This window comes from Chlorocebus sabaeus, chromosome 6 (genome assembly GCF_047675955.1).
Source record: "Chlorocebus sabaeus isolate Y175 chromosome 6, mChlSab1.0.hap1, whole genome shotgun sequence".
Lineage (NCBI taxonomy): Eukaryota > Metazoa > Chordata > Mammalia > Primates > Cercopithecidae > Chlorocebus > Chlorocebus sabaeus.
In genome coordinates, this window is record NC_132909.1 from 55,589,144 (window position 1) to 55,732,460 (window position 143,317).

The following is a 143,317-nucleotide window of genomic DNA, read 5'->3' on the forward strand; positions in this document are numbered from 1 at the left end:
TGGGTTTTCATGACCTTAGGGGTCATAAAAAATTACCCTTTGTTTGCTTCGAATAGCTTTCTGGTTTCAACGTTTGTATTTACAACACTGGTCGATTTTGAGTTGATGTTTGTGTATCATACACTCCAGGAGACTAGCACTTTCTGGCCGCTTGTTAGCTGTTGTTTTATTTATTTTTTCTATATCCTGTGAGGTAGGAGTCCAACCTTCTACCTATGAGGTAGAACGCCTCATAAACACATTTCTGGTCCTTATAAACACATTTCTGGTCTTCCTTTTGCAGTTGGATATCCAGTTGTAGTGACCTTTCCACACTGAACCTGCTCTCTCAGCCATCACACCGTCTCCCAACTGAAAAAACAGCTAAGTCACTCTCAAGTTTCCATGGAGACAGGGGCCACATGACCTCAATCTGGCCAATCAGCAGATCCCATCTTCTTTTTCCACAGTGATTGGCTAAGGCCTGCTCATGTGACACACTCTGTGCCAAAGGTCAGGCCGTTGTCTTGGAAACATTCGGGAGGAGAAGATCTGTTTTTCCGTTAGGCTGCTGGGGCTGTGGGTGCCATCCTGTCACCTTGGAGGAAGAGCCCACCTGAGAATGACATCAACTCAGAGGGAAGTCAGCAGAGCCAAGGGGCTGGGAGAGGTGATTCCTGGTGACATCATCCGGCTCCTGGTTGCAGCCACAGTGGAGTTGGCCTCGAATGTTGTCCCTGGCATGGAAGTGACCAGAGGTCGCCCTCACATGTCAGCAGACACCTCCAGCCATGTCATTTTTGCTTCTCGTTAGCAAAGTTTGTAGGGATAGTATTCTCAGTTGGCATTCCTAGCTGAGATGTGTAGCTGGGAGGTCTCCACGCTGTGGGGCCTTGGGACGACTTCTGCCTCCGAGGAGACCCTTACTGATGATCATAGGCTCCTCAAGGTCATCAGCCAGGGCAGCTTTGCAGAAGTCAAGGCAGCTGGCCCAGCACATTCTCACTGGGACCGAGATGGCTGTGGAGGTCACCCCAACAGGGCAGCAGGGCTCCTGCAGCCTCCAGCGTCTGTACCGCAGGGTCCATATGATGAAGGCCCTTCATCGCCCGAAGATCATCAGACTCCCGTGGCTGGCGCCCAGAACAGGCTGTTCCTGGTCGTGGATTAAGCCAGCTCGAGAGAGCTATCCGACTTCACCCTCGAATTCTCCTCCTTGAAGGGGGAAGACGCCCGGGGCAAGTTCCAGCAAATAGAGTATTCCGTGCAGTGAGGCTTCCAGCAGGAAATTATCTACAGGGTTCTGAAGCCAGAGAACTTCCCTGAGGAGGCTCAGCACGACATGGAAACAACAGACTCTGGCTTTGATACCGGATTCACCATAGGCTGAAAGCTGAGGCCCTTCGGTGGGAGCTCCTCTTACGCAGCCTCGGAACTGTTCCCCGGGACAAAAGTACGATGGACCCCGGTGGGCATGGGGAGCTTGGGAGTCACTGTCTACACCATGGTGGCCGGGACCTGCCATCTGTCGGACAGACTTTTGTGGGGCTGAGGACAACACTAATACTGTGTGAATGATGACAGGCGGTCCCATTCCTTATTTCCATAGAACTAGAACGCCTCATAAACACATTTCTGGTCCTTGACTCCAGGGAGAGGCCCTCACTAGCCCTCATCATGGGGAGTTCATGGATTAACATGGGTCAGGAGGAGATCCCAACTAAGACCATACTGGGAGCTATTCCCCGATCACCCGGAGTCTGGAAAGCGCTCCTGATGTGCCCAGGAGATGAGGCAGACCGCGTCCCATCCTTGCAGGAACAAAGATGCGATGATACCATTGTCTGCCACCAGATCCTGGGCTGCGGGAAACCCGAGGTGCGGGGCTCCATCCTCACAGTGAAGCTCTTGCCTTCAGCAGATCCTACTCCCTGCCGCCATTCTCCCCCACACCTGAAAAAAACACTGCTTTAATGAATATTAAACTTGTACTGGAAAAAAGTGAATAAATAAACAAGATATAGTTGCCTTAGTCAAGGCACGATCTTGGCTCACTGCAACCTTCACTTCCCAGGTTCAAGCGATTCTCCTGCTTCAGCCTCCCAAGTAGCTGGGATTACAGGCATGCACCACCACGTCCGGCTAATTTTGTATTGCTAGTAGAGACGGGGTTTCTCTATTTTGGTCAGGCTGGCCTCGAACTCCCGACCTCAGGTGATCCACCCACCTCTGTCTCCTAAAGTGCTGAGATTACAGGCGTGAGCCACCGCGACTGGCCGGCAAACTCTCTGTTTCTAAGGTGAGTAGATAAAGCTGCGACCTCCACAACAGGGATTTTTCTTAGTATCATCAAACCACACTTGCCATTCTTTTATCCCTGTGGTATCATTTGTCTCCACTAGAGGGAGAAAGGAGTAAAAACTTCATGGTTCTCTAATCCCATACACATAACATGAAATAAATTTGCCTTTTTATAATCTGAATAATTTATGGTGTGCAAGAAAATGCAGATCCATTTACTCAAGAAATATTTATTGACCACGTACAATACGCTTATCCTCCCAGAACACTAGTTGAAAAAATACTGAAAAATTGGAAAGTGTATTAGAATTTAAAACACTGTATAAATGTTTTATGTATCCCCCAAACCAAAATTATTAATATTTTAATTTCCTGTTTGTTTCTGCATTTTTGTAAGACTTATTTTTTATTTTTTATTATTTTTGGAGTCACGTTTTTGCTCTGTCTCCCAGGCTAGAGTGCAGTGGTGCGATCTTGGCTCACTGCAACCTTGACCTCCTGGGCTCAAGCCATTCTCCTACCTCAGCCTCCTGAATAGCTGAGAATACAGGTGCACACCACCATGCCCAGCTCTTTGCTGGTTTTAATGGAAGCAAATTCATCAATAATATTTTAAAAATCAAACTTCTGGGAAGAAAATGAACCATTAATTAAATATATATTTATATTTAAATATATTTCTGTATTTCTATATATATACGTGTGTGTATATATAGTGTGTGTGTGTGTGTGTGTGTGTATATATATATATATATTTTTTTTTTTTTTTTTTTTTTGAGATGGAGCCTCGCTCTGTCACCCAGGCTGGAGTGCAGTAGCATGATATTGGCTCGCTGCAGTTTCAGCCTCCCAGGTTCATGTGATTCTCCTGCCTCAGCCTCCCGAGCACCTGGGACTACAGGCATGTGCCATCACGCCCAACTAATTTTTGTATTTTTAGTAAAGACAGGGTTTCACCATGTTAACTAGGCTGGTCTTGAACTCCTGACCTCAGGTGATCCGCCCACCTTGGTCTCCCAAAGTGCTGGGATTACAGGCGTGAGCCACTGTTCCTGGCCATTAACAATATTATTCAGCTTTAAAAAAGAAGGAGATCCTGCCATTTGTGACAACATGGATAAACCTGAAGGACACTGAAGGACATTTTCCTAAGTGAAATAAACGAGTCACAGAGAGACAAATACTGCATGATGTCACACATACATGGAATCTCAAAAAACCATCAAATACATGGAAACAAGAGGATAGAATGGTGGTTACTGAGGTGGTGATGGAGTAGAGGAGAAACGGGGAGATAGAGGTCAAAGGGCACAAAATTGCAGCTATGTGTGATGAATAAGTCCAGAGCTCAGGTGTATAACATGAGGACAGTAGTTAATATTGTATTGTGAAGTGGAAATTTGCTAAGAAAGTAAATTTTGGATACTTTTGCACACACACAAAAGGTAACTACAAGAGATAATGAAAAGGTTAATTCACTTAACTACAGTTATCCTTTCCTTATATCAAAGCATCCTGTTGAACATCTTAAATATAGACAACAAAAACAAACACATTAAAAATGTCTGCATAGAGAGGTGCCCGTGTTTCCATTTGCCTCAGTGTCCGTTACGATCTGGCATAGCACTGTCAGATTTTGAAACTGGTTATTTTCTTTATCATGAATTTTCTTGCATTGAATTTTTTTTTTTTTTTTTTTTTTTAAGACAGAGTCTCACTCCGTGGACCAGGCTGGATGCAGTGGCATAATCTTGGCTCACTGCAACCTCTGCCTCCCAGGTTCAAGCGATTCTCCTGCCTCGGCCTCCTGAATAGCTGGGATTACAGGCCTGTGCCCTCATACCTGGTCTTTTTTTTTTTTTTTTTTTTGTATTTTTACTAGAGACAGGGTTTCACCATGTTGACCACGCTGGTCTTGCATTGATTTTTTAAAATATTGCATTGAAACAGTATTTGCTTTGCTTACTTAATTTTTGGTACCTCCTTAAATTTTGTACCTGAACTGGGTGCTTCTCTCCTCTTGCCCTAGTCTGAGCCATGATTATAATTTTATTTTATTTTATGATGGAGTCTCACTCTGTCTCCCAGGCTGGAGTGTAGTGGCAAGATCTTGGCTCACTGCAACCACTTCTTCTGCGGTTCAAGCAATTCTCCTGCCTCAGTCTCCTGAGTAGCTGGGATTATAGGTGCCTGCCACCACGCTGGCTAATTTTTGTATTTTTAGTAGAGATGGGATTTCACCATGTTGGCCAGGCTGGTTTCAAACTTCTGACCTCAGGTGATCCACCCTCCTCGGCCTCCCAAAGTGCTAGGATTACAGGCGTGAGGCACCACACCCGGCCTTAACCCACCGCACCCAGCCTATAAACTTTTTAAGGCTGATTTTTAGCCGGCTTCTAGGAAAGGGGACAACATTACCCACATCTTCTTTTAAACGCTCCAATTTTTTTTTTTTTTTTTTTTTTTGAGACAGAGTCTCGCTCAGTCGCCCAGGCTGGAGTGCAGTAGCGTGATCTCGGCTCACTGCAAGCTCCACCTCCCGGGTTCACTCCATTCTCCTGCTTCAGCCTCCCAAGTAGCTGGGACTACAGGCGCCCGCCGCCACGCCCGGTTAATTTTTTGCATTTTTAGTAGAGACGGGGTTTCACCGTGTTAGCCAGGATGGTCTCGATCTCCTGACCTCATGATCTGCCCGCCTTGGCCTCCCAAAGTGCGGAGATTATAGGCTTGAGCCACCGCGCCCGGCAAACACTCCACTATTAATAAAAAGAAAATCTCTTAGTCACATTAGTCTGCACGTAAAGGAAAAATTGTACCATGGCATTGCCAGATGCCTCAGGCCCACATAGGAAATTGTCCCGAGAATAATCTACAACAGATATGCCCTTTGTTTCTTTTTTCCACTTGTCACAATATGAACATCTTTTCAACTCATTAACCCTTTCAGAACCTGTTTTTGGATGGCTAACTGGTAACCTCTGGTATACCTGTGTCACAGCGTATTTACCCTGAGTTTGTGTCATTTCCAACTTTTCACTACTGTATACAACACTGTGACAAACATCTTCAAGCTATAATTTTAACACTCTACCATTAGAGTGCTTTTAAAATCAGCAGGGGGTTATCAGTGGCAGGAAGTTTATATATCTCTTTTATTGTCTGATTGAAAAAATATATTTATGGGCTGGGCGTGGTGGCTCACGCCTGTAATCCCAGCACTTTGGGAGGCTGAGACAGGAGGATCACAAGGTCAAGAAATCGAGATCATCCTGGCCAACATGGTGAAACCCTGTCTTTACTAAAAATACAAAAATTAGCTGGGTGTGGTGGTGCATGCCTGCAGTCCCAGCTACTCAGGAGGCTGAGGCAGGAGAATAACTTGAACCCGGGAGGCAGAGGTTGCAGTGAGCCGAGATCATGCCACTGCACTCCAGCCTGGCAACAGGGAAAAAAAAGGAAAAAAGAAAAAGAAAGAAAAGAAAAGAAAAACAAAAACATTTATGACTACACAGAAGCTGCCCAAACTTTCCCAAACTGTAAAAAACACATCATTAGAAATATAGTAATTTGGCCAGGCACAGTGGCTCACACCTATAATCCCAGCACTTTGGGAGTCCAGGGAGGGAAGATTTCTTGAGCCCAGGAGTTCACAACCAGTCCTGGGAACATAGCAAGACTCTGTTTCTACCCCTCTCCCCCAAAAAGTAGCCAGATATAGTGATGGACACCTGTGACCCCAGCTACTTGAGAGACAGGGTTTCTTTTTTTCTTTTTGAGACCAAGTCGCACTCTGTCACCCAGGCTGGAGTGCAGCGGCATGATCTCCACTCACTGCAGCCTCCGTCTTGTGGGTTGAAGCCATTCTCCTGCCTCAGCCTCCTAAGCAGCTGGGATTATAGGTGTCCACCATGATGCACGGCTAATTTTTGTATTTTTAGTAGATGGGGTTTCACCACGTTGGCCAGACTGGTCTCAAACTCCTGACCTCAAGTGATCTACCTGCCTCAGCGTCCCAAAGTGCTGGGACTACAAGCGTGAGCCCCCGTGCCCACCTTATTTGAAGTTTATTTAATTTTTGCTCATAGAAGAGCTTTCCATCATCAGTTCAAAGTCATCCAGTTACTTCCTGACTTAATATTTCTGTTTCATTGTGTCCACAGTTATTATCGATCTTTTATTTGTAATACTCAGCATGTTGGATCATAATCAGATGAGTTCCTTGTCTGATTTATCTCTGTAAGTGTATTACCCAGCAGGAGACTGGGGTCACTGATTGGGTTTATAACGTTTGTTGAATGAATACATCTGAGAAAGACCATGTGTCAATCTACTGCACAGCAACAGAACATGATTCTGACATTCTGTCTCCTGAAGTGACCATTCTTGTTTTTTTTTTTTCTTTTTTTTTCTTGAAGTTATAGGGTACATGTGCACTCTTATTTCATAAATAACATCATGGGCTGGGTGCGTTGACTCACGCCTGTAATCCCAGCACTTTGGGAGGCTGAGGTGGGTGGATCATCTGAGGTCAGGAGTTCGAGACCAGACTGACCAACATGGCGAAACCCCGTCTCCACTAAAAATACAAAAATTAGCTGGGGGTGGTGGTAAGCACCTGTAGTCCCAGCTGCTCAGAAGGCTGAGGCAGGAGAATTGCTTGAACCCGGGAGGCAGAGGTCGCAGTGAGCCAAGATTGTGCCACTGCACTCCAGCCTGGGCAACAGAGCGAGATGCCATCTGAAAAAAAAAAAAAAAGGAAGAAGCTACCAGTGTCTTAAAATAAGATCTGGTCCTGTAAGATGTATAGAGTTATTTTCTTTCTTTCTTTTTCTTTCTTTCTTTCTTTTTTTTTTTTTTTTTTTTTTGTGAGACAGAGCCTTGCTCTGTCACCCAGGTTGGAGTGCAGTGGCGCAATCTCGGCTCACTACAAGCTCCACCTCCCGGGTTCACACCATTCTCCTGCCTCAGCCTCCCGAAAAGCTGGTACTGCAGTTGTCTGTCAACACACACAGCTAATTTTTTTGTATTTTTAGTAGAGGTGGGGCTTCACTGTGTTAGCCAGGATGGTCTCGATCTCCTGACCTCATGATCCGCCTGCCTTGGCCTCCCAAAGTGCTGGGATTACAGGCGTGAGCCACCGCGCCCGGCTACATAGAGTTATTTTCTATTGTCAGTTCTACTAGTTAAGAAGTTACAAAGCCCAGATACAAGAAGACAAGACATAGACTTCAGCTCTCCAGAAAAGAATGTCAGAAAGTGTGGGGCCATGTTTTAATACCATCTCAGGCACCAAGCACACTTAGCATAAGAGGTTTGTTAGAAACAAAGGTGACAATATTATCTAAGGGCATGATTCTGTTGGTGCCCAGTGAACCGGCAAGAAAGATCATATGTATGAGCCACTGAACACAACCTTTTAGGCATCAAGTCTGGGCTGCCATTCTGAAAAAGCCCAGGTTCTAAGCTCTGATTCCTATATCCCATTCTTTCCAAGTGGACCACCTACACCATATTTCCAGCCAATTCACATACTGAACACCACTATTTCAAGGCATGGGAAGTTGGCTGAGAAACAATTCCTTTTAAATGATTGCCAAAGGAGGAAGTGATATTTGTGTTTTGTGATTCACTTCCACGCGTTGGTCGAAGAATGGTGTTTTCTTCTTTTCTTGAAGTAAGGGTTTCCTCTTCTATGACAGTTGATAAGAAAGCTAGAATAAGCAGAATCAGGACCAAAGTGTGTATTAATTGGTGACATGGGAAGAAACAGCTGCCCCCTCAAATGAGTTAAATGAGGGGGGTTTCATGAAAGGACTGTTTATTTAGGTGGGGGTAGGGCTAAGGGAAATCAACAGAGGATGGCGAGGCACCCTGGGATTGGCAATGTGGGTGACCTCTTACCACTTGTTGACTTGAAGGCATGAAGGGAGGGAGCATCCATAAGAACCTGGAAAGGGCTTTAGCCTGCAGCAGAAAAACCCAACCACTGTCCAAATGTGCAATGCTGCGGGGGAAGAGGAGGCTGGGGAAGTAAACACCACATCTCTTGCTGCACCAGCTCTCTTTTCTTCTTCCGGGGCTAACACTGGTCAAATCCAGCTTCACAGCAGAGCATGCAAGTGCCTCATGATCCAGAACATACAGGGAAGCCTCTCAATGCACAGGGCTGGTTGCAGAAGGATGGAGAACAGGTGTTTTCCACAATTGCCCAAAGTGAATTGTTAAATGCTTGTTAAAGTTTGGGAAATGACCAGGCCATATCAAATGTTCCTAGACCAAATATTTGCTCCCTTGGGTTTTGAGATGGGCTGATTTCTGTGATGGTGACAGTGTACTGTACTGCTCTACCGAGGCAAGGTGAGATACCCGACGTAGAGATTAGAGAGGAAGGTCATCATTCTCCTATCTGATGGCTTCTGCTTTTGTTATTTCTTAGTTTGTTCACTGCGGCTCATGAGTCATGCTGCTGTCTGTATCCCTTTCCGGGACTTATTCAGATTCCTCAAGAGAGACACAGGTTGAATGGATTCGTCAGTCAATATTCAATATACAGAACTATTTGAAGGTACACTTATCTTCTTGGCCATCTCATAAGTTGTTGTTTGCCATATGGACCAATCCATGTTCCAATCAGCTGTGGTTGGGAGGCAAAGTTAAATAATACCATGTCTGACAACATGAGTGCAAATAACTTATTCCAGCACACTTTGGAAAGTGTCTCATTTGGCCTTGGGTGTATAACAAACCATCCTCTCCTTATTGAATTTTTTTTCTTTCTTTCTTTTTTTTTTTTTTTTGCTTAAAATAACAACTATTTCACGATTCTGTGGACATTTCTTCAGATCTAGGCTGGCTTGTTGGTTCCATTCATATGTGTTTATGGTCAGTTAGAGGGTATGCTGGTTGAATGGATGATCTGACATGGTCTTACCCACACGTGTGGTGATTGGCAGATTGGCAACCGAAGTGATGAATGATTGGCTATCAAGCCTTGGTTTCTTCCACACGGCTTCTTACACTCCAGCAGGCTAGCATTTTTTTTGCATTCTGTTAGCTGTTGTTTCATTGGCCAAAGCCAGTCACATGGCCAAGATAAGACCCGCAGACTACACTTAAAGATGGAGAATTCTTCCTTCCCAGGGCGCAATCTGTCGCGTGCAGAATTGGGCCATGAGCACACAGAATACTCAGAATTTCAGGGACTTCCTTTGGGTTTAGGCGTTTCCATTTTACATTCAGACAATTTTCTCTTCAGTACAGCTGACAATGGCAGGCTGAATCCGTCTTTCATTTGTCATTTGAAAGATGCTGCAGCAGGCTGAGCACGGTGGCTCACGCCTGTAATCCCAGCACTTTGGGAGGCTGAAGCGGGCAGATCACCTAACGTTAGGAGTTCGAGACCAGCCTCGCCAACATGGAGGAAATCCCGTCTCTACTAAAAACACAAAAATTAGCTGGGTGTGGTGGTGTGTGCCTGTAATCCCAGCTACTGGGGAGGCTGAGGCAGGAGAATCGCTTGAACCCAGGAGGCAGAGGTTGCAGTGAGCCAAGATTGTGCCATTGCACTCCAGCCTGGGCAACAAGAGTGAAATTCCATCTCAAAAAAAAGATGATGCAGCAAACATTTTGAGTAGTACATGGAGGAGGTGATTACCAGCCCAGCTATACAGCCATATCTATGTGATTATTTGCATAATTTATTGCATTTACTCTTATGAATTTATAAAAATAAATGGAAAACAGAAAGATGAAGGTGTTAACGTTTGGGATAATAAGACCATGTTTCATACACGTAATAAAATCAAGACAAGGAGTAAATTGCTTGTTGTGTATTTGGACTTGCCAAATTAGGGCATTATTTGCCATGTTCATGCTGGATCTTACCAAGATTCTTCTAATACAAATGAGACAACAATTTCAGAATACCACCCTAATGAAACCAGTTGAAAATCTTATCAGCCAAGTCTATCAGTGTAATTCTGTTAAATGGTACCATCCCAAAGACCAAGAATATGGATGAGTCATTTTTCCAAGTTGGTCAACTGGAACAGGAAATTAAGCTCTACAAAGATATGCTGACTCCTTTCCACACTCTGGCCTTCAACTCTGGTAGTGAAAATTAAATTAAAAGGACCTCTTTGAAGTTGAACCCATATCCTTGGGAGTTGGCCTCACTCTCCATTATCACTCTCCGTTTCCCACTGACCACCATCACCATTTCCCCGTTCATTTTCTGAGGCACTTTGATATGGTCCACCATGATAATGTACCACTTACATTATGGCAATGGAAGGAGAACTAATAGACCCTGCATTATGCAAACTCCCCAAACAACAACGCAGCCTCCCTTGTCCACCCACAAGACTCCTTGAGAAACCGGAGCTCAAGATAAAAAGCAACATACTTCCTCTTCTGTCAGTTCTGAGACGCTACCAGGCTCAGTGAGAGGCAAGGACTTTTCATCTTTAGGGTAAGTAGTATCTTCCTATAGAAAATAGGAAATGTTTTACTTGTGATCCTGAATCTAAGAAAAATATTCTCGTTCTGGAAACATTTTCAAGGAGGCCTCATTACTTGTCTGATTATTTCTTGAGAGCTGCTATGACGGCTTCTATCTCACATTCATTTTTTCCACTTCTGCTTGGGCAAGGAGTGTGTGTGTTGTTATGCGATAGTCTGAAACCTGCTGGGATGCCTTATCACGCACAAAGAAGGGGGCAATGGTGCGTAAAGGGGCTTAACGTGAACTAAAATGATCAAGATTCGAGAATAATCTAAGATGAACATAGTTTATAACGAACATGTTATGAAAAACAAGGAAAACAAGATCTAAAAAGATGAGCCAGTTTCCTAAGTCCGTAGGATGAATTAGCAGCTTTTTCATACACCTCACACCCATAATATACACATCAGCACATGTGTTTAAATGCCAGCCTCACAGTCATCGTCATTATCATGGTGGAAGGGTTTTGTGCTTTATTCATGACCAAAGCAGAGATCTACAGGTCAACTTTTTCACCCAGCTGGTTATGACCCACTGGAGGAGGCTGGTCACTTTCAGTGGATGGGTCTTCTTAGGCCACTACTGTGTTCCTGTGGAGACTTCACAGGACTCTTGTTAATTCTCATTACCCCTTGGTAAAAGGTCAGTCCTTAGCATGCACCACCATGGCACCACCTTAGTGAGTAACAACCACCAAGGCAACAAGCAGAAATGAAAACAACTCTAATTAGATAATATCAGTCGCTGCAAATAGTGAGTTTCTTTGTGTGTGATCCTTGGCTCAGTTCTGTGTGTCTGCCTCTCTTTCTCTCTGATGTGAAATTCTTTTCTTATAATTGGTGATGGTCAAAAGTCCTCTCCAAATCAGCATCCCTAGAGGCCTCGGCTGTTGTGAAAAATCTTACCACCTTATTCCTTTCAAAATACTCACTTTAGGTAAACTTGTTTCAAATGAGGCCTCAGCAAAGAAACGCCATTATCTGGACAGGGGTTCTTTTCATTGAGAATTTTCCAGTTATATTTTAGAGTAGACTTTATGAAGCGTGGAGCAACACGACTCTAAAAAGAAGACAAAGGTTGAAAGAGGAAAGGTATCCAGAAAGTAATCAAGTATAACTCTACCAACGGGACACAAGTTTCCCACGACAGAATTTGATTTCAGTGAAGTAGAGATTGCAAGTGATTGGCCTCCTGGTTCTGTATTTAAGGAAAACGTGGGTGTGGGTGTCTCTAGATAGCCTTTGGTGTCCAGTTCCCCACAGTCCTTATTACTTCCCACCAATGGCCTTATGTATTTATGTTGCGTGTCTAGACCCTGGGAGACCTTGGAGTTTATGACCTTGGTGAGGTGGTTGCGCATGGGCTTTGGACTCCACCTGACGTCGTCCAAGTCTTAGATTTGTGTTTTCCTAGCAGCACAATCTTGAACAAATGATATCATTGTTTGGAGCCTCAATTTCCTCATCTGAAGACTGAGGAGACATAAAATTATAAGACCTACATCATGGCCGGGCACGGTGGCTCACATCTGTAATCCCAGCACTTTGGGAGGCCAAGGTGGGTGGATCACCTGACGTCAGGAGTTCCAGACCAGCCTGGCCAACGTGGCGAAACCCCATCTCTACTAAAAATACAAAAATTAGCTGGGTATGGTGATGCGCACCTGTAGTCCCAGCTACTCGGGAGGCTGAGGCAGGAGAATTGCTTGAACCCAGGAGGCAGAGGTTGTAGTGAGCTGAGATCACACCACTGGGTGACAGAGAGCGACTCCATCTCAAAATAAAATAATAATAATAAAATAAAGACCTACATCATAAGATGGTTGTAGCTTTCAATAAGAGAATAGCCATATTAGCCACAAAGTTCTTAAGGCACTTGGCCCATAGTAGAAGTTCCATAAGTGATTTTAGGAGGCAGTAATGGAAGGGATGAGAGAAGCATCTGCAGCAAAATTTGATTTGCAAGCAGGATTCCAATGCATAATATGCAGTTGGCCTGCTTAGGAATAAGTGGCTCCATGGGATGGGTCTTCTTAGGCCACTACTGTGTTCCTGTGGGGACTTCACAGGACCTTTGTTAATTCTCATCACCACTGGGTAAAAAGTCAGTCCTCAGCATGCAAAGTTGTGATTACAGTTGGGGTCAGGAAAAGGACATGACAGATCTTCATGACCTCTGTCGTCACCATCATCACCATCAGCATTACTGTCACTTCCACCATCCTTGCCACCATCACCACAACCATGCTGTCCCCCTTCACTATTACCATCACTGCCATCACCACCACTATCATCACCATCACTGTCAGCACCATCATCACTATCATCATCATCACCACCATCACCATTACTACCACTGGCATCACCACCACCACCATTACCATCACCACCATCATTACCACCATCATCACCATCACTACCACCGCCATTACCACCATCATCACCATCACCACCATTACCATCACCACCATCATTACCACCATCATCACCACCATCATTACCATCACCACCATCATTACCACCATCATCACCACCACCATTACCATCACCACCATCACCATTGCCACTATCACCATCACCACCATCACCATTATTACCACCACCACCATCACCATTGACACTATCACCATCACCACCATCACTGCTATTACCACCATCACCATCACCATTGCCACCATTCCCATCACTACCATCACCATTATTACCACCACCACCATCACCATTGACACCATCACCACCATCACCATGATTACCACCATCACCCTTGCCACCATCACTATCACTACCATCACCATCACCATCACTTTGCCACCATTGCTATCATCATTACTATCATGTCCACCATAATAACCACCGTCAGGACCATCACCACCACTGCCACTTTCATCACTACCTCCACCATCATTATGATCTCCACTGCCATCACCACCATTACCATCACGACCACTACTATCACATCCACTACGACCACCACCACCACTACCACCATTATCATCCTTCCCTCTTTCCTTCACAGGTAGCTTTATTCAGGATGTAGCACATGCCGGCAGGTGTGAAGGGTTGTCTCACTGAATCAGCATGAAACTGTAAAATATGTGCTCTTTCTTAGCTATGTTTTGCAGACGAGAGGCTTGGAGGTAAAGTCACAACCTCAGAGCCACTCAACTAGTAGTTGTAGATTTGGGATTCAAACCCAGGTTTGCCTGTGCACCAAATTCTAAAGCCATCTAACTGTGTAGGGCCAGTATGTAACTGTGCGTGAAGCATGGAGGGAGAACTGCCACATAAACACACAGGCAGCCCCAACAGATTCCAAACTCAGAGATCAAAGCAGCATGAATATATCAAAGCAGGAGTATCAAAGCAGACCTCTCAAGAACAATTTTTAAAGTCATTTTGTGGCTGGGCGTGGTGACTCATGCTTGTAGTCTCAAGACTTTGGGAGAATGAGGTGGGTGGATCACTTGAGGTCAGAAATTCAAGACCAGCCTGGCCAACATGGTGAAACGTCTCTACTAAAAATACAAAAATTAGCTGGGTGTGGTGGCAGGTGCCTGTAATCCTAGCTGCTTGGGAGGCTGAGGCAGGAGATTTGCTTGAACCTGGGAGGCGGAGGTTGCGGTGAGCCAAGATTACATCACTGCACTGCAGTCTGGGTGACAGAGTGAGACCCTGTCTCAAAAAAAAAAAAAAAAAAAAAGTAATTTTGTTTTCTCTTTTATTAAAACACTTCATTATATTATTATTTTTATTGCTAAGGCAATGTACATAATTTAGAATTACAGCTGAATAAAGAGAAATTTAAAATCACTCATACTGACATTCTTCTATTAACATTTAAAATTCTCTTACATGTGATATTATATACTTTCTTTATAACCTACATTTTGTATTGATACATAATAGTGGTACATATGTGTGAGTTCCATATGATATATTTTGATACATGCATACAATGTGTAATGATAGAATCATATAACTTCATTTTGATCCTAATGCTACGTCATAATCACTTTCTATGGATTGTTTTGTTTTGTTTTGTTTTTTGAGACGAGTCTCGCTCTGTCACCCAGGCTGGAGTGCAGTAGTTTGATCTCAGGTCACTGCAGCCTTCACGTCCCGGTTCAAGTGATTCTCATGTCTTAGCCTCCCAAGTAGCTGGGATTACAGGCACCTGCCACCATGCCCGGATAATTTTGTGTTTTTAGCAGAGATGGGGTTTCACCATGTTGGTCAGGCTGGTCTCAAACTCCTGACCTCAAGCGATCCACCTGCCTCTGCCCTCCAAAGGGCTGGGATTGTAGGTGAGACCCACCGCGTCCGGCCCTATGTTGTTCTAATAGCCTCCTACAACATTATTTTTCGCATGTGATATCGGATTGTTTGCGTTGCACATAATTGTTGTTTTCCTTCCTGCTTACATTTTGTGAAACTTTTCTGCAAACTACTTAAAGCATCTTCTCCATCAGTGCCTCCATCATCACTGGCAGAGCCTTTGAAAGGCTTCACCGATCTGCAGAGTACATCATCTTTGCTAATGTGCACGGGAGGTTTTATCTTAAACCCCAGTTGGCCACCGACATTACCTTAGGAGAATGCTTTCTGCATTTTAAATTGATATCCGTAGGCAAACGCTTACTACAATGCTTCTTAAAGTTCTCTTTGAAAGACTCATTTAGGCCTGGCTTGGTGGCTCACACCTATAATCCCAGCACTTTGGGAGGCCCAGGCGGGTGGCTCACCAGAGGTCAGGAGTTTGAGACCAACCTGACCAACGTGGTGAAACTCTGTCTCTACTTAGAAAATACAAAAATTAGCCGGGCGTAGTGGCGGGAGCCTGTCATCCCAGCTACTAGGGAGGCTGAGACAGGAGAATTGCTTGAACCCCGGAGGCGGAGGTTACAGCGAGACGAGATCACACCACTGCACTCCAGCCTGGGCGCCACGGCCAGAAAGCCTCATTGATAGTGATGTCTAGTTCCTCCACTATTTTGTCTGTTAGAAATGATTTCTGTTTTGAATAGAAAAGACCTTCACTTGGTTCAAAATTCAAAAGAAGAGGATAAACTGAAAAGTCTCCTTGCCTCGGCTTCCCAGTCACTTGGTTTCTTTCTCTTTTTAAAAAATATTTTATTTTATTTTAGGTTGGGTACAGTGGCTCACACCTGTAATCCCAGCATTTTGGGAGGCCGAGGAGGGCCAGCCTAGCCAACATGACAAAAACCCGTCTCTACTAAAAATATAAAAAATTAGCCAGTCATGGTGGCAGGTGCCTGTTATCCCAGCTACTTGGGAGGCTGAGGTAGGAGAATCACTTGAACCTGTGAGGCGGAGGTTGCGGTGAGCCGAGATTGCGCCACTGAACTCCAGCCTGGGCGATAGAGCGGAAAAAAAAAAAAAAATTATTCCACAATGTCAACCTAAGTCAAAACATCATATTATAGCCCATAAGCATATGTAATTATTTATGAATTAAAAATTAAAAATAAATAAATCAATGACAGCAATGTAAAAAAAAGAAGAAGAAAAAAAGAAAAAATGAGTAGTTTGGTGGAGTTTTCCACTCTCGATCTTGCTGATTGCCATAGAACAGGATTTCAAATTCCAGCTGGATATTTCATCAGGTGCATCCGTTTTTTAGCATTTGTTGAGTGATAAACTTGTTCCCTATAACCAAATGTGCTATGATCATCCTTGCAGGGTCTTTTCCTTGAGAGAGTTAACCAGAGGCAGAATTATTGGGTCAAACGAGAGGGAGAGATGAAAGGTTTTTTGTTGGTTGGTTGGTTGGTTGGTTGGTTTCGAGATGGAGTCTTGCTCTGTTGCCCAGCCTGGAGTGCAGTGGTGCGATCTCGGCTCACTGCTACCTCTGCCTTCTGGTTTCAAGCAATTCTCCTGCCTCAGCCTTACATTTTGATAAGCATTGGCCACGTGGCTTCTGAACTTGGGACCATCAGGAATCGGATTTCATGGGGCTTGTTCATTCCAGGCACTCTGACCGCGTCCTGCTTAAGAGAGATTCTTCCCGGCATCTCAGCGCTATGGGGAACAGGTGCCTCCTGGTCCTGCTCTTGGGTAAGTGGAACTAAGAACGCCCTTCCCTTCCCCTCATGTGCCTGGTATTCTCGCTTGATTTGCTCCTTCAAATCTGGCATTTTCTCCAGCATTAACTGCGTGTGCCTGTGCTATTAGAAGCTCTCATCTCGAGTCAGGCTGGGCTGCCACAAAGCAGAACTGAAACAAGGACTCGTGTGCGTAAATAGTTTATTTGGGAGGGGATCCCAGGAAAGGAGGGTGCGGGGAGGTCACACAAGGAAGGGTGAAGAGCCGCTGAAGGGTGTGTTAGTGAGGGGGTTACCACTGCAGGTAGGTGGGTTGCTGTCCTGCTAGGGACCTCCAAGAGACAGTGTAATTCCCACATTTCTGGCCTACTCCCCAGCTGGGTGCAGTAAAATGCACTGTTGCGGAGAGAGACAGAAAGTCATCTGCGGCCGGGCACGGTGGCTCACGCCTCTAATCCTAGCACTTTTGGAGGCCAAGGCAGGTGAATCACTTAAGGTCGGGAGTTTGAAACCAGCCTGGCCAACATGGTGAAACGCCATCTCTACTAAAAAGACAAAAAATTTAGCCGGCCGTGGTGGCAGATGCCCGTAATCCTAGCTACTCTGGAGGCTGAGGCAGGAGAATCACTGGAACCCAGAAGGCAGAGGTTTCAGTGAGCCAAGATTCCGCCACTGCACTCCAGCCCTGGGTGACAGAGTGAGACTCTCCATCTCAAAAAGTAAAAAAAAGAAAGAAAGAAAAAGAATGTTATCTGCATTCATAGGAATCCCCTCTGGGGTAGGCTAAAGGGTCATTTCAAATATCTGCTATATGGATTGACACCAAGCAGGTCCATGCTTGGAGCATCATAGCTCAGTAAGTTACATCCTAGACCTTCCCACCCTGTCCTCTGGGCCTTAGGGTCTTAGAGACAAGAAAAAGAAATCTCCGTAGGAGGCATCAGATGCAGTTTAAGGATGGAAGGTTTGTTAGGAGACCTTACAGGTAAGTGATGTTCCATACTGTATGTAAGGGGTGGACACATTTTTTTCTGTAAAGGGACAGATAATTTGTATTTCAGCTTTGTGGGCCATATAGCCCCTGGCTTAACTACTCAATTCAGCTATTCCAGCCCTAAAGCATCCCTGGCCTTATGGAAATGAATGGATGTGGCTGTGTGTCAATAAAACTTTATTTACAGACATAAGCAGCTAAAATGCGTATTGTTTTCATGGCCATTAAGTATTATTCTTCTTTTGATTTTTTTCAACCATTTAAAATGTTTTATGTAAAAAATATAAAAGTCATCTCAACTCATAGGTCCAGTTTGCTGACCCCTACCCTGTGGGAATCAAGTGATATTTCTCTCTGAAAAAAAAAAAAAAAATGATTCACAGGAAAATTGGTGTTGAGTGTTTTGGCTCAGAAAAATGGCCCTGTCAGCCAGGCGTGGTGGCTTATGGCTGTAATCCCAGCACTTTGGGAGGCCGAGGTGGGCAGATCACGAGGTCAGGAGTTCGAGACTAGCCTGGCCAACGTGGTGAAACCCCATCTCTACTAAAAATACAAAAATTATCCAGGCGTGATGGCGGGCGCCTGTAATCCCAGCTACTTAGGAGGCTGAGACAGGAGAATTGCTTGAACCTGGGAGGCAGAGGTTACAGTGAGATGAGATCGTGCCACGGCACTCCAGCCTGGGAGACAGAGCAAGACTCTGTCTCAAAAAAAAAAAAAAAAAAGAAACAAAAACAAAACAAAACAAAATGTCATAAGAGATAACCTAATATTATAAATCTTTAAACATAATGTTTTCATCAGTATGCATGATATTGAAAATAGCATGCATGATATTTAAAATAGTAAATACAATGGGTGAGACAGGAGCAGGTGACTTTACCTTGCCCAGGTACCTTGCCTTGTTCTTTGATAACTCGAATGGACCATGAGCATGACCCAAATCCAATCTCCTAGGTATTATTCGCTATGCTTACACCATCTGGGGGCCGACATTGTTCATAGAAGCAGATGCCTCCATATTTTAGCAAAAGATTCCCGCAGAGCCACCTTGCAACGGAAGGGATAGGAAAAAAATTCCTTCTTCAAGTGCCTGCGCATTCCAAGCGTATTTGCCTTAAGGGAGTGATGTTAGATAATCCAGGAAGAAATCGGTGGAGAAGCTTTCTGCGTTTCTGAGTTCATCCCCAGTGTATGTATTTAACTTCAGTCTAACAACAGGGCAGCAGGAAGGGATCATCTTCAAATCATCATTATCCATTCCAAATTTGTCAAAATATCTGAACTCCCAGGATTCTCATGCCCCATGAATATTCAAATCTCCTCGTACCTCAGAGGAAACCCTATTTCCTAAGGATTAAACCTACCCTGTTGTCACCCGGGCATGGCTACTGAGCACTCAGAATGTGTCTAGTCCAAACGGACATGTGCCGTCTGCACAACATGCATACCAGATTTCAAAGACCTAATAAACACAAATACATTTAAATGATGGATGAATTATTTATTGCATATTGATTATGTGTTGGAATAGTAATATATTTCAACTACATTGAACTAAAAAATATTATCAAAATTAATTTCATGTGTTTCTCTTTGCTTTTTAAAAATGTGGCTAATAGATGGCCAGGTGTGGTGGCTCACACCTGTAATCCCAGCACTTTGGGAGGCCGAGGCGTGCAAATCACTTGAGGTCATGAGTTTGCAACGAGCCTGGCCAACATGGTGAAACCCCATCTTTACTAAAAATACAAAAATTATCCAGGCATGGTGGCAGGTGCCTGTAATCCCAGCTACTTGGGAGGCTGAGGTGGGAGAATTGCTTGAACCTGGGAGGTGGAGGTTGCAGTGAGTCGAGAACATGCCGTTGCACTCCAGCCTGGGCAACAGAGCAAAACTCTGTCTCAGCCAAAAAAATGTTGCTAATGGAAAATTTAAAAGGACCTATGGGGTTTCCATTTATATTTTTCTTGGACAGTGTGTGGTTTGAAGTCTGGACTGATATTAAAATAAACTGTTGAATATAGAAAGGAGATTGCCAACTTGGTCTTTTGGTGCTAGGACATAGAGAAGAAGCTGAATTCGCTGCTGGGTTTTCTGAAATTGGGAAACACACCTCCAATTAGATGCACTTCCCATACTTTAGAAGGATATGATGTCCAAATCTGTGACTCTTGTGTTTATAACCTGCCTGGAAGACGCTATGGTGAAGCTTGCACGTGTGACTGGGCAGAGTTAGGGTTAGTCGTCCCTAACTCACCCAGCCTTCAGCCAAGCAGAGTCCAGGGGATCCCCGTCTGAATGATCCCCTCCTCTCTCTGTTCCAGGTCTCACTATCTTACTGGTTCTGCCAGGATCAGAAGCTGAGAATTCTGGAGGTGAGTCTATTCATAGCCAAAGGCCAGAGGAAAGGAAATTGGGATCTGGAAGCTTCCTTCAGAGAAGGGAAGAAGCTTTTTTCAAGAGACAGAGCATGGAGTCTCTGGCACTTCCTTCTGGCTCCTTGGAGATCCCAAGAGCTGTTTTCCCATCTCCATCATCACCATCACCTGCATTTACATAGCAAAGCACATCACACATGCCATCTCAGTCAATCCCCGTGACACTCCTACAAAGACAGCATGGGCATTGTCCCCACTTGATCGAGGGTCTTCCAGAAAAGTGGCTGGCTCAAGGTCACATGGCTGGTGGATGCTAGACTCTCCTCTTTCTTTCCCCAAGCCTGTGTCTTGAGTCATTCCAGGAAATACTTTGCCTTCACTGCAAGCCATTGCTTGGGTTCCCCAAGAAGCAGACCCTGAGAGCAACCCGTTGTTCTGGGAGGGAATCCTAGGAGGCACCAGCTGGGAGTGGGCAGTGGCATAGGAAGGGGAGGAGCTCATATAGGATCTTTATCAAGCAAGTTACATGTGGGCAGCTGGAGTTTAATCCCTGAGGGCAGCTGTTGGGTGTGGCATGGAGCAGGCACCTCATACCCCTCAATGGGTAAGGAACCTATTGATTATGACTATGTTCTAAATTGTGGTAAAATGTACACAACATAAAATGTAGCTTTTTAACCATTGTCAAGGGTACAGGTCAATGCCATTCAACGTTTGCACTGCCATGCAGCCATCACCACCATCCACCCACCGTGTTCTTTCTAGTTGCAGAACTGAAACTCTGTGTCTAGGAAACATGAACTCCCCATTCCTCCTCCCCAAGGCCCTGGCACCCACCATTCTACTTTCTGTCTCTGTGAATCCAGCGACTCTGGGCATCTCATAGGAGTGATCATACATTATTTGACGCTTTGTCCTGGCTTATTTCACGGAGCATAATGTTCCCCAAGGTTCATTTATGGTGTGGCGTGTGTCAGAATTCCATTCCTTTTTTTTTTTTTTTTTTTTCTTTTTTTGAGACTGAGTTTCGCTCTTGTTGCCCAGGCTGGAGTGCAATGGTACAATCTCGGCTCACTGCAACCTCAGCCTCCTGGGTTCAAGCGATTCTTCTGCCTCAGCCTTCCAAGTAGCTGGGATTATAAGCATGCACCACCATGCCCAGCTAATTTTTTTTGTTTGTTTGTTTGCATTTATTAGAGACGAGGTTTCACCATGTTGGTCAGGCTGGTCTCAAACTCCTGACCTCAGGTGATCCACCCACCTCAGCCTCCCAAAGTGCTGGGATTACAGGCGTGTGAGCCACCATGCCTGGCCAGAATTTCCTTCTTTCTAGAGGCTGAATAACATACTATTGTGTGGATGGACCACATTTTGTTCATTCATTTATTCATTCATGGGCACCTGGATTACATACAACATTCGGCTATTATGAATAATGTTGATATGAACATGAGTGGACAAGTATCTCTTCTATACCCTGCTTTTGATTCCTTTGAGTATATTCCCAGAAGTGTGATTGCTGGATCATATGGTAAGATCATATGGTAATTCTGATTTAGAATTTTTTGAGGAATTGCTATACTGTTTCTCATAGTCATGGCGTCATTTTACATTTCTACCGGCAGGGCACAAGGGTTCCATTTTCTCTACCATTCTCACCAACACTTGGTATTTTCTGTTGTTTTTAAAATAATAATGAAATTGGCTTTTTTTTTTTTTTTTTGAGATGGAGTCTCGCTCTGTCGCCCAGGCTGCAGAGCAGTGGCACTATCTCGGCTCACTGCAAGCTCCGCCTCCCAGGTTCATGCCATTCTCCTGCCTCAGCCTCCCGAGTAGCTGGGTCTACAGATGCCCGCCACCATGCCCAGCTAATTTTTTTTTTTTTTTTTTTGTATTTTTTAGTAGAGACGGGATTTCACCATGTTAGCCAGGATGGTCTCAATCTCCTGACCTTGTGATCCACCTGCCTCAGCCTCCCAAAGTGCTGGGATTACAGGCGTGAACCATCACGCCTGGCCAAAATTGGCTTTTTTTTTCTTTTTTTTTTTTAAATGCACTATCTTCTATCAATCATTGATAAAGGGAGCTACTTATGAGAGGAAAGGCATTGTTAACCTGTCATGTGATGAACAAAGAGAATTCTGGTAGCCAGGGTGAGCCCTCAAGGAAAGAAAAACAGGTGCTGGCATTTGGAGGTTCACTCATCTGGTAAAACTAGTGTTGGTGGCAGAAGTGGGACATGGTTGGGCACTGTGTGCCCCTGTGTTCAGCAAAGGTCTGGGTGCCAAACGGATGCCAACAGAACTATTCCCAACATGACATTCTTCTGACAGCAGCATTGATACAGGGTAGACGCATACTGAATATTTCTTAGACGAATGAATGGATTCTGTTTCTCTGCAGCTTTCTGTCCTCCATGCCCTAAATACGCCAAGTGCCACAACAGCACCCACTGCACCTGTGAAGACGGCTTTTGGGCCAGGTCTGGCAGGACATACTTTCATGAGTTCTCTGAGAAGTGTGAAGGTAAAAATGTTAACGGGGTTTTAATTTAATCTCTCATTAGTGATAACTATTCTGTTCCATGTGTCCTCTGCCCAAAACACATAAACCCATAGCCCAAATAAAACTCGTCTCTCTTCAGCAGACTATTTGATAAAGTACAGCCGTCGGCCAGGTGTGCTTGTCCCTGAGTCCTTCAGATGGAGAGCACAAGTATAAGTCTGTGGTCCAGAGCACCTTTTGTCTGTGGGTCCTTTGCTTGAGCCTCAGCTCTGGTCCATTCAGCAGAGAAGGCTGATGTGGTTGGGAGCGGCAAGACACATAAACATTGCATAAGCCAGGATTTTTTTTTTTTTTTTTTTTTTTGAGATGGAGTCTCGCTGTGTCGCCCAGGCTGGAGTGCAGTGGCGCAATCTCGGCTCACTGTAAGCTCTGCCTCCCAGGTTCACGCCATTCTCCTGCCTCAGCCTCCCGAGTAGCTAGGACTACAGGCGCCCACCACCATGCCCGGCTAATTTTTTGTGTTTTTAGTAGAGACGGGGTTTCACCATGTTAGCCAGGATGGTTTTGATTTCCTGACCTTGTGATCCGCCCGCTTCAGCCTCCCAAGGTGCTGGGATGACAGGTGTGAGCCACCACACCTAGCCTTTTTTTTTGAGTCAGAGTCTTACTCTGTCACCCAGACTGGAGTGCAATGGCGCGATCTCAACTCACTGCAACCTCCGCCTCCCGGGTTCAAGCGATTCTCCTGCTTCAGACTCCTGAGTAGCTGGGATTACAGGCACACACCATGACGCCCAGGAATTTTTGTATTTTTAGTAGAGATGGGGTTTCACCATGTTGGCCAGGCTGGTCTTGAACTCCTGACCTCATGTGATCCACCCGCCTCAGCCTCCCTAAGTGCTGGGATTACAGGCATGAGCCACCACACCCGGCCAAGCCAGGATTTTAGTAGTGTGGTCCTTCCTCATCTCTCTCAAGTTTTTATAATAGTGTGTTAACTTACCCTATGTTTATTACCCTGCTATGCACTATGTGTATTAAATTGATTTAGCAAATGGTGTGACTTAAAAACAACATTAAAAACAACATTCCATCCTTATTCTAGTGATTTGATATGTCATCTTTACCATGTTCTAAAGCTCCATAGGTGCTTGGGTCTATGTCTGGACTTCTAGTCTATTCCATTAGTCTATTTTTATTTATGCATGCATCAGTACCTCTTTGTTTAGTTGCAGCTTTATACTTTGTCTTAATGTCTGGTTCCCACCTTGTAGTTTTTTCTGGCTGCACCTGCATGATAGCAACAATTTGTCTCTCACCTCATAAAATATACATGTAGATTTTTAAAAATTGGAATTGTATTGGATTTATAAGTTAACTTAGGGAGAACATTGATGGACAATGGTTGGGCAATAAAGATTTCATGGGCAAGGGAAATGGTATAATTCTATGAAAATGAAAGTAACACTTTCTCTTGATTCACAGATATTAATGAATGTGAGACCGGGCTGGCAAAGTGCAAGTATAAAGCTTATTGTAAAAATAAAATTGGAACTTACATCTGTAGCTGTTGGGTAAAACATCCTATCCTCAACTGGCTAGCTGGTTTTATAGATTATAATTTTCCAGATTGTTATGGTAAGAACCTCCAAATACTATTTTCACTGAAAAATGATGGGGACTTGGGGGAAATTCTGAGAGATTCTCTAATTTTAGGCCAGGGTAAGAGAGTAAAGCTCCATCCTAACCCTCATCCCTCATTCCTTTGTTGTCTTTGATGATATTTTCCAAGATGGTGTCATCCAAGCCTTGGCATCTATAACCATCTCTATATAGATGCTTCCAAATGTATGTGTCCAATACAGGTCTGTTTCCCGAGCTTCCAAAAGGGCACCTTTAAATTTCTTCTCAATTCCTCTATTTAGTCATCTCTCACTCATGTTAAATTCAATGTTTATGTCTATCTACCTATCTACTAAATCTGATGAATTCACACTGATACCTCTGGTTCCAGTTCAACATCAAGGCTTGTTGGAACCTTCCCTCTTTCCTTGTTTGTAACTTCCTTCTCCAACAATGAGAAACCCGTCTCTCACTATCCACAATTTATTTATTTGTTTAATTCCAGCATTATTTCACGTTTTGGGTAAGAGAGATTGAAGTGCTAAATCTTCCACTTATCATCTGGCTTTCAGTTAATGACTTAATTTCTATATACCTCATCTTTAAATGGGAGTAGTAATATTAATAGTATCTATTGTGTCAGTTACGTGTTGCTGCATAACAAGTTACCCCCAAATTTAGTGGCCTAAAACAACACATATGTATTGTTTCATAGTTTCTCTGGGTTAGGGAACTAAGCATGGCTTAGCTTGGTCTTTTGCTTCTGGGTCTATCACAGTTGCAACTGAGGTTTTGTCCAGGCTGTGGTTTCATCTGGAGACTCGACTGGGGCAGGTTCTGCTTCCAAGCTACTCACAAGGTTGCTGGGAGAATTTAGTTCCTTCAGAGCTGGTGGACTGAAACCCTCAGTTCATTTCTGGTGGTTGGTGGGAGGCAGCCTTTAGTTCCTAGATATGTGGGTCTCTACAGCTTGCTTTGTTATAGCAAACACATTAGAATGGCCAGAAAGAGAGCATGAATAAGACAGGAGTCATAGTCTTTTATAACCCACTCTCAGAAGTGACATCCTATCACATTTGCTATATTCTGTTCCTTAGAAATGAGTCACTGAGTCCAGTCCACAGTCAAGGGAAGATTACCCAAGGATGTGAATGCCAAGAGGCAGGGATTATTTGCAGCCATTTCTGAATCCTTCTTACTGGACTGAATAGTGTTCTCCCCAAATTGATTCCACCTGGAATCTGTGAATGTGATCTTATCTGGAAATAGGGTATTTGTAGATGTAATAAGTCAAGATGCAGTTATACGAGATCAAAGTGGACCCTGAATCCTACATGATTGGTGTCCTTATAAGATGAAGAGTATTTGGACACAGAGACACACACAGAGGGAAGATGGCCATGTGAAGACAGAGGTGAAGATTGGAAAGGGCAAGGAATGTCAGAGACTGATGGCAACCACCAGAGGCTGGAAGAGGCAGGGCAAGGTGTTTCCCTGAAGCCTTCAGAGGGAGCATGGTCTTGCTGGCACCTTGATTTGGACTTCTGGCCTCCAGAACTATGAGACAATACATTTCTATTGCTTTAAGCCACCCAATTTGTGTCACTATATTATGGCAACCCCAGGAAATTAATACACTTTACCTATTCATTATTATTATTTTTGAGATGGGGTCTCACTTTGTTACCAGGCTGGAGTGCAGTGGTGTGATCTTGGCTCACTGCAACCTCTGCCTCCCAGGCTCAAGCAATCCTCCCACCTCAGCCTCCTGAGTAGCTGGGACCACAGGCCTATGCCACCACACCTGGCTAATTTTTGCATTTTTTGTAGAGATAGGGTTTCACAATGTTGCCCGCACAGGTCTGGAACTCCTGACCTTAAATGATCCACCCGTCTTGGCCTCCCAAAGTGCTAGGATTACAGGCGTGAGCCACTGCACCCAGCCCCTACTCATTATTAATGTATGTGAAATACTTAACAGTCCTAGGCACCTAGGAAGAGTCCGTTAATACTGGTTATTATGCTGTATGTGCCTTTTCTACAACTTTCTGTGTTCCCTGAAATGAGATAATATATATGAAGGCACTTTATATACTGCGATGTGTAGTCAACTGCTTCTATATTATTAAGTCAATTAACACTGATTTCTTGCATGTCACCCTGATGTGTTGGGATCCTCTGCTATATACTCCTACACCATCATGTCCTATTTATTATTGATTGATTGATTGATTGATTTTGGGAAGTCCTGTTTTATTTTATTTTAGATTTGGGTGTCGTATATGTGCAGGTTTGTTGCGTGGGTAAATTGCGTGTCTCTGGGGTTTGGTGTATGAATGTTTCCATCACCCCAGTAGTGGGCATAGTACCCAATCGGTAGCTTTTCAGCCCTCCTCAGCCTCCCACCCTCTCCCTCTAGTAGTCCCCAGTGTCTATAGTTCCCATCTTTTTGTCCACATATCATGTTCTATTTATTAAGAGTAAGAGCATCCCTTGCAATTGCTTAATTATTTATTCATAATAACTTGCTTAATGACTTTCATGCCAAACTTCAGATTCCACAAGGGGACACCTTTGTTTCTTTTCCTAGCCTATATCCATATATTTCAGCATTGTGCTTGGTTTCGAGTAGGTGCTCAACAAACAGGGTTGACTAAAGTAATGGGTTGGTGCAAAAGTAATGGCGGTTTTTGCCATTACTTTCAATAGCAAAGATTGCCATGACTTTTGCACCAACTCAATGTGGAACTGGAAGCCCCATTCTAATTCTCTTTTATAATTCTAGTGTGCAATACTTTTTAGGTTTCTTAGAGGGGAATTAGGATGGGCTGCAGAAGTATTAGGGAAAGACTCAACTTGAGGGTGATTGGAGGAAGGGATGCAAGCAGGGTGTATTTTCTCCCACATCTCTTTCAATGACATCTTTTCTTTCACAGAGGATGATAGTCAAGGGACACAGGCAAAAGTGGATATTTGGGTGAGTGGGGTGAAGCCTGGATTTGGGAAACAGCTGGTATGTATAACTATGTCATTCTCCTACCCAAACATTAACATGTCTTCCTGTGATTTTTAGGGCAGGGTAGTTCTATCCAGGGGTAATTTTGTCCTCCATTCCAAGGTTATCTGTGAATGTCTGGGGACACTTTGGGTTGTCATACCTTCAGGGTGATGTGTGTGACTGGCATCTGGTGGATAGAGACCAGGGATACAGCTCAACATCCTACAGTGCCTGGGACAGCCTCCCACAATTAAGAAGTTCCCAGTGCCACATGTCCATAGAGAAAGAGAAATACAAGGGTAGGGGTAAAGTGCCTCAGCTGTCATTCAGAGACCTACATCAAGCACCTAGATTCTCCATGCCACACGCACCTTGTGGCACCTTAATAAATATCGTTGCCTTCTGGGCTCCCCACTCCAACACTTGTGCATATTCCTTATTTCTTACATTTCAGTGAGAGTCAATCTAATTAGCTTTATTTTTTTGAAGGAAAATCTGAGAAGAAATGGAAGCAGAGAGGACATTGCAAGAGAGGCTACTCAACTAATTCAGAGCGTGGAGTTGAAGATCTGGAATGACAGTTTTGCTTCTCCAGGAAAGGGTCGAATTTCTGACTTAGATGTAGGTAAGAGAGGCTGAGTAGAGTTTTTATCACTCTCCGTAAAGACCATTAAGAGGTCTGGGTCCTGGCTTTGCCAGGGTTTCTGAATGATGAAATCTGTGGGTTTCCAGGATCATAGACCCTCTACACCAACATTCTACATGAGAAGGACTCTGTTTTCAAAAATGCAAATTCAAGGGACAAGAGACTAAACCAGCTCTCGTCTTCTTTTCAGCTTCCCTTGGTATGATGGAAAGTATTTAAGAGCATATTCACCACGCCTCCATGGCTAGAGGATAGAAAAAACCTCGGTTATTTTCCTACTCTACTCTCACATAGTAACGAGAACACAGAATACTTCATCTCTGGTCACCAAAATATGTGTGGGCTCATTTTCCACACTGACCACACAGTTCTCTGGTGGATACCAGCTGGGTGTTCTATAATTCAATTATGACATTATCTGACATTCTCTACCAAAGATAGTGTCAGATCCCATAGGCTGCAGGCTTAATCCCACAAAAGTGTTCTTCACCTCAAATGCCAATCTCAAGTTCTAGGTTGTAACCTGTACGTCCGACTGACAGGCTATACATTAGAGTCCCACAACCCCTTCCTTGGGTTTGAGTAATTTGCTAGAGTGACTCACTTAACTTAGGAAAGCACTTTACTTACATTTATCCATTTATTAAAAATATATTACAAATGGGCTGGGTGTGGTGAGTTATGCCTGTATTCCCAGCACTTTGGGAGGCTGAAGCAAGTCGATCGCCTGAGGTCAGGAGTTCAAGACCAGCCTGGCCAACATGGCAAAACCCCATCTCTACTGAAAAAAAAAAAAAAAAAAAAAAAAAAAAGTATCTGGGCGTGGTGTTGTGTGCCTGTAATCCTAGCTTCCCAGGGGGCTGAGGCAAGAGAATTGCTTGAACCCAGGAGGTGGAGGTTGCAATGAGCTGAGATCGCACCATTGCACTCAAGCCTGGGCAAGAGAGCAAGACTCATCTCTCTCTCTATATATATAAAAAATATATTTAAAATATAAATATATATTTATAAATACTATATATATATATAAATAAAACAAATGATACAGATGAACAGCCAGATGGAAGAGATGCACAGGGCAAGGCATAGAAGAAGAGGTGCAGAGCTTCTAAGCCCCCTTTAGGGGTGCCACCCCGAGGACCCACATATTTTAAGCTATCTAGAATCTCCTAGACAGCTTAACAAATCTTTTGGATTTGTATGGAGGCTTCATTAGTTAGCCATGATTGGGTACATTATTGGCCATTGATATCAACTCAACATTCAGCCTCCCTCCTCTTCCTGTATCTGGGATGGGGGTGAAACTGAAAGTTCCAATCCTTTAATCTCACCATTGGTTTCCTTGGCAACCACCCCCATCCTGAGGCTATCCAGGAGCTGGCTAAGAGTCACCACATTAGAAAAAAAGATGTTTCTATAACCAAGAAAATACAAAGGATTTGAGTTGAGTCACATGCTCCTGTCACTCAGGAAATTACAATGGTCTTAGGGGCGATATGTCAGTAACTTGAGTCCAAGACCAAATATTAGAACAAGAGATTTTCCTAGTGTTCCTACTGCTCAGGAAATGCTAAGGGTTTTAGGAACTGTATATCAGGAACTGTGGTTTCTTCCTAACCTCTGTATCTGTTAATCATTTCAAAGAATCAATTTTTGGCTTTGTTGATTATTTATATTATTATTCCATTTCCTTTTTCTTTAATTTTCTGTATTATTTCTTTCCTTTTACTTCTTTTAGGTCGAACTTGCTTTTCATTTTCTAACTTATTGACTTAGTAATTTGATTACTAATTTTAAACCATTCTCCTTTCCCAATATATGCATTTAAAGCTTAACACTTAGCTATAAATTAGAGCTATATATTTCCCTCTAAGCACACCTTTAGCTGCATCCTGCAGGTTTTCATATACTGGGCTTTCATTATCATTTAGATCAAAATATTAAAACATTTCCTATGTAATTTGTCATTTAACTCATGGTTTATTTAGAAGTGTGTTGCTGAATTACCAAATATTTGTGGCTTTTTAGGGTTTCCTTGTGTTAATGGCCTCATTTAATTTATTATGGGTTTTAATTAAGAAAGGATGTTGAACTTCGTCAAATGCTTTTTCTACCTCAATTGAGATGATCATTTTATCATCAATTGAGATGGTTTTTATCTTTCATTCTGTTAATGTGATAAATCCTATTGATTGATTTACATATGTTAAACCACACTTGCTTACCAGGAAAAAATAGTTGTGATATATACTCTTTGATGAGTTGTCTGAGCACATACTATGTAAGATTTCAATCCTTTTGAATTAATTGAGACTTGATTGATAGTCTATTTTGGCAAATGTTCCATATGAACTTAGTGTCTGAATTAACATACCAAATCTGGTGGTATAAGCATGGTAAACAGTGGCTTAACCATTATTTTTTAAATAGTTTTAGCATAAGTGAGTCAGGGCTGATGTAGCAATACCATGGCAGCTCTATGCTCTGCTGCCTTCATCATTCACGTTCACTTTGTGATACAAGACAGCTGTTCTACTATCACACCCTTTTACCAGCCAGTGAAAAGGGGAAAAAATAAGTTGAAAGGATGTCTGTTTCCCTTAGCACATGCCATTCTGTTCTTTGATTCATTGGCCTGAAAATAGTTGCATGACTCTGCCTAGCTGCAAGGGAAGCTGGAAAATGGCTTGTCTTCAGCTTAAATTTAGTAGTTCTAGACCCAAAGAAAGAATAGGTAAATGGTGATCACAGGTAATAAGCAGTCTGCCATAGCCCCTAGGACAGCTTTCTCACTTGCTCAGAGACAAACTCTGGTTATACCCCCAAAATGTTGAGGTTGATCTCACAAAATGTGTTTATAGGTTTGATGAATAGTGTTTACTCAAGGGATTCTTCCCAAATGCAGAAGTTCTGTTCCTAGTGACTATTTTTTGGAGAAAACTTTAAAATGCTTAGCTACTCTTGCTTATAAAGATTGCATTCTCCCCTAACCAGGCACCCCAGTACCGTTAAGTGTCCTGTGGAAACTGCTTAGCTTGCCTATCAGAGTACCAGTTCTGGGAAGCACGCCCTTCTCTCTTCTCTTGGGTTGTGGCCAGTGTGTTGCTAAGGCCATTTTGGCCACTCCATTTCTACCAGCCAAAGGTGGGAAGAAAGTGCCATGTGGCCAACCTTGCACAGGGGAGATGGAATCACTAATAGGCGGTCTTCCAGAGAAGGGAGTTCTTTAGCAAATTATTTAGGCATGAGGCTTGAGAACAGGACTGACTTTCTTAATGTTTTCAGTTTATGAAACCAAGAGGTGTAATGAAACAAGGGAGAACGCTTTTCTGGAAGCTGGAAATAACACCATGGATATCAACTGTGCTGATGCTTTTAAAAGAACCCCAAGAGGTACTGTGTCTCCAATGAATTCTCTTGACTCTGAATTCTATGCATCATTGTTTCATTTCTAGGTGATTAAACCCCGGGGTGGGAATTCACAAAGCTTTTCAGGTACGGAGATTCTACATGGTGGAATAAAAAGATCTTCCTTGACCACTAACTAGGCATTTTGCAGAGAGAAGTCGGGTTGCCATATGGGGTGTGTACTTTGTGATATACACAAAAATTTGCACAGGGATTCCTTGCAATGCCTCCTGAAAAGGGACTGGTTGGGCCGGGCACAGTGGCTCATGCCTGTAATCCCGGCACTTTGGGAGTGTGAGGCGGGCGGATCACAAGGTCAGGAGTTTGAGACCAGCCTGGCCAACATGGAGAAACCCCATCTGTACTAAAAATACAAAAATTAGCCAGGCGTGTTGGTGCGTGCCTGTAATCCCAGCTACTCAGGAGGATAAAGCAGGAGAATTGCTTGAACCCAGAAGGCGGAGGTTGCAATGAGCCGAGATGCCGCCATTGCACCCCAGCTTAGGTGACAGTGTGAGATTCTGCCTCAAAAAAAAAAAAAAAAAAAAAAGGACCGACTGATGCATGCCGTTTCCATGTGATGGTCTGAAAAGGTAACACTCAACGGTGTCAGATTGCCTTGAACACTTCCTTGAGAAGCGTTTATGAACACCCTTTTCAAGAGAGCCACCCCGTCTTGTTCTTTACCACAGATTGGAAAACGAATGTTCTCTACAAGGTTCAGAGAGTAAATATGTTAGGCCTTTTGTTCCAGATGACCTCTGTCATAACTACTCAACTCTGCCATCAGAGTGTGAAAGCAGCCATTGATGATGTGTCAGTGAAGGAGTGTGGCTGTGTGTCAATAAAACTTTATTTACAAAAGCAGGCGGCAGGCTGGGTTTTACCCTCACAGCATGGTGTTTCACCCCCACTTTATCTCATCTCCTGAAGTCTCTGTAAAGCTCCTGCACTATGTACTTTTTTCTAATGTATTTATTTGTTGGTGGCCCATCTATCTCACTATGACATCAGCTCTCTGATGGCAGGGGTTTTGTCTGTTTTGTTCGCTGCTGTCTAATAATTCCTAGAATGTCTGGCACACAGTAGAGGATAAAAAAATATTTCCCTGAAAGATAAATGAATGAATGCATATGAACTATTTCAAAGAGAAAAACCTGGTTACCTTAAAAATGAAATATCTGCTGCATTTCCTCCAAAAAATTCCTGGTTACTCGTCAATCTTCACTCCTTACTATAGCTATAGAGTAGGGGAAGGGAGGAAAGGGATCTAAAAATAAGTTGATTTTGTTGTTGTTGAGACCGAGTCTCACTCTGTTGCCCAGACTGGAGTGCAGTGACGCAATCTTGGCTCACTGCAGCCTCTGCCTCCCGAGTTCAAGCAATTCTGCCTCAGCCTCCCAAGTAGGTGGGATTATAGGCACCCGCTATGCCCAGCTAATTTTTGTATTTATAGTAGAGACGGGGTTTCACTGTGTTGGCCAAGGTGGTCTCGAACTCCTGACCTCAGGCAATCCACCCACCTTGGCCTCCCAAAGTGCTGGAATTACAGGCGTGAGCCACCATGCCCAGCTGAGTTGATTTTTTTTAATGGAGCAAATAGGAATACAGATGATAAGTAGCTTTGGTCAAAAATGGGATGGTAGCACGTGGACAACTGCAATTTGGGAAACACCCCATCACACGGGCATCCTGTGTGCACTGAACCTCCATAATTTTTTTTTTTTTGGAGTCAGAGTCTCACTCTGTCACCCAGGCTGGAGTGCAGTAGCACCATCTTAGCTCACTGCAACCTCTGCCTCCTGGGTTCCAGCGATTTTCCTGCCTCAGCCTCCTGAGTAACTGGGATTACAGGTGCCCACCACTACACCTGGCTAATGTTTGTATTTTTAGTACAGATGGGATTTTTGCCATGTTGGGCAGGCTGGTCTTGAAATCCTGACCTCAGATGACCCACCTGCTTCAGCCTCCCAAAGTGCTGGGATCATAGGTGTGAGCCACTGTGCCCGGCCTGAAGCTCTCTACATTAAACTGTGGCTTCATGAAAAGGGGAGGGGGAAAAGGAAGACAGGGAGAGGAAGGGTGATAAGATGAGAGAGAGAGAGAAAAGGAGTGAATTAATTAAATACAGTGGGTCATTCTGCACACCATTCCACTAAATTAGGTAACCCAGAGTGAGCTTGAGGTGAAGGCTGAGAGAGTGTGATTTTCTTAGACTGCCTGAGTTCCACGTGCCCTTCTGAGGACAAGCATCTTGCCTCACAACTCTGGTTATAATGCTCCAGGGCTCGTATATATTTTTAGGACTCTGATGAGCATATTTTGCACATAAACCGCTTATAGTATGTGGGGCATTATAATACATATTACATAAACAAAAATGCTGCACCCCAAGCGACACACAGTGTCTTGAATGGCATTTAAGGGATTTCCAAGAACAGTTTTAGCCATTCCTTGCTTGCCTTATGACCCTCATGTTAGACACTACTGTCCTTTGTCTCCAAACTATGGACGGCCACTAACAGTATTTCTTTTCCATTTTTCTCAGAGAGCACTGCAGTTGCCCTCATCACGTTTCAATCTCTTGGGGATATTCTGAATGCATCCTTTTTTAGTAAAAGAAAAGGGATGCAGGAAGTAAAACTGAACTCTCATGTTGTGAGTGGCAGCATCGGTTTGAAGGAAAAAGTGTCCCTGTCTGAACCTGTGTTCCTGACTTTTCACCATAATCAGGTGAGAAACACCCCGGGCTGGGTCTTCATGCAGCACCTTAAAGGGTGAGCAGGTGCGGACAGCTTCCCAAGTAGAAAACGAAATTCAGAAGTAAGAGAACACACAAGACACACTGAGGCATCTTCAATGAGATTTCGCCTCACCATGGTGAGGATAGCTATTATCGAAAACTTAAAATATCAGTATGTGGCAAAAATAAAGAAATAAAGAGGAACCCTTATGGATATGCTATTGAAAATGTAATTTGGTACAGTCATTATGGAGAACAGTACAGAGGCTTCTCAAAAAGTTATAAACAGAATTATCATCTGTTCCAGCAATTCCACTTCTGGGTATGTGGCCAAAAGAATTGAAATCAGGATCTCAAAGAGATAACTGCACTCCTATGTTTATTGCAGTATTATTCACACTAGCCGAGATATGGAAACAGCCTATGTATCTGTCAACAGATGAATGAAGTTTTTTTTTTGTGTTTTTTTTTTTTTTTTTTTGAGGCAGAGTCTCGCTCTGTCGGCCAGGCTGGAGTGCAGTGGTGCCATCTCGGCTCATTGCAACCTCCATCTCCCTGGCTGAAGCGATTCTCCTGCCTCAGCCTCCCGAGTGGCTGGGATCACAGGAGTGTGCCACTACGCCCAGCTAGTTTTTATATTTTTAGTAGAGACAGGGTTTCACCATGTTGGCCAAGCTGGTCACGAACTCCTGACCTCAGGTAATCCGTCTGCCTCAGCCTCCCAAAGTGCTGGGATTACAGGTGTGAAACACCGTGCCTGGCCAATAGCTTTTTTTTTTTTTTTTTTTTAACAGACGGAGTCTCACTGTCACCCCAGGCTGAAGTGCAATGGCACGATCTCTGCTCACTGCAACCTCCGCCTCCTGAGTTCAAATGATTCTCCTGCCTCAGCCTCCCGAACAGCTGGGATTACAGACACCTGCCATCATGCCTGGCTAATTTTTGTACTTTTAGTAGAGACAGGATTTCACCATGTTGGCCAGGCTGGTCTCAAACTCCTAACCTCAGGTGATCTGCCCGCCTCAGCCTCCCAAAGTGCTGGGATTACAGGCGTGAGCCACCATGCCCAGCCTAATGTATCACACTCAATGTAACTACACTTAATAAGTGTATACGTGAGATCTGCTGAGAAAGTGCATCACAAATGTATTCACCACACAAACACACACACACAAATATGTGAGGTGTTGGATGTGTTAGCTTCATTGTGGTAATCATTTAAAACTGTATACATCTATCAGAATGTATAAACATAGTTTTTTGGGTTTTTTTTTTTGTTTTTTTTGTTTTTTTTTTGGTCAATCACACCTCAGTAAAGCTTGGGAAGAAATGAAATGTTGGGGCATCCAGAAATTGCCACAGTGAGATGCCATTCTCACGCTGAAGCCAAAAGGCAATGGAGGAGAAGCTTTACTGAGCTCAGTGGAAGCAGGAGGCAGGAATGAGGGATCGCTCTGCAGAAGATGGAGATGGTTTAAAGTAGAAAGGGCACAGGGAAGAAATACTTTATTCCTCTCTCTTCTCTCACCCAAAGAGTCTCACCAGTGCCTCTCTTTGGTTCTATAAATAGCAAGGAAGCTGGCGAAGCCATTCAGAGGGTCAACACCAGGGTTCTGAGCTGACCAGAGAAGGGCAGAATAGATGGAGAATAAACCCACCACAGGCGTGGTGATATGAAACTCTTCCCCTACAAGTGTATTTCCGATCCAGTTTCCAACACTGCATAGTGATTAACCTATAAAGTTGAAATAATAAGCTGGGCACGTTGGCTCATGCCTGTAATCCCAGCACTTTGGGAGGCTGAGGTGGGCGGATCACTTGAGGCCAGGAGTTCAAGACCAGCCTGGCCAACATGGTGAAACCCCATCTCTACTAAAAATACAAAAATTAGCTGGGCGTGGTGGTGTGCACCAGTAGTCCCAGCTACTTGGGAGGCTGAGGCAGGATAATTGCTTGAACTCGGGAGGTGGAGGTTGCAGTGAGCTGAGATCGCACCACTGCACTCCAGCCTGGGCAACAGAGCAAGACTCTGTCTCAAAATAAAATAAAATAAAAAATAAAACCAGGAAGAGACTCACTTTCATACTCTTCTCTTTCCAGCCTAGTGACGAGAGAACAAAACATATCTGTGTCTACTGGGAGGGATTGGAGGGAGGCAGCTGGTCCACTGAGGGCTGCTCTCGTGTGTGCAGCAACGGCTCTTACACCAAATGCAAGTGCTTCCATCTGTCCAGCTTTGCCGTCCTCGTGGCTCTTGCCCCCAAGGTACCAAGATTAATTCCTGTGAACCTGTGTATGTCCCAGAAGCTGTGAGTCATCCTCTGCATTTCTTACAAAAAGATTCTAAAGGCCAGGTGCGGTGTCTCACACCTGTAGTCTCAGCACTTTGGGAGGCCAAGCCGGGTGGATCATTTGAGGTCAGGAGTTCGAGACCAGCCTGGCCAACATGATGAAAACCTGTCTCTACCAAAAATACAAAATTAGCTGGGCATGGTGGCGCACACCTGTAATCCCAGCTACTCAAGAGGCTGAGGGAGAAGAACTGAGTGAACCCAGGAAGCAGAGGTTGCAGTGAGCCGAGATCGTGCCACCGTACTCCAGCCTTGGTGACACAGCAAGACTCCATGTTAAAAAAAAAAAAAAAAGAAAGAAAGAAAAGAGGTTCTAAGACAAGGAGTCAAATAGTAGTAGCTTACCTGAAAGCGGATTACAGGAAACACTAGTGGGGGATTGAGACAATGAGATGGAAGTAAGACAGATGTCAGTGCAGACAGCATTATCAAGACAGTTACCACCATAGGTAACTGGACTTTATTCCCTCTGGGGGACTCTGGGAGTCAGTGTAGAACTCACATCTCTGGGTCATTCTATCTGAGCTGCAAGGGAGCTGGGGTATTTATACACCAACTCCCATTAGTCATTTGTTAAGAGCTGTATCCAGCACTGGTCTAGTTGTTTCGGTTTTTATCATTCCTGTGTGATGAGTGTTATTACTGCCCTCATTTTGAAGATGAGAACACTAAGTCTCAGAGAGGTAAAGTCAATTGTTTCAGGGACTGAACTAGGAAGCCCATCTGACACTACCTCAGGAACATAACACCACCACTGGACACTATAATGGATTCCCCCTTTGGTGTTTTGCAGGAGGACCCTGTGCTGACTGTAATCACCCAGGTGGGGCTGGCCATCTCTCTGCTGTGCCTCTTCCTGGCCATCCTCACCTTCCTCCTGTGCCGGCCCATCCAGAACACCAGCACCTCCCTCCACCTACAGTTCTCCCTCTGCCTCTTCCTGGCCCACCTCCTATTCCTGACGGGCATCAACAGAACTGAGCCTGAGGTAGGTAATTTACCCAAATTACCTCATGGTCATAATGAATCCAGCCATCTTGTCCCACAAGAAGATAGAGAGCAAAGCATTAGTCAGCAGTGATGGTGTAGAGAGGAAAAGTAAGAGCTCCATTTCAGTTGTCCTCCTATACAAGGGCCATTTAGCAAAGTGATTGAGTGTCAGGCTGATGGTATTAAATAGGGTAACATTAGTGGTTGTTAGGATCACCTCCAGAATGTGAGTGGGAGTTATTTTTTCCTTATGTATCAGTAGAGGGTGAGCAAACAGGTCTGAAGAGTGTCTATCCTGCACCGTCAGGCTGAGGGAAGCTCTCATTTTTCCATACACAGCTCCCAAGGTCATCCTGGTGTTCACATTTCAGCCAGCCCGGAGGGGGAAAAGAACATGGCTGAGTCCCACAGTGGGAGGTTAATATGTGCCACACCAGGAAGTGGTGCATATCACTTCCCCTCACACTCTATTGGCTAGGATTCAGTCACATGATAACACATAACTGCAAGGGTAGTTGGGAAATGTAGTCTCTGGGAAGCCACTTCCTCGTGACAAATCTATACTCTGGATTTGAGGGTGGGGAAGAGGCTTAAGTTTTTGGTGGGCAGTGAGTTTGCTGCACTGATCTGCACTTGAATCGCAGCTCTTCACGTTACTTGCTGTAAAACCTTGTTGAAGTGACTTCCCCTTTTAATTAATTTATTTACATTTATTTTTTAAGCTGAAAAATACAACTATATATATGATATTTTTTTCTGTACAGCATGTTTTGAAATATGTATACATTGTAGAATGGCTCAAGTGATCTAATTAACATTTGCATTACCTCACACACTCAGCTTTGCTGTGTGTGTAGTGTTTTTTTGTTTTTTTGTGTGTGTGTGTGGTGAGAACACTAACAACCTATTCTTTTAGCAGTTTTTGAGAATACATACATTGTTACCATGTAACTATGATCACCATGTTTTACAATAGAGCTCTTGTGGCTTCCCCTTTTTAAACTTCCTCTGCAAAACAGGGGCCTAGTCGTAGGATTTAGTAAGAACTTAGCAAGATAAAACATATAAAAGATTATGAATTAATCACTCAGAGAACAGTGTTCATTTTTGTCTTTATCATGATCATGGCCATCATATGATCCTGGAAGATTTAAAGCTAGATGGTTCTCTAAGTCTTCTATTAACCCTAAAACGCTATGATCACACAACTAGAAAGTTACAAAATCACTCTGTTGATTTTTTAATTTTTTTTTTTCCTGAGAAATAGTATAATTTTATGGTTAAGGGTAAGTACATTTTCTGGAGATAGTTTAGGTTCAAATCCAGTTTTATTTTTTTATTAGCTGTAAGATTTGGGGGCCAGATTTTAACCTCTTGGTGTTTCATTTGAAAATAGGCAGAGGTTGGGAAGACAGTCCTCAGGCCAAATCTGGCCCGCCTTCTGTTTTTGTAAGTTAAGTTTTATTAAAACACAGCCTCATCTATTCATTTACATATTGTCTGTGGCTGCTTTTATGCTACAATGGCAGAATGGTGTAGTTGCAATAGAGATTCAACTGCAAAGCTTAAAATCTGGCCCTTAAAATTTTTTTTTTTTTGCCGGGCGCGGTGGCTCACGCCTGTAATCCCAGCACTTTGGGAGGCCGAGACGGGCGGATCACGAGGTCAGGAGATCGAGACCATCCTGGTTAACATGGTGAAATCCCGTCTCTACTAAAAATACAAAAAAATCAGCCGGGCGTAGTGGCGGGCGCCTGTAGCCCCAGCTGCTCCGGAGGCTGAGGAGGAGAATGGCGTGAACCCAGGAGGCGGAGCTTGCAGTGAGCCGAGATCGTGCCACTGCACCCCACCCTGGGCGACTGAGCAAACTCCCTCTCAAAAAAAAAAAAAAAAAAAAAAAAAAAATTTTTTTGTCTCACAGTAGTGAGGTAATAATATGAGTTGAGTTAATACTTACAAAGCAATTTGATCAGTGTTCACCCATAGTTAAGTGCTCAGAAGGTACTAATTACTTCTCTGATAAAATTTTCAAATAATGTTTTTAAAATCTGTAAAAATAATATTGTGGTTAAGATGGAGTTGACTTAGTCATCTTGAAAATATATGCTTTTGCTGGGCGCGGTGGCTCAAGCCTGTAATCCCAGCACTTTGGGAGGCGGAGATGGGCGGATCATGAGGTAAGGAGATCGAGACCATCCTGGCTAACATAGTGAAACCCCGTCTCCGCTAAAAAATACAAAAAACTAGCCGGGCCAGGTGGTGGGCGCCTGTAGTCCCAGCTACTTGGGAGGCTGAGGCAGGAGAATGGCGTGAACCCGGGAGGCGGAGCTTGCAGTGAGCTGAGATCCGGCCACTGCACTCCAGCCTGGGCGACAGAGCGAGACTCCGCCTCAAAAAAAAAAAAAAAAAAAAAAAATATATATATATATATATATATGCTTTTATATAATGATCTAAAATCCTACCTCTTATTTTATTTATTTATTTATTCATTTGATGGATATTCTTCAAATACCTACTGTGTGTCAGGCATTGTGCTGAGAATACATTAATAATTAGGTGAACTACCGCAATTACTTTCCCCATAGAGTTCACAGCTTAGAAACATGTGCTGAGGTTGGGTGTGGTGGCTCACACTTAATCCCGCACTTTGGGAGGCCAAGGCAGGCAGATCACCTGAGGTCAGGAATTTGAGACCAGCCTGGCTAACATGGTGAAAGCCCACCTCTACTAAAAATACAAAATATTAGCCGGTCGTGGTGGCGGGCGCCTGTAATCCCAGCTACTCGGGAGGCTGAGGCAGGAGAATGGCTTGAACCCGGGAGGCGGAGCTTGCAGTGAGCTGAGATCCGGCCACTGCACTCCAGCCTGGGCGACAGAGCTACACCCCGCCTCAAAAAAAAAAAAAAAAAAAAAAAGAGGTGGCCACAGATAAAAGTAAATGAATATGTGTGGCCATGTGCTAATAAAACTTTACTTACAAAAATAGATACTGGGCCAGAACTGGCCCAAAGCCACAGATTTCCTAACCCTGCTCAAGGCAGCAATGGAAAGGACTTCAAGCTGGGAATGACAGAAGACACTTCTCAGGTCAACACAAGTTGAAGGTAAAAGTAACTGGAGTGAGAGGAAACTAGCAGCAGAAAGAACAGCAATAGGGCTATGAATAGTCTGAGTGGGAGTTAATAAAAATATGGGCCAGGTGCGGTGGCTCACACCTGTAATCCCAGCACTTTGGGAGGCCGAGGTGGGTGAATCACTAGATCAGGAGTTCAAGACCAGCCTGGCCAACATAGTGAAACCCCGTCTCTACTAAAAATACAAAAAATTAGCCAGGTGTGGTGGTGGTGGCCACGTGTACTCCCAGCTACTCGGGAGGCTGAGGCAGGAGAATTGCTTGAACCCAGGAGGCGACAGTTGCAGTGAGCAGAGATCGCGCCACTGCACTCCAGCCTGGGTGACAGAGGGAGACTCCATCTCAAAAAATAAAATTAAATTAAATTAAAAAATTAAAATATAAACCCTGCTAGAGGAAGTGGGCCAGACTTTAGAATTATTTGTAAGGGGAGTTGGTCAGACTTGAGGCCCAGATAGATGTGGAAGTGGTACATGTGCGAGAAAGCAGAAATAAGGATGAATTAGAGGTTTCCCATTTGGGAGGTTGGGTAGATGGATGGCGAGAAAGAGGAACAGACTTGAAGCAAGAAGTAGAATGAATTCGGTTTTAAATCTGTTAGTTAGAGGTGCTGGTCAGTCACTGGAATTGAGACATACAATAGAAAATTGAAAATAGGAATTTGGAGCCCTGGAGAGATTAGAGCATGAGAAAGGGATATTGGAGTTTTCTACACGAAGGAGACACTTCAAGCTGCAGAAATAATGATCAGAGATACGTAAAATGGATTAAGAATAAAGCTCTGTGGAGGAGGAAGAAGGGGGTAGAGGGAGAAGGAGGAGGAAGAGGAAGAGGGGACGTTGGGACAGGAGGAGGAGGAGAACTCTGCACATAGTCTGTCCATAATCCTCTCCGAGTCCTTGAAGCCATGGTCTCAGAATGGAGGCCACCCTGTAAGGAGGGTCTTCACAGGTGCCAGGCCCTCTGCAAACACATATGAGGTAGGGACCACCAGGATGTAGAAGCCACAATCTCCACATTCCAGGTGGGGACACAGAGGCTTAGAAGTCACACCAGCCTAGTCCACCTTTTAATTGCCAACTATACTTCAAACCAGTCCTTCCTTAAGCCTGAATTCTATTTTCTCTTGAAAATCCCTAGAGCAGTGATTCTCAGCATCTTTGAGGTTGGATCCCTTTGAGAATTTTGTTGAACGCTAAAGCCCTTTTTCCCAGACAAATGTGCATATACACAAAAGTTTGAATAAAACTTCAGTTAATTCAGGGACAGGAAAAGCAAATTCAGGCCAGGTGCGGTGGCTCACGCCTGTAATCTAAAGATTCAGAGGAGGAAGATACACGAGATATATGAGAAGACTCAAAGATAAGCAGGTGAGAATTCCTGGATAGATGAGTGTCCAGGACATCAAAGGATAGGAAGTGCCAACTAGGTTGATCAGCTTCTGCTGAAAGGCAGATGGACGGGCGCGGTGGCTCATGCCTGTAATCCCAGCACTTTGAGAGGCCAAGGCGGGTGGATCACGAGGTCAGGAGTTCCAGACCAGCCTGGCCAATATGGTGAAACTCCGTCTTTACTAAAAATACAAAAATTAGCAGAGTGCGGTGGCACGCACCTGTAATGCCAGCTACTCAGGAGACTGAGGCAGGAGAATTGCTTGAACCTAGGAGGCGGAGGTTGCAGTGAGCCGAGATCGTGCCACTACCCTCTAGCCTAGGCGACAGAGCAAGACTCCATCTCAAAAACAAACAAACAAACAAACAAACAAACAAACCCAGAAATGCCAAGTAGAGAGACCGCTGGATTTGGTAGTTAGGAGGTTATGTTAGTCAGGGTTTCTGGAGACACAGAAATAGTAGGATGTGTGTATATTACTTGATTGGATTTAACTGCTTCGTATTTTTAGTAGAGATGAGGTTTCACCATGTTGGCCAGGCTGGTCTCAAACTCCTGACCTCAGGTGATCCACGCACCTCGGCCTCCCAAAATGCTGGGGATTACAGGCGTAAGCCACTGCACCTAGCCAATAGATGTGTTTTTAAGAGTTTCCACTATGGTCATTTGGAGCTCAGTTCCACCGAGGATCCCCAGGGGGCAGTGTAGAGAACATGTCTTCGTTGTTAGTGGATTCTACCAATTTTTGTTTATTATACATTTGGGGGCTGTTCCCACGACATATATTCCTTGGGTTTCTACCCTGCTCTATGCATGATGTAAACAGACTTCAATAAGTAGCAGAAGTCCTCAGAAAATGTTTAGCCCCCAGGCAAAATGTTATAGGTGCTCAAATAGAAATTCCAGGCAGCATCCAGGAAATGCTACGTGCTGAGCATATAATCAGGTACAGACCACATCTACTGTACACCCCTGACTCTTCTGTTCCCTTCAGGTGCTGTGCTCCGTCATTGCAGGGCTGCTGCACTTCCTCTACCTGGCGTGCTTCACCTGGATGCTCCTGGAAGGGCTGCACCTCTTCCTCACCGTCAGGAACCTCAGGGTGGCCAACTACACCAGCATGGGCAGATTCAAGAAGAGGTTCATGTACCCTGTAGGCTACGGGATCCCAGCTGTGATAATTGCTGTGTCTGCAATAGTCGGACCCCAGAATTATGGAACATTTACTCAGTAAGCATAATGCGTGTCTTTATGATGGTGGTAGCAATGGCCATGGTTCCTGCGTGACTTAAAATCAAAATGTTTTCTTAGTCCATCTTTTCTTTCTTTCTTTTTTTTTTTTTCAGATGGAGTTTTGCTCTGGTTGCCCAGGCTGGAGTACAATGGTGAGGTCTTGGCTCACTGCAACCTCCATCTCCCGGATTCAAGAAGTTATTCTCCTGCCTCAGCTTCCCAAGTAGCTGGGACTACAGGTGCCTGCCACCATGCCTGGCTTATTTTTGTATTTTTAGTGGAGATGGGGTTTCACCATGTTGGCTAGGCTGGTCTCGAACTCCTGACCTCAGGCGATCCACGTGCCTCGGCCTCCCAAGGTGCTGGGATTATAGGCATGAACCTTCGCACTCAGCCCTTAGTCCATCTTTTAATTGCCACTTATACTTCAAACCAGTCCTTCCTTAAGCCTGAATTCTGTTTTCTCTTGAAAATCCCTAGAGCAGTGGTTCTCAGCATCTTTGAGGTTGGATCCTTTTGAGAATTTTATTGAAAGTCAAAGCCCGTTTCCTCAGACAAATGTACATATAAACAAAATTTTGAATACAACTTCAGTTAATTCCGAGACAGGAACATCAGATTCCGGCCAGGCACAGTGACTCACACCTGTAATCCCAGCACTTTGGGAGGCCGAGGTGGGCGGATCACCTGAGGTCAGGAGTTCAAGACCAGCCTGGCCAACGTGGTGAAACCGCAAGTCTACTAAAAATACAAACAATTAGCTGGGTGTGGTGGTGGATGCCTGTAATCCCAGCTACTCAGGAGGCTAAGGCAGGAGAATCGCTTGAACCCAGGAGGCGGAGGTTGCAGTGAGCTGAGATTGCACCATGGCACTCCAGCCTGGACAACAAGAGCAAAACTTCGTGTCAAAAGGAAAAAAAAAAGCAAATTCAGAGCCCCACATTAAGCACCCATGAGCTACATGTTCTCCTGGATTCTGAAAGAGTAGGTGGAATGGGCTGAGATGAATCTCCAAGATGTCAAGAATAACACCAATATTAAAAGTATCAAAGCCCTGTGGTGCATCAAAAATGGTGCTTCCTCTATGCAGCAGCTCATGCCATTCTCACCATGACCCTATGATGTCAGCAGTTTATTTTCTTACGCACAGGACACCTGGGCTTGAGTGCATTTCATAAACTTTTCCAAGGTCAGAGCTGCAAGGTGAGTAAGTCAGAATTTTCAAGGCAATACTCTGAATAGCCATGTTTTATTGCTTCACTAAAGAAGCTTGCAAAACTCAACACACAACACTTAGTTGAAGTAGTTAATATTTTGTTAATGGTGCTTGGGTTAGGAAGTAGGTTGTGCATACACTAAAACATCATGTATGTTGTTTTATCATGTATGTTGTCCCTCTTTTTTTTTTTTTTTTTTTTGCAGTGGAGTCTTGCTCACCTGCCCAGGCTGGAGTGCAGTGGTGTGATCTCGGCTCACTGCAACCACCATCTCCCGGGTTCAAACAATTCTCCCGTCTCAGCCTCCTGAGTAGCTGGGATTACAGGCACCCACTATCATGCCCGGCTAATTTTTGTATTTTTTAGTGGAGATGGGGTTTCACCACGTTGGCCAGGCTGGTCTTGAACTCCAGACCTCAGGTGATCTGCCTGCCTCGGCCTCCCAATGTTGTCCCTCTTAAAGTCAAAGAGATACTTTGTTTCCAGCTTGAACTCTATATCCTGCCAGAATGGTGGAGATAGAATGATAGAGGAGTTGACCAACATTTCCTTTTTTTTTTTTTTTTTTTTTTACAATTTTAGGTACTCCCTTCTGATTTTTTTCTATTATGGGAGATGGGAATTTGGTGTGTGTATTCTTTTAAAATTATACTTTAAGTTCTAGGGTACATGTGCATAACGTGCAGGTTTGTTACATATGTATACATGTGCCATGTTGGTGTGCTGCACCCATTAACTCGTTAATTACATTAGGTATATCTCCTAATGCTATCCCTCCCCCATTCCCCCTCCCCACAATAGGCCCCGGTGTGTGATGTTCCCCAACCTATGTCCAAGTGTTCTCATTGTTCAATTCCCACCTATGAGTGAGAACATGCGGTGTTTGGTTTTCTGTCCTTGGAATAGTTTGCTCAGAATGATGGTTTCCAGCTTCATCCATGTCCTTACAAAGGACATTAACTCATTCTTTTTTATGGCTGCATAGTATTCCATGGTGTATATGTGCCACATTTCCTTAATCCAGTCTATCACTGATGGACATTTGGGTTGCCATTGTGGAAGACAGTGTGGCAATTCCTCAAAGATCTAGAACTAGAAATACCATTTGACCCAGCCATCCCATTACTGGTTATATACCCAAAGGATTATAAATCATGCTGCTATAAAAACACATGCACACATATGTTTATTGCGGCACTATTTACTATAGCAAAGACTTGGAACCAACATTTTCAATAAATGGCCAGATAGTAAATATGTTTGGCTTTGCTGGCCACAGGGTCTCTGAGGTGACTACTCAATGTTGCCCATGTAGTGTGAAAGCAGCATTGACAATATGTAGCTGAATGAGTATGATTGTCTTTCAGTCAAACTTATGAAAGCAAGTAGTGGGCTGGATCTGACCCGTAGGCCATAGTTGGCAACCCTTCGGATAGAACTTAAATTTGGAAGCTTTTCTGCCTACTGAATGTTGGAGATTCAGGCGCTCAACTTCCATTTAAAAATAAGGTATGCCACTTTGGGAGGCCGAGACGGGCGGATCACGAGGTCAGGAGATCGAGACCATCCTGGCTAACCTGGTGAAACCCCGTCTCTACTACAAAATACAAAAAACTAGCCGGGCGACGTGGCGGGCACCTGTAGTCCCAGCTACTCAGGAGGCTGAGGCAGGAGAATGGCAGGAACCCGGGAGGCGGAGCTTGCAGTGAGCCGAGATCGCGCCACTGCACTCCAGCCTGGGCGACAGAGCGAGACTCCGTCTCAAAAAAAAAAAAAAAAAAAAAAAAGGTATGCTACCTTTGCCATCATAAGCCAAGAAAGAATACACATTGTTTGGACAACAGAGTACCTGATGCATGGAATATGCTTAATTACAGTTAGTTTTTATAGCTGTAGTTAAGTTACTGTTTTTACTCTCTCAATATAACAATCATTATCAACTTGCTAACTACATTTATTACCATGAACTCATTGCTAGGAACTGTAGTCAAAAACTTTAAGCACATTATCTTCTTTAATCTTTCCTACAAGTTCTATATGAAAGTAGTGACAAAATTCTGATGAAAAAAAATCAAAGGATATCCAAATAGAGAGATATTCTATGTTCATGGATAAGAAGACTCAACGTTGTCAAGATGGCAGTTCTTCCCAACTTGATCTATAGATCCAACACATTCCAAATCAAAATCCCAGAAAATTATTTTGTGGATATTGACAAATTGATTCTGAAGTTTAGATAAAGGAGGCAAAAAACCTAGAATGGCCGACACTGTTTAGAAGGAGAACAACGAAGATAGAGAACTGACATTCCCTGACTTCAAGCCTCAGTAGAGAGCTACAGTCATCATTTAATCTTTCCAGTACTTTGATCAGCTCTATTATACACTTGAAAAAACTCAGCCTCAGAGCATGCATCTGCGTCAAATGAGAACTCACATCTGACTCCATCTAAAATTCAGGATTCTGAGCGAAGCAACTCCTGGCCCTGTTCAGATCTTGCACCAGGAGCCTGCATTCAAGGTCTCTGCCTTCTCCCAGGGAAGAGGCAGTTAATACTTCTCTCTCTTTCTCAACAGCTGTTGGCTCAAGCCTGATAAAGGATTCATCTGGAGCTTCACGGGGCCAGTGGCAGTCATTATCTTGGTAGGTGATAATTATTTATGGGTGTGCCCGCCTTGGGTTGACCAAGCATATAAAATGTTTTTCTTATCTAAGGGGAAATGAGATGAAGATAAGAAATACAGCCTAATGTGATCAATCCCTCTTCTTCTGTCTTCTGTCTTCACTTTTCTTTCCTTGGATTCCCCCTGGCTCACTTGTTGCTTTGATGTAATAATATCATCTCTCCTGGGACTTCTTTTTCAAAATGCTGTTATTCATTCATTCAACAAATATTTAATGGTTGGCCTCTCTACACAGGATGACTTGGTTTCCTGTTTGCCAGGAACTTTCTGATGACACCCGTTCCCTGGTAGAGACATTAATAGCACCCTTCCACTTTCAAAGTGTCCTGGTTGGAATGATAAATTGTATCGTCACCGAATCAAGCACCAAATGCTACAGGGTATATGCTGTGTGTTGCATGTAATAGACCAGAACATATGGGTGTACCATCTTTATAAAACCTGTGTCTTTTGGGAAAAGATTCTTAGGTCCCCCTGAAATTAGACTGTATAAAATGGCTCCAAAAGAAAATTCCAAGTCACTTTTTTCATGTGGTTCCCACAGATAAACCTGGTGTTCTACTTCCAAATTCTGTGGATTTTGAGAAGCAAACTTTCCTCCCTCAATAAAGAAGTTTCCACCATTCAGGATACCAGGTAAGAGGGCACCAGAATCAGTGGCCCCCACACGTTATTCCTGCGTGATCACTCTTTTGGGAAAGAAAGAACCCACGCAGAAATATGATCTAAATTACCTTGGTATACGATAAAAGGTATGTGAAGGACAATTTATAGAAGAAATAGAAACTCTGATTTTCAGGTAACTTCATTTCCTTATTCAATAAATATTCATGCCGAGTGCGGTGACTCACACTTGTAATCCCAGCACTTAGGGAGGCTGAGGTGACAGGATTGTTTGAGTCTAGCTGCTCAGGACCAGCCTGGCAACATATTGAGACCCCTGTCTCTACAACAAATTTACAAAATTGGCTGTGCATAGTGGCGTGTGTCTGCAGTCCCAGCTATCTGGGAGGCTGCAAAAGGAGAATCACTTGAGTCAGGGAGGTTGAGGCTGCAGTGAGCTATGATCATGTCACTGTGCTCCATCCTGGGCAGCAGAGCGAGACTGTCTCAAAAAAAAAAAGTAAAAGAAGCACTCATCAAGTGCCTCCTTTGTATAACATACTCTTCCAAGAGAATCAGCATCCTCCTCCCACTCCACCAAGAGCCCATATACCTCTGGACTCTGTTTTCTTTCTCTTTTTTTTTTTCTTTCCTTTTTCTTTTTTCTTTTTCTTTTTTTCTTTTTCTTTTTTTTTTTTTTTTTGAGACCGAGTGTCACTCTGTCACCTAGGCACGATCGTGTCCAGTGGCACAATCTCAGCTCACTGCAACCTCCATCTCCCGGGTTCAAGCAATTCTCCTGGGTTCAAGCAATTCTCCTGTTTCAGCCTCCTGAGTAGCTGGGACTACAGGTGCATGCCACCACCCCCGGCTAATTTTTGTATTTTTAGTAGAGATGGGGTTTTACCATGTTGGTCAGGCTGGTCTCGAGCTCCTGACCTCAGACGATCCACCCGCCTCAGCCTCCTAAAGTGCTGAGATTACAGGCATGAGCCACCGCACCTGACCTGGACTCCATTTCTTTGGTTGTAGAAACTCAATTCTCATGGGTACCAATCTACGCTATTAAAAATAATGATGACAAAAACTAATGTTCAATAGAATCTTGATAGATGCTGGACATTTATCAATATTATTTCATGGCGTGCTAATACTTTCAACCCATGGGGTGAATGCTACTAATACCCTCATTGATAATATGAGCCCACAGCTCACCTTACACAAGGGTGGGTAAGGATCTTGCCTTGGTGAGTCATGTGTATGAAAATTAAAAGGACTGTCTGTCTATTTCAAGCCCTGTCTCTAGTCTCCTCTACTTACGAAATCAGTCTGATATTTCTTAGCCTTGGTTTCCTCAATTATTGAGGGTCAAAGTGCCACCCTTCTTGGTGGTTCCCCATTCCCCTATTTCTCAATTCCTTACCCTCTAAGGGCTCACTTCTTCCTTAGAACTGCAAGCAGCAAGCTCCATGTCTGACCTCATCCCCAGCAGCCATGCCCTGTTGCCAACCTCTTCCTCTTGCTGGTGAATAGACAGTTATCCTGTTGTGCTACACTAGGTTAATGCCATACTTTGGGGTAGAGATTAACTATCTCGTCTATTTCTTAAGTAATAAATCCGAGGTTAACACTGACATGGTGGAAACATCGTGCTCTTTCAATAGGAAGGACTTGGATTCTAGAAATTTCAAACATCATGGCAGGAAGGGGAGGCTGGATAAGAGGAGTTGAGAGACTTGTTCCAGATCTGTTAGAAGCCCCCAACCACTTGAGTCCCTTTGCCTCCTAAGCTCCAGAATAAACCATAGTGCTATCGAATCCCATAACTGGCCAGGCACAGTGGTTCACGTCTGTAATCCCAGCACTTTGGGAAGCTGAGGCGGGTGGACCATAAGGTCAAGAGATCGAGACCATCGTGGCCAACATGGCAAAACCCCGTCTTTACTAAAAATACAAAAATTAGCTGGGCGTGGTGGCGGGCACCTGTAGTCCCAGCTACTTGGGAGGCTGAGGCAGGAGAATCGCTTGAACCTGGGAGGCGGAGGTTGCAGTGAGCCGAGATTGCACCACTGCACTCCAGCCTGGGCAACAGAGCAAGACTCCATCTCAAAAAGAAACAAAAATCGCGTATTTATGACTCCCTTTGCCTGCACCTTGGCTCTGTCCTCTTCTCCCTGCAGACTGACTTTCCACAGCTGATGAACAGGGCAGAACCAAAGGGTTCTCAGAGATTCATTCTCCAAGCCTCTTACTTCAAATGCTTAAGACAGAAAATCTGGTTGGCTGGGGGAAAATGGATTGATTGACTCTTTATAGGTCAGGTGTCTACTCTGGGACAACTGGCTATGGTCAGTGGGGATGAAGCCATATGGCACCCTTTAGGTCAAAGAGAAAGTTGTCATGGGAGAATCCTGATATACCAGTGATTATGCTGTCTCCTAAATGTAGACATAGGTAGGTTTTCTGTCATTTCTGTAAGTATATATCTTTCTGTAAGCATAAATGGAAGGAGGACTGGATATAAGAAAAATCACCAAGCTAGATTGCAGTTGTGGAAAACCTAGGAACCAAATCAGGAGCAGGAAGGACTGATTAGCAAGTTTATCACAAACCATAATATGTATTGAGTATTTACTTTGTGCTAGGCATTGTTCTAAGGACTGGAGATAAAGCAGAGAGTAAAACAGACCAAAATCCCTGCCCTCATAGAGTTTATATTCCCAGGGGGTAATGCAAAAAGTAAAAAGTGAAGTCTCATAGACACACACACACACTCACACACACACTCATTAGCTCTCCCAGCCAGCTGCCATCAACAATCCCACTCCATTATATGAAACACAATATTTTTTGTGTGAAGAAATCCAACATTATGTTATGTTCTAAAGTCAGGAATTCACCATTATTCAAAATTTTTAATACAGATTTCTAGAAGGCATTTTCCCATAAATCTTCCAAAAAGTCTAGGCAGAAGACATGCAGATAAATCAAATTATTTTCAGCGCTGGGGAAAAAGCACTATTCTCAGTGATTTGCCATGATTGAAACCATGGGTTCCACTTCATCCTCAAGCTGTGTGACCTTGTTGTATATGTCACTTAACTGCATGAAGCTGTTGTGAGGTTTAAATAAGGGAAAGCATTTAGTTCGCACTAATGTTAACTACACTTGTGGTGAATACCTGGTAAACCGTAGTTATTATTACTTTTATTCCCTGCAGAGCCATGACATTTAAAGCCATTGCTCAGCTATTTATCCTGGGCTGTTCTTGGGGCCTTGGTCTTTTTATGGTTGAAGAAGTAGGGAAGACGATTGGATCAATCTTTGCATACTCATTCACTATCATCAACACTCTTCAGGGAGCATTGCTGTTTGTGGTACACTGTCTCCTTAATCGCCAGGTAAGACTACTTATTTTGTCTGTCATCAGCCTAGTCCCAAAGTCTAATTGAATGGTTGTTCACATTCTCACTCTTCTCTGACCTTTTATAATTGTATTTTGGGGTTGTCTTGATTTGAGGATGAGGGTTTAGGTGTTGCTGGGGTATGCTATATCCTGTGGGTTTCATCTGTTTAGCATCATATCTCTGAAGAGCATGGATCAGTCAGGATAAGATGGATTATGCTGCAATAACAAATAGCCCCTTGCCTCCCACACTCAGTCTTAGCAACTTACAACAATAAATGTTTATTTCTTGCTTGTGCTACATAAGTACATCATCTTTCCTCTGGGGTGCAGGCTGAAGGTATGACCTCTTTGGGACATTGATGGTTTCATGGCACAGGAAAAGGAGATTGTGAGAAAGCTCAGCTTAGCTCTCTTAAAGCTTCTACCTAATAGTGATGCACCTCTGTTCTGCTCTCATTTAATTGGTCAAAGCAAGTCACATGGCCATACCTCAGTTCACCAAGAAGGGGATGAATAATCCTCCTGTAGTGAGGGGCACTACAGGAAGTGATGCTGAAATATGTGGTACAATCTACCACAAACTCAAAAAGACTTCAAGTCTAATCCCAGTTCCTCCACTGAGTAGGTGGCTGTGTGACTCTGGGTAAACTGCCTATCCTTTCTGAGTATCATCTGTAGTTTTCTCATCTGCAGATGCGGTGATGCCTTCATTACAGGGTTGAATATTTAAATGAATCAGTGCAATCTCCTAGCATAGTCCTTAGTACACATTAGGATCTCAGTGAGTGTTGTTATTTCAATTTTACTCTCCATAGAAAATTAGGACCAGTTCTCCTGGCATTTTCCCTTTGCTGTTGAATAAAACTACAAGCAGTTAAGATGCTAGTGACAAAATGCTATCTTAACATGTCATTAATTTCTCTTCAATCTTTTAATGCCTTAATGCTTGGTACTTCTCACTCACAGAAGAAGTAAAATCAGTTTTAGAATGTTAAGGAGGTTAGAGAAAGGCAATTCTTGGAATCATGGAGGATGGGTGAGTGTAATGGCTAGCGTCAGGGCTCTCAATAAAGATGACAAGATTTTGAGTCCTGGCTGTGTGACCTTGGGCAAGTCAATTTACCTGCAAGAGTCTCAACTTCTTCATCTTTAATTGTGGGTAGGAGAAATGTCTTTCTCACTCCATTTATGTAAGAATTAAATGATATATTGCATATACAGTGTATTGAATATAGTTAGTGTTCAACAAATGGTGACCTTCACCATCATATAATCACCAACACTCCCACCATTATCATCTAACCATCATCACCATAGTCACTTTTATCATTACCACCATTATCATCTTTATCATAATCACCTTCACCATCACCACCTTCATTACCTTTATCACACCTTCATCATCTTTACTATTATCACCATCACCATCATCACCATTACCATAACCTTCAATATCACCCTTATCATCATCACTAGCATCACCACCACCTTTATCATCACTTTCACCATCACCTTCATCACCATCTTCATGATCATCACCATCACCATCATCACCATTACCATCACCTTCATCATCATCACCTTCACATTACTTTCATCAGCATCACTATCACCACCGTCACCATGACCTTCATCATCACCTTCACTACCATCACCTTCATCATCACCATCATCACCTTCATCATGATCATTTTCATCATCATCACCATCATCACCATTACTTTTACCATTGTCCATTCCATTATCATCAACTTCATCATCATCACCTTTCACCATTATCATCACTATCACCTTCATTATCATCATCTTCATTATCATCACCCTCACCATCATCACCATTACCATCCCCTTCACCATCATCAATTTCATTACCTTTATCACCTTCATCATCACCGTCATCACCATTACCATCACCTTCATCATCACCATCATCATCTTAATTACCTTCATTACCACCACCACCAACAGTCACCTTCATCACCATCATCATCATCATCATCATCTACTGAGTCCTATAGTGACTGATATTTAATACACACCTTTTTTACAACTGAGAAGTTTGAGTTTAAATAAAATGAATCAACATAAGCATGGCCAAGATTATATGGAAAACTAGAAAGAGAGTAGGGCTTGGTGTCTTTATCTTTAACCTCCCATTTTAGGATTCTTTCTCCTAAACTGAGCCCTGGATGTAACATGGACCTCTCTACTCAAATTTCCAGGTGCGAATGGAATACAAAAAATGGTTTAGTGGGATGAGGAAAGGAGTAGAAACTGAAAGCACTGAGATGTCTCGCTCTACTACCCAAACCAAAACGGTAAGATCAGCCCTTTCTGAGTTCCTTATTGGAACCCAACATCTCATGCCTCTGGAAGCTTCCTGGTTCTTTGATCTGAAAGAAAAGAGAAATTGCATTAGGTTCCTGTATTATGCAGCTGAAGTTTCTGGGTATTGAGACCAAAACCAGAACCAACCCTTCCTTCCTTCCTTTCTTTCTTCTTTCCTTGCTTCCTTCTTTCCTTCTTTCCTTCTTTTTCTCTCTTTTTTTCTTGCTCTCTCTCAGTCTCTTTCTCTCCCTCACTCCTGGTTTCCCTTTCCTTCCTTACATTTTATTTCTTTCTCACTCTCTTTTTCACTATCTCTCTTTGTCACTCCCTTCCTCCTTCTCTCTCTTTTCTGACTCTCTGATCCATTCTTTCTATCCCTCCCTCCTTCTCTTCCTCTCTCTTTTCATTTCTTCCTTCAACAAATATCCAAAGGATATTTAACATTTTAAAAAATTTATTAACTACACTCATTTAACAAATATTTATTGTCCGGCACTGTTTAGGTGCCGGAGAACCATCAGTGGACACATTGACAGTAGTCCTTGACCTCACAGCGCTAACATTCTAGTTGGGTGAGGGGACTGACAACAGACCTCAAAAAGTGAATTTTATGATATGTTACAAAGTGATAAATGCTTCAGAAAAAAATAGAGCAATGGAGAGCAGCCAGGAATGACAGGGTGGGAGGATTCCAGTTTTAAATAAGGTGACTACAAGAAGTTGGCACTTGACCAAAAATTTGAAGGCTGTGTATGATAAAAACGACCTCTGGTTTGTGAAATTATCTAGATTTGGAGGACTAGAAAGAGACTTTTGGTCAGAAACCGCAGATTCCTGAGTGCTGTGACTCATGAAACTGGGTTTGCCCCTAGAGGGCAGCCTAAATGCTAAGACCATGGAGCTGTTGCAAAGATATGAGCTTTATTTGGGACAGAGAGCTTCTTAGCTAGGGTAGCACCTCTCATCGTGAGGATTAAATGATGTCAAATAAGCACGTAGAAGGCTGCCTGGCACCACACGAAGCCCCTGCAAATGTTTGTGAAAAGATAAAATAAAATAACCATTATTAGATGGTGGAGCTTTTTTGGAGGAGGGTGGGAAGTTGTAATGTCAGATATTGAGCTTTGGACCTTACAGAAATCCTAGCTTGTCATCTCCGGGCAGGTTAGAAGTTTTAGTTAATTTCTGAGGTATTACATTCTCTTTCACCTTTTCTCCTTATTATCTTTCCCCTAAGTAGGAAGAAGTGGGGAAGTCCTCAGAATTCATTCATAAAGGAGACACTCCATCATCATCTGCAGTTTCAAGCAAGCAACCACAGCCACAGGTTCATCTTGTCTCTGTTGATTGGCTAAAGATGAACTGACCTGGCAAATGCCATGGCAATGACCCGGAAGTTATCACTGCTTTCCGTTTGTCTACGGCGCCCCTGTGGTCACACACAGATTGGACAAATGCTACTATTTCTAGCTTTCCTGTGAAAAGTCCAGGCTCACTCACCTATTTTGGCTTTTTATCTTCATAGAAAGAACAAGACATTTGGGAGAATTCTTAGATCCGGAGTCCAATAGTGTGGCACATGCAATGAAGTGTCTGAAGGATGCATTTTAAAGATGGTGGGCGGGAGAAGTGGATTTTCTTCTTGCAGCTACTGCCGCCTTGCCAGAAAATCACTAACTGGAATCTGGATTCAGCTCATAGTTCCCTTTCTGGCCTCTCTGCTGTATTTTATGCTCCCAAAGATCTTACATCGTCACTCCACATTCACATAATTCAGCAATTTCCATGCGGTTCAATATTAAAGAGGGTGTTGCATTTCGCAATACAAAAAGGTATCATCATTTCAGCTTAGGGGCGCATTGTCATTGGACAGGCTCTTTTGTCCAAGACACTGGCATTTTCTCCATTTTCTTTGCCTGAGACTGTTTTTTTTTTTTTTTTTTTTGGACAGAGTTTTGCACTTGTTGCCCAGGCTGGAATGCAGTGGTGCCATCTCGGTTCACTGCAACCTCCGCTTCCTGGGTTCAAGAGATTCTCCTGCCTCAGCCTCCTGAGTAGCTGGGATTACAGGCGGCTGCCACAACACCTGGCTCATTTTTTGTATTTTTAGTAGAGACAGGGTTTCACCATTGTTGACCAGGCTAGTCTTGAACTCCTGACCTCAGGAGATCCACCCACCTTGGCCTCCCAAAGTGCTGGGATTACAGGCGTGAGCCACCGAGCCCGGCCTGCCTGAGACTTCTCGAACCTGCATGTACACATGGATTAAAGATCATTTTGTTTTCTTAGTGTCTTCTTGAACATATCGCAGTACAAATGTCCAGAAACAAAAACTGTGGGGCATTCAGACTCATTTTTTCATTTTACCATTTCTAATTACTTTTGCAAGGTTACTGGGTTTTAGGTATGGGTTTCAGCACATTAATAAATGTGTAGATGATTGTTATGACAGAATAGCTCCAAAAAGATTTTAAATGCTAATGACAATGTTAAAATAGGCAAGAATCATCATCATTTATTTGAAGAAATTTCAAACCAGGTGCGGTGGCTCATGCCTGTAATCCCAGCACTTTGGGAGGCTGAGGTAGGAGGATTGCTTGAGGCCAGGAGTTTGAGACGCCCTGGAAAACACAGTGAAACCCCATATCTACAAACAATTTATGAAATTAGCTAAGCATAGTGGTGCGTTCCTGTAATCCCCACTACACAGGAGGCTGAGGCAGTAGGATTGCTTGAGCCCCAGGAATTCGAGGCTGTAGTGAGCTATGATTGCACCACTGCATTCCAGCCTGGGAGGCCATGATACTCTGTCTTAAAAAAAAAAAAAAAAGAAAAAGAAAAAAAAAAGAAAATCATGTGAGGTCTTCTTTTGGGGTTGCAGACAAAGGGTTGAGGACTTTTCTGCTTAATTAACGCAAATGTCTCCTCCATCGATGTAAACAGAGTAGTGTACATCCACTCCACCTGCTGGCTTTGAAGTCATGTAATTCCTCTGGAAAAGAAAAAATGTAGGGATATTCACATGGTTGCAAAATGTGTGCATGCTGCGCAACTTTTTGTTTTGCATAATTTCAAATTTACATGAATAAAGGCTGCATAAAATGCGATCTTCCTGGGCAGCTGACAAACCCTTGCGCCAAATTCCTACTCATGTTGCTATTGCTCTCTGGTCCTTGGCGGTTGAAGAAAGACAGAAAAAATAAGCCATGTATTGTAGGTGCTGCAGGTCTGAATTCAGACTCCTCTATTGGCCATTTTCCCTCCCTTCCAACTTGAAGGCTTCCTTCCTTCCTTCCTTCCTTCCTTCCTTCCTTCCTTCCTTCCTTCCTTCCTTCCTTCCTTCCTTCCCTCCCTCTCTCTCTCTCTTTCTCCTTCCTTCCTTCCTTCCATCTTTTTCTTTTCTTTTCTTTTCTTTTCTTCTCTCTCTCTCTCTCTCTCTTTTCTTTTCTTTCTTTCTCTCTTGTTTTTTTTTTGTTTTGTTTTTGTGGAGTTTCACTCTTGCTGCCCAGGCTGGAGTGCAATGGCGCAATCTCGGCTCACCGCAACCTATGCCTCCCAGGTTCAAGTGATTCTCCTGCCTCAGCCTCCCGAGTACCTTGGATTACAGGCATACACCACCATGCCCACCCAGCTAATTTTGTATTTTTAGTAGAGATGGAGTTTCTCCATGTTGGCCAGGCTGATCTCGAACTCCTGACCTGAGGTGATCCACCTGCCTCAGCCTCTCAAAGTGCTGAGATTACAGGCGTGAGCCACCGTGCCCGGTAGGCTCCTTTCTTTCCTGCCTCTCTCATTCTTTTCCACTCTTTTTAAGAGCCAGTCCGGCTTCTGCTTCCTTCAAAATCAATTTCTTATTCAGGCTTTCAAATAAATCCATCTTTTTTTCTTTTTTATTTTTTGAGATGGAGTCTTGCTGTGTGGCTAGGCTGGAGTGCAATGACACCATCTCGGCTCACTGCAACGTACGCCTTCCGGGTTCAAGCAATTCTCCTGCCTCAGGCTCCAGAGTATCTGGGACTACAGGCATGTGCCAGCATGCCCAGCTAATTTTTCTATTTTTAGTAGAGACAGAGTTTCACCATGTTGGCCAGGTTGGTCTTGAACTCCTGACCTCGTGATCCACCCGCGTCAGCCTGTCAGCCTCCTAAAGTGCTGGGATTACAGGTGTGAGCCACTGCACCTGGCCAAGTAAGTCCATCTTTTAAACTCAATTTATTCAGGCCTGTACGACATGACTTACCCCTCCACGTGGTGTGCTGTTTCACAAATGATGTTGTGTGTGTGTGTAAATCATGCCTCCCTGAATTATAAAATTTGTGAAGGCAAGAATGGCAGAGATGATACGTTAAATATTCTTGGCCTCCACCTAATCATTATATCTCAAATTCTACACTATTGATATTTTGGGCTGAATAATTATTTATGTATTTATTTCAAATGGAGTCTCACTCTGTTGCCCAGGCTGGAGTACAGTGGCGCAATCTTGGCTCACTGCAACCTCCGCCTCCCAAGAGATTCTCCTGCCTCAGCCTCCTGCTGAATAGCTGGGACTACAGGCACACGCCACCATGCCTGGCTAATTTTTGTATTTTTAGTAGAGAGAGGGTTTTACCATGTTGGCCAGGATGGTCTCAATCTCTTGACCTTGTGATCTGCCTGCCTCAGCCTCCCAAAGTGCTGGGATTACAGGTGTGAGCCATCATGCCGGCTGATAATTTCTTATTTGTAAGGGGTCATTCTTTGCATTGTAGGGTGTTTAGAAGCAGATTGGCCTGTATTCAGTAGGTGCCAGTGACACTTCCCCACCAGTCATGACAATCAAAAATGCCTCCAGAGGGGGAGTGCGGTGCCTTACACCTGTAATCCTAGCACTTTGGGAGACTGAGGTGGGTAGATCACTTGAGACCAGGAGTTCGAAGCCAGCCTGGCCAACATGGTGAAATCCTGTCTCTACTAAAAATACAAAAAAAATTAGCTGGGTGCAGTGGCTCACGTTTGTAATCCCAGCTATTCAGGAGGCTGAGGTGGGAGGATTGCTTGAACCCAGGAGGCAGAGGCTGCAGTGAGTCAAGATCGTGCCACTGCACTGCAGCCTGGGCTACAGAGTAGCCGCTTCCTAATTTCCTTTTCTGCCCCCATCCCCTTCTCCAGGAAGTTGGCTTCAGCTGAACAGGAAGTGCTCCATCTGGGAGGTGACACACGGCCCTACCATTGTCGGGGCAACATAGCCAATAATTGACTGACACAGGCATAAACAAGGCTGGGGCCCTTGACTCAAAGTGAGACCAACTCTGAGGTATGACTCATGCTCCATATATATACATATATATATGTATATACGTGTGTGTGTGTGTGTGTGTATATATATATTTTTTTGAGACAGGGTCTCGCTCTGTCACACAGGCTGGAGTGCAGTGGTGCAGTCTCGGCTCACTGCAAGCTCTGCCTCCTGGGTTCATGCCATTCTCCTACCTCAGCCTCCTGAGTAGCTGGGACTACAGGTGCCTGCCACCACGCCCGGCTACTTTTTTGTATTTTTAGTAGGGACGGGGTTTCACCGTGTTAGCCAGGATGGTCTCGATCTCCTGACCTCGTGATCTTCCCACCTCGGCCTCCTGAAGTGCTGGAATTACAGGCGTGAGCCACCGCGCCTATCCAAATTACTATATTTCTAATGGCTACTTTTACATTTATTTTATTTTAAATTTTTATCTATTTATTTATTTAGAGACCGGTTATGAGACTGGCTAATGTTTGTATTTTGGGTAGAAACGGGGTTTTGCCATGTTGCCCAGGCTGATCTTGAACTCCTGGGCTCAAGTCATTCACCCACCTCAGCCTCCCAAAGTGCTAGGATTACAAGCATGAACCACCATGCCCGGCCTGTAATGGTTTATTTTTTACAGTTTGGGAAAGTTTTGGCAGCTTTTGTACAGTGAAAAATGTTTGTTTTAATCAAACACTAAGGGGAACATATAAATTTCTTCCCACTTATAACCTACTGCTAATTTTAAAGGCACTTACATAGTAGAGTGTTAAAATTTTAGCTCAAAGATATTCATTACAGTATTGTTTATAGTGCTGAAAATTTAGAAATGATACAAACTGGGATTAAATACTTTATGACACATGAACACCCCAGATTACCATGAAGACCTTCAAAAAAAGAAAAAAAAAGAAGTTTTAAAATATTTGGGGCTAGGTGCAGTGGCTCATGCCTGTAATCCCAGCATTTTGAGAGGCTGAAGCAGGAGGACTGCTTGAGCTCAGGAGTTCGAGTACAGCCTGGGTAACATAATGAGACCACCCCTCGATCCCATTTCTATAAAACTTTTTTTAAAAATTAGCCAGGCATACGAAGTGGCGGGCGCCTGTAGTCCCAGCTACACGGGAGGCTGAGGCAGGAGAATGGCGTGAACCCGGGAGGCGGAGCTTGCAGTGAGCCGAGATCCGGCCACTGCACTCCCGCCCGGGCGACAGAGCGAGACTCCATCTCAAAAAAAAAATAAATAAATAAATAAATAAATAAATAAAAAATAAAAATTAGCCAGGCATAGTAGTGGGCACCTGTAGCTCCAGCTACTAGGCTGAGGTGGAAGGATCACTTGAGTGCAGGATTTTGAAGCATAGTGAGCTATGACTGTGCCGACTGCACTGCAGCCTGGGTGAAAGAGTGAGATCTGTCACTAAATAATAATAATAATTGGCTGGGCGCAGTGGCTCATGCCTGTAATCCCAGCACTTTGGGAGGCCGAGGTGGGCAGATCACCTGAGGTCAGGAGTTCAAGACCAGCCTGGTCAACATGATGAAACCCCGTCTCTACTAAAAACACAAAAATTAGCCAGGTGTGGTGGTAGTTGCCTGTGATCCCAGATACTCGGGAGGCTGAGGCAGGAGAATCGTTTGCATCCGGGAGGCAGAGGTTGCAGTGAGCCAAGATCATGCCACTACACTCTGGTTTGGGCAACAGAGTGAGACTCTTGTCAAAAAAAAAAAAAAAAATTAAGGATGGGTAGAGATAACTGTGACAGAGCAAATCCTAAATCCTAGCCAAGTCATTAGATAGTTTCTAGAAAAAAGGGAGGTCTTGGTTACCTGAAGGACCCCAGAAAACCAAAGCACTTTCCAAAGGGTGTTGTCATCAAGTGCTTCAACCCTCCAGGAAGCGTTAGAGTTCTGCTACATCAAATGTCCCCCTACTTACCAACATAATTCTTTTTAAATGTTTGTGCCAAAGTAGCTTATCTGTCTATGCACCATCTTGGTTCCCTGGGACTCTTATTATAGTTTTACTGACCATTTCTTTAAAATCACGAAGAGTCTTTGTCCTAGGGTAAATCAGTCAGGCAACAAATCATTTATTTTTTATTTTTATTCTTATTTTGTTTTTGAGACAGAGTCTCGCTCTGTCACCCAGGCTGGAGTGCGGTGGCGCGATCTTGGCTTACTGCAGCTCCACCTCCCAGGTTCACGCCATTCTCCTGCCTCAGCCTCCCGAGTAGCTGGGACTACAGGCGCCACCACCATGCCCGGCTAATTTTTCTATTTTTTAGTAGAGACAGGGTTTCACCATGTTAGCCAGGATGGTCTCGATCTCCTGACCTTGTGATCCACCCGCCTCGGCCTCCCAAAGCGCTGGGATTGACCGGCTGACAAATCATTTATTGAGAGGTCCTCTGCGTCCGGCCTGTGATAGGCGCTAGCGGGGCATGCTTAGAACCATGCACCAACGAGGGTGGGAGAAAACAAAACGGTCGCCAGATGTTCTTGGTCATGCCATTGAATTGGGGTCTGTTCTCAAAAACTTTGGAACTCAAGGAGTTGCAGAGCACAGAAGATAAAATGATCATTTGGAGCAGAAACCCCTGATTCTCATCAGTGCATACAACCCTGGGAAGATGGCCCCAAACATTCTTCCCCAGAGAGTTCTGGGGCTGGTGGGATCCTCATTTCCATGTCAAGCTGCGAAGAGAAGATTTCAGGGTAGGCTCCTGCAGGAAACTACTGTCCTCAACTGTTGCTCCATAGCATATTTGAAAGCAAGAAAGGGCTTTAACCCTGTGAGAGAGAAAAGAATTTCTTCAGAGTCTGCAGCGGGATTAATGCAAACGTGATTCCAAGGGTCATGTCTACAGGGGCAGGAGTATTAAAAATACAGTAACAAAGACTAGAAGGATACACATTAAAATGATAAATGCGATTGTCCCTAGTGTGACAGGCACAGCTGGAAAACCCAAAAGCCATTCTCCACCTCCTCAGCATTGATAGCGCCCATGTTGGACTTCAGAAAGTCAAACAGCTGTTGGTTCGGATTTTTTTGCCCATATGAGTGGTCACGTGATACACTTCTGACCAACCAGGTAAAGGGAAATCTGAGAATTTTCTGAGTTTTTCTTTACTGTTAAAGACAGAGACATGAAAGAAGGGCTTTCTGGTCCTGCCCATCCCTCTTCTTCTTGACTGGAACATAGTCATGATGTCTGGAGCTGTGGCAACCGTATTGCAACCATGAAAATACAATAAAATGTCAACATGCTGATGGTGGAATGGAAAATGGGAAAACCTAGATTCTTAGTTTAGAGCTTTTACAACACCACTAAGCATAGAACCAGCAACACCAGCAATATTACCAACACCTAACTCTGGACTTCTCTTCTTGCAAGGAAAATCATTCCCTATTTAATTAAGCCACTGGATCTAAGGTGCTTGCATCCAAAAATATGACTCACTGGGCTCTTTATGTGGTAGGATAATGGGACATTTTAATTTTATTTGTTTTCAATGCATACAACTGTTTTCTAAAATGTTCTATACCTATACTGTCTTTTTCATTAAAACTATAGCAAACCGTATTATGTTTAAAAACTTACTACCAAGAGAATATGTCATCCGTGATTTGGACAATTTTTCCAGTAGGGGATTCCTGTGGCTTATTCTGAAATCACCAAACTTAACCTTGATGACATTCAGTTTCCTCATAATGAAAACAGACCAATGATACCTACCTCACTGGACTTTTGCAAGGCTTAACACTGAGATCCTGCTACGTCCTAGGCACTCTTCCAACCCCATTGCATACCAGTTCATCTAATATTTAGTACAACCTTCCAAGGTAAGGATTACCATTATCCCCATTTTATCAGTGAGGAAACTAAGTTATTGAATTATTATTTACTCAGGAAATATTCACCAAGAACTTACTGTGTGCTAGACAGCATTTCAGGGGCATGGAAAACATTGTTGAAAAAAAATAAGACATTCTAGTGGGAAAATCAACTTTGCCTCCATTTGCATATTCATTCTAATATTTCGATACTCCTGAAAATCTGCATATATAAATACGCTATCCATAATACATAAAAATTTCTCTATATAAATATATATGTGAAGATATCTATATTTATTTAATTAATTTTGTTTTGAGATGGAGTTTCACTCTTTTTGCCTGGGCTGGAGTGCAATGGCGCAATCTCTGCTCCCTGCAACCTCCACCTCCTGGGTTCAAGCCATTCTCCTGCCTCGGCCTCACGAGCAGCTGGGATTACAGGTGCCTGCCACCACGCCTGGCTAATTTTGTATTTTTAGTAGAGATGGGGGTTTTCACCATGTTGGCCAGGCTGGTCTCAAACTCCTGACCTCAGGTAATCTGCCCACCTCGGCCTCCCAAAGTGCTGGGATGTCAGACGTGAGCCACCGTGCCCAGCCAATATCTGTATTTAAACTTACATCTTACATTTATATGTATATAATATACATTATATGTACATAGTAAATGTATATAAATTTACTTTATAAACAATACATAAAATATGTATTATGTTTAATATATGTTACATAATTCGTATACAAATGCATCTATGTAAATCTTCTGTTATAAATTATACATGTCTTATTTATTCTTGAAATTTTATTTAAATAGATAGATGATAGAGGGATGACAGATAGATGATAGATAGATAGATGATAGATGATAGATAGATAGACAGATGATAGATAGATAGATGATAGATAGATAGATGATAGATGATAGATAGATAGATAGATAGATAGATGATAGATAGATGATAGATGATAGATAGATAGATGATAGATAGATGATAGATGATAGATAGATAGATGATAGATAGATGACAGATAGATAAATAGGTGACAGATAGATGATAGATAGATGATAGATAGATGATAGATGATAGATAGATAGATGATGGATAGATGACAGATAGATAAATAGGTGACAGATAGATGATACATAGATAGATGATAGATAGATGATAGATGATAGATAGATAGATGATGGATAGATGACAGATAGATAAATAGGTGACAGATAGATGATACATAGATAGATGATAGATAGATGATAGATGATAGATAGATAGATGATAGATAGATGACAGATAGATAAATAGGTGACAGATAGATGATACATAGATAGATGATAGATAGATGATAGATGATAGATAGATAGATGATGGATAGATGACAGATAGATAAATAGGTGACAGATAGATGATACATAGATAGATGATAGATGATAGATAGATAGATGATAGATGATAGATGATAGATAGATAGATGATAGATAGATGACAGATAGATAAATAGGTGACAGATAGATGATACATAGATAGATGATAGATGATAGATAGATAGATGATGGATAGATGACAGATAGATAAATAGGTGACAGATAGATGATAGATAGATAGATGATAGATGATAGATGATAGATAGATAGATGATAGATAGATGACAGATAGATAAATAGGTGACAGATAGATGATACATAGATAGATGATAGATGATAGATAGATAGATGATAGATGATAGATAGATAGATGATAGATAGATGATAGATGATAGATAGATAGATGATAGATAGATGACAGATAGATAAATAGGTGACAGATAGATGATAGATAGATGACAGATAGATAAATAGGTGACAGATAGATGATACATAGATAGATGATAGATGATAGATGATAGATAGATAGATGATGGATAGATGACAGATAGATAAATAGGTGACAGATAGATGATAGATGATAGATGATAGATAGATGATAGATGATAGATGATAGATAGATGACAGATAGATAAATAGGTGACAGATAGATGATAGATGATAGATGATAGATGATTGATAGATAGATGACAGATAGATAAATAGGTGACAGATAGATGATAGATAGATAGATGATGGATAGATGACAGATAGATAAATAGGTGACAGATAGATGATACATAGATAGATGATAGATGATAGATAGATGACAGATAGATAAATAGGTGACAGATAGATGATAGATAGATGATAGATAGATGATAGATGATAGATAGATAGATGATAGATAGATGATAGATGATAGATAGATAGATGATAGATAGATGATAGATGATAGATAGATAGATGATAGATAGATGACAGATAGATAAATAGGTGACAGATAGATGATAGATAGATAGATGATAGATGATAGATAGATAGATGATAGATAGGTGACAGATAGATAAATAGGTGACAGATAGATGATAGATAGATAGATGATAGATAGATGATAGATGATAGATAGATGATAGATGATAGATAGATAGATGATAGATAGATGACAGATATATAAATAGGTGACAGATAGATGATACATAGATAGATGATAGACAGATAGATAATGTGTGTGTGTCTGCTGATATATACATATAAATTCCCAGTCTTCAACTCCACACTTCATCCATGAGCTAACTAGGGTGAGCACCCTCAGCTCCCATTCAGTACCCAACACGTGGCAGAGCTGAGTGTCACCAAGTGGCCGGCACCTCCCTTGACCAGCACCCGCAGGGAGCATGCAGTCTCTCACCGTCTTGGAAGTGGATGGCATGGAGGACAGCAAGATGCTTGAAGTCTGGGACTGGGAGCTGGGCTTCATCTTCCCAGTGATCCACCTCTTGTATTCTTCTCGTACCTGGAGAAGGAGGCACATCCAGATGCAGGGAAATGGTCCAGGGACAGGGATGTTGGGTGGAGGGATGCTGGGGGTGGGGTGGGGAGAGGGGATGGGGAGGGCAGCAGCTACATACCTGGCGGTTAAGCAGACAGTGGATGAGGAAGATGAAGGCCCCTTGCAGGCTGTTAATGACGGTGAATAGGTAGGCCATGACACCTGCCACAGGTCCAATCTGAAAAATGCCCAGCACCCAGGAGCAGCCCAGGATGAAGAGCTGGGCAAAGGCCTTGAAGGTCAGTAACCTGGGGAGGAGATGTACAGTGTGTAAGGCTCTGGGAGGTGGCTATTGTCCTTGTAGGCCACGCTTCCAGGAATGGTCTGAGGTGGCCACTGTGCAATTTGCCACCTGGGTGCAGACATATGTAGGGTGGGGTCTCCAAGCTTAGGTGTGGGAAAATCAAATCCTATAGACATTTAAAATGCAATCAGGCTGGGTGCAGTGGCTCAAGCCTGTAATCCCAGCACTTTGGGAGGCCGAGGTGGGTGGGTCACCTGAGGACAGAAATTTGAGACCAGCCTGGCCAACATGGTGAAACCCGTCTCTACTAAAAATACAAAAGTTAGCTGGGCGTGGTGTTGGGTGCCTGTAATCCCAGCACTTTGGGAGGCCGAGGTGGGTGGATCACCTGAGGACAGGAGTTTGAGACCACCCTGGCTCACATGGTGAAAACCCGTCTCTACTAAAAATACAAAAATTAGCTGGGCATGGTGGTGGATGCCTGTAGTCCCAACTACTTGGGAGGCTGAGGCAGGAGAATCACTTGAACCCAGGAGGTGGAAGTGGCAGTGAGCCGAGATCATGCCATTGTACTCTAGCCTGGGTGATAAGAGTAAAACTCCGTTTCAAAAAAAAAAAAAAAAAAAAAAATGCAATCGGTCTTCAATATACATGGACACTGTGCACACATGGATTTGGTGAATTTTTGTTTGTAGTAATAAAAGGGAAGAAAAACCCATGGGTCCAAAAAAATCGGGACATGTTAAATGAGTGATGAAATCATAGTATGAAATACTGTGATGCCTTTCTTTTTATTTAGGTCAAATTCACCTAACATAAAATTCACCATTTTATCCCAGTGTTGTGCAACCATCACCACTATATAGTACCAAGGCTTTTTTTTTTTTTTTTTTTTTTTTTTGAAAGATAGAATCTCCCTCTGTCGCCCAGGCTGCAGTGCAGTGGCGCGATCTTGGCTCACTGCAACCTCCGTCTCCCAGGTTCAAGCAATTCTCCTGCCTCAGCCTCCCAAGTAGCTAAGATTGCAGGCATCCACCACCACACCTGGCTAATTTTTGTATTTTTAGTAGAGACGGAGTTTCACCATCTTGGCCAGGCTGGTCTCAAACTCCCGACATCGTGATCCACCCACCTTGGCCTCCCAAAGTGCTGGGATTACAGGCATGAGCCACTGCACCCGGCCATAGCAAGGCATTTTTATCAGCTCCTAAAGAAACCCCATACTGATTGTTTCCCAGTCTCCTCTCCCTCCAGTGGAAGCAATGCAAGTATCCAACAATGGATACACAAAATGTGGTATATTTATTTAATGGAATCTTATTCAGCCATGAAACGGAATGACGTATTGGAATATGACCGAACATGGATGAATCTTGCAAGTTAAAAAAAAAAGAGTCTGGGCGTAGATGCCTGTAATCCCAGCTACTCAGGAAGCTGAGGCAGGAGAATCGCTTGAACCTGGGAGGCAGAGGTTGCAATGAACCAGGACCATGCCACTGCCCTCTAGCTTGGGTAAGAGTGAGATTCTTTTTGAAAAAAAAAAAAAAAGATCTGCCACTAGATCACTAGATAGTGGTGGTCAGGGCGCAACACCGTGAATGTACTAAGAGCCACTGAGTTACATGCTTTAAAATGGTTAAAATAGTGAATTTCATCTGATGTGAGATTTATTGCTTAAATTTTCTGCCATGTGTATGTATTAACTTTGTTTTACCTTTTTGCCTTTTTTTTTTTTTTTTTTTTTTTGAGACAGATTCTCGCTCTGTCGCTCAGGCTGGAGTGCAATGGCGTGATCTCTGCTCACTGCAGTCTCCGCCTCCTGGGTTCACGCCCTCCTCCTGCCTCAGTCTCCCGAGTAGCTGGGACTACAAGTGCCCACCACCGCACCCGGCTGATTTTTTGTATTTTTAGTAGAGACAGGGTTTCACCATGTTAGCCACAATGGTCTTGATCTCCTGACCTCATGATCCGCCGGCCTCAGCCTCCCAAAGTGCTGGGATTACAGGCGTGAGCCACCATGCCTGGCCTCCTTTTTGACTTTTGTACTAACTTTTCAAACATATTTAAAATGGATAAGGGATTGGATACTGAAGAAAACAGAAGCAAAGAATGTTATTAGGTTACTGACAGTAAAACCTAGACGATGGTTGCTGAAGTTTCTTGAAATGAACAGTAGTTGAGTGAGGAAGTTAGGAAACACAATTGATCTATAAAAATACTTAAGAAGTCCTAAATCCCTAATATAAAATATGTGTAACAAAAATAATGAGATAGAATATTTCACACATTAAATCAGCAAAAAATACATCAAAAACAATAAACTCCAGTGTTGACAATGTTGCAAGTAAATAGTTATATTCTCATCATTGGAAACAAATGAAAATCAATTTATGACGCACATACTAGAAGCATTACAATCCAACCTACCCTTTAGGCAGTTGGATTTAGGTAGTTTCATGTTTTGTGTTGTAATTAAATAACCACGGTGTGGAAGGATTTACCTACAAGGGTGCTCAAAGCAGTATTGTTTTTACAGAGAACAAAACAAAACTGATAACACACAGAAGCAAATTAAGTGTCCATGAATATGGTATGACTTCAATACAATGTGCTACAAATTTACGCTGAAATGCTGTGCAAGAAAATCATATTGTAGAATAATATCTAACTAAGTCAGAAATCGTCAGGACATTCTTGAGAGGAAAAAAAAAAAAACATAAAAAACCAAATACTATGATTCAGTTTCTTGTAAATATGCACATATAAGCATGCACAGGGAAAAGTTAGAAAGTTTATTAATAGTTGTAATATATGAAACACCCACTGTTCCTGGTAACTGTGCTAAACGCTTTGTAAGGCACCTAAAATAAGCAATATTAATATCCCCATTCTGTAGGTGAGGCAAATGGGCTTCTGAGAAGTTATGTAACTTGCCTAAGGTCACACAGCTCGTAAATAGTTGAGCTGGAATTTTTTTTTTTTTTCTTCTGAGACGGAGTCTTGCTCTGTCGCCCAGGCTGGAGTGCAGTGGTGTGATCTCGGCTCACTGCAAGCTCTGCCTCCCGGGTTCAGACCATTCTCCTGCCTCAGCCTCCCGAGTAGCTGGAACTACAGGCACCTGCCACCATGTCCAGCTAATTTTTTTTTTTTTTTGTATTTTTAGTAGAGACGGGGAGCTGGACTCTAAGCCTCCAGATCTAGGTGGTGTGATATGCTAAACAGACCTCATCACCTCTGTCTTGGGCATAGGACCCAGCACACAAAAAGTGCTCAAAGAACTTTTCTGGGAAGAAGGAAGAGGAAATTAAAAGAGGAGGAGAGATGAAAGAGGGCTGTACCTGGTGTCTTTTAGCGTTGAGACTTCGGCATTGACACTGGAAAGCCGCTGCCTCAGGATCCACAAGGTCCAGGTCAGGAGGATGAAGTTGATCTGCAAAGTCAAGCAGAAGGACAGAGAGGCTGGATATACAAATGGACAAGGGCCAGAACTCTGGGCTGGGCGTAGGTGGCTCACGTATGTAATCCCAGCACTTTGGGAGGCCGAGGCGGGCAAATCATGATGTTGGGAGATCAAGACCGTCCTGGCGAACACAGTGAAACCCCATCTCCACTAAAAATACAAAAAGTTAGCCAGGCATGGTGGCACACGCCTATAGTCCCAGCTACTCGGGAGGCTGAGGCAGGAGAATGGTGTGAACCTGGGCAGCGGAGCTTGCAGTGAGCTGGGACTGTGCCAGCCTAGGCAACAGAGTGAGATTCCATCTCAAAAAAAAAAAAAAAGAAAGAAAAAAAGAAAAGAAAACAAAAGAAAATTCTGGCCAACAGAGGAAACAAGGTAACTGTTCTGTCTAGGCTTTGGATCTTAGTGAAGAACAAAGAGAAAAGAAAAGAGAGGAGAGAGACAGAGTAGGGGAAGCAGGGGAAGGGAGGGGTAAGGAAGAGGATGAGGGCCGGCTGCCAAGGCTCACACCTGTAATCCCAGCACTTTGAGGGGCTGAGGTGGGAGGATGGCTTGAGCCCAGGAGTTCAAGACCAGCCTTGGCCACATGGTGGCACACATCTGTAGTTCCAGCTACTTGGGAGGCTGAGGCAGGAGGATCGATTGAGCCCAAAAGGTTGAGGCTGCGGTGAACCATGATTGCACCACTGCACTCCAGCCTGGGCAACAGAGTAAGACCCTGTCTCAAAAAAAAAAAGAAAAAGAAAAAGAAAAGGATGAGGACAAGGAGGAGGAGGAGGAAGATGAGGAAGAGGAGGACAAAGAGGAGGAGAAGGAGGAGGGGAGAGAAAAGAACCCCAGCTCTGGCCTTCCATGGATTGGGAGTCCAATTTTACACTACCTTCGTAGTCTAGGAAGCTGTTAGATGAGGCATTTATTTAAAATTGTTTCAGGTTGGTCGTACCCAGTTTTAGTTGAATTGTGTCTCCAGAAAAAGGTGTGTTGAACCCCTAAATCCCAAGATCTCAGAATATGCCCTTATTTGGACATAGAATCTTTACAGAAATAATCAAGTTAAGATGAACTCATTAGGGCAGACCCTAATCTAATATGACTGAAATTTGACTGGCATTCTTTTTTTTTTTTTTTTGAGACAGTCTCACTCTGTCACCCAGGCTGCAGTGCAGTGGCGTTATCTCGGCTCACTGCAACCTCCCCCTCCTGGGTTCAAATGATTTTCCTGCCTCAGCCTCCTGAGTAGCTGGGACCATCAGTGCCTGCCACCACGCCTGGCTAATTTTTTCGTATTTTTTAGTAGAGAGCCTCGCAACGTGGTGAAACCCCATCTCTACTAAAAATACAAAACTTAGCTGGTCATAGTGGCACGTGCCTGTAATCCCAGCACTTGGGGAGGCTGAGGCAGGCAAACTACCTGAGGTCAGGAGTTCGAGACCAGCTTGGCCAACATGGTGAAAACCCATCTCTATTAAAAATATAAAATTAGCCAGGTGTGGTGGTACGCGCCTGTAATCCCAGCTACCCGGGAGGCTGAGGCGGAATAATAGCTTGAAACCAGGAGGCAGAGGTTGCAGTGAGCCTACCAACATGGAGAAACCCCATCTCTACTAAAAATACAAAATTAGCTGGGCGTGGTGGTGCTCGCCTGTAATCCCAGCTACCCAGGAGGCTGAGACAGGAGAGAATTGCTTGAACCAGGGGGGCAGAGGCTTTGGTGAGCTGAGATCGCACCATTGCACTCCAGCCTAGGCAACAAGAGTGAAACTCAGTCTCAAAAAAAAAAAAAAAGAGTTCTCCTTTTCAATATTTCATTCTTGAGATTTTTAAGTCCGAGAGTAATTTCTTTGATTCGCGAATCTTGTTTTTCCTTCTGAAAGGCAAATACGCCTGGGAGGGACCATAATTGTATCCATCTTGTGCACAGGTCCATGAGTCTCTCTGAGGTGGAGTTGTTGTCCGGGGGTAATAATACCGGAGGTTCATTGCCTCATGCTAAGGAAATCAAGGCACTGACACCCACGAGGAGTGAGTTTAAGAGCAGAAGTTTAATAGGCAAAAGAAAGAGAAAGGAGACTAGACCTCTGTGTCTTGCAAGAGAGAGGGCCTCCTGAATGGGACTTCCGGCCCACCGCAAAGTGCACTGGATTTTATAGCCTGGCTTGAGGGGATATTGGCTGGACCCAGTGTGACATTTACATAGAGCACGAGGAAGCTGGCCACCCACCCTGATCTTTTATTATGCAAATGGAGTCTTTACTTGGCTGGCACCATGTTGTCTTCTCCTTACTGTCCACATGGTTTACAAAGAAAAGGGAAGAAGGAGCTGCCATTTTCTTTTCTTTTTTTTTAGATGGAGTCTAGCTCTGTCACCCAGGCTGGAGTGCAGTGGCACGATCTCAGCTCGCTGCAACCTCTGTGTCTCCTGGATTCAAGCAATTCTCCTGCCTCAGCCTCCTGAGTAGCTGGGATTACAGGTGCTCGCCACCACACCCGGCTAATTTTTTGTTTTTTTTTTTTTTTTTTTTTTTTTTGAGACGGAGTCTCGCTCTGTCGCCCAGGCTGGAGTGCAGTGGCACGATCTCAGCTCACTGCAAGCTCCACCTCCCGGGTTCACACCATTTTCCTGCCTCAGCCTCCCGAGTAGCTGGGACTACAGGTGCCCGCCACCACAGCTGGCTAATTTTTTGTATTTTTAGTAGAGACATGGTTTCACCATGTTAGCCAGGATGGTCTCAATCGCCTGACCCCGTGATCCGCCCACCTCGGCCTCCCAAAGCGCTGGGATTACAGGTGTGAGCCACTGCGCCCGGCCTGGAAAAGGGAACTCCTGACGGGAATAAGTGACCCTCTCAGCTGCACACGTCCCTGGAAATTCCAGATCTCGCAGGTCTCCTTGCTCCTCCTCCAGAACACACTTCGCCAGGCTGTTGTCGTATTTGCTTACCGCTATGACTGTGCAAACTGGCCCCAAGAAACTCCAGATGAACCCCGTCTCTGTATTCAGCCAGCAGCTATGGAGAGAAATAGGAGGAGTCAGTGCTCGTCTCAGAGTCCGGACCTTACAGTTAACCCTGCCCCAACGAATGCCCTAGTGGAGGAGAATACTGGGAGGTGAGACTCAGATGACACTCAGGATGGTCCCGGTTGCAGTTCAGCTTCCTTTAGATCACCGTGCTTCCTCTTTGAAACCTTCTTCCTGGGCAAATGTACCTGAAATGTTTACCTGGTGCCTGAGGTTGAGCTCATTTCGCAATTCACAACTTCCTAATCCTGTTTCCCTCTATGCAGAACTCTCCACTGGTATACCTTGTCATTTAAATCTCAGCTCAGGCCGGGCGCGGTGGCTCACGCCTGTAATCCCAGCACTTTGGGAGGCTGAGGCAGGTGAATCACCTGAGGTCAGGAGTTTGAGACCAGCCTGGCCAACATGATGAAACCCCATCTCTACTAAAAATACAACAATTAGCTGGGCGTGGTGGTGGGCGCCTGTAATCCCAGCTACTTGGGAGGCTGAGGCAGGAGAATTGCTTGAACCCGGGAGATGGAGGTTGCAGTGAGCCAAGATCACGCCACTGCACTCCAGCCTGGGTGACAAGAGGAAAACTCTGTCTCAAAATAAATAAATAACAAACAAATAAATAAATAAATAAATAAATAAGTCTCAGCTCAAATGTCACCTCCTCTGAGAAGCCACTCCTGACTATCCTTAGATCGGGCATCCTGTCTCTACTCCTGGTATCCATCTAGCAGAGCTCACTGCATTCTTAAAACAGCAGCTATCGCTATCATAAGTTACCTTGTTTAATTGATTGTGTAATTGCAAATAGTCTTCCACTACTAGACCACGAATTTCATGAGAATTTGAGCCTTGGATGTTTGTTCATCTCTGAATACTCAGCACTTAGAGCAAAGCCTAGCATAGACAAGATATTTCATAATTGTTTATTTGAAGGAAGGAAGGAAGGAAGGGAGGGAGGGAAGGAGGAAGGAAGGGAAGGAGGGAGGGAGGGAAGGGAAGGAAGGGAGGAAAAGAGGGAGGGAGGAAGGGAGGAAGGGAAGGAAGGGAAGAAAGGGAAAGGAGGAAGGGAGGGAGGGAGGGAGGGAGGGAAGGAAGGAAGGGAGGAAGAGAAGGAAGGGAAGAAAGGGAAATGAGGAAGGGAGGAAGAGAGGGAGGGAAAGGAAGGAGGGAGGGAAAGGAAGGGGGGAGGGAGGAAGGGAATGAAGGGAAGAAAGGGAAAGGAGGAAGGGAGGAAGAGAGGAAGGGAAGGGAAGCAGGGAGGGAAGGGAAGGAAGGAAGGAAGGGAAAGGAGGAAGGGAGGAAGGAAGGAAGGAAGAGGGGAGGGAGATACGGAGAGAAGAAGAGGGGAGGAAGGAGGGAGTGAGGGAGGGTTGGAGGGAGGAAGCAAGGATTGCCTCTTTTTATTATGTCCCTAGTGTACATTAGTTGCTTTTACTACACAACAGCCATTCCGTCACGTTCAATAACAGCACCCCAATATTCCCCCCACCTTTTTTTTTTGAGACAAAGTCTCACTCTTGTTCCCCAGGCTGGAGTGCAATGGTGCGATCTCAGCTCATTGCAACCTCTGCCTCCCGGGTTCAAGCAATTCTCCTGCCTCAGCCTCCCGAGTAGCTGGAATTACAGACACATGCCACCATGCAGAAGTATTCCTCTCTCGCTTTCACCCCCACCGCCCATGTCATACACACAAGAAAAGGAAAATAATCAAGTTAGGTAAACTAGATATTCTCTTCCTGGAACATAAATCTCAAAGAGTAGTGACCCTGGATTTGTGCAGTGCACAACCTGTGCTCCTGTACACGGTGGTCCTGAAACCAACAGTACATAATGTAAGAGCTCGATAAATGGTAGCCACAACTACTGCTACTGTTGTTACTCTTCTTGTTGCTCATGTCATTATCACCATGAGCCCTGGCAGCACGGTCTTCAGGAAGAGAGAGGATGTCACTCACCGATTATGCATTCCATAGCCCTGTGGCTGCACACTGGCGGAGATCACCACCACCAGCACCGGCAGCCCATAACCAAAGGCACAGATGTGCAGCATCTTGATGTTGCGAGAGCTGAAGTAATTCACCACCTTCAGGTTTCTGACCATCAAGAAGAGCATCACAGCCTCCACCAGCATCCAGAAGAAGCAGGCAAGGAAAAGGTAGTGCAGGAAGCCCGCGATGATGGCACAGCCCGTCTGGAGGGGAGAAGCATGCACGTCAGGGTCCTCCACCCCAGAGAGAAATCGAGAGGAAGAAAGGAAGAGAGAGACTCCTCGACTGGAAATTCCCCAAACCTAGCTCACTCATTCATCTCACAAACATTTATAGAGATGGGCAGTGGTTCTTGACCACAGGCAGCACCACTTCCTGGTAAGGCGACCTATGGTCCTGGTTTGTCTGGAACTGAGATTTCCCAAGACGCATGACTTTCAGTTCTAAAACAGGAAGAGTTTTATGAAAACTGACTATTGATCGCCCTACTTTAGGGAATGGTTGAAAATAGGCAAGTTCCGCAAACTAGACCCCATAGGCTGACTGCCTGCCTTGTAAATAAAGCTTTATTGGCTGGGTGTGGTGGCTCACGCTTGTAATCCCAGCACTTTGGAAGGCTGAGGCAGGCAGATCGCTTGAGCCCAGGAGTTTGAGACCAGCCTGGGAAACATGACGAAACCCCCCTCTCCATACAAAAAATACAAAAATTAGCCAGACATGGTGGCACAGGCCTGTGGTCCCAGGTACTTGGGAGGCAGAGGTGGGAGGCTCGCATGAGCCCGGGAGGCTGTAATGAGGTGTGATTCAGCCACTGCACTCTAGCCTGAGTGACACAGCAAGACCCTGTCTCAAAAAAAAAAAAAAAGAAAGAAAGCAAGCAAAGGAAAGGAAAGGAAGGAAGGAAGGAAGGAAGGAAGGAAGGAAGGAAGGAAGGAAGGAGGGAGGGAGGGAGGGAGGGAGGGAGGGAGGGAGGGAGGGAGGAAATGAAAAGAAAGAGAAGTGGAGATTCCAAGCTGTAGCATTATCGACATTTGTAACATTATTGCAGGATCATCCTCTGTCATGGAGAGCTGTCTTGTGCACACAAGATCCTTAGCAGCATCCCTAACCTTTACCCGCTAGATACCAGCAGCACACTCCTCCAGTTGTGACAACCAAAAAGGTCTCCAGACATTGCCAAGTCTCCCCTGGGAGGGAAAAAGCACCCAGGGAGAGAACCTCTGGTTTAGAAAGTAATAGGAGGGGCTGTGCGTTGCGGCTCAAGCCTGTAATCCCAGCACTTTTTGGGAGGCCAAGGCGGGTGGATCACCTGAGGTCAGGAGTTCAGGGCTAGCCTGGCCAAAATGGTGAAACCCTGTCTCTACTAAAAATACAACAAAATTAGCAGGACATAGTGGCTCATGCCTGTATTCCCAGCTACTCAGGAGGCTGAGGCAGGAGAATTGCTTGAACCCAGAGGGAGTTGCAGTGAGCCAAGATCATGCCATTGCACTCCAGCCTGGGCAACAAGGGCGAAACTCAGTATCAAAAACAAACAAACAAACAAAAACAAGTAATAGGAGGAACCGCTAGAATTCATAACATGATCAGGGATGTAATTTTGAACTGAGAGCTGTCACAAGGAGTCAAGCAGGTGAGAAGCTGGGAAGTGAGTGTTACAGGCAGAGGGCACAGCCTATGCAAAGGCCCTGAGGTAGGAATAGGAGTAGAGGGGATTGGGTAGGAATGAGCTGAGGCAGGTGGGGAGAAGATGGGGTTTGGTAGGGACACAGCCCGAGTGATGTAGACCTGATTGTCAGTCTTGTCTATACCGGCGAGGAAGAGGATCTTGGCCAAGAGGAGACACACGCAGAGGTGCAGGTGGAGGTAGGTGATGTGATTTCGGATGGAGCGACACAGCAAAAAGGTGGCGATGGCCAAGACGAGGCACACCAAGGAGATGATCATGCCCACGTGGCTAATGACGTACAAGGAGAAGTCCATCTGTCAGGAAGGAATTCCATAGTTGGCCTGAGAATGGGATCAAAATCCTCCCAGGTGGGAAGAACAGTTATCTAAAACCCTGGCTCGGGCAAAATTAGCTTAGCGGCCTTTTCTCCCTCTAATACTCAGTGAACTAGATATTGTCCTTCATTATCCTTTGTAATCAACTGGCATCCACCAGCACCTATTCCCAGCCCTGTCCTATGCGCTACTCCAGGTATGACTGGGACTGGATGTCCACAAACTACATCTCCCAGAATCCTTGGGAACTAAGGTCCTGGATGTAATTTAGGTTCTCCAGTGAGATACATCTGTGAATGTCTTGGAATGCAGAAGGGAGGCAAATATCAGCTTTTGGCAGACAGGAGTGAGCTTAATTCCACATTTCCACTGTCCAGTCCCCAATTTCATGGTGGAGTGGGGTGGCAAAAGGACAGCAGCAATTTCTGACCTCTGAGTTATAGCTGCATTGGGGGATGATCTTGAAGCCAAAATCGAAGTGACAGCCCCCTGACTTCAACTCCTCCATCCCCTCCCAGAGATTTTTGTGAGCACCCACTTCCCTATATTAAATCCCTTTCTGCTTGAAATACCTGGGGTGTTTTTTCCTTCCTGTACTGCATCCCAATTGATAATGCAGACATTCAGGAATGCTCCAACTTCAGGAACATGACAAGCTAAGTTCTTCTTCTATGCCATTTATTCATAATTAATTTTAAAATTGCTTTTAAATGTATCTGAGTGCTTTCTGTGGGTTAAAGATATGCCAGGCACCATCTTATGAGCACCTCTCTATGATATCGTCACCAAGTGGTTAGGAAAACTGACCATTGACTGAGCGCCGTAATCCCAGCACTTTGGGAGGCTGAGGTGAGTGGATCACCTGAGGTCAGGGGTTCAAGACCAGCCTGGCCAACATGGCAAAACTCTGTCTCTACAAAAAAAAAAAAAAAACTGGGCATGGTGGTGGGCACCTGTAATCCCAGCTACTCGGGAGGCTGAATCAGGAGAATCACTTGAACCTGGGAGACGGAGGTTGCAGTGAGCCGAGATCGCGCCATCGCACTCTAGCCTGGGTGACAAGAGCGAAATTCAGTCTCAAAAAAAAAAGAAAAAAGAAAAGAAAACTGACAAATTTCTAGTTGTATGAGTTTGGACAAGACATTTAACTGCTCTTTGCCCTCAGTTTCCTCATCTGTTAAAAAGAGAATATTAACGGTAAGTGCCTTACGGAGTTGTTGTGGGAGGAGTAAAAGAAAACATTTAAAGAACAACTGTGCCAGAAACATACTATATAAATGCTAGTGATCATCAGCATTTTTGTTATTGTTCTCATTTTTGAGATGAGACAGCTGGGCTCAGTGCAGAGAAGTTAAGTGACTTTTCCAAGAAAACACAGCTAGAAAGTGGTAGAGGCGGGACTTGAAACTCAGTCAGTTTTGTTCTGGATCCAGTTCTCTTAAATCCTAAGCCACATGGTCCTTAAAACCGCACGTACTTATGGTCTCCCTGGTAGGGAATTAAACGTTCGGTCTACGATAATAGGAAAGGATACTTTTTTTTTTTTTTTGAAACAGTCTCACTCTGTCACTCAAGCTGGAGTGCAGTGATGCGATCTCGGCTCACTGCAAGCTCTGCCTCCCGGGTTCACGCCATTCTCCTGCCTCAGCCTCCCGAGTAGCTGGGACTATAGGCGCCCACCACTACGCCAGGCTAATTTTTTGTATTTTTAGTAGAGACGGGGTTTCACCGTGTTAGGCATGATGGTCTTGATCACCTGACCTGATCCGCCCGCCTCGGCCTCCCAAAGTGTTGGGATTACAGGCGTGAGCCACCAAGCCCGGTGAAAGGATGCTTCCTACAACACTAATGAGGACGTCCTTCCTCTCTGCCTAATCTACTCATTCACCAAGGCTTATTTCATATTCTGTTTCCTCCCAATCTATCATCGGTTCTCTTGGAAACACCTCAGAATTCTTTTTTTTTTTTTTTTTTTTTTTGGTGAGACAGAGTCTCACTCTGTTGCCAGGCTGTTATGCAGTGGTGCCATCTCGGCTCACTGCAACCTCTCCCTCCCAGGTTCAAGCCATTCAAGCGATTCTCTGGCCTCCGCCTCTGGAGTAGCTGGGACAGCAGGCATGCATCACCAAGCCCAGCTGATTTTTGGATTCTTAGTAGAGATGGGGTTTCACCATGTTGGCCAGTGGTCTCGATCTCTTGACCTCATGATGCACCCGCCTTGGCCTCCCAAAGTGCTGGGATGACAGGCATGAGCCACTGTGCCCGGCCAACACCTCTGAATTCTTACAGCATTCCTTCTTGACCCATTTGCGTGTTTTAGTTGAAAGAGACTTCCCCAGATTTGAATTCCACCTGCCCCAATTTCTAGCTTAAGGACTAGATGGGCCACTTTGCCCATTCTGTGAAATGCGTCTGAAACCGCTTAACTTAAAGAGCCCAGCACACTGTAGGTGCTCATTAAGTAAGATCTGTGATTGCTCCAGTGCCTGGCCCTATTTAGGGTCATTATTTCTCATTGTATATTTGAGTTTCATGGCCTTCCAACCAGACTGTAAGTTCTGCAGGGGCGATGGCATTTCACCTACCCCTTCTGTCCCCATGACTCCGTCCCACGACACCCATCCCCATGGGAGACACACGACAGACGTTTAATCAATATTTTCCCATTGGATTTGGAGGCAGATACTCTGCCTCAGGGAACAAATCATCATTACTAACCGTGAGCTCCCCAGAAGCCATGATAACAGCAAGATTCGCCATCCGATTACAGCTGCAGACGGTATGTATCTCAGAAGCTTCCAGGATCACACAGCCAAAGGATGTCCATCTTCCACCCTTCACATCAGTGCTCCAGGAAACACAGATAGGCCTCTCAAACTCCTGTTTTGGCTTAAAAACCCCAAAAACATTAAAAAAAAAAAAAAAAAAAAAAGGCCCTGGTCACCTGAGAATCCCCATCAAATGGATTAAATGTGACCATCCTCAAGAGTCACTGGGAACAAGAATACACAGGGTACGTTCTGAGGGAAGGGGGGAAAATGCTGATATTTCATTATGCAGTGAGGGCCAATCTGATGGGGCAGTTTACATTCCTGTTGCTAGAAGAAAACTCCTCCTTTCATCAAATCCATAATAAGGCCTTCTGCATAGTCACTCATTATTCACTTATTCATTCAATGTGTGGGTTTTTTTGTGTCTGTGTGTGACTGAGTCTCACTCTGTCGCCCAGGCTGGAGTGCAGTGGTGCAGTCTCAGCTCACTGCAACCTCCGCCTCAGGGTTCAAGTGATTCTTCTGCCTCAGCCTCCCAAGTAGCTGGGATTACAGGTGCCTACCACCATGCTTGGCCAATTTTGGTATTTTTAGTAGAGACGGGGTTTTACTATGTTGGCCAGACCAGTATTGAACTCCTGATGTATGTCAAGTGATTCACCTGCTTTGGGCCTCCCAAAGTTCTGGGATTACAGGCGTCTGTCACCATATCCAGCTAATTTTTGTATTTTTAGTAAAGATGGGGTTTCTCCATATTGGCCAGGCTGGTCTCAAACTCCTGACCTCAAGTAATCTGCCTGCATAGGCCTCCCAAACTGTTGGGATTACAGGCATGAGCCACCACACCCAGCCTCGTTCAACGTGTTTTTATTGAATACCTATTACATGCCTTGATCTGTGCCGTTTATGGGAGACATTAGTAAATAAAATAGACGCAGTTCTTCCCCCAAGGAGATCATAGTGCAGTGGGAGGAAAAACATAGAAAAGCCAGGTAAGCAGAGAAATATTTTTAGTAACAGTTTAAGAACAACATGCTTTAAGAATGTATACTAGAAAGGTGGGCATGGTGGCTCATGCCTGTAATCCCAGCACTTTAAGAGGCTGAGGCGGGTGGATCACCTGAGGTCAGGAGTTCGAGACCAGCCTGACCAACACGGTGAAACCCTGTCTCCACCAAATACAAAAAGGTTAGCTGGGCATAGTGGTGGGCACCTGTAATTCCAGCTACTCCGGAGAATGGCTTGAACCGAGGAGGCAGGGGTTGCAGTGAGCCGAGGTTGTACCATTGCACTCCAGCCTGGGCAACAAGAGTGAAACTCCATCTCAAAAAAAAAAAAAAAAAAAAAAAAAAGGCTGGCGCAGTGGCTCATGCCTGAAATCCCAGCACTTTGGGAGGCCGAAGCAGGCAGATCAGGAGGTCAGGACATCGAGACCATCCTGGCTAACATGGTGAAACCCCGTCCCTAGTAAAAATACAAAAAATTAGCCAGGTGCAGTGGCAGACGCCTGTAGTCCCAGCTACTTGGGAGGCTGAGGCAGGAGAATGGCATGAACCTGGGCAGTGGAGCTTGCAGTGAGCTGAGATCGGGCCACTGCACTCCAGCCTGGGCGACAGAGTGAGCCTGATCAATTCAACAAGAAGAACTAACTACCCTAAATATATATGCACCCAATATAGGAGCACCTAGATTCATAAAGCAAGTCCTTAAGGACTTACAAAGATAATTAGACTCCCACACAATAATAATGGGAGACTTTAACACCCCATTGTCAACAGATCAACAAGACAGAAAGTTAACAAGGATACCCAGGAATCGAACTCAGCTCTGCACCAAGCAGACCTAATAGGCATCTACAGAACTCTCCACCCCAAATCAACAGAATATACATTCTCTCAGCACTGTATCGCACTTATTCCAAAATTGACCATATAGTTGGAAGTAAAGCACTCCTCAGCAAATGTAAAAGAACAGAAATTATAACAAACTGTCTCTCAGAGCACAGTGCAATCAAACTAGAACTCAGGATTAAGAAACTCACTCAAAACCGCTCAACTACATGGAAACTGAACAACCTGCTCCTGAATGACTACTGGGTACATAACAAAATGAAGGCAGAAATAAAGATGTTCTTTGAAACCAGTGAGAACAAAGACACAACATACCAGAATCTCTGGGATACATTTAAAGCAGTGTGTAGAGGGAAATTTATAGCACTAAATGCCCACAAGAGAAAGCAGGAAAGATCTAAAATTGACACCCTAACATCACAATTAAAAGAACTAGAGAAGCAAGAGCAAACACATTCAAAAGCTAGCAGAAGGCAAGAAATAACTAAGATCAGAGCAGAACTGAAGGAGATAGAGACACAAAAAACTCTTCAAAAAATCAATGAATCCAGGAGCTGGTTTTTTTAAAAGATCAACAAAATCGATAGACCACTAGTAAAACTAATAAAGAAGAAAAGAGAGAAGAATCAAATAGATGCAATAGAAAATGATAAAGGGGATATCACAACTGACACCACAGAAATACAAACTACCATCAGAGAATACGATAAACACCTCTATGCAAATAAACTAGAAAACCTAGAAGAAATGGATAAATTCCTGAACACATACACTCACCCAAGACTAAACTAGGAAGAAGTTGAAGCCCTGAATAGACCAGTAACAGGCTCTGAAACTGAGGTGATAATTAATAGCCTACCAACCAAATCCAGGACCATATGGATTCACAGCTGAATTCTACCAAGGTACAAGGAGGAGCTGGTACCATTCCTTCTGAAATTATTCCAATCAATAGAGAAAGAGGGAATCCTCCCTAACTCATTTAATGAGGCCAACATCATCCTGATACCAAATCCTGGCAGAGACATGACAAAAAAAGAGAATTTTAGACCAATATCCCTGACGAACATTGATGCAAAAATCCTCAATAAAATACTGGCAAACTGAATCCAGCAGCACATCAAAAAGCTTATCCACCATGATCAAGTGGACTTCATCCCTGGGATGCAAGGCTGGTTCAACATATGCAAATCAATAAATGTAATCCAGCATATAAACAGAACCAAAGACAAAAACCACATGATTATCTCAATAGATGCAGAAAAGGCCTTTGACAAAATTCAACAGCCCTTCATGCTAAAAACTCTCAATAAATTCGGTATTAATGGAACATATCTCAAAATAATAAGAGCTACTTTTGACAAACCCACAACCAATATCATACTGAATGGGCAAAAACTGGAAGCACTCCTCTTGCAAACTGGCACAAGAGAGGGATGCCCTCTCTCACCACTCCTGTTCAACATAGTGTTGGAAGTTCTGGCCAGGGCAACCAGGCAAGAGACATAAATAAAGGTATTCAATTAGGAAAAGAGGAAGTCAAATTGTCCCTGTTTGCAGATGATATGATTGTATATTTAGAAAACCCCATCATCTTAGCCCAAAATCTCCTTAAGCTGATAAGCAACTTCAGCAAAGTCTCAGGATACAAAATCAATGTGCAAAAGTCACTAGTATTCTTATGCACCAATAACAGACAGAGAGCCAAATCATGAGTGAACTCCCATTCACAATTGCTTCAAAGAGAATAAAATACCTAGGAATCCAACTTAGAAGGGATGTGAAGGACCTCTTCAAAGAGAACTACAAACCACTGCTCAATGAAATAAAAGAGGACACAAACAAATGGAAGAATATTCCATGCTCATGGATAGGAAGAATCAATATTGTGAAATGGCCACACTGCCCAAGGTAATTTATAGATTCAATGCCATCCCCATTAAGCTACCAATGACTTTCTTCACAGAATTGGAAAAAAACTACTTTAAAGTTCATATGGAACCAAAAAAGAGCCCACATTGCCAAGACAGTCCTAAGCCAAAAGAACAAAGCTGGAGGCATCATGCTACCTGACTTCAAACTATACTATAAGGCTATAGTAATCAAAACAGCATGGTACTGGTACCAAAACAGATATAGACCAATGGAACAGAACAGAGCCCTCAGAAATAATACCACACATCTACAACCATCTGATCTTTGACAAACCTGACAAAAACAAGAAAGAGGGAAAGGATTCCCAATTTAATAAATGGTGCTGGGAAAACTGGCTAGCCATAAGTAGAAAGCTGAAACTGGATCCCTTCCTTACACCTTATACAAAAATTAATTCAAGATGGATTAGAGACTTAAATGTTAGACCTAAAACCATAAAAACCCTAGAAGAAAACCTAGGCAATACCATTCAGGACATAGGCATGGGCAAGGACTTCATGTCTAAAACACCAAAAGCAATGGCAACAAAAGCCAAAATTGACAAATGGGATCTAATTAAACTAAGGAGCTTCTGCACAGCAAAAGAAACTACCATAAGAGTGAAGAGGCAACTTACAGAATGGGAGAAAATTTTTGCAATCTACTCATCTGACAAAGGGCTAATATCCAGAACCTACAAAGAACTCAAACAAATTTACAAGAAAAAAACAACCCCATTAAAAAGTGGGCAAAGGATATGAACAGACACTTCTCAAAAGAAGACATTTATGCAGCCAACAGACACATGAAAAAAATGCTCATCATCACTAGCCATCAGAGAAATGCAAATCAAAACCACAATGAGATACCATCTCATACCAGTTAGAATGGCGATCATTAAAAAGTCAGGAGACAACAGGTGCTGGAGAGGATGTGGAGAAATAGGAACACTTCTACACTGTTGGTGGGACTGTAAACTAGTTCAACCATTGTGGAAGACAGTGTGGTGATTCCTCAAGGATCTAAAACTAGAAATACCATTTGACCCAGTCATCCCATTACTGGGTATATACCCAAAGGATTATAAATCATGCTGCTATAAAGACACATGCACACGTATGTTTATTGTGGCACTATTCACAATAGGAAAGACTTAGAACCAACCCAAATGTCCATCAATGACAGACTGGATTAAGAAAATGTGGCACATATACACTATGGAATACTATGCAGCCATAAAAAAGGATGAGATCATGTCCTTTGTAGGGACATGGATGCAGCTGGAAACCATCATTCTCAGCAAACTATCGCAAGAACAGAAAACCAAACACTGCATGTTCTCACTCATAGGTGGGAATTGAACAATGAGAACACTTGGACACAGGAAGGGGAACATCACACACCGGGTCCTGTTGTGGGGTGGGGGGAGGTGGGAGGGATAGCATTAGGAGATATACCTAATGTAAATGACGAGTTAATGGGTGCAGCACACCAACATGGCACAGGTATACATACGTAACAAACCTGCATGTTGTGCACACGTACCCTAGAACTTAAAGTATTATGATGATTATAATAATAATAATAATAATAATAATAATAATAATAAAGAAGCAACAACCACATAGCAGGATCCAGGATCCAATCAGATCAAGCCCTGGCATCACCCCATGGCAGCATCCAATCAGATCACGCCTTCCTGCATCACTTCATTGTAAGATGCAATCAAATCGCAGCTCATTACCCACTGACTATAAAACCTGCCCCAGTCCCCCAGCTTGGGGAGACAGATTTAAGCCAGACTCCTGTGTCCTTCCTTGGCAGTCTTGCAATACACTTCTCTCTCTACAAAAACCCCGTGCTTCAGTGTTTGGCTTCCTGTTGCACATGGGCAAATGGACCTAGTTCTCTTTGGTAACAGTGGGAGACCTCATTCCTCTAGCGGTGGCTTCTGTTAATTGACTTGAATTGCTAGAAGTTGTGGAAGCTCACCGACCACAATAGCTTCCCATAAAAAATGAGAGTTAAGGAAATCGAGAGACGAGGAGTTCCCAAGAGGTAGACAGGAATCTCAGCAGAGACCTCTTCACAAACCTGAATGTTCTCCAGAGTGTAGATGACTGGATCTGAGAAGCCATCTTTCTTCTCCCCAGTCATGATGCCCCCAACGACTCGAGAATTCATCTTCAGCTTGATCTTCGAGGTGGTCAGGGGAGCCTGGTGGTCTTGGAAGAAGCGTTCGTTTAAAACAGACTCCACGCCCACAAAGGAGACAAAAGCCACACCAGTGGTCCCTGCAGGTTTCCCCAAATGAAAAAAAGAGGGAATCGTTTGCTCAATAGTTATTATAGAAGATCGAACACACACACACACACACACACACACACGAGAGAGAGAGAGAGAGAGAGAGAGAGAGAGAGAGAGAGAGAGAGAGAGAGAGACATGCACCTCACTGTGCTGCTCCGAGATTAAAATAACCAGCGGGCTTCTAGGTTTAAAAAATAAACCTCTGGCGGGGCATGGTGGCTCACGCCTATAATTCCAGCACTTTGGGAGGCCGAGGCGGGTGGATCACAAGGTCAGGAGATCCAGACCATCCTGGCTAACATGGTGAAACTCCGTCTCTACTAAAATACAAAAAATTAGCCCGGTGTAGTGATGTGCACCTGTAGCTCCAGCTACTTGGGAGGCTGAGGCAGGGGAATCACTTGAACCTGGGAGGCGGAGCTTGCAGTGAGCCAAGATCGCACCACTGCACTCCAGCCTGGTGACAGAGCAAGACTCCGTCTCAAAACAAAACAAAACACAAAATGAAACAAAAACTTCCACAGCTGGGCAGAGTGGCTCACGCCTGTAATCCCAGCACTTTGGTAGGCCACGGCAAGTGGATCACTTGAGGTCAGGAGTTCAAGACCAGCCTGGCCAACATGGTGAAACCCCATCTCTACTAAAAATAAAAATAAAAAACACTAGCTGGCCATGGTGGCAAGTGCCTGTAGTCCCAGCTACTCGGGAGGCTGAGGCACGAGAATCGCTTGAATCCAGGAGGTAGAGGTTGCAATGAGCCAAACATGCCATTGCACTCCAGCCTGGGCAACAGAGCAAGATTCCATCTCAAAAAAAAGAAAAAGAAAAAGAAGAAGGAGAAGAAGAAGGAGGAGGAGGAGGAAGAGGAGGAAGAGGAGGAGGAGGAGGAAGAAGAAGAAGGAGGAGGAGGAGGAAGAAGAAGGAGGAGGAGGAGGAGGAGGGGAGGAGGAGGAGGAAGTGGAGAGAGAAAGTGCTCAATTTATGATGTCTTGGGGGACATCCAAGGGGTCCCTCCATTAGCTTGGCAGTGGGAGATGAAGCCTGGGGGATGGTACTGTCTGGTTGGGACAGGAAGCTGTGGACAGCAAGCCACCCAGGTGCCGAGGCAAGAGATCGAGGGCACGAGCTGTTCCAGTATAATAAAATATGTAAAATAAGAATAGTCTTACTAGATATAGATAATAGATATGATTATGTATGAATATCATTAATCATTAGTTTGTAACAATGACTCTTTACTCCAATATTATAATAATCCTTGCTCTACAATTGTAACTTAGGAAAAACCAAGCCATACAGAGATGGGAGCTGAGGGGACATAGTGAGAAGTGACCAGAAGACAGGAGTTTGAGCCTTCTGTCACGCCCGGGCAGGGCCACCAGAGGGCTCCTTGGTCTAGTGGTAACACCAGTATCTGGGAAGATGCCCGTTGCCAAGCGGACCGTGGTCTAGCGGTAGCGTCAGTGTCAAGGAAAAACACCTGCTACTTAGCTGACACGGAAGACAGGGAAAGGGAGTCCCCCTTTCCCCGGAGGGGTTCAGAGAAGACTCTACTCCTCCATCTCTTGTGGAGGACCTGACATCAGTCAGGCCTGCCCACAGTTATCCAGAGGCCTAACCATCTCCCTGTGATGCTGTGCTTCAGTGGTCATGCTCCTAGTCCGCTTTCATGTTCCATCCTGTACACCTGGCTTTGCCTTTTAGATAACAGTAGCAAATTAGTGAAAGTACTAAAAGTCTCTGATATGCAGAAATAATGGCATAGGCTGTCTCTCTCTCTCTCCTCTCTTTCTCTCTGCCTCGGCTGCCAGGCAGGGTAGGGTCCCCTGTCCAGTGGACATGTGACCCATGTGACCTTACCTATCATTGGAGATGGCTCACACTCCTTACCCTGCCCCTTTGTCTTGTATCCAATAAATATCAGCTCAGCCTGGCATTCGGGGCCACTACCGGTCTCCACGTCTTGGTGGTAGTGGTCCCCCGGGCCCAGCTGTCTTTTCTTTTATCTCTTTGTCTTGTGTCTTTATTCCTACAATCTCTTGTCTCCGCACACGGGGAGAAAAACCCACCAACCCTGTGGGGCTGGACCCTACAGGAAGTGGCATAGGACATATCCCTGTCTCTCTCTTTCTAACTCGGCCTCCCAAGGTGTTGGGATTACAGGTGTGAGCCGCCACGCCCAGTGACCTTCAATTCTTTTCCCTCTCTCCCCCACGTTACTGGTGCTCCAGCCCACTCTACTTTTAGTTCCATGATCATACGAAGCTTTTTTTCAACACAGAGCCATAGCTTGCACTTCCTGTAACACACTCTCTCCTACTTTCTTTACGTATTCCTCAGGACTTCGCTTAAATATCTCTTCCATTTTTCACACTGTGCTTTTACGTGAAAGTATTAACCACAGTGTTAATCATATGCATAGATCAGATCAGGGGCTGGAAAACTGTGGCCTATGGGCCAATCTGGCTGTCACCTACTTTTTAAAATAAAGTGTTATTGAAACATGCGCAGGCACATTCATATACATATTGTCTATGAATGCTTTTGCACTATAATGGTAGTTAAGTCGTGGTGATAGAGGTTGTATTCATTGCAATGCTTAAAATAGTTACTAACGAGCCCTCTACAGAAAAAGTTTGCCATCCCTGACACAGATTAGCAGTGTCCAACAGAAATATAGTATGAACCACATATGTAATTTTAAATTTTCCAGTACACATTTTTTAAAAGTAAAAAACCAGATAAAATTAATTTTAATAATATATTAACTCAGTATAAGCCAAATATTATCATTTCAACATATAAATACGATATTTTAAAATGTAAAAATACATTTCAAATATTGCATATTTTAAAATTTTAAATATTACATATTTTTAAAATTTAAATATTTTAAAATTTTAAATATTACATATTTTAAAAATTTTAAAATTTTAAAAATTTAAATATTTTTTATTTTTACATTATTTTAAATACAAAAAAATGACTAGTGAGATGTTTTAATCCTTCTTTTTGGGCACCAAGCCTTTGAAATACAGTGTTTATTTTAGGTTTACAGTAGTTCTCAACCTGGCTTAATCAAATTTCAGTTGCTCAACAGCTGAATGTGACCAGTTCATATCATATAGGCCAGTGAAGGTCTCAATACTCCAGTATTACAAGCTCATTTAACGTTTGACTTCCCTAGCAGATGGAAAACTCTCCGAAAGCATAGGCCATTTCTGCCCTCATTGGTTCTCAACCATCTGGCACTGGTCTTGGCACCTTGAAAGGGATCAATAAATGCGTATTAATGGAATACACCATAACCTGCATTCTTAGGAGAGGAACTATACCTGTGGATTCAGATTCCTCAATTGTGGAACACCGGATCTTCATCTTATCCCCCTTGGCTGCCAAGCTCAAGTTCACCTTCTCTTCACTGCATTCTTTGTTGATAACTTTGCTCTCAATGTCTAAAAAGAAAAAGGGAGAATTCCTATGAGGTCGCCCAGAAAGTCAGTCCTGAATTCGATTGCTGTCCAAAAAAAGGTACACATCCATCGTGGCGAGCAGAGAAAAAGAATAGAAAGTTCAATTCATGATAGGAAAGATCTTGAGTCCCGAGATGAATGATAGGAGAACCATAGCACCAAACAAATGAGTAACCCAGGTAGAGCCTTAGAAGCCAGCTCTCATATTCTAGGGGATGCATCAGGGAAAGATGGGGTCAAAGTCAACAGTGATGGAAGGCAACAGTCATGATCCTCTCTCTACTCTAAGTTTTTTGTTTTTGTTTTTGTTTTTTATTTTTGTTGATTTTTTTTTTTTTTGAGACGGAGTCTCGCTCTGTTGCCCGGGCTCGAGTGCAGTGGTGCGATCTTGTCTCACTGCAAACTCTGCCTCCCATGTTCACGCCATTCTCCTGCCTCAGCCTCCCAAGTAGCTGGGATTACAGGCGCCTGCCACCACGCCCAGCTAATTTTTCGTAGTTTTAGTAGAGACGGGGTTTCACCGTGTTAGCCAAGATGGTCTCGATCTCCTGATCTCGTAATACGCCTGCCTCGGCCTCCCAAAGTGCTGGGATTACAGGTGTGAGCCACTGCCCCCAGCTTCATGTGTTTTCTAAAACCAAAATAAATAGTAAGGGATTGGGGCGAGCCTAGCGTGGCACACAAGAACTCAGGTTCTGCAGTCAGATGGTGGTAACTGGGAGGTCCAGCTCTGCCACGCGCTAGCTGCCTAAATTTGAGCATTGACTTAACCTCTCTATGCCTCCTATTTCTCATCTGTATCATGGCAACACATTGCAGGACCTAACCCACTGGCCCTTCCTGAAAATAAACTAGATAATGGAACCAGAAGTATCCTTGTAAAATATAAGCCAGATAATACCATACCTGTTCCCAAATTTTCCAATGTCTTTTCATCTCACTTCAAATAAAATCTTGGCTGGGTACAGTGGTTCAGGCCTGTAATCCTAGTACTTTGGGAGGCCAAGCAGGAGGATCACTTGAGCTCAGGAGTTCAAGACCAGCATGGGCAACATAGCAAGCCCTCATTTCTACCAAAAATTTTTAAAACTAGACAAGCATGGTGGTGCACGCCTATAGTTCCCAGCTACTCAGGAGGCTGAGGCAGGAGGATCGCTTGAGCCTGGGAGTGTGAAACTATAGTGAGCTATGATTGCACCACTGCACTCCAGCCTAGGTGACAGAGTGGGACCCTGTCTCAAAAAAAAAAAAAAAAGAAAAAGAAAAAGAAAAAAAGAAAAACCTCAAGTCCCTATGTTTATCTACATTTCCATCTCCCTTCCTTTCTCCTACTGCTATCGCCATCTTCAATGCCACTTCAGCCACACTGGGCACCTCATGGTTCCTTGAATTCTCCAGGTATTCCTGCACTTGCTCTTTCTCCAGATATTTACATGACTCTCTTCCCTGACATCCCCACCCCAATGAGACTTACCCTGATCTCACTATATAAAGGAGCAACTCTCCCTCTAATCCCAACCCTCTCTAACCTCCCTAGCCTGCTGTATTTTTTCTCAGTAGCACTACCTCTATTTGGTATACCAGATGTCTGTTTATTATCTGACTCAACTCACTAAAATATGAGATTCATGAGGCTAATTTTGTTCACTACTGGTTGGAGTCCACCAAATACTTTATTTCCACCTCTTGGCCTTCTGGGCATCCATTAGGTTGGAACTTCCTAGGTTTATGTGAATGACACTGGAACTACTACCAGGAGTAGGGTGCTAATGTAAAAGATCTACAGCACCCGCTATTCCCAAGTAGTCATCTATCAAGTATGTATGAGTCAGGAAAGGATCAGACTTGCAGCAGTAACAAACAACCCTAAGTCTTAGTGGATTTAAAAAAACAAGTGTTTATATCTCATTAATGCCTTGTATCTATTGTAAATTGACTTGAGGCCATGTTCCATATTATCTTTATTCTGACACCCAGGCAGATGGAGCAGCTGTGACCTGAAGCACCGCTAATCATATGGTCAGAGGGAAAGAAAGTTCTGGAAAGTCATACTGGCAACTACTCTATTCTCCAATTTATTGGCCTGAACTAGTCCCCAAATCCCACCTAACCACACGGTAGCCAGGAAGTACAATTCTACCGTGGGCCCAGCAGGGCAAACAGGAAGTACTTAAGCACAGTCTATGACTGTCATACCTTAGCCCAGCACATAGCAAGCAGTTAATCAGCAAATATTTGTAGAATAAATTAATGATACGGTCTTAGCATAGTGCCTGGCCTTTGCCAAGTGCTCAGTGAATGGAAAATATTGTTAATATGATTAGATTTACTTTGCTGTGAATTCAAGGTATTTAAACAGTTGGAGAAAGAATGGGTGGGAAACCCAGGGAAAATCCCATTGCCAAAGTCAACTCTCAAAATCATCACCAGATGTAACCTTGCCACGAAGGGTATCTCCTACCTAAGTAATCCGTCTGAACAGTCTGAGTGACATTTGCTGAGGGTTTCAAAAAAGCAGCCAGTGTCAAACTTTCCACGCTCTCCAGGAAGACTGTGGCCAGGGAGGACGTCTCTTCCTTGGTGAATTTGGTCCACGTGGATATTTGTTTAAGCACAGGGACAAAGCTCTCAGTCGTATTCTGCAAGGAAAGACATGTTTGTTCATTCTCTCTCTCTCTCTGTCTCTCTCTCTGTCTCTGTCTCTGTCTCTCTCTCTCATTAATGAAATAACAGCTGTCCTTTTTTCTCATTAAGAATAGGCTGGGAGTCAATCCAAGGGAGAATTAAAAGGGGCATCCACTCGGGCTCCTTTTTCTGATTCAAGAAGCCCCGTTAGAAATACAAACTGAGGCCGGGCGTGGTGGCCACGCCTGTTATCCCAGCACTTTGGGAGGATGAGACGGGTGGATCACGAGGTCAGGAGATCGAGACCATCCTGATTAACACAGTGAAACCCCGTCTCTACTAAAATTACAAAACGATTAGCCAGGCATGGTGGCGGGCACCTGTAGTCCCAGCTACGTGGGAGGCTGAGGCAGAAGAATGGCATGAACCCAGGAGGCAGAGCTTGCAGTGAGCAGAGATCATGCCATTGCACTCCAGTCTGGGTGCCACAGCGAGACTCCGTCTCAAAAAAAAAAAAGAAGAAATACAAATTGAGGCCGAGTGCAGTGGCTCACACCTGTAAGCCCAGCACTTTGGGAGGCTGAGGTGGGTGGATCATGAGGTCAGCAGTTCGAGACTAGCCTGGCGAACACAGTGAAACCCTGTCTCTACTAAAAATACAAAAAAATTTAGCCGGGTGTGGTGGCACGTGCCTATAATCCCAGCTACTCGGGAAGCTGAGGCAGGAGAATAGCTTGAACCCAGGAGGCAGAGGTTGCAGTGAGCTGAGGTCGCACCACTGCACTCCAGCCTGGGCGACAGTGCGAGAGGCCATCTCAGAAAAGAAAAAAAGAAATACAAATTCAAGTCCAGGAATTCAAGACCAGCCTGGACAACGTAACGAGACCCCATCTCTACAAACAAATTAAAAATGAGCAGGCACGGTGGTGCATGACTAGTCCCAGCGACTCAGGAGGCTGAAGTGGGAGGATCTCTTGAGCCCGGGAGTTCAAGGCTGTAGTGAGCTGTGATCACTCCACTGCACTCCAGCGTGGGTGACAGAGTGAGATCTTGTCAAAAGCAAGCAAGCAAGAAAGATAAATTGATGTAACCTTTATGCAATGTAGTAAGTTTGTACCTATAACCATGTAAATTGCATATACCCTTTGACTCAGCAATTCTCCTTCCAGGAATTAATCTTTCCAGAAATACTTAAAAGTTATGCAAGGATCTTGTCCAGTGGTGTTCATTTTGGGATAGTTTGTGGAACGCCTCAATGCCCTACAGGTTGGGTCAATAAATGAAAATGAAATCAAATAATGAGATAGCCGAATAGCTGCTAAAATGAATATTGCAGTACACCTGCAGGCAACAACAAGCAAAAAGGTCTCTGAGTCATTGTTAACTAAAGCAAATTACAGAGTATCATGGATATAGTATCGCATTTGGTTTAGAAACAATTGGTTTAATTTTAAATTATATATTATGGTATTTATGTTCTGGCATATAGAAATAAAAATAGCACACACTTTTTATGAGCCAGGTATTGCTCTAAATGTCTTTTATATACTAACTTGTTTAATTTGTAGAAGAGATCTAGGAAGTAGAGGCTATTTATGACTATTTTGATGTGTGAAAGGAGAAACAAGGACTCGTATCTGGCAGGTGGAAGAACCACGATTTGAACCTTGACAGTCTGGTGGCAGAGGCTGAATCGTTAATCACTGTCCTAAACCTCTCAAATAAGTGCTCAATAAAATGACTCCAATGTGTGTGCGTGTGTGTGTGTGCGCTTATGTATGTGAGTGTGTGTATATGTATGTGTTGGGCTGTGTACGTGTGTGCATGTGTGTGTATCTCTGTGTATGTCTATGTATGCCTATCTGTGTATGCGTGTTTGTGTATATGTATGTATACGTGTGTGTATATATGTGTGTTTGTGAATGTGTGTACATTTGTATATGCCTGTATGTATATATGTGTGTATGTGTGTGAGGAACGTGGATATGTGTGTGTATGTATGTATATGTGTGTATCTGTGTGTAGATGTCTGTATGTCTGTATGTGTGTATGGGTATATGCATATATGTGTATATACCTGTGTGTATTTGTGTAAATGTGTGTGGGGTATGTGTGTAAGTGTGTGTGTGCATGTGTGTATGTATCTGTTATATGTATGTGCATATGCATATGTGTGTATGTGTGTACTTATGTGTGTGCATGTGTGTGCATGTGGGAGAGATGTATATGTGTGTATATGTGTATGTGTGTATTTGTGTGTATGTATCCAGTGTACATGTATGTGTATATATATGTGTGTGTGCATATGTGTATATGTGTGTGTTTATTTGTATGTGTATGTATGTATATGTGTGTATGTATGTACATGCTCACAAGGTAAAAAGGGGAAGATACTTTTCTACCTCTTAACACTGGATATGTCTGAGGAAGAGGATTAAGGTAAGAAAAACAGTAACAGCAATAGTAATAGTAATATTCATGTGATTACCCTCATTATTGATTATCATCAATAAATGGAATATCACATGTGACTCTGACCCAAGCAAAAAAAAACCCAAAAAACTAAAAGGAATTCAGAACCTAATAAATGCAAGAAAATGTATTAAATGAATTAAATTCAGTCGGATGGTAGAGGAAATTAAACTGAAATTTGAGCAACAACACAGATTTCTATCTATCCAAATTAGACGATAAAAGGAAAAAAAGGATTTCAATAAACACGGGGTAAGCAGGACATTTGAGAGATATGTGTCCAAGAGAAACAGGATGCCCTGAGTTCTGTATTCCCCGAAAGGTATGGGTGTGGGATTCCCCTCCCCACTGATATAGCAGAAATATCTCAACTAGCACCATCTCCAGGAAACACATTACTCAATTCTACAGGTGACGAAATCTCTTCAAATCCTGCCCCTCTGATTTGTCAAGTCTATTCTTCCTAGCTAGGGAAGTTATGTTATATCCTCAGGAAAGTTAGAAAATTTTAGGCCAACTAAAACTCCTTAGTAGGATTTGTGTTATATTTAGAAGTTTTTGACATCTTTAGCATAATCTAGAAACATCTGTTATTTAAATAGTTGGGGCTGGGTGTGGTGGCTCGTGTCTGTAATCCCAGCACTTTGGGAGGCCGAGGTGGGTGGATCACCTGAGGTCAGGAGTTCGAGACCAGCCTGGCCAACATGGCGAAACCCCTTCTTTACTAAAAATACAAAATATTATCCAGGTGTGGTGGTGGGTGCCTGTAGGCTGAGCTACTTGGGAGGCTGAGGCAGAAGAATGGCGTGAATCCAGGGGGCGGAGCTTGCAGTGAGCCGAGATGGCGCCACTGCACTCCGGCCTGGGCAACAGAGCGAAACTCTTTCCCCCCTCAAAAAAAAGAGTTGGAACAGTTTGACACATTAGAGAAGCTAACCAATTAACCACATGATTTTTATTGCAAAAAGCAATTAGACTTGTTATTTTAATATGAACAATTTAAGATAACACAGCTGTCTATAAACCATATTTAATGTCTAAAAGAATCTGAATTACTACATTTACAGATTCGATCAATTGGATTTATGAGTCGCTGAGGACCCAGGTGACTTTGCCTGTTAGATTTGTAAATCCTCTTCACTAGGTACTTGAAATTTGCATGGAGCGGGGAGGGGGGAATTGGAATATTTATAAACATAGTATAAAACATTTGAGGAAATTGAACTGTTTGTAAATAGGGTTAACCATTTATCAAAATTTAATCTGAAAACCCTAGGAACGAATATATACTTTATGAATAAATGTATTAATTTAAAATTAACAAAACTATAAGTAAAAAGTTATTCTTATTTTCATACAGAAATAACCAGATTTATAAAGAAAATGACAATGTCAATGAGTTCAACTTAAAGCTTGAGAAAAACTAGGTTTTGGCCAGACGCGGTGGCTCACACCTGTAATCCTAGCATTTTGGGAGGCTGAGGTGGGTGGATCACCTGGGGTTGGGAGTTTGAGACCAACCTGACCAACATAGAGAAACCCCCTCTCTACTAAAAATAGAAAATTAGTTGGATGTGGTGGTGCATGCCTATAATCCCAGCTACCTGGGAGACTGAGGCAGGAGAATCACTTGAACCTGGGAGGTGGAGGTTGCGGTGAGCCGAGATTGCACCATTGCATTCCAGCCTAGGCAACAAGAGTGAAACTCCATCTCAAAAAAAAAAGAAAGAAAAAAAGAAAGAAAAACTTAATATCAACAACTGTAATAACCTAACAACTCCTAGGTATTTATGCTGGAGAAATTAAAATTTATGCTCATACACACACACACACACACACACACACACACATACACACACTGTATATATATGGATGTTTGTTTATAGCAACTCTATTGATAATCTCCAAAATACTGGAAACAACTCAAATGTCTTTCAAAGATGAACAGATAAACTAAATGATGACACATTGATAAAATGGAATATTACTCGGTAATGAAAAAGGAATGAAGCACTGATCCATGCTACAACATGGATGAACCTTGAGGACATCACGCTTAGTGAGAGAAGTCAAAGGACAAATCCTGTGTGATCTCACTCCTAGGAGGTTTCTAGAGTCACCAGATTCACAAAGACAGGAAGTAGGATGGTGGGTGCCAGGGGCTGGGGACCGGGATGCGAAGTGAGTGTTTTGGGGGGACAGAATGGGATATTTTGGGGGTTTTTTGTTTTTGTTTTGTTTTGTTTTGTTTTGAGATGAAGTCTCACTCTGTTGCCTAGGCTGGGGTGCAGTGGCTCTGTCTCAGCTCACTGCAACCTCCGCCTCCCGGGTTCAAGTGATTCCCCTGCCTCAGCTTCCTGAGTAGCTGGGACAACAGGCATGTGCCACCATGCCCGGATAATTTTTTGTATTTTAGTAGAGACGGGTTTCACCATGTTGGCCAGGATGGTCTTGATCTCCTGACCTCTTCCTGACCTTATGATCTGCCTGCCTCCGCCTCCCAAAGTGCTGGGATTACAGGCTGAGCTACCGCACCCTGCCGGGGACAGCGTTTTTTGGGAAAGATGAGAAGGTTCTCGAAATGGATAGTGGTGATGGTTATACAGCAATGAGAATGTGCTGAATCTCATTCACAGTAAAGAGGAAGGAAAAGAAACGAGGAAGAAAGAGGAGGAGGAGGAAATGGCACTGTTTATATACACACTATCCAGGCATCTCAAATGCATTATGCTGAGTCAAAGAAGCCAGTCTCAAAAGACCACATACTATGTGGTTTCATTTATATAACAATCTTTAAAAGACAAAACTCCAGTGACAGAGACTAGATCAGGGATTTGTAGAGGTTAGTGGTGGAGGGAGTATCTGATTATAAAGGAGAAGCCCAAGGGAATGTTTAGAGATAATTAAACTGTTCTGCATCTTAATTATAGTGGTAGTTCCACAAATCTATTCAGGTGAGAAAACTCAGCGAACTATACAAGTAAAAAGGTAATTTTACTATATGCTAATTTTTCAAATCTTACAGCTATAAAAAATCAAATATTAATTCACAATCCATTAATTATAAAGAGATCTTTCTTTCCTTTATTTATTTATTTATTTATTTATTTTGACGGAGTCTCACTCTGTTGCCAAGGCTGGAGTGCAGTGGTGCTATCTCGGCTCACCACAACCTCCGCCTCCCGGGTTCAAGCAATTCTCCTGCTTCAGCCTCCTGAGTAGCTGGTACTATGGGCACCCGCCACCATGCCCAGCTAATTTTTGTATTTGTAGTAGAGACAGGGTTTCATCATGTTGGCTAGGCTGGTCTCGAACTCCTGACCTCAAGTGATTCACATGCCTCAACCTCCCAAAGTGCTGGGATTATGGGTGTGAGCCACCACACCCGGCCATAAAGACACCCAAAGTGTGCCCAGGATGTTTGAAACTCAAAACACAATTTAAAAGACCCAGTTGTTACCTTCAGAGAAACTACAGTCGTTTTATTTTCACACACATTGTCCAGAACACTGAAGATGTTATTCATTTGTGCACAAAAGGAGACCTGTGACCCAGAAAAAAAAAACAGCATTTATGAGCATGAATTGATTATTCCCCCAAGCATGCAATCTATAAATTAGCCCATAAAGCCCATCATATGAGGTAACCCTGAATTCCTGAGTCTGTAGAATTCTCAGGGAAATAAAAACTCATTGTTTGATCAGAATTAGAATCATATCACCTTTTCCTTCCATGAAAAAAAAAGCAAACATAAACAAATAGCAAAACCACTTAGTGATATTAAAAGAAGAGGAAATGTATGAACTAACAGTGGTCCATATGGAATATTATTCAGCCATAAAAAGGAATGGAGTTCTCTGATATGTACTACAGCATGAATAAACCTTGAAAATATCATGCTAAGTGAAAGAAGCCAGACACAAAGGAGAAAATATCGCATGATTCCATTTCTATAAAATGTCAAGAATAGACAAATCCATGGAGACAGAAAGCTGATTAGTGTTTGCCATGGGCTAGTGGGAGGGGAAAATGGGGAGTGACTGCTTAATGATAAAAATATTCCAGAACTTAGCTGAGCATGGTGGCTCACACCTGTAATGCCAGCACTTTGGGAGGCTGAGGTGGGCAGATCACCTGAGGTCAGGAGTTTGAGACCAGCCCTGGCCAACATGGTGAAACCCCATCTCTACTAAAAACACAAAAATTAGCCAGGCATGGTGGTGGGTGCCTGTAGTCCCAGCTATTCAGGAGGCTGAGGCAGGAAGAATTGTTTGAACCCGGGAGGTGGAGGTTGCAGTGAGCCAAGATCACCCCACTGTACTCCAGCCTGGGCAACAGAGCAAGACTCCATCTCAAAAAATTCTAGAACTAGATTGAGGTGATGATTGCATAACATTGTGCTTGGTCTAAGTGCCACTGAATTGCACACTTCAAAATAGTTAAAGTGGTGAATTTTATGTTATGTGTACCTCACTACAATTTAAAAAGAAAAACAGTGGTCCAAAGCTAATTTGCAAGCTCATATTTAGAATAGTGACATTAATGTCTAAAGAGGCCCTGGAGTCTTTACTCATTGCAATGACTTCATTAGACAATCAGGATGTCCAAATTCCTTTTGGCCTGGCTGGCTGCGTAACACCCCCACACCAACATCCCTCAGTTGCAGCATCAACACCTTCACCGACAGGAAGACTCCAATATATTCTCCCATTCTTTTATTAAGAGAATCCTCAAGTTTTCGATAGGCAAATATCCTCTCTTCCCAGCTTTCCTTGCAGCTAGATGTGACCACGTGACTAATTTCTACCCAATCAGGTGCAAGCAGAAGTGATGTTGGGTCATACGCTTAAAGAGAAGGATCGTGCTTTTCACTTCCTCTTCTCCCTTTCCCACGAGCTGGAATGCAGATGTGAGGGCAGGAGCTAGAGCAGCCATCTTGGACCACAAAATGAGAGGCTTGTGTTGATGCTGGCAGAGCATAACGGAGCCATCGTACAAACTCTGCACAGCTTACACTCAGCCGGTTACAGAGGAGAAAAAAAAAACTGCTGTCTGGTTTTGGCCACTATTACTTTTGCCTTTGTTAGAACTGCAAAAACAACATTCTACCTGAATGACTTCTAAGAAAACCTCAGAAACTAGGAACCTCAAGAAATACTTGCATTTTCAGGTTTCACTGTGGTTCTCTCTTGGCATTGCTGGACCTGCTCATTATCGGGTATCACATCTTCCTTACATTTGAAGGGAACCCCTAGGAAGAAAACAACAGCAACCAAAAAAATTTCAACCTCAGCAAAATATGATGAAAATTCACGTCTGATTTCATGTCCTCCCCTCCCTGGCTTAAAATCCATCTATTACCCTAATACACAAGGGGGAAAATGAACAAACCACAGCTACACACTACAACATGAAGGATGTGTTTACTACAACACACAATTTTCTACTTTGCTCTATTTCACTCAATATCATGCCTCTTAGAGGCAATCACGCATATGACTATGGATGTATGTTTTTTATATGTGTGACTTCTCTCTCCATATTATGTCCCTGCACAACTTATACTCTAAGAGGCATGATAATGAGTGAAACAGAGCAAATTAGAGAAGTCATACATATAAAAGACATACATCTATAGTCATATGTAGTATGATATCATTTTTACAAAGCTCCAAAACAAGCAATACTAGGCAGATATTGTTTAGGGGTACGTACTGGGGAAAATATTTTTTTAAGTAGGGAAATAATAAACACAAAATTCCAAGTGGTTTTCTGAGGAGGATACAAGGAGATAGAGTGGAGAAGAAACGTATAGGAGAACCAGTGGCATTGATGATACCATCTTTATTATATTGGGAAATACATCAGCTATATTCATTTACTTGTTATACTTCATTGCCTCCAATAAGGTACACATATTTTTAATGTAATAAATAATCCATAATTTAACTGTTTTAAACTTTTGATGATTCCCGATTATTTCTGGGGAGGAAAAGGACTCTGAAATTCTTTGTTAAAAGAATGGGTTGGCAGGGCACGGTGGCTCACACCTGTAATCCCAGCACTTTGAGAGGCCAAGGTGGGCGGATCACAAGGTCAGTTCAAGAACAGCTTGGCCAACATGGTGAAACCCTGTCTCTACTAAAAATACAAAAATTAGCTGGGCATGGTGGGGGCACCTGTAATCCTAGCTACTCGGCAGGCCGAGGTAGAAGAATCGTTTGAACCCGGAGATGGAGGTTGCAGTGAGCTGAGATAGTGCCACTGCACTCCAGCCTGGGCAACAGAGTGAGACTCTGTCAAAAAAAATAATAATAAATAAAAGACAGGGTCTTACTCTGTCACTCAGGCTTGAGTGCTGTGGCATGAGCATAGCTCACTGCAGCCTCGATCTCCTAGGCTCAAGTGATATTCCCACCTCAGTCTCCTGAGTAGCTAGGACTACAAGCCCATGCTACTATATCTGGCTAATTTTTTATCATTATTTTTTGTAGAGACAGAGTCTTGTGATGTTGCCCAGGCTGGTCTTGAATTCCTGGCCTCAAGTGATCCTCTCACCCTGGCCTCCCAAAGTGCTGTTTATAGGCATGTCACCGCATCCAGCCCTTTCAAAATTCTTCACAAACCACCAAGACCCTGCAGAATCTGACCTCTGTCCACTTCATCAGATATGTCTAGTGCCACTTCCCCTTGTCCTCATTTGGTGTGAGCCTCAGGACCTTTGCATCTGCTATAACCCAGAACAGCGTGATCTCCATTCTTGCTCTAGAGAAGTCCTTCTCCTCCTTCAGGTTTCTGCTTAACTGTTTGCTTGGAGCATAATCAATATCCTGTTAGTCACTTCAAAGCACACTATGTTTCTTTGTTGTTTTGTTCATAGTTATAATTAAATAATTGTGTGTGTGTGTTTTCTGGCTCCTTCCCTAGACTATAAGCTACAAGAGGACAAGAATCATGCCTATCGTATTTAGGACCAAATCTTCAGCGCCTACTGCAGGGGCCTGTTTAACTAACTAATTAATTAATTAATAGGTACTCCAAAAATCATTTATTGAAAGAGGAAATGGATGAAGAAGAAAAGAAACAGAATATGCAGATGAGGCAACAGTAAGAGAAAGATCCTGAGGTTGGGTAGAATGAGAATTTTCCAGTCAAAGCCAGAAACAGATTCCATTGCCAGCACATACGAAGAGATGATTACTTTGGCAGCTGAAGTTGCCGTCTTTCTGGGAGCCTTCTGGATTGGGACGAAAGCCTGCAATGCAGCCACAGCTGTAGGAGCCCAGAGCATTGGTGCAGATAGAATTTGGACCACACGTTGATGGATCTTGGCGGCACTCATCAATATCTGCAAAGAACTGGAGAATATCAAGAAACCCAGAAGAACAAAGAGAAATGTCTTTTCTGGATTGTCCATCAAACCCTCTGCTCACCTCTACATTCCACTTTTTGGTCTGTGAAATTCAACTGTCCATTGCTTGGTGCAAAGCCAGGGTGGCAGGTGCAAAAGTAGCTCCCAGGAGTGTTGGTGCATGTTGAATTGATGGGACACATTTCAGTGCATTCATCAATATCTGTGGGGTATAGAATGGGTGTAGAGTCAAGTTGGTCAGTGATCCAACAAAATCATACTTCCCTTTGCAAAATACGGAGTCATGTTTCACTAGAAAATGGCACCCAGCCAGGGACTACATTTCCCAGAACCCTCTGCATCTAGGTGAGGTCATGTGACTACTTTTCACTCGTGGAATATGAGAGCCACAATGTATGTCATTTCAGGGACAAGGAGGTCAAGAAGTGAGTGTAACTTCTCTCCTCCCTCTTTCACCTCAACTGGCTAAAACCAGGAACTCCAAGGCTCTAAGGAATGCAAGAACCAAAAGATGGAGAGAGATTGAATTCCTTTATCACCACGCGGAGAAAAGCTGCCCACTGGCCAGGTATATCCATATTGAATTGTTATGAGAGTGATAAATTTCTATTATGTTAAGCTAGTAATGAGGTAGGAAACAGGACTCAACTCCAGAGGAGGGACTCGGACACTGGAGGAAATTGAGGACTAGCTAAAACAAGGACAGAATGGAAGCAGCTTTCCATAAGGCATGCTCGCCAGTGTGCCAGGTCAGTTTACCATTGACATGGCAACATTGGGGAGTTACTTTCTATGGTAATGACCCGATGACCCAAAAGTTACTACCCCTTCCCTAGAAATGTTTGCAGAAACCACCTGTTAATCTGCATATGATTAAAAGTCGGTATAAGAATGACTGCAAAACTGCCCTGAGCTGCTGCTCTCTGCTATGAGGTAGCCCTGCTCTGCAGGAGCTGCAACACTTACAAAACTGTAACACTGCCTGTTCAGTAAAGCTGTTTTCTTCTACCTCTGGCTTGCCCTTAAATTCTTTCCTGGGCAAAGCCAAGAACCCTTGTGAGGTAAACCCCACTTTGGGGCTTGCCTGCCCCGAATCAAAAATTAGCCAGGCATGGTGGCACGTGCCTGTAATCCCAGCTACTCAAGAGGCTGAGGCAGGAGAATTGCTTGAACCCAGGACAGGGAGGTTGCAGTGAACCCAGATTGCACCACTGCACTCCAGCCTGAGCAACAGAGCAAGACTCTATCAAAAAAAAAAAAAAAAACCCAAAACAGAAAACAAACAAAAAAAGAGGCACAGAGTGGAGCGGTTGAGAACATGGACATTCTGAGTTCATAACCTGGCTGTCACTTACAGGCTGTTTGTTCATGGGTACTATGGACTGAATGGTATCCCTCCTCCAAATTCCTACGTGGAAGCCCTAAGCCCCAATGAGATGTTATTTAGAGATGTTATTTACTGCTGTATCCCCAGTACCTAGAATAGAGCCTCGTATACTGTAAGTGCTCAAGAGGTATTTCTTTAATGAGTGAATGAATGAGTGAATGAATGATTATTGGCTTCAGATTTGCAGATGAAAGTCTCAAACTCAACCCAGACCCACCCCAATTCCCTCACTGCTGTCTTTGCAAACAGTCTTGGACCTGATTTTTTTTTTTTTTTTTTTTTTTTTTTGAGACGGAGTCTTGCTCCCTGGCTGGAGTGCAGTGGCCGGATCTCAGCTCACTACAAGCTCCGCCTCTCGGGTTCCCGCCATTCTCCTGCCTCAGCCTCCCAAGTAGCTGGGACTACAGGCGCCCGCAACCGCGCCCGGCTAATTTTTTGTATTTTTAGTAGAGACGGGGTTTCACCGTGGTCTCAATCTCCTGACCTTGTGATCCACCCGCCTCGGCCTCCCAAAGTGCTGGGATTACAGGCGTGAGCCACCGCGCCCGGCCGGACCTGATTTCTTAGAAGACATCCCCATCTACCTTCACATGATGCTTTGAGACCCTGGAAACTCAAGTGGCCACTGCTGGATTCAAATCCTGGGTCACAGAAACAAGAGTAGTTTCCAACAGTGTTATTACAAGTTGCATGCTCTGGGCAAGTTCTTGGATTGGCACATTCATCGTCATCTGACAAGTAGAAGAAAAAACCCAGGTCAAGGTAAATGAGAAAGCAAGGAGTAGAGACAACAAATAGGAGATTCACTCTGAGTGTTGATTTTCAGCAGACAGGGCTGATGCTCCCTGATATCCATGTTCCCCCCTTCTTCCCAGGCACACAGTGGGGCATATTTCCCAGCCCCTTCTTGCAGTAGGCATGGCCATGAGAACAAATTCTAGCCACTAGCATGTAAGCAGAAGGGTAGCAAATAGTTTCAAAACATAATTATCAGAGATTGCAAAAGTAGCGATAGTCCTTTACTTCTCTCTGTATATACACCCCAAGATGTAGATTGCAAGCCATGTGACTTTACCATACCTTGCACTAGGAGGTGAAGTCTGTTTCTCTACCCCTTAAATATAGCTGGCCCTATGACTTGCACTGACCAATAGAAGACAGTGAAGTAATGAGGTGCTAATTCCAAACATGGGCCTCAAGAGACCTGTTGGCTTCTGTTCATTCTCTTGGGCCTCTGACCTCTGCCACACGAACAAGCCCCTGACTAACCTAATGAAGAACAAAAGACCAAATGGCAGAGAAATGAATCTTTCCAGATGAGCCCCAGACATTTGAGACCCATTCCCTCCTCCTTGTAATAGTATAACAATCCAGTTGAGGACTGCATTCCTAGCTTCTCTTGCAGCTAGGTGTGGCTATGTGGTGAAAATCTGGCTAAGGAGAATGAATAGAAGTGATGTGTGCACCATCTGGTCATGACCTTGAAAAGAAAGAGCATACTCTACACTTCTTCTCCCTTTTCACCTGGGCTGGAAGATGGACAGAGTGGGGTGATCCATTCCCAATCATGGGGATAAGGCTCACACCTAAGTTTGGAGAGGCAATAAGATAAAAGTCCAGCCAAGATCAGCTGACTGCAGACACAAGAACAAGACCAGTTGAGACCAAAAGATCTGGCTAGAATAGACCACTTAAAATGTCTGCTCATGGAATCAAGAGCTAAATATGTGGTGGTTGTTTTTAGACACTAATTTTTAGGATGATTTGTTACCCAGTGATAGCTCACCACTACAAATGGAGTAGCAAAGGCAGAGATGACTTCAAATATCTCTTAAACTAAGCCAAGGGGATATAACGAGGGCTTGATCACTCCTTGCCTTTCTCAATGGAGTCACCATCCCTGTAAATGAATGTGGAGAATAACAATGCACTAGACACAGGAAGATGGAGCCCTTGTCTCTTGGTGAGGACATTCTGGCTGCAGTGTAGAGGATGGATTGGAGGGAATAAGACCGAAAAAGGTGAGACTAGAGAGGAGGCTGCTGCAGTGATGATCAAGCCTGAACCAAGGATGGAAAAGAGTGAAGGAATTCAACATATATTTATTTATATATTTATTTTTGAGACAAGGTCTTGCTCTGTCACCCAGGCTGGAATGCAGTGATGCAAGCACAGTGCACTGCAGCCTCAACCTCCCGGTTTCAAGTGATCCTCCCACCTTAGCCTCTTGAGTAGCTGGGACTACAGGCACATGCCACCACACCCGGCTAATTTTCTAAAATTTTTGGAGAAACAGGGTCTTACTATGTTGCCCAGGCTGGTCTCAAACTCTTGGTCTTAAGCGATTCTCCCATCTCAGCCTCCCTAAGTGCTGGTATTACAGGTGTGAGCTACCACACCCAGTCTCAAAACATATTTAGCAGGTAGATTCCCCAAGGTGTGATGACTGCTTTAGTGTGGAGGGAGAGAAAAGATTAAAGATAACTTTTTTTTGCTTTTTGAGATGGAGTCTTGCTCTATTGCCCAGGCTGGAGTGCAGTGGCACGATCTCGGCTCACTGCAAGTTCCACCTCCTTAGTTCATGCCATTCTTCTGCCTCAGCCTCCTGAGTAGCTGGGATTACATGCACGCACCACCACGTCCAGCTAATTTTTTTGTATTTTTAGTAGAGATGGGGTTTCACTGTGTTAGCCAGGATGGTCTCAATCTCCTGACCTCATGATCCGCCTGCCTTGGCCTCCCAAAGTGCTGGGATTACAGGTGGGAGCCACCGTACCCGGCTGATTAAAGATAACTTTCAAGTGTTAATTCAAATAGCTTTTAGGGGAAAGTTCTGAAGTTTGGACTGTAGAATCTCCCCAGAATAGGTTTTGTGTGTTTTGTTGTTGTTGTTGTTGTTTTTTAAACAGAGTCTTGCTCTGTTGCCCAGGCTGGAGTGTAATGACATGATCTCAGCTCACTGCAACCTCTGCCTCCCAGGTTCAAGCAATTCTCCTGCCTCAGCCTCCCGAGTAGCTGGGATTACAGGTGCCTGCCACCATGCCTGGCTAATTTTTTGTATCTTTAGTAGAGACAAGGTTTCACCATGTTTACCAGGCTAGTCTTGAACTTCAAGTTCAAGTGATCCATCCACCTTGGCCTCCCAAAGTGCTGGTATCACAGATGTGAGTCACCATACCCAGCCCAAAATAGGTTTTTCCACCTCAGCACTATTGACAGTTAGGGTCAGATTATTCTTGGTTGTGAGGGCCTTTCTGTACATTATAGGATGTTTAGCAGCATCTCTGACCTCTTCCCATCAGATGCCTGTAGCATACACAGCACCTCTCCCCACCATCACCAGTTGTGACAATCAAAAATATGTCCAGATATTGCCAATGCCCCCTGGGGGAAAGATCAATCTGGAGACAATGCACCCCATCATATTCTGATACCATTATCTGACTTATAGTAGGTCCTCGACAGGAGTTCAAATCCCAGCATTTCCACTTAACATTTGCATATAGTTCACAGATCCTATAAAGCATTTACACAATTGAGATCACAAAGCAACTAGCTAGCAACACTGTGATAGGAACAAAACCCTCAACTATCAATATTAACCTTGAACAGAAATGGCCTAATGCTCCACTTAAAAGATATAGATTGTTAAACTAGATACAAAATTTTTTTTAAAAAGACCTAACCATGTGCTGCCTACAAGAGACCTACCTAACATGTAAAGACACCCACAGGCCCAAAGTAAAGGGATAGAGAAAAAGATATAGGCAACTATATGTTTTTACCTCTCTGAGACCCAATTTTCTCATCCTTACGTGAGAAAATCCCTTTCTCATAGGGTCTTCCAGTGAGATGACCCTTAATTAATTAAGTAGGTAAATAATGAAGAGATGGAGTTTCTAGAGATGAATCCAACTTGACAGTTGCAACTGTAGCTTCCCATGGAGTTGACACAGTCAGAATGCTCAGGGCACACCCTGCTGGTGAGGCACTCATTGATATCTGAGAAGCAGTGGAAGAGGGTGAGCAGATAAGAAATTGGGTGCCTAAGTTTAGAAATACATGAAATCATCCCACTGATAGATATCCACCCAAGACCCATCGCTGGGAGTCTGAGAGCATTACCAGTACAGGAGAAATTGCCCGGCTTTCCTGGTTTCCAGTTATTTCCAGTGGGAGAAGAGAAACCATGTAAACAGCTGCACTCATACCTCCCCGACAGGTTTTTGCAGACTGAATTAGGACCACAGGGCTGGCTTTCAGAACATTCATCAACATCTAGACAGAGAGTTAGAGTTACAAATTTGCTTATACTACATGGAAGACTGTATTTTGAAAAAAAAAAAATGTTAAAACAATATCTCCCATTCCATATGCACGTCATTCAATGTGACTTTGGTACTTTTTCCATCAAGCAATGAAATGTATGTCCTCATCTGGAATCTGAGCATGCTTGTGACTATGGTGGAAGTGACACTAGGTCACAAAAATATGATGTCCTTCCACCTGTTCTCTTGGGATGCTTATCCTTGGAATCCAGCCACCATATTGTGAGGAAACTCAACCATCCATGAAATTTTACAGTGACCAGGAATTTATTTACACAATCAGAGAGAGGAAGGGTGGGGAAGAAGAAAGGAAGGAAGGAAGGAAGGAAGGAAGGAAGGAAGGAAGGAAGGAAGGAAGGAAGGAAGGAAGCAAGGAAGGAAGGAAGGAACGGAGGGAGGGAGGGAGGGAGGGAGGAAGGAAGAAAGGAAGGAAAGAAGGAAGGGAGGGAGGGAGGGAGGAAGGAAGAAAGGAAGGAAGGAAAGAAAGAAGGAAGGAAATAAGTAAGTCACATTTGCTAGCAACACTAGCTAGTAACGCTGTGACAGGAACAAAACCGTCACATATCAATATTAACCTTGAACAGAAATGGCCTAATGCTCCACTTAAAAGGTATAGATTATTAAACCAGATTTTTAAAAAGGGGGGTGGGGGAGTACCTACATTCAATACCCAGCTCGCTTTTGCTTGATTTTACTACCAAATGCTGGAGGGTTTGAGGGGATATGAACTCACCTTTGCATTCCACTTCTGGATCCTTGAAGTGATTTTGTCCATTGCTGGACCGGAATCCTTGTTTGCAAGCACAAAAGTAACTGTCCACAGTGCTGGTGCAGGTGGCATGAGATGGGCACATGGTACTGTCTCTACATTTATTATCTAGGTGGTGTATAAAGAAAAATTTAGACAAGATGAGAGCATTAGAGTGAGGCTGCAAGGGAGTCCAGCATACAAGGGTGGAGATGGCTGTCATGGGTTGGACTGTGTTCCTCCCAGAAGATACGTTGAAGTCCTAAACCCTGGTACCTGTGAATTTCATCTTATTTAGAAACTGCATCTTTGTAGATGTAATTAAGATATAAGTTAAGATGAAGTGGTGCTGGAGTAGGGTGGACCACACGTGTCTTTATAAGAAGAGAAGAGACACACAGACGTGCACAGGGACAGTGCCATGCAACAGTGGAAACTGGGATCAAAGTGGTATGTCTAGAAGCCAAGGAACATCAAGGATTGCCAGCAATAACAAAAGCCTTAAAAAAAGGCATGGAACAGATTCTGTCCTATAGCCTTTGGAGAAAGACTGGCCTTGCCAATACCTATATTTCACACTTCTGGCCTCTAGAACCTCAAGAGAATAAATTTCTGTCATTTTAAGCAGACCTGGGAAACTTGATACAGCCACCAATTGTATTTAATAATGTACCTCGAAGACTCTAGACCCTTGGTACTCAAAGTAGGGTCTGTGGGCCAGCCAGATAAGCATCGCCTGGGAGTTAGATCGAAATGCAAAATCCACTGAATCAGAATCTGCATTTGAACAAGATCTCAGGTGATGTGTGTGCACAGGGAAGTTTGAGAAGCACTGATCTGGATCATTGCTAGCCAAAGTGTCCACAGACCAGTATCACCTGCCTCCCCTTGGATTCCAAGAACATCTTGGAAAATCAGATACTGATTCAGCAGGTCTGGGGAAGGGGGCCAGGGATTTTGCATTTCTAACAAGTGCCCAGAGGATGCCAATTCTGTTGCTCCATGGATCACACCATGAACATCCAACACTAGACAGAAAAATGTGAGAGTGAAAAGTGCAAATTTTGGGACAAGGCGGACCTGAGTTCAAGTTCCAGCAGCAAACCTCAAAGCCAAGAATGGTAGCTGTTCCCCCAAACCCATTCCACCCTCTTCCTTATAATAATAGAACCATCCAGTTGAGGACTGCATTCCCAGCTTCTCTTGCAGCTAGCTGTGGCCACCTGGTGAAAATCTGGCTGAGGAGAATGAATAGAAGTGATGTGTTCACTGTCTGATCATGACCTTGAAAAGAAAGAGCATACTCTACACTTCCTTTCACTTTTCACCTGGGCTGGAAGATGGACAGAGTGGGGTGATCCATTCCCAACTATGGGGGTGAGGCTCACATCTAAGGTTGGAGAGGCAACAAGGCAAAAGGCACCTGGGAGACGGGATGACCTCCTAGGCAAGGTTGTTCCACGACCCTGTTCCATCTTCAAGTTGGAGATTTATGAGATGGATAAAAATAAACATCTGCATTGTTTCATCCATAGTTACTTTGTTTCTATGGAAGCAATCAACACTCTATACTAGCCAGTCCAGTCTTGGGACAAGTGATTTCATGTCTCTGTACCTCAGTTTGCCTGTTTAACCACCACATTTAATAAGCCTCCAAGCCCTGTTGATCCCCCCTCCCAAATAACATTTGACAATTACCCACCATCACCCCACCATCTGCCTGATCCAGATCTTCCTCTAAATTCAACATTTCTACATACCTGCATTGTCCTCCACAGTCTTCTACTCCACACCATGGTCATCTCTGAATGCACATTCGACCTCCCACCTCCACCCTTTGCCTATAATGCTCTTTGTTCTCCTTAGAAATAAAACTCAAATCACTCAACATGAACTGCAAAGCCCCCAGTGACCAGACCCAACCACATCATTCAGCCTCATCATGTCAGTTTCTCTTTGCGCTCCATTTCTAACCTTCCTATCGCAGGGCCTTTGCACATGCTGTTCCCTCTGCCTCTGCTTTGCCAGGCCAGCTTCCACTCATTTCTCAGATCTTGCTTTAACGTCACTTCCTCCAACGAGCCTTCCCTGACTCCTCTATAGCTCCCTGAGCTCTTCTTTATGGAATTCATCAAAACTGTGACTGCTTGATTGTTTCAGTGATTCGCTCCTTCATGGCCACCTTCACCACCACACTGTGAGCTTCAAAAGGACAAGATCACAGGTGGGGTCAGTCTCCTAGGTGCTAGGAAAGAGGCTCACTTGATGCTGTCATTCTTGTGGTGGGCATGCGAGAGACGGAATCAACCTAAGTGTCCATCAATGGATGAATGGGTGAGGAAGATGTGGTATACATACTCAATGGAATAGCATTCAGCCATAAGAAATAATGAAATCGGGCGGGCACGGTGGCTCACACCTGCAATCCCAGCACGTGGGGAGGCCGAGGCAGGTGGATCACTTGTGGTCGGGAGTTCGAGACCAGCCTGACCAACATGAAAAAGCCCCGTCTCTACTAAAAATACAAAAAATTAGCCAGGTGTGGTGGCGCATGCCTGTAATCCCAGCTACTCAGGAGGCTGAAGCAGGAGAATCACTTGAACCATGGAGGTGGAGGTTGCAGTGAGCCAAGATCGTGCCATTGCACTCCGGCCTGAGCAACAAGAGCAAAACTCCATCAAAAAAGAAAAGAAAGAAAGAAAGAAAGGAAAGGAAAGGAAAGGAGAGGAGAGGAGAGGAGAGGAGAGGAGAGGAGAGGAGAGGAGAGGAGAGGAGAGGAGAGGAGGGGAGGGGAGGGGAGGGGAGGGGAGGGGAGGGGAGGGGAGGGGAGGGGAGGGGAGGGGAGGGGAGGGGAGAGGAAAGGAAAAAGGAAAGGAAAGGGAAAAGAAAAGAAAAGAAATAATGAAATTATATCATTTGCAGAAACATAGATGGAACTGGAAGACTGGAGGACATTATGTTAAGTGAAATAAACCAGGCACAGAAAGATAAATATTGCATGTTCTCATTCCTATGTGGAAGCTAAAAATAATCATCATCATTATCTCACGGAGGTAGAGAGTAGAATGATAATTACCAGAGGCTGGGAAGGATAGTGGGGAAGGGGGATAATGAGGGATTAACTAGTCGGTACAAAAACCACAGTTAGATGGAAGGAATAAGATCCAGTGCTCAGTGGCACAATAGGGCAACTACATATGAGTCAGGACATGTTATATTTGCCTTTCTGTGCCTGGCTTATTTCACTTAACAACCTCCAGTTTCATCCACGTTGCTGCAAATTGTGGAATGTCATTATGTCATTCTTTTTATGGCCAAATAGCAATCCGTTGTGTATGCAGATCACATTGTGTTCATCCATTCATCTGTTGATGGACACTGAGGTGGATTCCACATCTTGACTATTATGAATAGTAGACTTGGGCTTTGTATCAAAGAAAGATGAGAGTCATGGGAGGATTTAGAGCAGAGTAGGGACACAGCATAAGGTTTTAACATGAGCCTTCTGGCCACTGGTTGGAAGATGAACTATAGAAGATCAGAAACAAACTGACCAAGGACGGGGTGGCTCCACTTATCCAGGTGAACAATGTCAGTGGATACAACCCAGAGGGGAGCAATGGAGGGAGTGCAATTCAGAATTTTCTTTTTAAAGCAACACTAACAAAATTTGCCAATGGATTGGATGTGAAGGGTGAAAAGAGAGGAACCAACGATAATGCCAACATCAATTGGTAGTATGCAAAAACTAAAATGGATCATAAAAATAGAAGGAAGGGATTATCATGACTGTGACATTATTCGCCCTGTTTATGTTATACACTCAGTTTTGAGATCTAAGTTCTTTGCTCCTATAATGTGCCTTGTTTATTTCCCTTCCCTGCATGAGACCTCAGATGGTATCTCTCTTCTCATTTCCAGCTTCCTCTTTCATCTGCAGAGGCAACATTTCTCTATGCAGACTTCTGGTATTTTATCACTTGTGGTCCCTTCATGCTGTGAGTTTTCCATCATCCTCTTCCTCTAGCCCTCTCCCTCACAACTGAAACCCACCCAAGTCCAGAATAACAACCCAGTCTTGCGGGACTAGGTACCTGTTCACCTCCCCATCTCATCTCCTGCCCTCTGCCATCAGTCACACTCACCTTCACTCGGTCCTCCAACTTCTTTCCAACCTCAGGACCTTTGCACCCACTGTTCTGGCCATCAGTCACGCCACATCCCACCCTGCCCTTTTGCCTGGGTAACATCAATTCATCCATCCTTTAAGTCCACTGGAACATCACTTCCTTGAAAAAATTTTCCCAACCATCTCAATAAAGCCCTTTTTAAAAAAATCCTACAAAGGGACCAGGCACAGTGGCTCATGCCTGTAATCCCAGCACTTTGGAAGGCTGAGGTGGGCAGATCACCTAAGGTCAGGAGTTCAAGACCAGCCTGACCAACACGGTGAAAGCCCATCTCTACTAAAAATACAAAAATTAGCCAGGCATGGTGGCAGGTGCCTATAATCCCAGCTACTCAGGAGGCTGAGGCAAGGGAATCGCTTGAACCCAGGAGGTGGAGGTTGCAGTGAGCCAAAATTGTGCCGCTGCACTCCCGCCTGGGGAACAAGAGTGAGACTCCATCTCAAAAAGAAAAAAAAAAATCTACGAAGGACAGCTCATGTCTTAAAAAAAAAATAGAACATAAATAATTTTCAGAAAAAAGTAAGTTGGGATTGTATCCATCTGCTCTGACGCTGCTAATAAAGACCTATCCAAGACTGGGTAATTTATAAAGGAAAGGAGTTTACTTGATTGACAGTTCAGCTTGGCGGGGGAGGCCTCACAATCATGGTGGAAGGTGAAGGAAGAGCAAAGGCATGTCTTACATGGCGGCAGGCAAGAGCGTGTGCAGGGGAACTACCCTTTATCAAACCATCAGGTCTCATGAGACTTATTCACGAGATGCTATCACAAGAACAGCATGGGAAAACCTGCCCCCATGATTCAATTAACTTCCACTGGGTCTCTTCCTTGACACACGGGGATTCTGGGAGCTACAATTCAAGATGAGATTTAGGTAGGGACACAGCCAAACCATACCAGAATGAATTTAAAGTTTATCATAATGCAGGAAAATAATAGCTCTTTTATGGGAGGAAAAAGAAACAAACATACAAAACAGGGTAAAGAAAGATTTTTTTTTTTTTTTTTTTGAGATGGAGTCTCACGCTGTCGCCCAAGCTGGAGTGCAGTGGCGCGATCTCGGCTCACTGCAAACTCCGCCTCCCGGGTTCACGCCATTCTCCTGCCTCAGCCTCCTGAGTAGCTGGGACTACAGGCGCCCGCCACCGCGCCCAGCTAATTTTTTGTATTTTTAGTAGAGACGGGGTTTCACTGTGGTCTCGATCTCCTGACCTTGTGATCCGCCCGCCTCAGCCTCCCAAAGTGCTGGGATTACAGGCGTGAGCCACCGCGCCCGGCTAAGAAAGATTTTTTAAACCAGCACATTTTTTTTCTGTAGTGTTGTTTACCATACTTTAGATGTGTTCTCTGTTACTATACAGATTAAATAAAGCCTCAAAAAAAGTGGGTTTGTCAGAATCCTGCCTCTTTAAATTCAGTCTTCATTACTAACTTCCAAAGGATGATTTAATTTTTAAAGACCCCAAAGACAAAGAGGAGGAGGAGGAAAAGGAGGAGGGAAAGGAAGGAGAGGAGGAGGGGGAGGAAGAGAAGGAAGAAAGGGAGGAAAAAGAAGAGGACATTGAGAAATTGCAAAAATGTGGAACCAACCCAAATGCCCATCAATCAACAAGTGGATAAAGAAACTGTAGGCCGGACATGGTGGCTCACACCTGTAATCCCAGCACTTTGGGAGGCCGAGGCAGGCGGATCTCTTGAGGTCAGGAGTTTGAGACCAGCCTGGCCAAGATGGTGAAACCCCTGTCTCTATTAAAAATGCAAAAATTAGCCAGGTGTGGTGGCACATGCCTGTAATCCCAGCTACTTGGGAGGCCAAGGCAGGAGAATCACTTGAACCCAGGAGGTGGAGGTTTCAGTGAGCTGAAATCGTGGCATTGCACTTCAGCCTGGGTGACAAAGGGAGACTCCATCTCAAAAAAAAAAAAAAAAGAAAAAAGAAAGGAAACTGTGACATATATATATATCACAGTATATGTATGTTTGTGTGTGTGTATATATATATAACAGTATATGTGTGTGTGTGTGTGTGTGTATATATATATATGACGGAACACTACTCAGCCATAAAAAAGAATGAATTAATGGCATTTGCAACAACCTGGATGAGACTGAAGACCATTATTCTAGTGAAATAACTCAGGAATGGAAAACCAAACCTTGTATGGTCTCACTCATAAATGGGAGCTAAACTATGAGGATGCAAAAGCATAAGAATGACACAATAGATTCAAGCAATCCAAGGCTTAGGCCTCCCACAGTGCTGGGTTTACAGGCATGAGCCACCATGCCCGGTCTATTCCTTTTTTTATTTACCCACGTTACTTGCCTACATGCTTCCAGATCCTGGCTGAGTTCCAGAGGTATAAAGATTAATACAGCCTCTTCCCCACCCTCCAAGGGCTTTCTGGGATCAATAATAATGATGGCCGTTTTATCAAAGATAACCTTTTTGAAAATGTTTTAGGAATTTTCTCTTTTCCACGTATATGGATGTGACCATCCCCAACCCATTCTGAGAAAGATTTCATCTCATGTAGGAGAACTGGAGATGCTTTAGCACCAGACGCACAATGAGAGCAAAACAGTAATGTTTACTCTTTAATTACCAAATTGGTTGATTGAGTTCTCAGAAAGCAAAGACGTGAATGGGGAAAAAGATATCTTAAAAGTCCCTATAAATATTTCAGGAGCCAGTTGGACACAGTGGCTCATGCCTGTAATCCCAACAATTTGGGAGGCTGGTGAATTCTGGGGGCAATTTCAGAAGAAAATAGTCTCCTTTCAGACAAAAATACTCCTAAGGAAGCTTACTAAGACTCCAAGTGTATTCACTTTATCAAAATGGATTTCTGAACTATATGAAATGCAAGAATGTTGCTTGGGAATATTTGGGGTCGTTTAAAAATTAAGGTACACACATCTAGACATGAAACTCTGAAATATGGAATGAATATAAGTCAGTTCAGTTGATCCAACATGCTGGAGGTATCTTCTAAGGCTGGAATTTTTCAGTTTAGGCATAAAGCTACTGAATAAAAAGCAATTTCTGAAAAAAAAAAAAAAAAAAACAATTTGGGAGGCTGAAGTGAGAGGATTGTTTGAGCCCAGAAGTTTCTGACTAGCGTAGGCAACATAGCAAGACCCCATCTCTACTATTTAAAAAAAAAAATCAAGAAATCAGTCGAGTTTGGTGGTGCGTGCCTGTAGTCCCAGCTACTCGGGAAGCTGAGGCGGGAGGATCGCTTGAGCCTGGGGGTTCGAAGCTGCAGTCAGCCATGGTTGCACCACTGCGCTCCAGCCTGGGTGTTCGAGGACTGCAGCATCGAACCCCCAGGCTCAAGCGATCCTCCCGCCTCAGCTTCCCAAGTAGCTGGGACTACAGGCACACACCACCACACTCGACTAATAATATGTAAAATATGTTTTGTATATTAACAATGTATTATATTATACATTATGTATTATTAATATATAATATGTTATATAGTATTAATATATGAATAGTATTAATATGTATTTTAATAATACATTATATATTAATGTTATATAATATATAAATGATTTATTATTATATAATATATAATATTTTATATATCATATATTGTTATATTATTATATAATACATTATATATTATTATATAATATATATTTTATATATAAAATTCCCCTGCCTCAGCCTCCTGAGTAGCTGGGATTACAGGCACGTGCCATCATGCCCAGCTAATTTTTGCGTTTTTAGTAGAGATGGGGGTTTCAGCATATTGGCCAGGCTGGTCTTGAACTCCTGGCCTCAAGTGATCTGCCTGGCTCGGCCTCCCAAAGCACTGAAATTATAGCGTGACCCAGTGTGCCCAGCCTACAGTTTCTTTATCCACTTGTTGACTGATGGGCATTTGGGTTGGTTCTACATTTTTACAATTTCTCCATGCCCTCTTCTTTTTGCTCCCTTTCCTCCTCCTCTTCCTCCTCCTCCTCTCTTTGCTTTTATTTTATTTATAAAATATATTTTATATATAAACAATATATAAAACATATATATTATATTTATAAAACATAAAACATATTTATATATCAATAAAATATATAAAATATATTTTATATATTAATGTATTTTATATATTAATAATATATAATGTATGCATATAATATATATTAATATGTAGTGGATGTATTTTATATATTTATATATTAATATTACAAAATATATACTACATTATATACACACACTCTATATATATATATCAGGTGGTTTCCAAAGCTACCTCTTTGAAGTTAAGTTTCACGGCATCCCTATAGTTATCTGTATTTCACAGCTTGGGAAACTGAAGGGAGGTTACGTGACTTATCTGAGATCCCACAGCAATTCTAAGTACAAAGGAAAGATCCTGAAGTGAGAATCAGGAGACCTGCATGTTAACCCTTGCTCTGCCACTAACTAGCTCCCAGCAAGCATCTGGATGAGGCTCAGCTTCCTGGGATATTTCCTGGGGAGAAAACATTCTCCACCCCTTCCGGCATCTGCATTCTTTCTGGCCAACTTACCCTTCGTCGTTGGTTTCAGTGTGGGTCCTGTGTGCCTTTCCCAGCTGTGCATAACACAACATCCTATGAAGAGAGAAAAGAAAAACACCATGAACCACCAAAAGAAAACCTTTTGGGCTCAACCTGCAAAATTACTCCTGGCTTGGCCCCACGGAAACAGGTTTGAAGAGGCTAGATGACAAACCTAGTTAAGGAACAAACATACACTATTTTGCATAAGCTTAACAATGACCATTCCTGGTTTTCTGCACTTTGTTTTTGCTTTTCATTTTGTCTGTCTTTATCTTCTTTTTCTTTTTGATTAAATAGTTCCAGGCTAAGCCCTATGGTGCACACCTGTAATCCCAGCACTTCGGAAGGCCAAGGTGGGTAAATTCCTTGAGCCCAGGAGTTCAAGACCAGCCTGGGCAGTATGGTAAAACTCCATCTCTACAAAATACAAAAACTATCTGGGCATAGTGGCACATGCCTATAGCCCCAGCTACTCAGGAGGCTGAGTTGGGAGGATCACTTGAGACCAGCAGTTTGAGACCAGCCTGCCTGGGCAACACAGTAAGACTTCATCTCTACAAAATAAAGTTTTTTAATTAGCTGGGTGGTGGTGACCCCTTGTAGTCCCAGCTACTCAGGATGCTGAGGTGGGAGGATTGCTTGACCCCAGGAGATTGAGACTGTAGTGAGCCAAGATCACGCCACTGCACTCCAGCCTAGGTGGCCCTGTCTCTAAAAAAAAAAAAAAGTTCCAGCTGATTTTCAAAAATATACATTAAAGCATGCATTCTCAAAAGGGGTGATATCTCCCCCAAAGGACCCAAACTTGGTTCTCAGGAAGAGATTTTTTTAAGCTCACTCTTTTATGTATAAGATACATATGTATATACAGAAAATACATATATAGATACACAGTGTGTCTATAGTATTAAAATTTCATGACAGGGTAGGGCAGTTCATTTTTCATTTCTTTTCCTTTTTTTTTTTTTTTTTTTTTTTTGAGATGGAGTCTTGCTCTGTCGCCAGGCTGGAGTGCAGGGGTGGGATCTAGGCTCACTGCAACCTCCAACTCCCTGATTCAAGCTATTCTCTTGCCTCAGCCTCCCGAGTAGCTGGGATTACAGGCACGTGCCACCACGCCCAGCTAATTTTTGTATTTTTAGTAGAGACGGAGTTTCACTATGTTGGACAGGATGGTCTCGATCTCCTGACCTCATGATCCGCCTGCCTTAGCCTCCTAAACTGCTGGGATTACAAGCGTGAGCCACCGCACCCAGCCCATTTTTTAATGTTTAAAGGCAATGCAGCCCTGCAGCATTTAGGTCTCCTGCACCATCATCATTATCTCCATCATTATCACTGTCATCATCACCATCATCATCTTCATCATCACCATCATCATCACCATTATTATTGCCATCATCACCATTATCATCATCACCATCAACATTATCACCATCATCACCACCATCATCACCATCATCACCAACTTCATGGTCATTATCACACCATCATCACCACCGTCATCTTCATTATCCTTAGCATCACCATCACCACCATCATCTTCATTATCCTTAGCATCACCATTATCATCAACGTCATCATCACCATCACCGTAATCATCACCATCTTCATCATCACTATTATCACCACCACCATCATGATCATCACCATCATTATCATCACTATCATCATCACAACTCTTTGCTGATTAGCTTCAGGGCAGAATAAGGAGTGTTAACCGTTAATACCATTGCCAACACCCCAAAATAACAACTCTACATTTCTACATTTGATGCCCACAGGCCACCTATTTCTTCTAATGTAGCCTGCCGGTCAACAGGTCCCACAGATCGAAACTCCCAACTTCTATCTATTATTACTAACAAAAGTTCTTCTGCTCATTCATTAATTATTTTAGAGGCAATTCAGCATACTGTTTAGGCATACAACGTCTGGAGTCAAAATGCTTGGGTTTAAAAATCTGGCTTCACCAATTAATGATTGTGTGGCCTTGAGGAAGTTATTTAATCTCTTTGTGCCTCAGTTTCCTCCTTGTTAAAATAGGGGATTCAGATCCACTGTACAACAGCAGAGGAAACCCATACTTGCTACTTAGAATATGTCCCCGATATCCTCCATTCTTAAATGTGATCCAATGACCAAAATACACAAGACATAGAAGAAAAACCAGAAACATGGAAGATAAACAAGGTTGAGACAAACTGACACCTGAAGAAAGAGAAGTAAGAGCACAGGAAGGGTCTATCTCATTGTTCAGGACTCAGCTCGAATTGCCCCTCCTCAACCCCAGACTTCTCCCTTCAACATAACCCCCAACCACATTCTGTAACAACTTCTTTCACAGGACTTATCACTACCTGAAATTCCTATGTTTACTTATAATTTGGGGCAACATAGTGTAGTGGAAAAGCTTACAGACTCTGCAGTCAGACTGCCTGGTTTGAAATCCTGCCTCTACCCCTTATTGACTAAGTGGCCTTGGGAAAATTATTTTATCTCCTTTGCCTCAGCCTTCTCATCTGCAAAATAGGACTAATAATAACCCAATGTCATAGAAATGTTGTGAAAATTGGATACATTCTATGTTTAAAGAAGTTACAGCAGTGCTAAGTGGACTATGATCTTTTGTGCCTTCTTTCCCGTCTGCTCCTACCTACTAGAATATCAGCCTCAAGAGTGCAGGAACTTAGTCTTTTTTTCTCACTGCTATATCCTCTAGTGCCTAGAACAGCACCTAAGACACAGGAAGTGCCCAGGAAACACAGGTCAAATGAATGACTATTGAGAAAAATCTAATCTGACAGATGGACTTCCCTGGGCAATGGAATTTTGTCAAAGGTTCCCCGAATGAAGGTGTTTGCAGCATCCAGCCTGGACTTATGATCTCTTGGCTGGACCATCCATGGCCCTCCCATTTCCCCTGAAGCCTATTTCCAACCCAGGCCTCCCCTAGCCTCCCATTCAACCTCACACTTACCCCAGAAGAGGAGCAGGTTGAAGCCACGCATTATGCTGTGGTTCTGTCATTCAAAGAGAAGAAGCTTTTCTACACCCTGGGTTTTCGGTAACCAGAAGGTGTGGGAAGAGGGGAAGGCGGAGTCAGAGTTGCTCAATGCTGCCCAGTCATCACAGCCCTTTTTGCTGAGTTGCAGACAGCCTAGAAAATCCTAATTTCCCCCCTTTCTCTGCAATAAAGAGAAGTTAATCTGCCTAATGCATACCATTCTCTCTCTCTTCTTCCCACCATCTCTCCCTTTTTCTTTCCCATCAACATCTATCTCCCATCTCTCAACACCACCTTTCATTGCACCCAATAAAGGAGCTTCCATTTCCTGCCTCCAGTGAAGCAAATCTCAGCCCTTAGGATCTCTTCCCAGTCTCCCGTGTAACAGCCATCACAACCATCATGTACCAGGCACTCTGCTAGGCACATTGACAACAAAGTGTAATTTCATTATCATGTCAACCTCATAAAGTAGGAATTCCCCTCCCTCCCTCCATTCACCAACAAAATGGAAACTGAGACTTGCAGAGGAGTTATAACTTGTCCAAGATCTCTCAGACCTGAGATTTGAACCCAGGACCCTCTGACTCCAGAGTCAAGAGCTTTAACTATCTTATTTTCCTTCAGATCTCAACTCTGTCTAACCACTATACAGCAACACTTCCACCCCATTCCCAGCTTCCTAACTCTCTCTGGTAACATCTTAGGGTCTCACAAGGGCAGACCCTCAGACAAGAATTCTAGCAAAAGTAGTTTATCAAGAAGGTGACCCCAGAAAACGCCAGCTGGGGAAGGAGAAAGTGGAACAGGAAAGGCAAAGAGCCAATACCGGGTGTAGAGCCAATACCAGGTGTGTCTTCAAACAAGTTACATGGTGAGAAAGTGGAACTTAACCTCCCCAGGTACGTCTGGGAAGTGGCATGGAACATACTCTTCAGTTATTCTAACCGAGGGGTGAGGGAGCTGAGGTATTTATATCCCACCTACTGTCAGTCATGGGTTGACTTGAGGCTTGCTCCTAGGGGGTGTCAACCCCTTGAAACTTCAGGCCTGGCCTCCAAGCAGATAGAATGTGCTGCAGTTGATATAATCCCACTGATAACAAATGGCAGTGACTGGCAGATATTGAAGTAGTATCATCCATCTGGGGTAATACCCAAGGTTCATTGCCTCACACCAAGGAAATAAAAAATGCAGACACGGTCAGGTGCCATGGCTCACACCTGTAATCCCAGCACTTTGGGAGGCTTAGGAGGATGGATCACAAGATCAGGAGTTCAGGACCAGCCTGGCCAAGATGGTGAAATCCTGTTTCTACTAAAAATACAAAAAATTAGCCAGCGGACGTGGTGTTAAGTGCTTGTAATCCCAGCCACTCCAGAGGCTGAGGCAGAGAATTGCTTGAAACCAGGAGGCGGAGGCTGCAGTGAGCTGAGACAGTGCCACTGCACTCCAGCCTGGGCAACAGAGTGAGATTCCATCTCAAAATAAAATAAAATAGAACAAAAAATGAGTTTTAGAGCAAAGGTTTAGGCCGGGCACAGGGGCTTATGCCTGTAATCCCAGCACTTTGGGAGGCCAAGATGGGTGGATCACCTAAGATCGGGAGTTCGAGACCAGCCTGGGCAACATGGTGAAACCCCATCTCCACTAAAAATACAAAAAAATTAGGCAGGCATGGGGGCACACGCCTGTAGTGTCCCAGCTACTCAGGAGGCTGAGGCAGGAGAATCACTTGAACCTGGGAGGCAGAGGTTGCAGTAAGCAGAGATTATACCACTGCACTCCAGCCTGGGTGACAGAGCAAGACTCTGTCTCAAAAATAAATAAATATATCAATAAATAAATAAATAACGTGTCTAACTTCATAGGGTTTGAGGGTTAAGGTGATACAATAACAAAACCTTGCCTGGCACAGATTAAATGCTTAAATACTATTAGTTATTATTGGCATGATTATTTTTCCACCATACTAAATGGTTGCAGCTACTCCTAGAAAAAAATCCTGATACCAGCAAAACTTGAATTGGAGAAGCCAGCAAATTTCATATCAGACAGAACCTTATAACGTGGGTGAAAGAGTTTAGACTTTACCCTCAGGGCAATAAAAGGGGGTTCAGCAAGGGAGCCACAGGCTCAGGTTGGAATTTTACACCTGTGTTTTGTAGGTGGGTGTTGGACAGGATGGGCTCACAGATAAGCAGACAGGGAGGAGGATGGGCTCACAGATAAGCAGACAGGGAGGAGGCTGGGGATATAGCCAGGAGAGAGAGAAGAGGGCAGTGGCCTGGTCTGGGGCAGGGACTATAGTGACAGAGAAGAATTTAGGAGACAGGAACAACCGAATTTGGGGACTGTCTGGATGTAGCAGGGGAGTTTGAGACAGAAGAAGGAGTTGACATTTGCAGGCTGGGCTAAAGAGTTGGAAGGTTTTGCAAGCAAGCCCAGATCCCTCCTGGGGATGGGGATGGGATGAGGTTGGCAATGGACCTGGCAGCTTGGGGAAAACATAGATTAAGTATACAATTGATCCGGAGGTCAGAGTCCTCTCGAGTCTTATGGGACTGAAACCAAGATACCAGCAGGGCTGCACTCCTTCCTGAGGTTCCAGGGCAGAATCCATTCCTTGTCTTTTCCGGCTTCTGGAGGCAACCCGCGTGCCCTGGCTCACGGTCCCTTCCTTCCCATGCAAAGCCAGCAGCTAGCAGCTTCAGATGTCTCTTGCGTACTCTAAATCTCTCGTTCTTGCTCTCTCTCATTTTCCCTCCCTCTTGCTCTCTCATTCTCTCTCTTGCTCTCCCTCTTTTTCTCTGTCTGTCTCTCTCTCTAGTCCTCTCTCTTGCTTATTCTCTCACTTTTCCCTCCCTCTTGCTCTTTCATTCTCTTTTTTTCTTCTTTTTTTTTTTTTTTTTTTTTTTTGAGACAGAGTCTCACTCTGTCACCCAGGCTGGAGTGCAGTGGTACAATCTCGGCTCACTGCAACCTCCTCCTGTCGGGTTCAAGCTATTCTCCTGCCTTAGCCTCCCGAGTATAGCTGGGATTACAGGCATCTGCCACCATGCCTGGCTAACTTTTGTATTTTTAGAACAGATGGGGTTTCATTCACCATATTGGCCAGGCTGGCCTCGATCTTCTGACCTCAGGCGATCCGCCTGCCTTGGCCTCCCAAAGTGCTGGGATTACAGGCGTGAGCCACCACACCCGGCCCAGTGTCTCTGTCTTGTTCTCTCTTGTTGCTCTCCTTCTCTCTCTCTCTCTCTCTCTCTCTCTCTCTCTCTCTCTCTGTATATCTCTGTCTCTCCATCTCTATCTTTCCATCTGTCTCTCCCTGATCCTCCTGTCTCCTTCTCATAAGACATTGGGCGGAGGTTGCAGTGAGCCGAGATCGTGCCATTGCACTCCAGCCTGGGCAGCAGAGTAAGACTCTGTCCCCCAGCCCCTCCAAAAAAATATAGTCCTTAACTGAATCCCATCTGCAAAAGTCCCTTTTATCATGGAAGGGAACACATCCATGGGTTTTAGGTATTAGGCTATGGATGCCTCGTGGAGGGAGAGGAGGCCCTTTATCCCACCTGCCACCGGTGGGATCTCAGGTCCTGGTGAGAATCTGAAGACCCAAGACTCCAGACACCCTTCAAACCTGCAGAGGTGACCGAGGTTATAAAGATCGTCCTGCAGCGGCCCTGCAGGGTTGCGGGTGGGGGTGTGAGAACGAGAAGAGGAAGGATATGGAAGAGGAAATCAACAATTCTGGCCAAGCATCTTACAAAGTCTAACCCCTAATGACTTCCCTAGCAAAGGGGAATACAAGGGACTCTCAGGATTGAAGAAATAAGCCTGGGGAGTTGCAGGAACATCACTTACTGTCACACAGAGTGCAGGGAAGGGACAGGGAAGCTGGGGAATCCCTGCCTAACCTGTCCATGCCCTGCTTAGAGTCTAAACCCTTCCATGGCTCCCTATTGCCCTCAGGATGAAGTTCAGGCTTATTAATACGCACTCAAGGCTCTACTTAGTCTGACTCTGGTCTCCCCCTAAAGCTCTAGTGATGAGCTAGACACAGTGGCTCGTGCCTGTCATCCCACCCCTTTGGGAAATCAAGGCGGGAGGATCACTTGAGCCCAGGAGTTCAAGGTCAGCCTGGGCAACATACTGAGAGCCTGTCTCTACAGAAAAAAAAAAAAAACAACATTTTTTTTAATTAGCTGGGCATAGTGGCTGGTGCACACCTGTGGTCCCAGCTACTCAGGAGGCTAAGGTGGGAGGATCGTTTGAGTCCAGGAGTTCAAGGCCAGCTTGAGTAACATGGCGAAACCCCATCTCTGTAAAATAAAATTTTTAATAAGCCAGGCGTAGTGGTGCATGCCTGTAGTCCCAGCTACTCGGGAGGATTGCTTGAGCCCAGGAGGTCAAGGTCACAGTGAGCCGTGATGGCACCTCTACACTCCAGCCTGGGCAACAGAGTGAGATCCTGTCTCAAAACAACAACAAAAAGCCCCCCAGTGATTATAAAATACTTGAAGCCCCTGTTGTGGGTGCAGTCAACGCTCTGCCCGCTGGCCTTTCCCAGGTTGGTGCACCCATCCCGGGGCTGCTGTGAGTGAGTGCTGCCTACAGTAGCTCATAGCTCACAGCTTCCCCCTTCTCCTCAGCTGTGCAAACCCTCAGACCCAGCCCACAGCCATAACGGATGGTCACAGAAGTGCAGAAGGCCAGCCCCATGCCCCCAGGGTGAGATCAACCTGGTGGCGCCAATCACACTCCGGGGCTCCCCATGGGATCCGGCTAAGGCTAGACTCCAGCTGAGACCACTTCCTTGCTTAGTTCTTTCCCTTGCTCTGTCCTGATCTTCTCCCTCAAAAACACCTGTGCACAAGAAACCTCACAGCAGTTCTACTTCAAACTCTCTCTCCTTTTTTTTTTTTTTTTGGAGACAGGGTCTTGCTCTGTTGCCCAGGCTGGAGTGCGATGGCTCAATCACAGCTCACTGCAGCCTCAACTGCCTGAGTTCAAGCAATCCTTTCACCTCAGCCTCCTAAGTAGCTGAGACCACAGGCATACACTACCATACTCTTCTTTTTTTTTTTTTTTTTTTTGAGATGAGCTCTTGCTTTATTGCCCAGGCTGGTCTCAAACTCCTGGGCTCAAATGATCCTCTTGCCTCAGCTTCCCAAAGTGTGGGGATTACAGGCATGAGCCACCACACCCAGTTCTCTCTTAACACCAAGTCTGAAACGTACATTCACCCCAATCCTATGCAACCTTTCTGGGTAAATATCACCTCCTCCAGGAAGCCTTCCTTGACTTCCACTTGAGAGTGAGGCACCTCTTCCATCCTCCCCCTCATCACCATAGTTGGTATTATCTATGCTTGCTTGAATATCTGTTTCCCTCAAAAGACTGAGCATTTTCTCAGGGCAGGGAAATAATTTCATTGGCTGTTGTATCCTAGAAAATAAAGAAAAAAATGAGGAAAAAGAAGGGAAGAGAAATGGATGAATCTACTGACCTTTGCATCCTTACCCCGCTGCCTCAGAAAGAAGACCACGATTCTTGAGGGGGTGAGAAGTGAACAGCAGCTGCCCTTTTGCTGGAGAAAAGAATCAGGGTTTCTAAGAGGGAGGTGGATGCAAAGACCTCATCATCCTCTAGAGACTTCATGGTTTATCTATGACTCTTAAGGCTCTTTCTTTAAAGGTAGGGGTGGTTTATCAGGAATCCCCAAGACTCCTCTCCCCAAACTCAATGATTCTCTAAGAAGACTCAGCATACAGTCATGCTAATGGCTATGATCTATTACAGTGAAAGGATACAGAGCAAAAATAAGAGGGAGCCCGGCATGATGGCTCACGTCTGTAATCCCAGCGCTTTGGGAAGCTGAGGTAGGTGGATCGCTTGAGGTCAGCAATTCGAGGCTAGCCTGTCCAACATGGGGAAACCCTATCTCTACTAAAAATACAAAAATTACTACAAGTCTGTAGTTCCAGCTACTTGGGAGGCTGAGGTAGGAGGATCGCTTGAGCCCAGGAGTTCGAGGCTGCCATGAGCCATGATTGCACCCCTGCACTCCAGCCTGAGTGACAGAGGAAGACCCCCATCCCTAAAAAAAAAAAAAAAAAAAAAAAAAAATTGAGAAGCCATTCTGACGGTCCCACTTCTAGGTCTCTACCCAGATGAAAAGAAATCATTTTCTCAAAAAGATACCCACACTTGTAGGTTTATCACAGCACTATTCACAAGAGCAAAGATGTGGAATCAGTCCAAATGTCTATCTACAGAGAACTGGATAAAGAAAATGTGGTGTATATGTACTGGGACTGGCTGACGGGATGAAATGAGTACTCAGACACAGGTATGCAGTGTAAGAGCAGCTAGGTGACTGCCTGGCTCTAGCAGCCAGAGAGCAGCCCTGAGAAGTTGGAGCTGCTTGCATTTATTCAGTGTGGGCACAATGCCAAAAACATGGAGCACACACAACCCGCAGGTAATTAACATTTATTCTTCCCCTTCCAGGGAACATCACATACGCAGATGTTCAAAGTCAGTTCCTGGTCAACACAAGTAAACAGGCCTGCTTAAGATAAATTTGCCCACATTCCCTTGTACCTACTTCTTGCCCTCTGCCTCAGGGTTATAGAACAGTTGCCGGCCGGGCGCGGTGGCTCAAGCCTGTAATCCCAGCACTTTGGGAGGCCGAGACGGGCGGATCACGAGGTCAGGAGATCGTAGACCATCCTGGCTAACACGGTGAAACCTCGTCTCTACTAAAAAATACAAAAAACTAGCTGGGCGTGGTGGCGGGCGCCTGTAGTCCCAGCTACTTGGGAGGCTGAGGCAGGAGAATGGCGTGAACCCGGGAGGCGGAGCTTGCAGTGAGCTGAGATCCGGCCACTGCACTCCAGCCTGGGCGACAGAGCAAGACTCCGTCTCCCAAAAAAAAAAAAAAAAAAGAACAGTTGCCTTCAGCTATTCTTCCCCCAGGGCTCTGCAGAATATTCCAAAATTTCAGAAGGTTTGAGTCCTTTCCTTATAGTTTTTCCCACCACTCTGACCGAACACCCACAAATATGAACCGTGAGGTTTGAGTCCTTTCCTTATAGTTTTTCCCACCACTCTGACTGAACACCCACATATATGAACTGTGAAATACTACTCAGCCATAAAAAAAGAATGATATCTTGTCTTTTGCAACACTTGGATGGAACTGAAGGCCCGTTATCTTAAGTAAAACAACTGAGAAACAGAAAGTCAAATACCACATAGTCTCACTTACAAATAGGAGCTAAATAATGCATGCACATGGACGTAGAGTGTAGAATAATAGACATTGGGGACTTGGAAGGGTGGAAGGGGAGTGAGGGATGAGAAATTACTTAGTGGGTGCAATGTATATGGCTCGGGTGATGGCTACACTAAAAGCCCAGACTTCACCACTAAGCAGTACATCCATGTACCAAAACTGGCCTTGTACCTCACACATTCATGCAAATTTTTGAAAAAAGCAAGAAAAGAATCCAGACACAAAGAGGGAATAAACTAAAAGGATCTTATATTATTCAAGGTTCCCCAGAGAAACAAAACTAAGAGGAGAGACAGAGAGACAGAAAGAGAGACAGAGAGGGGGAGACAGAGAGTCAGAGAAAGAGAGAGTGATTTTAAGGAATTGGCTCATGGGATTGTAGAGGTTACAAGTCCAAATTCCCTAGGGCAATCTGACAGGCTACAGATTCAGGTAAGAGGTGATACTGTAGTCTTGAGCCCAAAGGCTTAAAGCACAGGCAGAATTTCTTTCTTTTTTTAAAATTTATTTTATTCATTTTTTGAGACAAAGTCTCACTCTGTCGCCGAGGCTGGAGTGCAGTGGCATGATCTTGGCTCACTGCAACCTCTGCCTCCTGGGGTCAAGTGATTCTCCCATCTCAGCCTCCTGAGTAGCTGGGATTACAAGCATGCGCCACCACGCCTGGCTAACTTTTGTATTTTTAGTAGAGACTAAAAATAGCGTTTCACCACGTTGGCCAGGCTGCTCTCGAACTCCTGACCTCAGGTGATCCACCCGCCCTGGCCTCCCAAAGTGCTGGGATTACAGGTGCAAGCCACCACATCCAGGCTTGTTTCTTTTTAAAAATTTTTTTAAATTTGTATTTTTAGTTCTGGGGTACATGTGCAGGATGTGCGGGTTTGTTACACAGGTAGACATGTGCCATGGTGGTTTGCTGCACCTATCATCCTGTCACCTAGGTATTAAGCCCAGCATGTGTTAGCTATTTTTCCTAATACTCTCCCTCTCCCAACCCCACTCCCTGACAGGCCCCAGGGTGTGTCGTTCGCCTTCCTATGTCCATGTGTTCTCATTTTTCAGCTCCCACTCTAAGTGAGAACATGTAGTATTTGGTTTTCTGTTCTTGCATTGGTTTGCTGAGGATAATGGCTTCCAGCTTCATCCACGTCCCTGCAAAGGACACTATCTCATTCCTTTTTATGGCTGCATAGTATTCCATGGTGTATATGTACCACATTTTTAAAATCCAGTCTATCATTGATGGGCATTTGGGTAGATTCCATGTCCTTCTATTGTGAGTCATGCTGCAATGAACGTAGGCATACATGTATCTTTGTAATAGCATGATTTATATTCCTTTGGGTGTATTTGCAGTAATGGGATTGCTGGCTCAAATGGTATTTCCGGTTCTAGATCTTTGAGGAATCGCCACACCATCTTCCATGATGGCTGAACTAATGTACTTTCCCACCAACAGTGTAAAAGCATTCCTGTTTCTCTGCAACCTCACCAGCATCTATTGTTTCTTGACTTTTTAATAGTGGTCATTCTGACTGGCATGAGATGGTATCTCACTGTGGTTTCAATTTGCATTTCTCTAATGATCATTGATGTTGAGCTTTTCTTCATATGTTTGTTGACTGCATGAATGTCTTCTTTTGAGAAGTGTCTGTTCACGTCCTTTGCCCACTTTTCAATGGCGTTGTTTGTTTTTTTCTTATAAATTTGTTTGAGTTCCTTATAGATTCTGGATATTCGACCTTTGTCAGATGGATAAATTGCAAAGATTTTCTCCCACTCTGTAGGTTGCCTGTTCACTTGTTTTTTGTTTGTTTGCTTGTTGCTTTTGTTTTTGCTTTTTTTTTTTTTTTTTTTTTTTTTTTAGATGGAGTCTTGCTCTGTTGCCCAGGCTAGAGTGCAGTGGCACAATCTCGGCTCACTGCAGCCTCAGCCTCCTGGGCTCAAGTGATCCTCCCACCTCAGCTACCCCAGTAGCTAGAACTACAGGCATGTGCCATCATGCCCAGTTAATTTTTTGTTCATTTGAGATGGAGTCTCGCTTTGTCACCCAGGCTGGAGTGCAGTGGCACAATCTTGGCTCACTGCAACCTCCACTCCCAGGTTCAAGCAATTTTCCTGCCTCAGCCTCCCACGTAGCTGGGATTACAGGTACCCACCACCACGCCCGGCTAATTTTTGTATCTTTAGTAAAGACAGGGTTTCACCATGTTGGCCAGGCTGGTCTCGAACTCCTGACCTCGTGATCCACTCTCCTCAACCTCCCAAAGTGCTGGGATTACAGGTGTGAGTCACCAAGCCTGGCCGTTGCCTGTTCACTCTGATGACAGTTTCTTTTGCTGTGCAGAAGCTCTTTAGTTTAATTAGATCCCATTGGTCAATTTTTGCTTTCGTTGCAATTCACAGGCAGAATTTCTATACCTCTATGTTAAAGTCTGAAGTCAGAATTCCTTCTTCTTTGGGAAACTTGTCTTTGCTTCTAAGGAATCCAACTGATTAGAAGTGGCCCACTTATGTTATAGACAGTCATCTAATTTACTGAAAGTCAACTGACTATAAACATTAATCATAACTGAAAAATACCTTCCCACAATCTAGACAGGGTTGACATGTAAAATTAACCACTCTAAGCCTATGTATTTGAAATTCTAGAAAACACAAACCACATATGGTTAGCGGTAGAGGAAGCAAATCAGCTGTTACCCAGGGCCAGGGGTGCAGGGAGGGATGAATTACAAGAGGGTCCCAGGGGACTTAGGGGGATGATAGAAATGATCTATGCATATTTTTTAAGACGGGGTCTTATTCTGTAGCCCAGGCTGGAGTGCAGTGGCGCAATCTCCGCTCGCTACAACCTCCGCCTCCTGGGTTCAAGCAATTCTCCTGCCTCAGCCTCCCAAGTAGCTGGGATTATAGGTATGCACCACCATACCCAGCTAATTTTGCATTTTTAATAGAGACGGGGTTTCACCATGTTGGCCAGGCTGGTCTACCCGCCTCGGCCTTCCAAAGTGTTGGGATTACAGGCGTGAGCCACTGTGCCCGGACTGATCTATTTTTTTTTTACTGTAGCATTGTAGCAGTGCTTGTCAAAATGTCACATTGTACACTGCCAAAGGCTGCCATTTGTTGTACACAAGATATTCCTTGATGAAGTTGATAAAATAGGCCCCAAAATAAAAGAGCACCCACCATCCTGTCAAATTATTTTATGGTGCACGCTGCATGAGGGGACCTCTTTATTTTGTTGGTGCCTGTTCTACAAAGCAACCAAATTATTTTATGGTGCCCGCTAAATGGAGGAATCAAATTATTTTATTGTGTATGCCATATAAAGGGATCTAATGACATTTGTTTTGAGCGTCTGCAATGAAATGTGATCTCTTAAATTTCTTTTAATATAGAGTTGATTTCGTCACTCAATGATAAAGACGTGTGACCAGCCGGGCGCGGTGGCTCACGCCTGTAATCCCAGCACTTTTGGAGGCCGAGACGGGTGAATCACCTGAGGTCAGGAGTTCGATGTAGGGTCCAGTCCTACGGGGCTTAGCGGGTGTTCTCCCCGTGTGCGGAGACGAGAGATTGTAATAAATAAAGACACAAGACAAAAAGATAAAGAGAAAGCAGCAGGGCCCAGAGGACCACTACCATCAAGATGCGGAAACCGGTAGGGGCCCCGAACGGCTGGACGCGCTGATATTTATTGCGGACAAGAGAAGGGGGCAGGGTAAGGAGGATGAACCTTCTAAGTGATTGACAAGGCGAAGCAAGTCGTGTGATTACAGGATAGCGGGCCCTTCCCCTTTAGGCAGCGAAGCAGAGAGAGAAGGCAGCATACGTCAGCGTTTTCTTCTCTGCACCTGTAAGAAAGATCAAAGACTTTAAGACTTTCACCATTTCTTCTACCGCTATCTACCATGAACTTCAAAGAGGAACCAGGAGTACGGGAGGAGCATGAAGGTGGACGAGGAACGTGACCACTGAAGCACAGAACCACAGGGAGGGGTTTAGACCTCCGGATGGCTGAGGGCAGGCCTGGATACTATCCAGCCTTCCACAGGAAGGTAGTGGAGCCGAGTGTTCCCTGACTCCTCCAAGGAAAGGAGACTCTTTCGTGGTCTGCTAAGTAACGGGTGTGTTCCCAGACACTGGCGTTACCGCTTGACCAAGCAGTCCACAAGCGGCCCTTATGCAGGCGTGACAGAGGGCGCACCTCTTGCCTTCTAGGTCACTTCTCACAATGTCCCTTCAGCACCTGACCCTATATCCACCGGTTATTCCTAGGTTATATTAGTAATCCAACAGAGTAATATTAAAAGCTAATGATTAATAATTTTTATAATAATGATTGATAACTATTCATGATCTAATTTGTATTATGACTATTCTTATTCTAACTATCTTCTTTATTATACTGAAACAGTTTCTGCCTTCAGTCTCTTGCCTCGGCACCTACGTAATCCTCCACCAACAGTTCGAGACCAGCCTGGCCAACATGGTGAAACCCTATCTCTACTAAAAATACAAAAATTAGCCGAGTGTGGTGGTGCACGCCTGTAATCCTAGCTACTTGGGAGGCTGAGGCAAGAGAATTGCTTGAACCCCAGAGGCGGAGGTTGCAATGAGCTGAGATTGTGCCACTGCACTCCAGCCTGGGCAACAGAGCAACACTCCATCTCAAAAAATAATAATAATAAAACAAAATAAATTTAAAAAAAAAGAAAAGAAAAAGGCATATGACCTTATAAACCTTAGCAACAATCTAACCATATACTTCCTTAAAAACTAAAATAAAGCCACAAAAACTGGCGCAATTTTTGTTTCCTAACTGCGTGCTGCTGATAAGAAACACATCTTGGAAACCTTTCCGCAGTCCTGTTTAGAGCTCGGGGCACAGGCTCGTGAACTTACACAGTGTGCAGTTGTGTGTTTATCCAGTCCCTTTGCAAGGGTTACCTAACATCTGCAAGCATTGCTATGCACAGACTCTTCCTCTGCAAATTTCTGCAAGTGTTTCTGGCTGAGCTCCAAGCCAGTTCCCTGAATGGTTTTACTTATCCTTGCAATTCACAGGGGGCAGAAGAACCAGCTAGAGGAACTGACACTCTAGACTGTCTTTGGACATTACGAGAAGATGACCCAGAAGAACGTGTGAAAATGCAAAATGACTGAAGACAAAAAATAATAAATCATCATATTGGTCCCCAAAGATAGGACCCCTAAGACCAGGCGGATGGGGAGCTGAATTTGAAGGAAGTGGGTCTCAAAGAATCTAGAGAAAGGAAATGGATCTCCAGGCCTAAGCCTCTGCGAAGGTAGAGGGTTCTTAGAAGTGGAGGAGTTACAAAAGATATAGCCTAAATAAGGGGCAATAGACCAGGCACGGTGGCTCACGCCTGTAATCTCAGCACTTTGGGAGGCTGAGGCGGGTGGATCATGAGGTCAGGAGTTCAAGACCAGCCTGGCCAATATGATGACACCTCATCTCTGCTAAAAATACAGAAATGAGCCAGGCGTGGTGGTGGACGCCTGTAATCCCAGCTACTCGGGAGGCCAAGGCAGAAGAATCGCTTGAACCCAGGAGGTGGAGGTTGCAGTGAGCCAAGATCGTGCCATTGCACTCCAACCTGGGCAACAGAGCAACACTCTGTCTAAAAAAAATAAAAAAATAAGGGGCAATATATTCTGTCAGCTCACAGAATGGGCTTTTCTGGCAGATAGACCTAGTTTCACTGTATTGGTCTGTCAGGAATGGCATAACTAAGTACTACAGACTGGATGAGGGTTGGGTTTTTAAAATTATTATTATTGTTTTTGCTTTCATTTTGAGATGGGGGTCTTGCTCTGTTGCCCAGGCTGGAGCACAATGGTACAGTTATAGCTCACCGCAGCCTCAGCCTCCTGTGCTCAAGCCATACTCTCACCTCAGCCTCCAGAGTAGCAGGGACTACAGGTGCAAGCCCCCATGCCCAGTTGATTTTTAAAATTTTTGTAGAGATAGGGGTCTCACTATGTTGAACAGGCTAGTCTTGAATTCTTGAGCTCAAATGATCCTCCCAGTTTGGTTTCCCAAAGTGCTGGGATTACAGGCATGAGCCACTGCCTGTGGCCCAGACTGGGTGGTTTAAACAACAGAAATTTGTCTCAATGTTCTGGAGGCTGGAAGTCCTAAATCAGGTGTCGGTAGGGTTACTTTTCTCCTGAGGCCCCTCTCCTGGCTTGTAGACAGCCATCTTCTCCCTGCGTCCTCACATGGTCATCCTTCTTTTGTTCATGTCTGTGTCCTAATCTCCTTTTTCTTTCTTTGTTTTTTTTTTTAAGATGGAGTCTCCCTCTGTTGCCCCAGCTGGAGTACAGTGGCACAATCTCAGCTCACTGCAACCCCTGCCTCCCGGGTTCAAGTGATCCCCTTGCCCCAGCGTTCCGAGTAGCTGAGATTATAGGCATGTGCCACCATGCCCAGCTAATTTTTGTATTTTTAGTAGAGACACGGTTTCACCATGTGGGCCAGGCTGGTCTCAAACTCCTGACCTCAAGTGATCCACCCGCCTCAACCTCCCAAAGTGCTGAGATTACAGGTGTGAACCACCATGCCCAGCCCTAATCTCCTCCTCTTCGAAGGACCTCAGTCATACTGGATAAAGACTCACTCATATGATCTCGTTTTAACTTAATTACCTTTTTAAAGACTCTGTCTCCAAACTCAGTAACAATTGGGGGTGCTGAAGGTTAGGACTTCAACACAGGAATTTGGCAGGGGACACAACTGTGTCCCTAACACTCATATACCAGCTCCAACTGCTTACTGTGTACCCTTAACACGTGACTTCCTTAGCCTCTCTGATCCCCATTTTTCTCATCTGTTTGGAAACCAAAAATAAAATTCAAAGCCCCCCCTGCCAGCCATCGGAATGGATCCCTCCTGTCAGTCGAGGGCGTTCCAAAGTTAACCTGAAAAGCTTCAGGCCGTGATGAGAACGGAGGGTCAGAAATGCCTCATTCTACCCTCCTCCCTTTTGGAATTCAGGAAGAGATGACCAGCACTAACATCAATACAGACCCTAAATCTGGTAAGAAACCTTTACAATCTATTCTCTCTGAAGCCTGCTACCCGGAGGCTTCATCTACGTGATAAAACTCAGATCTCCACAACACCTTATTATCATAACCTGGACATTCCTTTCTATTGATTCCAGGTCTTCAGATAATAACTTACTTTGAGAGGCTGAGATGGGCAGATCATGAGGTCAGGCATTCGAGACCAGCCTGGCCAACATGGTGAAATCCCATCTCTACTAAAAATATAAAAATTAGCTGGGCATGGTGGTGCAAACCTGTAATCCCAGCTACTCGGGAGGCCAAGGCAGAAGAATCGCTTGAACCCAGGAGGTGGAGGTTGCAGTGAGCCAAGATCATGCCATTGCACTCCAACCTGGGCAACAGAGCGAGACTCTGTCTAAAAAAAATTTAAAAATAAGGAGCAATATATTCTGTCAGCTCACAGAATGGGCTTTTCTGGCGGATAGACCTAGTTTCACTGTGTTGGTCTGTCAGGAATGGCATAACTAAGTACTACAGACTGGATGAGGGTTGGGTTTTTAAAATTATTATTATTGTTTTTGCTTTCATTTTGAGATGGGGGTCTTGCTCTGTTGCCCAGGCTGGAGCACAATGGTACAGTTATAGCTCACCGCAGCCTCAGCCTCCTGTGCTCAAGCCATACTCTCACCTCAGCCTCCAGAGTAGCAGGGACTACAGGTGCAAGCCCCCATGCCCAGTTGATTTTTAAAATTTTTGTAGAGATAGGGGTCTCACTATGTTGAACAGGCTAGTCTTGAATTCTTGAGCTCAAATGATCCTCCCAGTTTGGTTTCCCAAAGTGCTGGGATTACAGGCATGAGCCACTGCCTGTGGCCCAGACTGGGTGGTTTAAACAACAGAAATTTGTCTCAATGTTCTGGAGGCTGGAAGTCCTAAATCAGGTGTCAGTAGGGTTACTTTTCTCCTGAGGCCCCTCTCCTGGCTTGTAGACAGCCATCTTCTCCCTGCGTCCTCACATGGTCATCCTTCTTTTGTTCATGTCTGTGTCCTAATCTCCTCTTTTTCTTTCTTTGTTTTTTTTTTTTAAGACGGAGTCTCCCTCTGTTGCCCCAGCTGGAGTACAGTGGCACAATCTCAGCTCACTGCAACCCCTGCCTCCCGGGTTCAAGTGATCCCCCTGCCCCAGCGTTCCAAGTAGCTGAGATTACAGGCGTGTGCCACCATGCCCAGCTAATTTTTGTATTTTTAGTAGAGACACGGTTTCACCATGTGGGCCAGGCTGGTCTCAAACTCCTGACCTCAAGTGATCCACCCGCCTCAACCTCCCAAAGTGCTGAGATTACAGGTGTGAACCACCATGCCCAGCCCTAATCTCCTCCTCTTCGAAGGACCTCAGTCATACTGGATAAAGACTCACTCATATGATCTCGTTTTAACTTAATTACCTTTTTAAAGACTCTGTCTCCAAACTCAGTAACAATTGGGGGTGCTGAAGGTTAGGACTTCAACACAGGAATTTGGCAGGGGACACAACTGTGTCCCTAACACTCATATACCAGCTCCAACTGCTTACTGTGTACCCTTAACACGTGACTTCCTTAGCCTCTCTGATCCCCATTTTTCTCATCTGTTTGGAAACCAAAAATAAAATTCAAAGCCCCCCCTGCCAGCCATCAGAATGGATCCCTCCTGTCAGTCGAGGGCGTTCCAAAGTTAACCTGAAAAGCTTCAGGCCTTGATGAGAATGGAGGGTCAGAAATGCCTCATTCTACCCTCCTCCCTTTTGGAATTCAGGAAGAGATGACCAGCACTAACATCAATACAGACCCTAAATCTGGTAAGAAACCTTTACAATCTATTCTCTCTGAAGCCTGCTACCCGGAGGCTTCATCTACGTGATAAAACTCAGATCTCTACAACACCTTATTATCATAACCTGGACATTCCTTTCTATTGATTCCAGGTCTTCAGATAATAACTTACTTTGAGAGGCTGAGATGGGCAGATCATGAGGTCAGGCATTCGAGACCAGCCTGGCCAACATGGTGAAATCCCATCTCTACTAAAAATATAAAAATTAGCCGGGCATGGTGGTGCAAACCTGTAATCCCAGCTACTTGGGAGGCTGAGGCAGGAGAATTGCTTGAACCTGGGAGGCGGAGGTTGCAGTGAGCCGAGATCACGCCACTGCACTCCAGCCTGGGTGACAGAGCAAGACTCCATCTTGAAAATAAATAATAATAATAACTTAAGTCTTTCAACCAACTGCCAATCAGAAAATGTTTAAATCCACCTATCACCTGGAAATGCCCCACTTCGGGTTATACCACTTTTCCAGATCAAACCAATGTACATCTTACAGGTATTGATTGATGTCTCCCTAAAAGGTGTAAAAGCTAGCTGTACCCCAACCACCTTGGGCACAGGTCATCAGGATCTCCTGAGTCTGTGTCACAAGTAGGTCCTTAACCCTGGCAGAATAGACTTTCTAAATTGATTGAGACCTGTCTCAGATACTTTGGGGTCCATGTACTCAAAAATAGATATTGACAACCAAAATGAGTGACTGAAAACAGGTGTTTAATTGAAATGTATTGAGCCAGCTAGAGGATGCATCCAGGAAAAACAGACTCACCTGGTGCTGTCTGTGTTTGTTTGTTTTTGTTTGTTTTGAGACACAGAGTCTTGCTCTGCCACCCAGGTTGGAGTGCAGTGGCGTGATCTTGAGCTGGCTGCAACCTCTGCCTCCTGGGTTCAAATGATTCTCCTGCCTCAGCCTCCCAAATAGCTGGAACCACAGGTGTGTACCACCACACACAGCTGATTTTAGTAGAGATGGGGTTTCACTATATGTTGGCTAGGCTGGTCTCGAACTCCTGACCTTAAGTCATCTGCCGGCCTTGCCCTCCCAAAGTACTGGGATTACAGGCACGAGCCACTGTGCCTGGTCTGGAGCTGTTTTTTCCAAAGAGGTTCTTAGGAGGTTCAGTATTTATACATTTTCCCTGAAAAGGGGAAGGCTGGCAGTAAGAGGAGTGGTGACATACTTGTGAGACTTTAGTTAGCATAAATGTACTGTCTATGAAAAGATTAAAACTCTGTAAAATATTTGAAGAGATTTCGTTTGAGCCAAATATGAGCGACCATGACCCATGACACAGCCCTTAGGAGGTCCTGAGAACATGTATCCAAGGTGGTCTGGGTGCAGGTTGGTTTTATACATTTTAGGGAGGCATGAGACATCAATCAGATACATTTAAGAAACACATTGGTTTGACCAGGCACAGTGGCTCATGCCTGTAATCCCAGCACTTTGGGAGGCGCTGACAGGTGGATCATGAGGTCAGGAGATCGAGACCATCCTGGCTAACACAGTGAAAACCCATCTGTACTAAAAAAAATACAAAAAAATACAAAAAAAATAAAAAATAACTGGGCATGGTGGCAGGAGCCTGTAGTCTCAGCTACTTGGGAGGCTGAGGCAGAATAATGGCATAAACCCAAGAGGCAGAGCTTGCAATGAGCCCAGATCATGCCACTGCACTCCAGTTTGGGTGACAGAGCAAGACTCTGTCAAAAAAAAAAAAAGAAAGGAAAGAAAGGAAAGAAAGGAAGAAAGGAAGAAAAAGAAAGAAAGAAAGAAAAAGAAAGAAAGAAAAAGAAAGAAAGAAAGAAAGAAAGAAAGAAAGAAAGAAAGAAAGAAAGAAAGAGAAAGAAAGAGAGAAAGAGAAATACATTGGTTTGGTCCAGAAAGGCGTGGCAACTCAAAGCGAGGGGCCAGCAGGAGTGGGGGGTTCCAGACTATAGGCGAATTTAAATATTTTCTGGTTGACAGTTGGTTGAGTTTGTCTAAAGACCTGGGATCGATAGAAAGGAAATGTTTAGGTTAAGATAAAAGATTGTGGAGACCAAGATTCTTTTGAAGTCTTATAGTAGTTTCCCTTAGAGAGAATAAATGACAACTGTGTTTCCAATTCAGATTTTTTTTTTTTTTTTGAGATGGAGTCTTGCTCTGTTGTCCAGGCTGGAGTGCAGTGGTGTGATCTTGGCTCACTGCAACCTCTGCCTCCCAGGTTCAAGTGATTCTCCTGCCTCAGCCTCACGAGTAACTGGGACTACAGGCACGTACCACTACACCCAGCTAATTTTTGTTGTATTTTTAGTAGAGACAGGGTTTCACTATGTTGGCCAGTCTGGTCTCGAACTCCTGACCTCATGATCTGCCAGCCCTGGCCTCCCAAAGTGCTGGGATTACAGATTTGAGCTGCCGCACCCAGCCTCCTATTCAGATCTTTAAAAGGTGCTAGATCTTAATCTCTTCAGGATTGAGAGGACCCGGAAGAAAAAGATGTAGCTATGTTAATAGAGATTCTTTACAGATGCAAAATTTCCCCCACAAAGGACTGCTTTGCGGGGCCGTTTCAAAACACAGCAAAAGAACGTATTTTGGGGTGAAATAGTTTTACTTTCTTCTTTGTCACATGTTATGCCAGAGTCAGGTTGGAAAGTCAGTCACAATATACAGGGTTAAATAAAACCCATCTGATGAGAGTGTATGGTTTGTAGGGCGTGACTTTCCAGACACCTTAGATAGGAATTTGGGCAAGATTTAAAAAGCAAACAAACAAACAAACAACAACAAAAACCAGCTTAGTCCTCACTACATTTTACATAAGAAAAGGTGAACATTTGAAGAAAAAGAGACTAGAAGAAGCAGGCGTCTTGGGGAGGGGTGAAGGAAGAATTGATCTCATCTTGTCTTTGTTCTGTACCCAGGAGGATAACCTAGTAAGGGACGTTATCAGTGTGGAGTGTTTTGAAAGAGGTGTTTTCTGCTGAGCCCTTAGGGAAGAAAGCTATTAACAAAGGAGCAGCTGGGTGCAGTGGCTCACGCCTGTAATCCCAGCACTTTGGGAGGCCGAGGCAGGCAGATCATGAGGTCAGGAGACTGAGACCACACTGGCCAACATGGTGAAGCCCTGACTCTACTAAAATACAAAAAAATTAACCGGAGGGTGTGGTGGTGCCTGCACCTGGAGTCCCAGCTACTCGAGAGGCTGAGGCAGGGGAATCACTTGAACTTGGGAGGTGGAGGTTGCGGTGAGCTGAGATCGCACGATTGCACTCCAGCCTGGGTGACAGATTGAGACTCTGTCTCAAAAAAAAAAGAAAAGAAATAAAGAAAAAATGCTCTCGTCTGACAGATGCAGCCCAACTCTCAGAGTATCTGACTTAGCTCAGTTTAAGTTTCAGTCCTCAGCTGGGCACGGTGGCTCACTCCTGTATTTCTAGCACTTTGGGAGGCCAAGGTCGGGGGATTGCCTGAGCTCAGGAGTTCAAGAACAGCCTGGGCAACATGGTGAAACCCAGTCTGTATTAAAAATTTTTTTAAATAAACAAAAATTAGCAGGCTGTAGTGGTGCACACCTGTACTCCCAGCTCCTTGGGAGGCGGAGGTAGGAGAATCACTAGAACCCAGGAGGCAGCAGAGGTTGCAATGAGCTGAGATCATGCCACTGCACTCCAGCTTGGGCAACAGAGTAAGACTATGTCTCCAAAAAACTAAATAAATAAAGTTTCAGTCCTCACTTTATCCCTCATCCTGGCACCTTTCTACAAAGCACAACTGTACACAGAGACACTGGCTTCCCATTATGATTAGAAAAAAATGTCAAGTTTTCACCATTGTTTGTCCCTGATGATCTCACCACCTCCTCCTTTCCCCTCCTTACTCACTGGGTGCCAGGCCACTCTGGCCTTATGACTATTCTCTCCCTCTTTCTTTCTTTCTTTCTTTCTTTCTTTCTTTCTTTCTTTCTTTCTTTCTTTCTTTCTTTCTTTCTTTCTTTCTTTCTTTCTTTCTCTTTCTTTCTTTCTTTCTTTCTTTCTCTTTCTTTCTTTCTTTCTTTTTCTTTCTTTCCTTCCTTCCTTCCTTCCTTCCTTCCTTCCTTCCTTCCTTCCTTTCCTTCCTCCCTCCCTCCCTCCCTCCTTCTCTCCCTCCCTCCCTCCTTCTCTCCCTCCCTCTCTCTTTCTTTCCTCTCTCTCTCTCTGTTTCTCTCTCTCTCTCTTTCTTTCTTTTCTGAGAGACTACAGCTCTGTATCCTAGGCTAGAGTACAGTGGTGGGATCATAGCTCACTGCAGCCTCAACCTCCTGGACTCAAGTGATCCTCCCGCCTCAAACTCCAAAAGTACTGAGATTGCAAGCATGAGCCACTGCCCTTAGTCATTATGGCTATTTCTTTGTTGTTGTTGTTGTTGTTGTTTTTATTATTATACTTTAAGTTCTAGGGTACATGTGCATAACGTGCAGGTTTGTTACATATGTATACTTGTGCCATGTTGCTGTGCTGCACCCATCAACTCGTCAGCACCCATCAACTTGTCATTTACATCAGCTATAACTCCCAATGCAATCCCTCCCCCCTCCCCCCTCCCCATGATAGGCGCCGGTGTGTGATGTCCCCCTTTCTGAGTCCAAGTGATCTCATTGTTCAGTTCCCACCTATGAGTGAGAACATGCGGTGTTTGGTTTTCTGTTCTTGTGATAGTTTGTTAAGAATGATGGCTATTTCTTGATTGCACCAAGCTCTTTCCCTAGTCAGAGGTTTCAGCTTGCTGTTCCTTCTGCCTGGAATACACATGTTTCAGTTCACTCTTTGGACTTGGATCTCAGCTCAAATATCACAGAGGCTTTCTCTAGTCACCCAATCAACAATAACCATCCACCACCATCAAGCGGTTCTTTGGCATAATTTTTTCCTTCCTTCCTTCCTTCCTTCCTTCCTTCCTTCCTTCCTTCCTTCCTTCCTTCCTTCCTATCTTTTTCTTTCTTTCTCTCTGTCTCTCTCTCTCTTTCTTTCTTTCTCTCTTTCTTTCTTTCTGACAGAGTTTCGCTCTTGTTGCCCAGGCTGGAGTGCAGTGGCACGATCTCGGCTCACCGCAACCTCTGCCTCCCGAGTTCAAGCGATTCTCTTGCCTCAGCCTCCCAAGTAGCTGGGATTATGTAGGAACCAGACCTACAGGTTCTGTGGGTTTTTCTCCTCATGTGCAGAGATGAGAGATCATAGAAATAAAGACACAAGACAAAGAGATAGAAGAAAAGACAGCTGGGCCCTGGAGGACCACTACCACCAAGACACACAGACTGATAGTGGCCCTGAATGCCTGGCTGCACTGTTATTTATTGGATACAAGGCAGAATGGGCAGGGTAAGGAGTGTGAGTCATCCCCAGTGATTGATAAGGTCACATGAGTCATATGTCCACCGGACAGGGGACCCTTCCCTGTTTGGCAGCCAAGGTGGAGAGAGAGAGAGAGAACAGCTATGCCATTATTTCTTCTATACATTTCAAAGACTTTTAGTACTTTCACTAATTGTGCTACTGCTATCTAGAAGGCGGAGCCAGGTGTACAGGATGGAACATGAAAGCGGACTAGGAGCGTGACCACTGAAGCACAGCATCACAGGGAGATGGTTAGGCCTCCGGATGTCTGTGGGCGGGCCTGACTGATGTCAGGCCTTTCACAAGAGGTGGTGGAGCAGAGTCTTCTCTAACTCCCCTGGGGAAAGGGAGACTCCCTTTCCCAGTCTGCTAAGTAACGAGTGCCTTCCCAGGCACTGACACTACTGCTAGACCAAGGTCTGCTAAGTAACGGTGCCTCCCCCAGGCACTGACTCTACTGCTAGACCAAGGTCTGCTAAGTAACGGGTGCCTCCCCCAGGCACTGGCGCTACAGCTAGACCAAGGTCTGCTAAGTAACAGGTGACTTCCCGGGCATTGGCGTGACCACTAGACTATGGCGCCCTCTAGTGGCCCTGTCCGGGCATAACAGAGGGCTCATACTCTCGTCTTCTGGTCACTTCTCACCATGTCCCTTCAGCTGCTCTCTCTGTATAGCCCGGTTTTTCCTAGGTTATAATTGTACAGCAAAGATTATTATAATATTGGACTAAAGAGTAATGCTACAAACGAATGATTAATGATATTCATATATAATCATATCTATATTTCTGGTGTAATTATTTTTATTCTATATATTTTCTTTATTTTACTGGAACAGTTCGTGCCCTCGGTCTCTTGCCTTGGCACCTGGGTGGCTTGCTGCCCACAGGATTACAGGCATGTGCCACCACACCCGGCTAATTTCATATTTTTAGTAGAGACAGGGTTTCTCCATGTTGGCCAGGCTGGTCTCAAACTCCCGACCTCAGGTGATCTGCCTGCCTCGGCCTCCCAAAGTGCTGGGATTACAGGTGTGAGCCACCACACCCAGCCAATTTTTTTTCTTTTTAAAGACAGGGTCTCACTCTGTCTTCCAGGCTAGAGTACAGTGGCACGATCACAGCTCGCTGCAGCCTCAAACTCCTGGGCTCAAGTGATCCTCTCACCTCAGCCTCCCAAATAGCTGGGACCACAGGTGTGCACCGCCATGCCCCGCTAAGTTTTTTAGTTTTTGTATAGATGGGAGTCTCAATATGTTGCCCAGACTAGTCTCAAACTCCTCCTCAACCGATCCTCCCACGTCAGCCTCCCGAGTAGCTGAGATTACAGGCACATGCCACCACATCAGGCTCTAATGTGAATTTTAAAATCTGGTCTCCACACACAATAGAATGCTATTCAGCCTTTAAAAAGAAAGAAACCCTGTCATTTGCAATCACATGAATAAATCTTTATAACATTATATCTAAGTGAAATAAGCCTAAGACAGAAAGACTAATATTGGATGATCTCACTTACATGCGGAATCTAAAAAGTCGACCTAATCTGAAAACATCCAAAGAAGTAGAAAGGGCCAGGCCCAGTGGCTCACACATGTAATCCTAATATTTTGGGAGGCCGAGGTGGGTGGATCACCTGAGGGCAATTCAAGACCGACCTGGCCAACATGGTGAAACCCCGTCTCTACCAAAAATACAAAAATTAGCCAGGCATGGTGGCACGTGCCTGTCATCCCAGCTACTCGGGAAGCCAAGGCAGGAGAATTACTTGAACTTGGGAGGCAGAGGTTATGGTGAGCCAAAATGGCGCCATTGCACTCCAGCCCAGGCGACAGAGCAAGACTCCCTCTCAAAAAAAAGAAAATAAATAAAAAGTAGAATGGTAGTTGCCACAGGCTGTGGAAAAGCTGTTCAAAGCACTCAATGTTTCAGTTACACAGGAGGAATAAGTGCAAGAGATATATTGTACAACATGGTGACGATATTAATAACAATATATTGTACTTCTTTTGGTAAAGGCAGGGTCTCACTCTGTCCTGGCTCAGGCTAGAGTGCAGTGGCACGATCATAGCTCACTGCAGCCTCAATCTCCTGAACTCAACCATCCTCCTGCCTCAACCCCCCGGTATCTGGAACTACAAGCACCCACCACGATACCCAACTAATTTTTAGTTTTTTGTACAGATGGGGTCTCACTATGTTGCCCAGGCTGGTCTTAAACTCCTGGGCTCAAGCAATCTTACCACCTGAGCCCCTCAAAGCACTGGGATTATAGGTGTGAGCCATCCTGCCCAGTCTGTATTCTTTTTTTTTTTTTTCCTCCCCAAGACAGAGTCTTGCTCTGTCCCAAGCTGGAGCATAGTGGTGTGATCTCGGCTCACTGCAACCTCTGCCTCCAGGGTTCAAGCAATTCTCCTGCCTCAGTCTCCTGAGTAGCTGGGATTACAGGCGACCACCACTGCACTCGGCTAATTTTTGTATTTTTAGTAGCGATGGGGTTTCACCATGTTGGCCAGGCTGGTCTCAAAGTCATGACCTAGTGATCCACCTGCCTTGGC

At 44.1% G+C, this 143,317-nt stretch overlaps 2 protein-coding genes across 5 annotated transcripts; one reads left to right on the forward strand and one right to left on the reverse strand.

Annotated features, from left to right (window-relative positions):
* The first annotated feature begins 10,704 nt into the window (after positions 1-10,704).
* Positions 10,705-56,589, forward strand: LOC103234345 (putative adhesion G protein-coupled receptor E4P). 2 transcript variants are annotated; one of them, XM_037994377.2, is made up of 17 exons: positions 10,705-10,750; positions 16,772-16,857; positions 20,166-20,216; positions 22,623-22,745; positions 24,210-24,362; positions 27,284-27,324; positions 27,835-27,970; positions 31,277-31,384; positions 33,948-34,132; positions 36,243-36,407; positions 37,287-37,481; positions 43,006-43,241; positions 47,038-47,104; positions 47,690-47,781; positions 50,969-51,149; positions 53,380-53,475; positions 54,726-56,589. In XM_037994377.2, exons 2-17 carry the CDS (start codon positions 16,824-16,826, stop codon positions 54,849-54,851), a joined length of 1,989 nt encoding a protein of 662 aa, XP_037850305.2. In that variant the 5' UTR covers positions 10,705-10,750; positions 16,772-16,823; the 3' UTR covers positions 54,852-56,589. The 2 variants fall into 2 exon arrangements, with proteins under 2 accessions (XP_037850305.2, XP_072873149.1); XM_073017048.1 differs by lacking the exon at positions 54,726-56,589 and having other exon boundaries at positions 53,380-53,959.
* Positions 56,590-60,514: 3,925 nt separating this feature from the next.
* On the reverse strand, positions 60,515-119,224 carry ADGRE1 (adhesion G protein-coupled receptor E1). Of its 3 annotated transcripts, XM_073017049.1 has the most exons (20): positions 119,169-119,224; positions 116,177-116,239; positions 107,430-107,573; positions 106,494-106,646; positions 102,953-103,099; positions 101,043-101,183; positions 100,811-100,957; positions 98,772-98,860; positions 97,070-97,153; positions 90,974-91,151; positions 88,375-88,494; positions 84,827-85,026; positions 78,916-79,086; positions 75,982-76,176; positions 74,161-74,396; positions 72,131-72,197; positions 69,068-69,159; positions 65,565-65,733; positions 65,345-65,449; positions 60,515-61,544 (listed from the first exon to the last, which is right to left on the reverse strand). In XM_073017049.1, the coding sequence occupies exons 1-20, from the start codon at positions 119,197-119,199 to the stop codon at positions 61,539-61,541; spliced, it is 2,538 nt and encodes an 845-aa protein (XP_072873150.1). In that variant the 5' UTR covers positions 119,200-119,224; the 3' UTR covers positions 60,515-61,538. The 3 variants fall into 3 exon arrangements, 2 of the variants coding, with proteins under 2 accessions (XP_072873150.1, XP_072873151.1); XM_073017050.1 differs by lacking the exon at positions 102,953-103,099; XR_012093257.1 differs by lacking the exons at positions 60,515-61,544; positions 65,345-65,449; positions 65,565-65,733 and having other exon boundaries at positions 69,132-69,159; positions 76,005-76,176.
* Between the last annotated feature and the right edge of the window lie 24,093 nt (positions 119,225-143,317).

Excerpts from the sequence above, each read along its gene's own strand:
- ADGRE1 (XM_073017049.1), bottom strand. The coding sequence starts at position 119,199 with ATGCGTGGCTTCAACCTGCTCCTCTTCTGGG. Across the intron at positions 101,184-102,952 it reads TCTCAAAGCATCATGTGAAG|ATATTGATGAATGCACTGAA; the intron begins GTAGATGGGGAT and ends TATACCCCACAG. Across the intron at positions 72,198-74,160 it reads GGCTATGGAATGCATAATCG|CTGCTGGCTGAATACAGAGA; the intron begins GTGAGTGACATC and ends TTCTCTCCATAG.
- LOC103234345 (XM_073017048.1), top strand. The coding sequence starts at position 16,824 with ATGGGGAACAGGTGCCTCCTGGTCCTGCTCTTGG. Across the intron at positions 27,325-27,834 it reads AGGCAAAAGTGGATATTTGG|GAAAATCTGAGAAGAAATGG; the intron begins GTGAGTGGGGTG and ends ATTTTTTTGAAG. Across the intron at positions 36,408-37,286 it reads TCGTGGCTCTTGCCCCCAAG|GAGGACCCTGTGCTGACTGT; the intron begins GTACCAAGATTA and ends GGTGTTTTGCAG.